Here is a 144,179-nt window from a genome sequence, read left to right on the forward strand (position 1 = left end):
GATCTTCCTGGACCGGGTCACCAACCCGTGTCCCCTGCATCGGCAGGCGGACTCTCAAACACTGCGCCACCAGGGAAGCCCTTGTGGCCGTTTCTTTGCATAGCTCCTTCTTCTATGGCTGTCTGCCCTACAAATTCTAGCCCCCTCCATGAATTCCAATCTGCCTCAACTTAGTAACATGACTATGCTTTGATGGGGATCCCCCTTCTCTGCATCTTAGCCTGGCAAGTGCCTTTGTTATGAACTGAATTGTCTTCCCCCGAAATTCATATGTTGAAGCCCTAACCCTCACTGTGACTATACATCAGAGATAGGGCTTTCAGGGAGGTAAAGTTAAACAAATTCATAAATGTAGAGCCCCAATCCTATAGGCTTGGTGTCCTTATAATAGACAACAGATCTGTCTCTCCACTATGTCTTGAGGACATAGTGAGAAGCCAGCTACCTACAAGCCTCACCAGAAACCAACCCTGATAGCACCTTGTTTATTTCTTTCTCGTCTCCAGAACTGAGAACATAAATTCCTGTTGCTCAAGCCACCCAGTCTGTGGGATTTGGTTATGGCAGCCCGAGCTAAGATAGCCTCCCAAGCGAAAGCCTGAAAGTGGTGGTTGTATGTGGTTCATTGCTATTTTCCTTTCTCTTGAGGATCAGAGACCTGCACCGCCTGGTGTCCAATTTCTGAAAGTAGTTGTTTCACAAATTTCATCTACTTCTAGTTATCTATTCAGGAAGGTTAGTTAGGTCTCAGTTACTCCATCATGGCCAGAAGCACGAATGCCCTTGCAACATGTTTATCTTTTAACTCAATTATTTTCAGAAATTTCAAGATGGAAAGGTACAACCCCATCATGAGTGACCCTTGAGAAATCTTCAGTCACTGCCCACTATTCTCCAGAGAAAAACAAGTGTATTATGCCATCTTGACTGCTGAGGGAGTGAGGATCCTATATATATCTGGCAGCTCAGTATAGACTAATCAAGATTTCAGATTTCAGCAAGACAAGACTTTTAGGTCCTACTCATATTTGTAGTAACATGGAGTTCTCATTCAGTCCAAGAAAATAATCAGTTTAATATCCATCATACAACTTTCCTTACAGTAAGAAAAATTAATCCCCTACAGAAATATCTAGCTGTGTCCTTCCTGAAATCAATACTCACAGGACATACAGAGTACCTCCCCTGGAGACTGAAGCCAAGATTATGTCCTGGACTGGATCACAAAGGGCAAAGATGGATTCTCAAAAACACACAACAGGGTTGTTTGGCCTGAGGCGACCCAGCACTGGAGGCTACAGGCTCCTTGGTGCGGCTAATGGCTGACTCCGGGAGGGCTCATGCCAAGGAGTACTTCCCAGAACTGCTACCAGTGTCCTTGTCCTCACCGTGCGGCACAGCCAACCCCCGCCTCTTCAGGAGGCCCTGCAACACTAGCAGATCACTGGTTCTCAAACTTTGTCTAGCGTGTATCAGAAACCCCAGGAGGACATGTGAAAACACAGATGACTGGGTTCCAGCCCCAGAGTTCCTGATTCAAAAGAGTTTGAGACCATGTAAAAATCCTCTTCCCCCAGAGACAGGCATGAGACAATAAGGCTGCTGCTGCCACCACCAAGAAGCCTGTGTGCGAGCACAGGTCACTATCCACACCTCCCCTCCCGGGAGCCCGTGCAGCCCGCCACTGCCAGGATCCCATGATCCAGAGACAACTTCCCCGGGAGAACGCACGGAGCGCCTCAGGCTGGTGCAACGTTACGCTGGCCTCTACCACTGCAGGCTCGCCCCGCACTCCGTGCCCCCCCCACCCCCCGCCACCCCCCGCCAGCCTGAGTGAGCCAGAGCCCCCGAGTCAGCTGCTCCTTTAACCCCCTACTGTCTGAGTGAAGAACAGACGCCCTCAGGCTACCTACACGCAGAGGCGGGGCCAGATCCAAAGCTGAACCCTGGGAGCTGTGAGAACAAAGAAGGGAAAGGGAAATCTCTCCCAGCAGCCTCAGAAGCAGCGGATTAAAGCTCCACAATCAACTTGATGTACCTGCATCTGTGGAATACATGAATAGACAACGAATCATCCCAAATTGAAGAGGTGGACTTTGAGAGCAAGATTTATGATTTTTTCCCCTTTTCCTCTTTTTGTGAGTGTGTATGTGTATGCTTCTCCGTGAGATTTTGTCTGTATAGCTTTGCTTCCACCATTTGTCCTAGGGTTCTAACCCGCTGGGTTTTTTTTCTTTTACTTAAAAAAAACTTTTTTCTTAATAATTATTTCTTACTTTTTATTGTAATAACTTTATTTTATCTTACTTAATTTTATTTTATCCTCTTTCTTTCTTTCTTTCTTTCTTTCTTTCTTTCTTTCTTTCTTTCTTTCTTTCTTTCTATTTTATCTCCCTTTTATTCTGAGCCGTGTGGAGGACAGGCTCTTGGTGCTCCAGCCAGGAGTCACTGCTGTGGCCTCTGAGGTGGGAGAGCCAATTTCAGGACAATGGTCCACAAGAGACCTCTGAGCTCCACGTAATATCAAACGGCAAAAACCTCCCAGAGATCTCCATCTCAACGCCAAGACCCAGCTTCACTCAATGACCACCAAGCTACACTGCTGGACACCCTATGCCAAAGAACTAGCAAGACAGGAACACAGCCCCATCCATTAGCACAGAGGCTGCCTAAAATCGTAACAAGGCTACAGACACCCCAAAACAAACCACCAGTCGTGGACCTGCCCACCAGAAAGACAAGATCCAGCCTCATCCACCAGAACACAGGCACTAGTCCCCTCCACCAGGAAACCTACACAACCCACCGAACCAACCTTAGCCACTGGGGACAGACACCAAAAACAACAGAAACTACGAACCTGCAGCCTGCAAAAAGGAGACACCAAACACACTAAGATAAGCAAAATGAAAAGACAGAAAAACACACAGCAGATGAAGGAGCAAGGTAAAAACCCACAAGACCTAACAAATGAAGAGGAAATAGGCAGTCTACCGGAAAAAGAATTCAGAATAATGATAGTAAAGATGATGCAAAATCTTGGAAATAGAATAGACAAAATGCAAGAAACATTTAACAAGGACCTAGAAGAACTAAAGATGAAACAAACAATGATGAACAACACAATAAATGACATGAAAAATACTCTAGAAGGGATCAATAGCAGAATAACTGAGGCAGAAGAACGGATAAGTGACCTGGAAGATAAAATAGTGGAAATAACTACTGCAGAGCAGAATAAAGAAAAAAGAATGAAAAGAACTGAGGACAGTCTCAGAGACCTCTGGGACAACATTAAATGCACCAACATTCGAATTACAGGGGTCCCAGAAGAAGAAGAGAAAAAGAAAGGGACTGAGAAAATATTTGAAGAGATTATAGTTGAAAACTTCCCTAATATGGGAAAGGAAATAGTTAATCAAGTCCAGGAAACACAGAGAGTCCCATACAGGATAAATCCAAGGAGAAACACACCAAGACACATATTAATCAAACTGTCAAAAATTAAATACAAAGAAAACATATTAAAAGCAGCAAGGGAAAAGCAACAAATAGCACACAAGGGAATCCCCATAAGGTTAACAGCTGATCTTTCAGCAGAAACTCTGCAAGCCAGAAGGGAGTGGCAGGACATATTTAAAGTGATGAAGGAGAAAAATCTACCACCAAGATTACTCTACCCAGCAAAGATCTCATTCAGATTTGATGGAGAAATTTAAACCTTTACAGACAAGTAAAAGCTGAGAGAGTTCAGCACCACCAAACAAGCTTTACAACAAATGCTAGAGGAACTTCGCTAGGCAAGAAACACAAGAGAAGGAAAAGACCTACAATAACAAACCCAAAACAATTAAGAAAATGGGAATAGGAACATACATATCGAAAATTACCTTAAATGTAAATGGATTAAATGCTCCCACCAAAAGACACAGACTGGCTGAATGGATACAAAAACAAGACTCGGGGCTTCCCTGGTGACCCAGTGGTTGAGAGTCCGCCTGCCGATGCAGGGGACACGGGTTCGTGCTCCAGTCCGGGAAGATCCCAACATGCTGCGGAGCGGCTGGGCCCGTGAGCCATGGCCAGTGAGCCAGCGCCTCCGGAGCCTGTGCTCCGCAACGGGAGAGGCCACAACAGTGAGAGGGCCGCATACCGCAAAAAAAAAAAAAAAAAAAAAAAAAAGACCCGTATATATGCTGTCTACAAGAGACCCACGTCAGACCTAGGGACACATACAGACTGAAAGTGAGGGGACGGAAAAAGATATTCCGTGCAAATGGACATCAAAAGAAAGCTGGAGTAGCAATTCTCATATCAGACAAAATAGACTTTAAAACAAAGACTATTACAAGAGACAAAGAAGGACACTACATAATGATCAACGGACTGATCCAAGAAGAAGATATAACAATTGTAAATATTTATGCACCCAACATAAGAGGACCTCAATACATAAGGCAAATACTAACAGTCATAAAAGGGGAAATCGACAGTAACACAATCATAGTAGGGGACTTTAACACCCCACTTTCACCAACGGACAGATCATCCAAAATGAAAATCAATAAGGAAACACAAGCTTTAAATGATACATTAAACAAGATGGACTTAATTGATATTTATAGGACATTCCATCCAAAAACAACAGAATACACATTTTTCTCTAGTGCTCATGGAACACTCTCCAGGATAGATCATATCTTGGGTCACACATCTAGACTTGGTAAATTTAAGAAAATTGAAATCATATGAAGTATCTTTTCCGACCACAATGCTATGAGACTAGATATCAATTACAGGAAAAGATCTGTAAGAAATACAAACACATGGAGGCTAAACAATACACTACTTAGTAACGAAGTGATCACTGAAGAATCAAAGAAGAAATCAAAAAATACCTAGAAACAAATGACAATGGAGACACAACGACCCGAAACCTATGGGATGCAGCAAAAGCAGTTCTAAGACGGAAGTTTATAGCAATACAATCCTACCTTAAGAAACAGGAAACATCTCAAATAAACAACTTAACATTGCACCTAAAGCAATTAGAGAAAGAACAAAAAAAAAACCAAATTTAGCAGAAGGAAAGAAACCATAAAGATCAGATCAGAAATAAATGAAAAGGAAATGATAGCAAAGATCAATAAAACTAAAAGCTGGTTCTTTGAGAAGATAAAGAAAATTGATAAACCATTAGCCAGAGTCATCAAGAAAAAAAGGAAGACTCAAATCAATAGAATTAGAAATGAAAAAGGAGAAGTAACAACTGACACTGCAGAAATACAAAAGATCATGAGAGATTACTACAAGCAACTCTATGCCAATAAAATGGACAACCTGGAAGAAATGGACAAATTCTTAGAAATGCACAACCTGCTGAGACTGAACAAGGAAAAAATAGAAAATATGAACAGACCAATCACAAGCACTGAAATTGAAACTGTGATTAAAAATCTTCCAACAAACAAAAGCCCAGGACCAGATGGCTTCACAGGCGAATTCTATCAAACATTTAGAGAAGAGCTAACACCTATCCTTCTCAAACTCTTCCAAAATACAGCAGAGGGAGGAACACTCCCAAACTCATTCTACAAGGCCACCATCACCCTGATACCAAAACCAGACAAAGATGTCACAAAGAAAGAAAACTACAGGCCATCCATGATGAACACAGATGCAAAACTCCTCAACAAAATATAGCAAACAGAATCCAACAGCACATTAAATGGATCATACACCATGATCAAGTGGGGTTTATTCCAGGAATGCAAGGGTTCTTCAATATACGCAAATCAATCAACGTGATACACCATATTAACAAATTGAAGGAGAAAAACCATATGATCATCTCAATAGATGCAGAGAAAGCTTGACAAAATTCACCACCCATTTATGATAAAAACCCTGCAGAAAGTAGGCATGGAGGGAACTTTCGTCAACATAATAAAGGCCATATATGACAAACCCACAGCCAACATCGTCCTCAATGGTGAAAAACTGAAACCATTTCTACTAAGACCAGGAACAAGACAAGGTTGCCCACTCTCACCACTCTTATTCAACATAGTTTTGGAAGTTCTAGCCACAGCAATCAGAGAAGAAAAAGAAATAAAAGGAATCCAAATCAGAAAAGAACAAGTAAAGCTGTCACTGTTTGCAGATGACATGATACTACACATAGAGAATCCTAAAAATGCTACCAGAAAACTACTAGAGCTAATCAATGAATTTGGTAAAGGATACAAAATTAATGCACAGAAATCTCCGGCATTCTTATACACTAATGATGAAAAATCTTAATGTGAAATTAAGAAAACACTCCCATTTACCACTGCAACAAAAAGAATAAAATATCTAGGAATAAACCTACCTAAGGAGACAAAAGACATGTATGCAGAAAATTATAAGACACTGACGAAAGAAATTAAAGATGATACAAATAGATTGAGAGATATACCATGTTCTTGGATTGGAAGAATCAACATTGTGAAAATGACTCTACTACCCAAAGCAATCTACAGATTCAATACAATCCCTATCAAACTACCACTGGCATTTTTCACAGAACTAGAACAAAAAATTTCACAATTTGTATGGAAACACAAAAGATCCCGAACAGCCAAAGCAATCTTGAGAACAAAAAAATGGAGCTGGAGGAATCAGGCTCCCTGACTTCAGACTATACTACAAAGCTACAGTAATCAAGACAGTATGGTACTGGCACAAAAACAGAAATACAGATCAATGGAACAGGATAGAAAGCCCAGAGATAAGGTAAGGTGACCATATGTGTGTGGGTTTATCTTTCATAAAGGAGGCAAGAATATACAGTGGAGAAAAGACAGCCTCTTCAATAAGTGGTGCTGGGAAAACTGGACAGGTACATGTAAAAGTATGAAATTAGAACACTCCCTAACACCATACAGAAAAAGAAACTCAAAATGGATTAAAGACCTAAATGTAAGGCCAGACACTATAAAACTCTTAGAGAAAAACATAGGCAGAACACTCTATGACATAAATCACAGCAAGATCCTTTTTGACCCTTCTCCTAGGGAAATGGAAATAAAGTCAAAAATAAAGAAATGGGACCTAATGAAACTTCAAAGCTTTGGCACAGCAAAGGAAACCATAAACAAGACCAAAAGACAACCCTCAGAATGGGAGAAAATATTTACAAATGAAGCAACTGACAAAGGATTAATCTCCAAACTTTACAAGCAGCTCATGCAGCTCAATAACAAAAAAAACAAACAACCCAATCTAAAAATGGACAAAAGACCTAAAGAGACGTTTTTCCAAAGAAGATATACAGATTGCCAAGAAACACATGAACGAATGCTCAACATCATTAATCATTAGAAAAATGCAAATCAAAAGTACAATGAGATATCATCTCACACCAGTCAGAATGGCCATCATCAAAAAATCGACAAACAATAAATGCTGGAGAGAGTGTGGGGAAAAGGGAACACTCTTGCACTGTTGGTGGGAATATAAATTGATACAGCCACTATGGAGAACAGTATGGAGGTTCCTTAAAAAACTAAAAATAGAACTACCATACGACCCAGCAATCCCACTACTGGGCATATACCCAGAGAAAACCATAATTCAAAAACAGTCATGTCGGGCTTCCCTGGTGGCACAGTGGTTGAGAGTCTGCCTGCCGATGCAGGGGACACATGTTCGTGCCCCCGTCCGGGAAGATCCCACATGCTGCGGAGCGGCTGGGCCCGTGAGCCATGGCCGCTGAGCCTGCGCGTCCGGAGCCTGTGCTCCGCAACCGGAGAGGCCACAACAGTGAGAGGCCCGCTTACCGCAAAAAAAAAAAAAAAAAAGAGTCATATACCAAAATGTTCATTGCAGCTCTATTTACAATAGCCAGGACATGGAAGCAACCTAAGTGTCCATCAACAGATGAATGGATAAAGAAGATGTGGCACATATATACAATGGAATGTTACTCAGTCATAAAAAGAAACGAAATTGATTTATTTGTAGTGAGGTAGATAGACCTAGAGTCTGTCATACACAGTGAAGTAAGTCAGAAAGAGAAAAACAAATACCGTATGCTAACTCATATATATGGAATCTAAGAAAAAAAAGGTCATGAAGAACCTAGGGGTAATACGGGAATAAAGACAGACCTACTAGAGCATGGACTTGAGGATATGGGGAGGGGGCAGCGTAAGCTGGGACAAAGTGAGAGAGTGGCATGGACATATATACACTACCAAACGTAAAACAGATAGCTAGTGGGAAGCAGCCACATAGCACAGGGAGATCAGCTAGGTGGTTTGTTACCATCTAGAGGGGTGGGATAGGGAGGGTGGGAGGGAGGGAGATGCAAGAGGGAAGTGATATGGGAACATATGTATATGTATAACTGATTCACTTTGTTATAAAGCAGAAACTAACACACCATTGTAAAGCAATTATACCCCAATAAAGATGTTAAAAAAAAATAAAATAAAACCAAAAAAAAAAGAAAAAAGAAACACACCATTGTAAAGCAATTATACTCCAATAAAGATGTTTAAAAAAAAACCCACAATAATCACACTAATCCACTAGACACTTTAATTACAGTGAATTTCATGAGGGAGGTTCCTTAGTCAATAAGCAGAAAATAGATACAAAGAGATATTTAAATGATACCCAAGGGTTAAAAGTTAAATTGTAAACATGAGACTTTAGATTTAAGGAGGGTAATTCTAAGGGAATGTAAATTTTATCATGAACCCAAACCTTAAAGTAAAAGAAAACTCCCGAATATAAAGGGACTATGACCACAGAAGCTGACATTGATTTTTAATTGAATAAATCAGTGTGTGTGTGTGTGTGTTTGTGAGTGTGTGCACGCGCGCGAGGATTCCAGAATAATATTTTTGTTACAGCCTCTGCCTCCCCTCCACTCCAGCCCTCCATATCCTCTCTACAGCCAAATCACCTCAAAACCCAGATCTGATCCTACTACTCATCTGCACAAAAACCTTCCTTGGCTATCATCCACAGAATGCAGCCCAATTCCTCAGCTCTCAGTGCCCTCGATCATCTTTCCCCAACCTACCTTTCCAGCCTATTTCCCACCACATCACCCACCCCTCTTTCACCCACCCCCTCCCAGACACTTCTCCTCTATGGTCCTTCCCTTACAGGAATTATCACAAAGACCCTGTGCCTCTGTGCTCTTTTCCATCTCTAAAATGCTCTTTGTTCCTCTGTGCCTTCCCAACCTCCCTCCCCCATCTATCAAAAATTCTATATTTAAGGGCTTAGAGCCACTGCCCCACCCTCTGCTTCTGTAGCCCGCTTTGTTAGGCTTCTTTTACGAGGTGTTATTATGTTGTGCTGTGTTTAACTAAACTATAAGCTTGAATGCAGCAATTGTATTAGACGTCTTCACAACTGTTATCCTCCACATTACCTGGCACAAAGAAACCCCTCAAAACATGCAGGGCTTCCCTTGTGGCGCAGTGGTTAAGAATCACCTGCCAATGCAGGGCACACGGGTTCGAGCCCTGGTCCGGGAAGATCCCACATGCCGCAGAGCAACTAAGCCCGTGCACCACAACAACTGAGCCTGCACTCTAGAGCCCACGAGACACAACTGCTGGAGCCCATGTGCCACACCTACTGAAGCCCGCACCCCTGAGCCTGTGCTCTGCCACGAGAAGCCACTGCAATGAGAAGCCCACGCACTGCAAGGAAGAGTAGCCCCCACTCACCACAACTGGAGAAAGCCCACACACAGCAACGAAGACCCAACGCAGCCATAAATAAATAAATTTATATATATATATAAAAACATGCTTGTAAGAAGCTAAATGGAAACATTATTCTGAAGTTGGAATATTCCAAGAACACGACTGACTTTCAAGTTGTGGATCTGCTTGTCCCTCGGTACAGACTCCAAAGCTATTTTTCCCCCCTCAGTCAGCCTAAGGATAGGTGGAAGCCTGGAGAATTTAAACATAGGTTATTTTAATCGTTGGAAGCCACTGCTGGACTCTACCAGTCTGGAATGTTAATCATCTTTTACCATCCAACTCATTAATACAAATGTCTCAAGGGGAAAAAATATTCCTACACCAATGCCACTTTTTTTAAGTTATTTCAAAGTTGCTTCTGATCATGTAGCTTCACTTTCCCACACAAGAGTCAAGAGAATAGGAACTTCCCTAGGAAACACTGTGAAGTCTCTTCTTTATGTACCCTTCTGTGCTCTTCTCTGACCCACTACCAACCTCAAGCCCTCAAAGTTCTTCTCTCCTTTCCCTAATCAAAAACAGGATTTAATAAGAGCCATTTCTCTTTGTTGGCCTGTTACATTTGACGGTTCTTTCCCACAAAAATATGTCACCTTCAATTTAGCTTTTTATTTCATTACTGGAATGAAAGGCTTCCTCTGTTGAAGTAATTTGAAATTTAAATATGGAAAAACTACTCAGGGGGGCAAAGGAGACCCTGTGAAACCACATCAGGCCTCCTTAATAGCAAATCCTTTCAAGCCTGGCTAGAAAAGAGCCGCCCTCTCCCACCCCCGGAGGCTGATCAGTTTTTCCACCCTCCTTCCCCTCCAGGTCCCAGCTAAAGGTTATGTATGGTTCCCAGGCTCCATTCCAGGACCCTCTCTGCATGATGTGTTGGTCCACTGGTCTCTGTCTCTCAGTCTTTTTCTTCTCCTTTCCCACTACCCTCCTCCAACTCTCCTAACCCAGAGTTCTCAACAGCTGCCCTACTAACATTTTGGACCAGATTATCCTTTGTTGTAGCAAGCTGTCTTGGACACTGTGGGATGTTTCACAACATCTCTGGCTCTACCAGCTACATGCCAGGAGCAACACACCCTACACTCCCAGGAGTAACAGTCAAAAATGTCTCATCACCATGTACAGAATGGACTTGAGGACACGGGGAGTAAGAAGGGTAAACCGGGACGAAGTGAGAGAGTAACACTGACATATATACACTACCGAATGTGAAATAGCTAGCTAGTGGGAAGCAGCTGCATAGCACAGGGTGATCAGCTCGGTGCTTTGCGACCACCTAGAAGGGTAGGATAGGGAGGGTGGGAGGGGAGACACAAGAGGGAGGGGATATGGGGATATATGTATACGTATAGCTGAATCACTTTGTTATACAGCAGAAACTAACCCACCATTGTAAAGCAATTATACTCCAATAAAGATGTTTAAAAAATAATAATAAAGCAAATAAAACAGAGGCTTAAAAAAAAAGTCTCATCACCAGTGTCTAGAGGGTAAAACCCCCAGCTGCGAACCACTGCCTTAACCAAATCCATTCATTCATCCATCCATCCACTCATTCATAGGCAACATTTATAAAACCACCATTTTAGCCTTCCTCAAGACTTCCAGAGGCTTATGTTATCAGCATGTCTGTCGTTACTTTACTCTAGACAGTATTTAGTTTTTTGGTATTGTAACTCTATTTAACACTTCAAAACTCACAGTTATGCTTCTCACATTATCTTCCCACATGCATCTTCTGGATACAAATTTCCTGGAACACATCCTCTTCAGTTATTGTAATAAGTCCTAAGTGCAAAGCTTTAGTGCAGATTATATATAAACTTTATGTACATTTAAAGAAAATGGCTATAATGTAGATCACTCCATGTTTCCTAAGATGGTGTGTACAAACAAGCACACTCACACACCAACACCAAGAAAAATAAGCAATGGAGCAGGGATTACACAGTCTCAGGAGAAACGGTTTCCTGGAATATGAATTTTGCTTGAAGATTTAGGGAGTTATTAAAACAGAATTTTTATGTTAAAAGCAACATGAACAATTTGGAGCGAATTTCTTGCATGAATTTTAAAATAAGTATTTGGCAAAATTGTATTTTGTAAAGGATCACATCAAGCCGTAGTCCCAGGCAGACCTGTGCTTCAGCAAAAACGTTGAGAAGCCCTACTTTAGTGGAACTTGGCTTCTCTTCTTCTGGGGTACCCTGCACTGTGTCGCCTTTTATTTTCAGTTTAGTTGAAGTGAAAAATTCCACACCATAGCTAAAGTAAAAGTAAATAAACAGTTGTGAAGTGAAACTGAGATTAAATTTTTAAGTTTGCTTTGTTACTGGTCTCTTCTCTTCCCACCAGGAGTAATTTCTGACGAAGCTCTCTTTGCTTTTCTACTCCTTCCCCAAGCCCCACCAACAGTATAGGGTTTTGTTTTCCTTTCATTTTAGCATTGCCACAAGCTATAGAAATCAGGGCAAGATACTTAACTCCTAGTCTTTTCTTTAGAATTCTGAAGTAAATCTCAAAATCTTTTGTAACACCAAATTTCCATGGCTCTGAATAATATAGAATTTTACTAGCAGAATCACACTGATTAACTTACCTATTGTTTAAATACATTATATATTTTAATACCTTTAAAATAGTCTCATCATGAAAGCCTATGGACTATTAAAAGATGAAATGCAACCGCATTTTCTAATACATTAAAAAATATATATTTAGAAGGAAATGTCATCAGTACACTTCCCTGCAAACAGACCTGCTCTTAGCAACTCAAGAATAAACAAGAACAGTAATTGTCTTTTCCTCTAGTAAGAGTTGCTAGTACACAAAGTCATGAGTATAGCCAGTGGCCCCAGGGAGTACTGGTAGCAACCTGCCTGCCAGGTTCTAACACTTTACTAACCAAGCCAAGTGACCCAGTGCTGGCTCCTGATAATTCCCAGATAGCTAAGCACTTGGTCTCAGCAGCTTATAACCACAAAGCCATAAACTTGTCTTAAACAGTTATGATCCTGAATAGGAAGGAGGTTGGGTGGAGGGAGTAAAGTCAATAATTAGAGAAAAGGAAGAACTAACATGACAAAATTATTCGTGGATATCAAGTGAGAAACAGAATCCAAAGATACGAATGTAACCCCAAGTTACACCAAAGTGCTCTCTAGGACTTTATCAATGTTCTCATTCCTCTCCCATCCTCCCCAGCCCTCCACAATCCTCTCCCCAATTATGGTGGAGGCTCATGGAGAAATGAGGCCAACTTTACCTTGGATTTTTCAGTTAAGTGAAAGTAAATCCTTTACTTTTGGGGGGCTTAATTAAGTTCAAATTGGATTTCCCCAGTGATATAAAGAATTCTATTATGGTTGCTAAAATAAAACTAAAAGTATGCATTTTCCCTACTGAGAACAGTAAAAATTTAAATAATTTGTTTGACGTGAAAATCAAGATCAGTTGTCATTATAGAGATTAATGCAGGCATGTTGCCCACTTTGAGAAAACCTGGCAATTCAAATCAGTTATTTTATACTCAAAAATTTAACATTTCCTTTAAAAATACCCACTCCAAAAGTTTTAACATACTAACCCAACAAAGGATAACAAATATGTTGCACCGATACAACAGATTAATTGGGACAATTAAGTCCTCAATTTGTTTTCCTGGAAACAATCTCCCTCTCATCTCATTCTGTTTCTTCTTTTGGGTTCTCATTTTACTGAGTTTCTTGTTGTTAAGTCATTCCATAAATGTGAAGCAAATATGCAAAATTTTCTTCTGTTCCACGACCTGTATTTCCTTCCAGAGTGTCCTGGGTCTTTTGCACTCTGACCTGCGATGGTGCAGTGCTCCTCAGTGTGGACCTCAAACTGACAGCATCAGCATTATCTGGAAGCTGGGCTAAAGTGCAAATTATATGGACCCCTCTCAGACCAAATGAATCAGAATCTCTAGGGATGGGATCCAGTAATTTATCCTAATGATTTGTAGGCACACTAAACTTTTAAAACCACTACTGTTACACGTTTGCCTAGATATCATGTTGTTTCTTTTTATTTTGCTCATGCTTAACAAAGGCAACAGAAGACATTCTACAAGCCTTGACAAAGAATGGGTGACTTAACACTCTTCCCACTGTACATGAGACCAATTTCAATTTTTCTTCAAGATACAGTTCAGATCTGGGTCTGCTTCTATTTGCTTTTTTAAGCCTAGGGAAAAGGAGCCTGGGACTGTGAGGGAAAAGGCTCAGCTGGATTTAAGAAAAGTATCTGAACTTTTGCTTTCTCTTCTGAGATTGTTAAACTGTCTATATCAGTCAAGAGAAGTCCTCATCTTATTTCTATCCAGATTTTGGGATGCTAGTATGACTTTTCTCAGGGATTCTGGAGGTTGGGGGTAAAGAAGATCAATAATGTAAACTGCTCGTCTTTGTTCCACCCCAGCACAGAACACACCACAGAACTGTTGAAATTTCAGGTAACAATGAAGCACACGAAACTGGACCATAAGGCTCAAGAAGTAGTTTAAGGTCCCAGAGTGGTAATACTGGGAGTGCCAGACTGGGAGAGGGAGAGGGGGGTGTAGCACTGGTTGGGTTAAGAAACCATTAGAAAACATTACTTGATGACAACAATTTTTACAACATAAAATTTCCTAAATACAGTTATCATATCAAGTGCTCTAGCACAGATTCAGTTCCAGAAAGGAGGGGTTCCTTTCATATCAGCTTAATAAAAGTTTATTTTCACAATGCTTTAAAGTCCCCAGACTCTACAATTCCTGTTTCTCTCAAAAAAGATTTTTTAAAGTCTTAGTATGAAATATTAAATCATGCTTTAAAATTCTGTAAGCTATTTTTCATCTAAATTAGTTAAAATCATGACAATAAAATGCCAACCAATCAAGGTCCCCAGCTAATAACATTCAAAATAAGAATCATCATTAGGATCCTGTTATGTTTTGATAGTGGTAAAGGGTGATCAACTGCTGCCATTGATCTTAGTGCCGTTAAGTTAATAACGCATTTATGTTCTGAAAGCATATGTGTCTTGCACATTTTGATGCTGAGGTATAAAGCCATGTTTTGCCAACATTTTTAAATTAATCTAACATGTAATCTCTTCCACAATAGCAACTATGGTAAAAACCCCAATAACAGTAGCCAACCTGCTGTCATGTTCTATGGTCTTACAATTAAGAGTACATAAACATTTATAAACTACACAACCACACCAATTTGTAAGCAACTATCTAATAAATTTTGAAATGTTAGGAATATAATAAAGCCACATTCTAAATAGCTTTCTAACTTTCCGTTTTTTCATGTTTTTTTTACATTCACACTTCCCACTAATTTTTTCACTAGACTACATTAAATCTTAGATTTAAATATGGCCAAACATAAAATAATATTGAAATGGGTGTGAACAAAACAGTTGAGTTTTATCAATGACCTAGCCACTTAAAGCTATTCTCCAAAGGATAAGTTATTCACCCAAGGCAAACATGGAAAAAATTAGAATTAAATCTTAAATTCTTCATGGTTGGCCTGTCAGATACATGGGAATATCCAAGACAAGTTTGGAAGGTCTAAATGTCAAAAGGTTAACTGTCACTGGTGGAATGTCTGTCACTGAAGAAAGACCCTACACACACTCAGCAGTGTGTTCAACTTGCAGAAGGAAGTTTGGGCTGGTACAAATCAAGTTAACAAAGTTTTAAGCCCTAGTCAAAGATAACAAAATGTTATTACACCTGAATAACAATCTCTAAGTAACCTCTAGCTTAAATTGTATAGACTCTTGCTACTGTACGATCTTAGGTGAACAGTTCTGCAGCCTTAATTAAAAGGATAAGGCATTTAATCAATTTTCTGCAGTGAATTATTAGGCTAACTTCTTTTCAGCTAGAGACTACAGTATGTTCCACCTTGAGGCTGTCACAATCATGATAATTACCAGACATGCATTTCAACAAATATTCACTGACAAATGAAGTATAAGATTGTGCTAAGTGTTTGGTGGACTCAATATTGAATTATCTCATTATTTTTCCATAAATCCCTTTACTTCCACTAACAAATCTAGACCTACCACTTTTATTCCTACAGGGAAGATGAAGTATGTTACGACTGTTGCTATATGACTATTTTTCTACATTATGGTCCTATTTCTGCTAAATTACTCTTATAGTCTTTATCAATTTAAGCTTTAAAAAAAAACTACCCTTTAGAACTCTGGAAAGATATTAAATTCACTGAATAAAAAACCTTTCAATTTTGTCCCTCAAATATAATAAAATTCTGATCTGATGTTAGACAAGTTAAATTATTAGACAAGTGATCTCCATTTACCTAATATTAATGTTGTAAAGAGGTTCAACTAACCTTTCTTTAGTGAGGCAAGTTTCAATTATCCTAAAAATGGTAAATGACCTATTATTTGTGTGTGAATCTAAAGTGTGTCCCATAGGAAATTCTCTGTGAGTCAAAAACAAAACTTTGCAGACAACTGTTAAATATAATGTTAATAGGTACGCTGGGCAATAAACTCAAGCTTTTTATTTAACTTACATCTGCTTAGTTTTTTATTGAGTTAAGTATAAAGGCCCAGTTAATCAACTCATTAAATTGGTCAAGGCAGGACACTTGAACTACATTAACAGGATTTAAAAAGTGGTTGGTCTTTTAGTAGTTCTCTGGTAATCACACACGCACACACACACATACACAAATTGGTAGAGTACTCTGGATATAGGATTTCCCCCCAATAATCTTATATAATGTGCTGTTCACAATCCGCAGTATTTTGAAAACTATATAAATTGGACATGACCAAATTACAGATGTCTGATAAACTCTTATAAAGTATTTGGGAACTACAGCTCTAGTCCCAAAAGGATCAATTTTAAACTATAAAAAAGGAAAATTCATATAAAATCACAACAGACTTAACAGACATCTTTGAAAAAAAAATCAAATTGCAACTCAATTTTCTACTTTTTCAAATATGACCGAGAAAAAAGAAGTGCAAGTAGTAATGTCTGCATTTTTTTAAAAAACTATTAACCGAGTGGACTTGGGGAAGAAAAAAAAAAACTATACAGTATTATTGCACTCCACGAATGTGCAGAATTCCAAAATGTGCCAGCACTGAAAAACTGCCTTGCATTGAGGTTTTCCAAGAGGTACAACGAGCCTGCCAAGAAAGCATCTGGTCTGTACTAACAGCTTGCTGTCTTCAGTACAGGCCTTCATAATGTCAGTCACGCTGCTCTTGCAAAAATCCCTTAATGTCTGAAAGACACACAGAAAAAATATTGTTTCAAAATTCACTCTTGTAAAATCCACTCATTGATCAGAAAAGAACTGAGAACATCTCTGTTAAACAAAATTAACTAACTTTCACCTCTCTATGTTCACCCACATTTGCTTATAAATTTTCTATCTTGAGCATGTGAAAAGAATTTGCATAGTTTTAGGAACTAGTTATTCGAAGGTATGGGGAGAGTATATATGTACAATATATGTACAGTATATGAATTCTGGCCATTAGAAGTTCACAAGTCAAAAAAATGATGTTACAGGCCCAATTATTAAGCCTCAAACATAAAATTAATAGTACAACCTTACTTTATTTTAGCAGATCCAAACTCTCTTGGTCATTTATAAATTTTAATGAAGAAGACAACCATCTGTTAAACCTTAAGTTGGAAGCTCAATTGACAATATATGCAATATTTATTATTATATATATCTATATCTATTATGCTAATATATGAAATATCTTGCTGATTCATTACAATTAACTGATACCTATACATAGTTACTGTATTTTTAAACTACTTACAGAAGAGTTTTCAGTGCTGATAGGTGGGGCTATGATCGATGGTGTGGGATTGAATCCATATGCACATTGAGCTTCATTTCATTGTCAAGAATTTGAACAAGCTGTTGCATGGATGGAAGGTGACCAGATTCCAGCTTAGACCACACAGGTACATCTATAAAAATAAATGGTACCACCCCTTCCACATTAAAGATGATTCTATAATAGACATTCATTCTATAAACATGTATTGTCTATGCACACAGCTGGAGATAGAATTCAGCTTCTTGCTTTCATGGAGTTTACATTCTAGTAGGGGAAATATAAAAAGAACTATATAAATAGCTACAAAATCACATTTGTACACTAAAAATCAAAACTAGAAGATGCTATGAGAGGGACATATGAGAGGCTGGGAAGGAGCTTTTGTACTTACTATCATTAAAAGAGAGAAATTATTAAAATTGGGAGATATTATTAAACGTGAAAGCTGAAATATAGAAGAGTGGTACAAGGGAGGCTGGAAAGGTTGGCAGGGATTAGATCAGGGATCAAGAAACTATAAAGTAAGCATTTTCAGCTCAAGAAGATGTATAGTCTGTCCCAGCTACTTAACATTCATTGTAGCCTGAAAGCAGATAAATGAATGGGCATGGCTGTGTTCCAATAAAACTTTATTTACCAAGCAGGTAGCAGAGGACATGGTCCACAGGGCTATGGTTTGCCCATGCCCAGGCTACATCATTCAGGGCCTTTTGTCCATGTTAAATGTTCTGGTCTTTATCTTGAGAACAAAATAAAGCCATTTAATAAACTTGAGGGAGTGAAGCAACAAGATGAAATGTGCATTAAAAACATTTTCTTTTCAATGACTCAAGTGTTGGAGCAGATGTCAGCACATTTTTCTGTAAGAAGCCAAACAGCATATATTTTAGGCTTTACATACCAAGAGGCAAAATCAAGGATACCATATAGGTGCTTATAAAACCAGGGAGATATCTTTCCAAAAATTTTTCAATGATGAAATCAAAACTCCAGGTATGAATACTGAAGTCTGAATGTCATATAATTTCCACATCACAAAGTATTTTTAATTTTTTTAGCCATTAAAAAATATGAGGGAATTCCCTGGCGGTCCAGTGGTTAGGACTTGGTGCTTTCACTGCTGGAGCCCAGGTTCAATCCCTGATCGGGGAACTAAGATCAAGAAAGCTGCGTGGCTTGGCCAAAAAAAAAAGTAAGAGCCACCAAGCAAGATGGATGTACCTAGAGATTATCGTACTAAGTGAAGTAAGCCAGACAGAGAAAGACAAATATCATATGATATCGCTTATATGTGGAATCTTAAAAAATAAAGACACAAATGAACTTATTTCCAAAACAGAAAGAGACTCACAGACACCGAAAACAAACTTATGGTTACCAAAGGGGAAAGGGGGGTGGGAAGAATAAATTAGGAGGCTGGGATTAACATATACATACCGCTTTCTATAAAATAAATAACCAACAAGGACCTACTATATACAGCACAGGGAACTATACTCAATATTATGTAAAAACCTATAAGGGAAAAGAACCTGAAAAGAATCTGAATCACTGTGCTGTATACCTGAAACCTACATGACATTATAAATAAACTATACCTGAATAAAAAAAATTTTAATATAAAGAAATTTTAAAATTGTAAAGCCACTGTTAGCTCATAGGCCATATTTGCCAACCTCTGGTTTAGAGAATATGTTAGAGGATAGCAAGATAATTGTGGCTTGGATTAGGGTGGTTAGCAATGAAGATAAATAGAAGATTTTTGAAAACTGTAAAAAGTAGAATTGAGAAAAATTGGTAATCCATTAGATATGGAGAGTAAGGGAGAAATCTAGGATGTTATCCTAGGTTTCTGACATGGGCAACTGGGTAGAATGATAATGGTGCCCTTAAATAAGCGAGAAATGTCAGGGAAGGAGCAAACTGGAGTATAAAACAATTGCAGGAAGCTGAGGTAATCAACAGTTTGGGAGTAGGTAATGTTCAGGATTCCTGGCTATAACACCTAGAAGAGAGGTCTAGAGTTCTCCAGAGCTATACATTTAAGGGTCATCATATAGATGTTATTCTAAAGCCATGGGAGTAGGTGAGGACCATGTAAAGAGATAATTTAGCATATTATGAAAAATGGAAAAGCCTGATGCTTATTATCAATCATTTAACATTTATCACAGAATGCAAACTATTCAGAACCTACCATTCAAAGTTATCTCAAATGCACCTGTTGACATACACTGGTTCTCAATCATGTTGCTCAAGAAAAAGACCATCATACATGCATAGACCTAAAAGAAAATACAATTAAGTACAATAGGTAAACTCACTTTCAAATCAAAACAACATCACAAATTAAGTAAGCTTTTAAATAGTCTCATTTTTATTTGGAAATTGCTCTTTTTAAATCTACTTTAAGTTTCTATACAAATTATTACTGCTACTCCATATATTCAGATAGTGTACACAGAAAATTGCAACATTAATTCACAGCTCTATACATTCTGAAGAAATTACGTTATTCCTAATGTAAAGGTAAAATTTCTAGAAATCTCACAATAGCCTTAATAAGTTAAACAAAAGAATACCAGCATAAGAAGGGTTCATTTTAGAATTTTTATAATATAATGTATGAACTCACAAGAGACTAGTGATGCAACTAGTCAGCAACTCCCTGTATTCCGTGTTCCAAACAAATCATTTTAAGTCAAACTAAAAAAAAGTTGGTTAGAAAGCACTAGCATATTAAGTTACATTCATTCACCTTTTGAAGGCAAATCTATACTGTCCCAAAAGATCAGAGGCTCCTGTTGAACAGAAAAGTTTCAATTTAACAAAATCACCTAAAAGCAGGATGTAGTGAGGATGTCAATTCACAGCCAGCTGTTTCAGAAAAATAAATCAAAATGCCTATAGCAGATGAGAAGGAGATTTCCCCTAACCCCACTTGAGCTAGGTGGGCTTTGATTTCACAGAAGTTATCCTAGCATTTGGGCACAAAGTCTACTTTCATGAGAACAATACACAAGTTAAGTGTCACGAAAGCTACAGCCTTCAAGTATCCTCTTCCACAGTAGACTGACAATGTTATAAGCCTAAAGAAGTAAAATGCACTAAAGACAATTTAGAATCAACAGAATGAACAAATATAGCACAAAACATTATCAGTAAGTACTTAATTTCTAATTCTTAATCCTATGTAAATCAATATTTTGTTAATAACACAGTAGAGACACATCTGAATTAGAGGTAGCACCTGAGGATGTTTATGTTAAGAAGCCTTGCTGCGACTGGAAATAAGTGATTCCCTAAGAAGTAGAGCTATGTTAGGAGTTGGCTACAGGTAGTCTCAGCCTAGAACTGAAGGATAAAACCAGAGGACTCCAAAAGAGAATACTTATTAGAAGGAAACCTAAGTAATCTCATTCAAGGGAGAAATTATTCCCATTTCTCACAGCAGAAAGGTACACCCTCCAGAAAAGATGGTTTTAAGTAAAACAGATGAGAGATCTGGAAAGAGTATATGATGCAGCAAGACCCTACCAAAGAATAAAATAAACAGCACAAGATTCTTATGTATATTTATATTGATTGTTTCAGGTAATCTGCTTTAGGTTACCCATGAACAGAAAAGTCAAAGAACAAATAATAAAAACAGAGAATTTTGATAAGAATAAATTGGTGGAAATCCCATTTTTAACATGAATAAACCTATTAATACCCATATTAGTTGGTATAAAAGGCCTACATTATGTATATATTATGTTTTGCTGTATGATTTGGCCCAACTTATATAATCAAAATCAAAATCAGGTATTAAATTATTTTGTGCCCAGGTTCTACTAAAGTAACACCTCTCTGTCCTTCAAATAATAAAAAGGGGGCTTCCCTGGTGGCCCAGTGGTTGGGAGTCCGCCTGCCGATGCAGGGGACATGGGTTCGTGCCCCGGTCCGGGAGGATCCCACATGCCGCGGAGCGGCTGGGCCCGTGAGCCATGGCTGCTGAGCCTGCGCGTCCGGAGCCTGTGCTCCGCAACGGGAGAGGCCACAACAGTGAGAGGCCCGCATATCACAAAAAAAAAAAAAAATAATAATAATAATAATAAAAAGGTAAGACCTAATCATTCTTAATGTATAAATATGGAGACTAAGGCTAAAGGAGGTTAAGTGCTTTGCCCAGAAATAAAAAGTGGTTTAAGTTGAAATAGCAAAAAGTACTTAAAAAAAAAAAAAGAAAGAAAGAAAAAGAAGAATCCATTAAAATATCTCACTGACAACTGAGAACCTACAGCTACCAAAGCTATTACATTACATACCTTGTTTTCTTGGCCCCACTGCCAGATGCTAGGCGCTTGCATGCCAAAGAAAGCAAAAGGATCCTTGCCAACAATTATTAAGCCTATTAACACTAGCTTGAAGACTGACAGGAAAGATGCTATGTGTCTATTAAAAGAAAAGAAGGAAATTCATCAGAAGCTGCAATTTCTCATCTACTTCAAAATTTCTTTAACTCAAGTCTATGTGTATACACATTTTCTAAACACCAAATCTAAAAATTGCCAATTATACTAGGAAAAAACTAGTAACTAAATTTTATTGTGCAGTTTTAAAACAAAAATGTTTAACATCTTTTGAATCAATCAAAAATTTATAAAACTACAGAGCACTGGCCTTTAAAAATACTATTTTAACAGTACAGAATTTTGTGCCACTGACTTTCTATAAAAATGTAGGAGTTCTTGGGCTTCCCTGGTGGCGCAGTGGTTGAGAGTCTGCCTGCCGATGCAGGGGACACGGGTTCGTACCCCGGTCCGGGAAGATCCCACATGCCGCGGAGCAGCTGGGCCCGTGAGCCATGGCCATTGAGCCTGCGCGTCCGGAGCCTGTGCTCTGCAACGGGAGAGGCCACAACAGCGAGAGGCCCACATACCGCAAAAAAAAAAAAAAAAAAAAAAAAAAAAAAAATTGTAGGAGTTCTTGATCTACAGCCACAATAAAAATTACATAAGAAAACACATCTTTAGAAGGGTTGCCATCTCTGAAATGATCTTCCTCTAGTCCTTGTTACAGAAAAATTCTTCCATATTTGGATCAAATAAACTTGCCATTTATAAAACTGTTCTCTGTAAATTATAACCAACTAAGAAATTATAATAACCAAGGAAAGTTAATTGAACCAATTCACAAAAGTTTATTTACAAATGTGAAAGAATTCACTTAAAAAACTCGGTTATAAACTACAGAAATTTACTTACCTATATATTGGTTGAGGGAGGTAATTCTCTCCTTCAATGCGGATGTCCGGGTACCGCTGGCTAATAACCCGCATGTACTCCTCAAACACCCGCCTATAACCTCAGGAAACACTGCAGAAAAATGAAAGTGCTTCCAATTAAATCGTTTAGAATATGACTAGATTTATTTTGTAGTTATACAAAGCCTAAAAATTATTACCAAGATTAAAAATGTTTCTCAAGAACAGTCACAAACTAATAATGATTGATACTGGATACATGAACTTTTTTCATAGATTTCACATATTTAAGTTATCTTCCCTTCAAGTAAATCCTTCTATTAGAACATTAAACTTTATAGATCTGGGTTACTGTTGGAGAGGAACAAATACCTATTCAGAGAATCCGCCATATTCTGAGCTCTCAAATCATTTTGCCTTTTTTTCTGTTGTTGTTGTTGGTACCAACAACTGTATAAACACTGAAATGAAAACAACTCTTATTTATCTGAAATAGGGACTTTCAACATTTGGGCACAGGAAGCTTAAAAAAATACCAAGGCACGAGACATGACACCCTGTTTCTTATTCCCACTCTACCCTTAACTAGGCAAACATGCCTGCTCAATCACAATAAAAGAAACTTGAAAAATTCTTAGAAAAAAAAAATTCTTAGATCCTTTCTGACTCTAAGATTTGATTCTATTTTGCAAAGATTGGGAAGATACTTTTAAGCAATATGACAGTAATGTATGTCATTACTCCAGAAATTAAGTCAACAGCATCCCATCACCTTCATTAAACTCTCTGAAAAACTAGGCTATGGATATATGATATTTGTTGCCCCAGCAAGAAAAGGGAGATATGCCACCAGAATGAATATACAGGGGGAAAAAAGTACACTGAAAACTTTAGTAAGACATTGATGAAAGAAACTGAAGACACAAATAAATGAAAACATATCTCATGTTCGTGAATCAGAAGAATTTATATTTTTAAAATGTCTATACTACCCAAAGCAATTTACAGATTCAATGCAATCCATATCAAAATTGCAATGACATTATTCACAGAAATAGAACAAATAACCTAAAATGTGTATAAAACCAGAAAAGACCCCAAACAGCCAAAGCAATCTTGAGAAAGAAGAACAAAGCTGGAGGCACCATGCTTCCTTATTTCAAACCATATTACAAAGTTACAGTAATCAAAACAGTATGTATGGTAGTTGCATAAAGACAGAAACACAGATCAATTAGACAGAAACCAGAAATAAACCCACACATACATGGTCAATTAATTTTTAACAAAGAAGCCAAGAATATACAATGGGAAAAGGATAGTCTCTTTAATAAATGGTGTTGGGAAAAGTGGACATGCAAAGAATGAAACTGGACCACTCTCTTACACCACACACAAAAATCAACCCAAAACAGTTTAAACAGTTGAACAGAAGACCTGAAACCATAAAACTCCTAGAATAAAACATAGGGAGTAAGCTCCTTGACACTGGTCCTGACAATGATTTTTTTTTGGCCTTGACACCAAAAGCAAAGGCATCAAAAGCAAAAAATAAACAAGTGGGACTATGACAAACTAAAAAGCTTCTGCACATCAAAGGAAACCATCAACAAAATGAAATGAAGGGCAACCTACACAATGGGAGAAAATACTTGCAAATATAACCTCTGATAAGGGGTTACTACCTAAAACATATAAGAAACTCATACAACTCAATAGCCAAAAAATTAATAACCTAATTAAAAAATGGGAAAAGGCGGGGCTTCCCTGGTGGCACAGTGGTTGAGAGTCCGGCTGCTGATGCGGGGGACACAGGTTTGTGCCCCGGTCCGGGAAGATCCCACATGCCGCGGAGGGGCTGGGCCCGTGAGCCATGGCCGCTGAGCCTGCGCGTCCAGAGCCTGTGCTCTGCAACGGGAGAGGCCACAACAGTGAGAGGCCCGCGTACCGCAAAAAAAAAAAAAAAAAAAAAGGGAAACCCAGGGGCCTGGGTTCAATCCCCAGTTGGGGAACTAAGGTCCTGCAAGCTGGGTGCATTCAAAAAAAAAAAAAAAAAGGCAAGGAAAGCTGAATAGACATTTTCACAAAGATGACATACAAATGGCCAACAGGTAGATGAAAAGGTGCTCAACATCCCTAATCAACAGTGAAATGCGAATCAAAACCACAATGAATTATCATCTCATACCTGTTACGATGTCTATCGTTAAAAACACAATATAAAGCAATGAAGGTACCACTTGGTAGGAGGGAGCAGAATCAGTAAGAGATAGTGGGGTGAAACCCGAGATGCCAACTTTGTCAATCATACAATCATCAAGGAAAAAAATACCACAATCATCAAGGAAAAAAATATCGACCACCACCAGGACCAACTCAAGGGATCAGCAACAAGTTTATATCTGATAGGGAGAACCAGTCCAAATATTAGTAGATCTCAATGTAAGAAAACTCACTTTTCAAAAAAAAAAAAAAGAGAAATTCACCACTCTTTCTTTGCAAGTAATACTTCTTTTACATTTAGAATGAAAATTTCACACAAGATTAAGTCCCTAAAAGGTATGAAATTTTTGCAAAGGGAGACAAGTCTCTATTAACTAAATACTTAAAAGAACTTAATCTCCAGACACCATATCTTTCCTAAACATTCACCTTATCCAATATTTTATTATTACTGTTGTCAGATTCACAACTGCTTTCTATATAAGAAAATTTTAATGTTGCTTTTGTTTTGAAGATACTACCAAAAAAAATGTAAAGCACTTATATGCCTAACTACCTTGAAACCAAGAAATGCCACCTGATTTCAATGCCTAAGTTTGCATCGGTGTTTATTTACAATGGAGTTGATGATCTAAAATGATAGTAGATAACTTTTAATGCATTAATTGAGAGCTGGAGACTTACTTGAGTTGAAATTTCCTTGAGTTGAAATTTCCTTTTTTATAGATGAAGGGGAAAAAATTGAAACCCAGAGAGATCAAGTGACTTCAGATATGGTCCCTGCCCTTAGTCAGGGCTGAGATCAGAACACAGACTTTGTGATTTGAGATCCTAGGCCCTTTCCATTAAACCTCAATAAAAGTTAGATGATGTAAGAGCTAACCTTCCCTGTGTCCACAAAGCCACAATCAAGTACCCATAAAATAGCAGATATCTCTTGAGGTTCTTCCATGATGAAGATATAGATTCTCCCTCTGGGTGAACTAAGCCTGTGGACCCCAACAGTCGTCATATTTGCTCTGGGACTTCCAACCCTTCGTAAAGGAAAGTATGTCTATATACAGGCCACACTTTAGGTCAGAGTCCTCCTAGTCACCCAGTTTTCTGGCTATTATGCTCAGAAGCCTAACTCTATCCTTGGTTCTTCAGGTCTCAACTCCTCAGTTAAGTCACAAATCTTTTTATCAAATTTCAAACAGAATCAATCCATAATCTTGAAATATAAAATGGACTTTAAACCTTGTAAGTTTCTTCAAATTTCCAGTTATAAAATGATAAAGTCGTGGGGATATATAATGTACAGCATGGTGACTGTAATTAATAATACTGTATTTCATATTTGAAAGTAGCTAGGAGAGCAGATCTTGAAAGTTCTCATCACAAGAAAAAAATTAATGTAACTGTATGGTGATGGACATTAACTGGACTTATCGTGGTGATCGTTTTGCAATATATACAAATATCAAGTCACTACATTGTACACCTGAAACTAATGTGTTACACCTCAAAACAAACTGTACATTTCTTATTTCTGAAAAATGAAGTAGTTTACAAGACTGACACAACCTATTTTTAGGCAAGTTTACTTATGCATTAGTAAACTTTCCTCCCTACATTTGCTTTGAGACTTGTGAAGAAAAAACAAGTAACTTTTTCCCTATGTAATAATTTTCCCCAAATGTTCAAATTGTTTTGAAATAGCCATCTCTACTGCTGACAGATGTTTTCCAAAATAAAACATACCTACTGTTTATCAAGGTGGGTAAATGTTAAGTTAAAGGCACACAGGGTAAGGAGCCAGTAATCATTCCACCTCTACCACCACACCCAGTTCTTTCAACTTTTCACTCTTTCTGGGTCAGTGAGTAAAACTATATAACTCATAGTATACCTTCAACGAATAAATATGTAAACATGCTAAAAATATGTTGTAGCTGCTGCCTATTTCTTCTGCCCCGGACCAAAGGCCCTTAAGTAAATTAAACTGTGAAAAGAAATCTTAATTTAAGTCCTAATCACCTTGCAAATCTCCTTCTTGCAATACAAAAATATCTTACTATATGGAGTCAACTTCTGCAGTTGTTTAATTTAAAATATTTTACACAATACTTTGCTAAGATTTATTTTCTAAAAGAAAGAACTTGCATACAAATTAGATCGTCTTTCTGTAATGAACAGAAAGGAAATTTAGGCAATTTGTCCATGCTATTTCAAACAGATTCTGTGCTTTTTTAAGTCCATCAAGTTTCAGTCTCCTAATCCATGGTGCCAACCATCCCACTTTTCCTTTTCTATACTAACATCTGCCCCTAATTGTAGTCAAATGCCTACTTATATCAACTTGAGTCTGTCACAAACCCCAACCTCTCCTATCTCCTTATTAAAGGAAAATGGGGGCAAAATCTCAGATATTTACTGTTATGAAGTAAATATTTGTGATTTCTATTTTTCGCATCTCTTGAACTCACCTTCCCCTTTTATTTACGATAACCTCCCCTCCAATTATCCTCCCACCCACACATAGGATTGGATCCTGTTTATACAATAACACCCAACCCCTTGCCAATATCTAATGTTCCAGAAATGCAAACCTGTCATGAAGGCTTGAGTTTCCTCCCTAAAAATGAAGAACTGGAATTTTAAAAAGTAACTATCTCCAGACAGGTAAACATTTAATCAGAGCTGTTGTAGGTAGAGGAGAGTGGTAATCTTTCAAAAGTACTGAGGAGGACTTCCCTGGTGGCACAGTGGTGGAGAACCCGCCTGCCAATGCAGGGGACACAGGTTCTATCCCTGGCCCAGGAAGATCCTACCTGCCGCAGAGCAACTAAGCCCACGTACAACTACTGAGCCCACGAGTCGCAACTACTGAGCCCGCGTGCTCTACAGCCTGTGTGCCACAAGAGAAGCCACTGCAATGAGAAGCCCACAAACCTCAATGAAGAATAGCCCTCCACGTGCTGCAACTAGAGAGAGCCCATGTGCAGCAATGAAGACCCAACACAGCCATAAATAAATAAATAAATAATTTTTTAAATAGTAAAAAAAAAAAAAAAAAGACTGAGGAGATAAATCAATCTTCAAAGAGAAAAAGAAAAACGAAATATATTTTACTGAGAAGAATACAGATGTGAGCCAGAGCAAGAGTGTATGAAGTCCTCTCAGACCTTTCAGTTTTCTATTTCAGGCCATCTTCAGGCACTGATGCATTCCTGCCTTTGGATTCTATACTATTCTTTTAGTAGTTTTAAACAGATTTCCAAATGTGTTGTTTAAAGCAGTTCAAAACTGGTTTCTCTACTTGCATTCTAAGAATGTCAACTAATATTTCTCCCATGGTGTATGCAGAAAATCAGGAAGGTATTTTTACCATGCTTTCTAATTGTCAACAGCATTGACCAATGCAATGGACACTGGGTTTTTAGAGGTAATCTTTACTTCTCCTTGCTCTGTTTAGTAGAAGCACTAATAGACATTTGTCTGGTACGTTACCTGCTCTAAGTGTTTTAAGCAATGAAATCTGAACAAGGGGCTCTATAAACCATACAAGAAACAAGATATTCAGGAGTGAACAGACTAACCTTACAAATGCTTTTTTTAAAAATTATAAACAAGAGTGCTCACACAATGTTCACAGCAGCACTATTTACAACAGCCAAGGCATGGAAGCAACGTAAACGTTCATCAACAGATGAATGGATAAAGAAGATGTGGTACATATATACGGTGGAATATTACTCAGCCATAAAAAGGAATGAAATAATTCCATTTGCAGCAACATGGATGGACCTAGAGATTATCATACTAAGTGAATAAGCCAGACAAAGACAAATAGCATATATCACTTATATGTGGAATCTAAAAAAGATACAAATGAACTTATGTACAAAACAGAAATAGACCCACAGACATAGAAAACAAACTTATGGTTACCGCAGGGGTGGGGGGAGGGATAAATTAGGAACTTGGGATTCACAAATACCCACTACTATATATAAAATAGATAAAAGACAAGGACGTACTGTATAGCACAGGGAACTATATTCAATATCTTGTAATAACCTATAATGGAAAAGAATCTGAATAACTAACTGAATCACCTTGCTGTACACCTGAAACACTAAATCAACTATACTACACTTCAATAAAAAAAAAAAAGGACTTTGAATGAAGTCCTTTGAATGAAGATCAAAATGTACATCAGAACTTGCTCAGCCTTTTGTTCTGTTTTGTTTTAATTGCGGTGTAGTTGTTTTAAAATGTTGTGTTAGTTTCTGCTGTACAAGGAAGTGAATCAGCTATATGTATACATATGTCCCCTCCCTCTTGGACCTCCCTCCCGCCCCACCCGACCTGCCACTCTACCCCTCTAGGTCATCACAGAGCACCAAGCTGAGCTCCCTGCGCTTATACAGCAGGTTGGCACTAGCTATGTTTTACACATGGTAGTGTATATATGTCAATCCCAATCTCCCACTTCATTCTCCCCCTCCCCCTTGTCCACACGTTTGTTCTCTACATCTGTCTCTATTCCTGCCCTGCAAATAGGTTCATCTGTACCGCTTTTTAAAGTTTCATATAAATGCATTAGCACACGATATTTGTTTTTCTCTTTCTAACTTACTTCACTCTGTATCACAGACCCTAGCGTTTTTAAAAGTTGAAAAACAGCACTAAACAGGTATGGAGCTTATCAGGTTTAAGAACTGTATTATATGAAATCAAGTGATTTCCCTTCCAGCTGCCTCACTCTAGGAGCACCGCAGTGGCCACCACAGTAAAAACGCATACGAATACAAAATATGCCTAACATGGCTTCTAAGATTCCAGGCTTCCTGGGACTTCCCTGCTGCTTCAGTGGTTAAGACTCTGCGTTACCACTGCAGGGAGCTCGGTTCGATCCCTGGTCAGGGAACTAAGATTCCACATACTATGTGGTACGGCCAAAATTTTAAAAAAAAAATTTCAGGCTTCCTTAGAGTTTTTTCCAAAGATTTGATAAACCAAAAATTCAATTAATGATCTGTTTTTATTCTCTTCCTTCTTTGTGCCTTATTCTTGAGATCACGTTTCTAGTTTTCCTATACCTTTGGCATAACATTTCAGGAAATATTTTGCTGCACACTATTCCACAAAGAATTTATAAATTTTGGGCTTCCCTGGTGGCGCAGTGGTTGAGAGTCCGCCTGCCGATGCAGGGGACACGGGTTCGTGCCCCGGTCCGGGAAGATCCCACATGCCGCAGAGCGGCTGGGCCTGTGAGCCATGGCCGCTGAGCCTGCGCATCCGGAGCCTGTGCTCCGCAACGGGAGAGGCCACAACGGTGAGAGGTCCGCGTACCGGAGAAAAAAAAAAAAAAGAATTTATAAATTGTGTAAGTTCCTCAGCTCTTTGTGGGGAAGGAATTTTATCTCTTTACTCTGGAAAGCATTTCTCATCAACAGATTTATAAGGTATGGCAGCCACTCAGTAAAAGTGACTTGATAAAAGCATTCAATAAATGGTGACTTACCCGCATTTTGCAGGAATTTTTGTCTCATCTTAAATTATTTCATACATAACTTGATGCTTCTGTTAGAGGAAACACTGACTGAAACTGCCCGCCCTGGCCAGGCAAAGACAGTAACAATGTGCGTGAGTTATTTTATGACAGGAGATCCTGGTAAGGAACACGAACTAACAAGCCACCACCAAAGGGAAGAATTCGGGAAAGGTCAAAAAGAGAGAGGAGGGGCTTCCTTGGTGGCTCAGTGGTGGAGAGTCCGCCTGCCGATGCAGGGGACATGGATTCGTGCCCCGGTCCGGGAAGATTCCACATGCCGCGGAGCGGCTGGGCCCGTGAGCCATGGCCGCTGAGTCTGCGCGTCTGGAGCCTGTGCTCCGCAACAGGAGAGGCCACAACAGTGAGATGCCCACGTACCGCAAAAAAAAAAAAAGAGAGACCAGATGCCACATGTCCACCTCCCAGAATCCTCCTCGCTGGAATCCATCTTGGCTGAGCAGTTGCACGCGCCACCAGGAAGGACCCTGAGTCAGAATGACTGGCCAGAGACAACCCAGAAACTAACCCATCACCATAAAACCCGAGACTGCGAGTCACGTGGCAGAGCAGTCCTCCTGGATTCCCTTACCCTCCTGCTCTACGCCCAGGCGCCCCTTCCAAATAAAGTCTCTTGCTTTGTCAGCATGTGTGTCTCCTCAGACAATTCATTTCCAAGTGTTAGACAAGAGCCCACTCTCAGGAAGGGGTCCCCCTTCCTACAACACTTTTATTCTTTACAATACATTTTAAAAAATTGAGATATAATTCACACACCATAAAATTCATGCTCGGTGCATTTTTATCATTTGTTAGAGAGACTGATAAAAAAAAATATTGTGTTCTATGCTAATTCAATGGCAAAACTGGATATGTCTCTTGTCTGCTTTACTGCTTTCCTGTTTGTCTTATACTTTTACCTGTTGGTTGTAGACTGACTTCAGACATTAGAATAAACTCGATTAAAAAACCCAGGGATCTAAGAAAGAAAACCACCAACAGGATAAGCAGGTAAGGGTGTGTTGGCCAATAAGAGCAACAGGAAGATGACTGACAATAACACAATGAATTCTGGAAGTTTAGCCCCATCAGCAGAGATGGAGGCCAGGTCGAGAAGTTTACTGAGTGAAGAGTATGTTCAAAACTGAAGTTTTACATGTATCACATTCTATGCCTAAAAGCTACCAAACTGAAGCAGAGGTCAACCAAGTAGAAATCCACCTGAAAGGAACAGTATCAGAAAACATTGATCTATACTCCAGTTAAGAATTTTTAAAGGGAAGTGAGGAGGAAGAAGATAGGTTATGTCAGAACCAAACACAGTGGACTACCACGAGATTGTACTCACTTTTTCAATAAATATTGCCTGATGACAGGTACTGTTTTAGGCTCTAAAGATATATGGCAGCAAGCAAAACAGACAAAAATCTATGCCTTTCTGATGCTGGCAACATTCTAATGAAGAGAGAGTAAGCTGTAACAGTCTAATGGAGAAGATACAGTTCACCAATTGATAATATCCGAAGTTGTTTCCCTTGTCTTGCTTGAGAAACAGGAACGAAAAAACAAAACAAAACACCCGAGGGACTATGGAAAAAGTGTCACAAATTGAAAGAGCAAAAACATCGAACAAAAGATTCAAAACAAGAACCGACACCCAAAAATATTCTGCAAGAAGCGGAAGAAAAGGATGATAAAAGAGGTAAGGAAGGACTGTAAGAAACCTCAAAATCAAAAGCAGAATTTAAAAAAATATTTCAAGGCCCTGAAGAAGAAAATTGATCGGTGGAAAACTGAATCAGTGTTAGAAGATGAATAATAAAAAGTACAGAAGATCTGAATAGTATCATCAATAAATGGAATCCACAGATACATCAGTTTTTTCTTATAGAAAACACCCTGAGAGACCACAGAATATTTACAACAATTGACCATCTATGTTAGGTCACAAAGAAAGCCTAGTAAGTAGGTGGATGAAGAATGTCACCAACTATCAGTAAACAAAGGATGCTGCAACCATCAAGCCACTGCAGACACCCCCAGCTGTGCACCCTGAGGAGATTCAGGATGGAAAAAGACTCTTGCATCTTCCCATACACAGAAAAGCACTAAATTCATTAACTTGAGATGTCTGGTTTTCTTTAATGAACACTAATCTTTTGATGTTCCGATAACCAGGAGGTTTTTTTTTTTTAAACTTCTATATATTCTGGCTCCTCCCTTCTTCAGAACAGTTCCTCAGAGTTGTGAGGCTGTCTCCTGGGCCTAAGGCCTCAGTATGTCCGCGGAATAAAACATAACAGCAAATGTCACATTCTCTAATTACAGTGCAATAAACTAGAGAATTTTAAAAACCCAACCCACTTTAAGATCTTCTGGTAGGAATATTAACTAGTTTAATTATGTCAAAATTTTAAATGTGATACCCATTAACGTAATCATAATATTTTACTTCTATGGATTTAGTTTATGGAAATAATTGGACAAGCACACATGATATCTGAGGACAGTCATCTTAACAAACTAATTTTATGAAAAATTAGGACCAACATTGTAAGGTCGGATCTTAACAAACGGCACCGCGAAACAGAGGAAAGCTTCAAGTGAGCTTTATTAGGGAGTGCTCCCGGGCGAGGTTCACTGGTCCGAGAGAAAGGGGCCAGAGAAGTCGCACCCCGGCGAGGGTTGGGCAAGATTTTATAGGGGAAGAACGGAAAGGGGTGTGGTGAATCTGGGAGGGCGCAGGGTATTCCTTATTTGGTGGTCTTTTCGGGTATCCTGGGGGACCGTTAGTCCCGCCCCTCGAAAGGCGGGAAGGCTGGGCCGGGTGCAAAGTCCCCAGGTCAGTTCCTGGAACTGGGTGGTCCGGAGAATTTCAGTCCGATACAACCTGTGAATCTGATTGTGTTCCCCTGCCTCGGGCCAGTTGGCCTTACAAACATAAATATTAAACAAACAGATTCAGTGGCTTAAATAAATTAAAGAATACCCATCTTATGGAGTACTGTGCCTGTTGATACAGAACAGTATCTGTCGATATGAAAAGGTAAGTGATGAGGGGAAGGCAAATTTCAAAAAAGCATACAGCTATAAACTCACTAATATAAAATTATATAGCATTATGTTTCTGCGCAAAGAGTCGGCATGAAGGAGGTTCTTCAAAATGTTATTAAAGAGTTACAAGGATATTTCACTTTCTTCCATATACTTTTTCTAAAATTATTTTTACAGTTAACATGTTATTTTCACAGTGAAACCGAGAAGGACCCTGTGGGGCTCCAGGGCACGAAAGACTTTTTGTCCCCCATTTCTTATTGTCAAGACTCCAGCCTCCATGAACAGTTGCTAATCAAGGGAGGAGCAGCCAAGAAACCACCTGAGGGAAGATTAAAGGGACCAAAGAAGCTCATCAAGATTAAGAGACCCTGCACACACCCTAACCTTGTCCGCGACCCCACCCTTGAATTATTGCTGTAAGACCCCTCCTCAAATCCTCCTGGGTTGGGACACATAGCTTTTCAAGGCAGGAGCCCGCTGTGTTCCCCTTTGCCTGGCAAAGCAATAAAGCTATCCTTTTCTACTTCACCCAAAACTTTGTCTCCGAGATTCAATTCCGCGCCAGTGTACACAGAAGTTGAGCTTTCGGCATCAACAGCCAGAGAGCTATTTTCACTTTTTTAAGCTGAAAGTCAATAAGTAAAGCTTTCAAAGGTTTATTTACTGCAGGTCTTATTACAACATTAAAGACAATACAAATAATAAGTTACGATAATGAGCACTTGATAAATGGTAGTAGCAGGTACACTGTGCTAGGTGTTTTTAACTGATTAGCTTACTCCAGCTCTCCTCATTTCCTGTCTCCTCCTCCCCCTCTATGCTGAGTCAGGCTTCATTTGCAAGTGTTCTTCTTTTAGCTAGTAAAGCTCATTCTCTGTATCTCCTGGTGGAGTTCCCCATACCCTTGCAAAATTTCATTTCCTCCTCTGCAAAGCCTTCCAACTCTCCCTGAATAAGTAATACTTCTTCTCTCTGGGTTTTTAAGACTTCTTTTAGAACACTCAGAACAGAGTGGTTTACTGTTATATTGTTTACATGTCTGTCTCTCCCACCAGACAACTGGTCTTCAAATGTTACTGTGAAAAACAAATTCGTATCTTCCTAAAAATTGGACAAAACAGGAAAACAAGTGGCATGAAAAAGGGGACATTAAAAACAAGGGCCTCGGCTTCCCTGGTGGTGCAGTAGTTGAGAGTCCGCCTGCGTCCGTGCCCGGTCCGGGAAGATCCCACATGCCGCGGAGCGGCTGGGGACCCATGGCCGCTGAGCCTGTGCGTCCGCAGCCGCAACAGGAGAGGCCCGCGTACCACAAAAATAAAACAAAAAAACAAGGGCCTGATAACACAACACTGTAAATCAACTATACTCCAATAAAAATTAAAACAAACAAAACAAAACAAGGGCTTGATTATGAGCACTTCGTGCTAAAATCTGTGACCAAGATTTCTTCCTTATCACTCCCAAGCTACACCCCAATCAAGATAAAGTATGTGAAAACATGATTTTCCTTTTTGAAAAGCAGGGACGGTGACAAAAATCAAATGAACCAGAGGACTCCAACTACACTCTTAAGTGACAAAGATGGAAATGAAACATACATGCATGCTTTTACTTTTTTCCTTCAAGCTTCTTTACGGTACCTAATAATATTAGAGGTAACTGGAATGCAACCAACACCCTTATTTTACAGATGAACAAGTTGAGAGCTAGAGATTAAATATTTCCCCAAAGTCATTCAGAAGATAAAAGGCAGATGGAGTTAAGAACTAGGCCTCCAAACTGCTAGTCCAGTAAATGCTCACCTTCCCAGTACCTATACCATTCAAAATCTACGAGGTTATTTATGAGATTTCCAAATAATATATTAAATTTGATCTCTACCACTTACGTTAATGGCAAACTGTAAGGAAACAATGTTCCCATTTTCTGTAAGAGAAGATAAAACCTTAAACCATTCATATTTTACTTACATCTAAAAGCTTTGAACTAAGGTACTTCATTCATTATTAAGAAGAAACTACTATTTTGTGCACGGTATTCAGTTAACTCCTGAGCTATTTATTGCTTAAAATGGTAAAAAACAAAAAAACAAAAAAACAAAAAAAACAAAACAGGGCTTCCCTGGTGGCGCAGTGTTTGAGAGTCCGCCTGCCGATGCAGGGGACACGGGTTCATGTCCCGGGACATGAAACCACCTGAGGAAAGATCCCACATGCCATGCTGTGGAGCGGCTGGGCCCGTGAGCCATGGCCGCTGAGCCTGCGCGTGCGGAGCACAGGCTCCGCAGCGGGAGAGGCCACAACAGTGAGAGGCCGCGTACCGCAAAAAACAAACAAACAAAATTGGTGACTAAATTCTATGTAACTTTAAAAATCTAACATAGTGGCAGGTGCAGCAGCCACCATTTTATTTGTTCTCTAGAGCACTCTGTACTACTCTACAATCTGAATCAACTTATCTTATTACTCCTTCACTTCACTGTTTCCAAGTAGTACATTCCTCCTATTTAGCATCTTTTTAAAAACCAAGATTTATCTTATAACCATTAGTGTGTCAGAGTTTAAATGGCCACAGTTTTTTCCTTCTGAGTGGTATACAGAATAATGGTGTATCTTACAACCTATCATATTGTAGGTTTGGAGATATATAATAACTGTTATTTAAATTTTTAGTTTCAGTTACTGTGACTATTTTGGGGAGATGAAAATTTCTTTGTAGGATTTTCCCCTGGCTACTGTGTTTTTAGTTTTAAAAACTCAGCAACAAAGCAAAACAAACTTAAGGTTACCAAACAGGATAGGGGTGGGGGAATAAATTAAGAGTTTAGGATTAACATATACACACTACTATATATAAAACAGGTAAACAACAGGGACCTACTATATAGCACAGGAAACTACACTTAACATCTTGTAATAACCTATAATGGAAACGAATCTGAAAAAATATATACTATATATATATCTATAACAATCGCTTTGCTGTACACTTGAAATTAACACAACATTGTAACCTATGCAAATTTTTTTTTAATTCAGGATTCATCCCCTTCAGTCCCCCCCACCCCCCGCCCTGCAAAAAAACCCATAAAAATTGTCTTCTTTGTTTATCACTACAGTGAATGGCACAGCATCGCTCCAGAACTCAGGAGTCACCGTGACACCTCTCATTGCATACCACCTCTCCGGCCCCTCAAATAATGTAATCACCAAGAACTGCTAAATTTATCTGCAAAAAAATCTCTTAAACCTGTCCCTTTACTCCTACCACCACCCTTCTATTTCAAGCTCCATTGTCTCTTGCCTGGGCAACTCCAAGAGTCCCCTAAAATGGTCTCCCCACATCTATTTTTGTGTTCCTTGCAATGTCTTTTCCACAATACTTACTGGTTTTTCCTTAACATAGCCATCCAGACCTTCCAGGGTCTGTGCTACCTTCTCTTTGGTCTTTAAGGTCAGCAGCCTTGGCCTCAAGAAATTATGTTCCCTTCTTGGATTGGAAGAATCAATATTGTGAAAATGACTATACTACCCAAAGCAACCTACAGATTCAATGCAATCCCTATCAAATTACCAACGGAATTTTTTACAGAACTAGAACAAAAAGTCTTAAAATTTGTACGGAGACACAAAAGACCCCAAATAGCCAAAGCAGTCATGAGGGAAAAATACGGAGTTGTAGGAATCGGGCTCCCTGACTTCAGAGTATACTACAAAGGTACAGTAATCAAGACAATATGGTACTGGCACAAAAACAGAAATATAGATCAATGGAACAGGATAGAAAGCCCAGAGATAAACCCACATGGTCAACTAATCTATGACAAAGGAGGTAAGGATATACAGTGGAGAAAAGACAGTCTCTTGGTGCTGGGAAAACTGGACAGCTACATGTCAGAGAATGAAGTTAGAACACTCCCTAACACCACACACAAAAATAAACTCAAAATGGATTAGAGACCTAAATGTAAGACTGGACACTATAAACCTCTTAGAGGAAAACATATGAAGAACACCCTTCAACATACATCACAGCAAGATCTTTTTTGATCCACCTCCTAGAGTAATGGAAATAAAAACAAAAATAAACAAATGGGACCTAATGAAACAAAAGCTTCTGCCAAGCAAAGGAAACTACAAACAAGACGAAAAGACAACCCTCAGAATGGGAGAAAATATTTGCAAACGAATCAACAGGACAAAGGATTAATCTCCAAAATACATAAACAGCTGATGCAGTTCAATATTAAAAAAACAAACAACCCAATCCAAAAATGAGCAGAAGACCTAAATAGACATGTCTCCAAAGAAGACATACAGATGGCCAAGAAGCACATGAAAAGCTGCTCAACATCACTAATTATTAAAGAAATGAAAATCGAAACTACAGTGAGGTATCACCTCACACCAGTTAGAATGGGCATCATCAGAAAATTTACAAACAACAAATGCTGGAGAGGGTGTGGAGAAAAGGGAACCCTCTTGCACTGTTGGTGGGAATGTAAATTGATACAGCCACTATGGAGAACAGTATGGAGGTTCCATAAAAACTAAAAATAGAATTACCATATGACCCAGCAATCCCACTGCTGGGCATATACCCAGAGAAAACCATAATTCAAAAAGACACATGCACCCCAATATTCACTGCAGCACTATTTACAATAGCCAGGTCATGGAAGCAACCTAAATGCCCATCGACAGATGAATGGATAAAGAAGATGTGGTACATATATACAATGGAATATTACTCAGCCATAAAAGGGAACAAAATTGGGTCACTTGTAGAGACATGGATGGATCTAGAGACTGTCATACAGAGTGAAGTCAGTCAGAAAGAGAAAAACAAATATCGTATATTAATGCATATATGTGGAACCCAGAAAAATAGTACAGATGAACCAGTGTGCAGGGCAGAAATAGAGACACAAATGTAGAGAACAAACGTATGGACACCAACGGGGGAAAGTGGCCGGGGGGTGGGGGTGGTAGTGTGATGAATTGGGAGATTGGGATTGACATGTATACACTAATATGTATAAAATGGATAACTAATAAGAACCTGCTGTATAAAAAAATAAAATTCAGAAAAAAAGTACAATTGATATAATAGCAAAAAAAAAAAAAATTATATTCTCTCCTACTGTAAGGTCACTGAACGTGCTATTTCCATTGCCCAACAGTGCTCTCTAAATACATTTTATCCTTCAAGCCTCAGTTCAAAGTTCATTTTCTCATGGAAACCTTCCCTGACCCTGTGACTAGGTCTCTTTCATATCATTACCTTCCTACAGCAATTAACAAAACTGTAATTTTATGTGTTGTCCATGGATTAACGACTGCCTTCTACTCTTGCCTTTAACATCTATGAGAGCACTGAATGGAATTCCCAGCACCAAGCAAAGCACCTTCACACAGTCGGTGCACAAATATTTGTTAAATATACAAATGTTGTCTAAGTAACTAACATGATCTCTATAACTCCCAATTTCTCAGATTTCTTCAATTCAGCATTTTACTAATCTTGATCAGTATCAACACCCAAATCAGACTTAGGTCTTTATTTTCTTGCCTCCATACCATCAAAGCAAAGGCTAAATTGGTATGTTCTTCTAGTAGGTGCTTCATTTACCTCTTAAAACTCCATTTAGAAGTTGGTTGTCCTAAAATTATAGCAGTGGATTCTTAAATTAACAAAAACTGGAAAATTCTGCTGTCTTCTGCTTATGTTTTGATATATTAACTTTAACCCACTATTCTTAGTAAATCAACTGTCAAATGTTCACATAAGTGTTAACCATAAAGAGCTGTAGATAGTAATCTTTTAAACTCCAACAACTGATAAAATGCTGTAAATCTGATGACATGTTAATTCACATGTATGGGAGGAAAAAAGCATGCATACAAACATGCCAAACAGTACCTGTCAGAATACATTTACACAAAAAAAAATCACAAGAAAGGAAAATGTGACGAGGGAACTTTATTTTAAGCTCTGATTAGAGAACTTCCTTTTTTATGTTTAATACTTAAACGTCCAAATAAGCAGTACAAATTTTTTCCCCAAATATGCAATGAATGTCATCAAACTTATCTAATTCAATTGCTCAATCAACGGATGTAATAAATCAAACACTCAGGTACGTAAAGTAAGTCTGTGCCTCTCTGTAGGCTTCCAGAGGAGCCACATTTGTCTTGTTCACCAAGGTATCTTTAGCCCTTGGCACAAGCAGGTACTGAATGAGGATTTACTGAGAAAATACATCAACACAAAATAGGAAAGTTTGTTTTAAGCTATTTTGCATGCTTGATCTCTCTCCCTTCAACTCCATTTATGTGTTGGGTTATTTTTTTCTATTAGCAATTACAAAAGTGCCACAATTAACAGATGATATATTGAGCTAAAGTTAAAGAAAGAGTACTCATAATAAATATAAAATAATAAGGGACAAAAGCAATGGAAAGGAAGGTAAAAACTGTTTTCTCCTTTGTTAACACTGGTAATTAATGAAAAGTTGCATTTTATAGCACTCCGATTTCAAATGGAATTAAAAGAATTTTCACATATTTACCCTCAATTGTCTTCGCTTCCTCTCCTTTCCCAAACAAACTTGCAAATAAATGCCCAAGAAACTCTACCAAAATCAGAAACCAAATATTCACTTTCCTATATACACATTAATCTCTGGGGGAAAAAGTAACAAACAAGCTAAATTTACCTGTAATGGGTATGGCATAGGGCATATTAATAGTTATTTCCCATATACAGATTAAAAAACAAAAGGGAAGGATTTTTGTATGTAACATGCTCAGGATGACTGCAAAAGAAAATACTTAACAGACTTTTGTAATTCTCTACTTAAAGAAAAAAAGGAAAGGAAACAAGAATTAAGTATCAAAAGTTTAACTGAAGTACTTAGACTTTTTTAAAAGTTTAATTTGAAGGACTAAATGCCCTTCCCCCTACATTTGTTTACACATTTTCAAAACTTTATAAGGTACATTTGTTAAATTATTGTGACAAGTATTCCAATACAAGCAACTGTAAAAGAAGAGTATTTTGGAAAAGCCCATGTGAAACCAAGACATACAAAATAGAAAAATTACATAACTTGGAAAATGCAGTCTTTTTTTTAGCTACTTAAATCCAAAGTATCACACTTAATCCTTAACAATATTTATAAGTTAGTAAGACGACTGCCACTTTCTAATGGAAAAAAATAAATATGGAGAAAAAAATCAGAATAATCAAGCCATAACTCCCCCTTACAGTATCATATATGAAAGATGATATGATGATATATGCCAAGCACACAGTAAACACTACAGAGAGCTTTTTTTTAATCATAAGGAAGTTGCAAGGTTTTTAGTTTTCACTCCAAAAATAAGACTTACCGTCTTATTTTCTGACTCTTTAAACAGCACTTAAATTGATTTAATATTAAAGATTTGCTTAGTCTTTAAAGATAAAGCAAAAAAACTAGTTGGATAAGTAGAAAATCTAAACTTTAGTACACTTATATTAATACATGAAGTTTGAAAAAGTTGATTTTAAATGCATTATGGGCAACACCAATGTTCCAAAGTATCAGGACTCTGAAGACTTACTAATCCAACCATCCTATTCTGAAAAAAGTCACCTTTTGAGATACGGGATTCTAATTTCCACAACTTTGCAATTTTGTTTGTTTTTAATCTGAGCCTTTCAAACCTTCCCCGACACCACTTACCTTATCACATGCATTACTGCTCTGCTTCTAATACTTAACTAGGTAACAACAAAATCACTTACAGAACATTGTCGGAAAATGCCGGGTGTGGGGGGAAAAGGGTTGTTTTTTTCTATTTCTCTGAATGCCCAAGAGATTTAAAAGGCAGAACTCACGGGAGTAAGGGGAGCGGGGGAGAAGATGCAGTTGTCTGGGAGCGAAAGGTTGTCAGAAGAGCAACGTGCTCCTTTACAAAAACACTTTAGAAATTGCAAACGGAGAATCAGCCTCCCCGTCCAAGCTTATCAGCTGTCAGAATCCCTACGCTCTCACCCAACAGTCACCCCGGCGGATCCTGGAGAAAAAGGCGTCTGTCCCTCGCGGGTCTCCTTCAACGACCCGAGGTGACCTTCGCCTAGCGGGGCAGCGAGGCCGCCTGGCGTACCCCGCGGAAGCCGAGAGGAAGTTAACCGGAAGAGAAATGCTGGAGCTCCTCCGCCGACCCTGCGCCGACTCATGCCCACCTCCGCAGGCAGCCGGGTGGCCATGGCGTGACGCCGCCGACCCGTCCTCCGTACTGACAAGTGTCCCCGCGTCTTCGCCTTTCAGTATTTAACCTTCTCGTGCCCTCCTTCCCCATTCCCGCCATTATAGGAACCAAAAAAGAAGTGAGCGGTTGTGTCTGGAGGCAAAGAAGGCGGCCTGGCCATCCCCGGGAAGAGCCCCGGAGAAGGTAGGCAGCGGAAGGCTGCTGGCACCGTTCTTCCGGGACAGGGAAGGTTCAGCTCTCTAGGCCGCGAAGCCGCGGCCTCGAGTAGTGAGAGGCGCCGAGCGAAGGCGCGGCGGGGCGCCGGCGCACATACTCACCAAATCTGGAACTTGAGCAGCGGCCCCGTGGCGTACTGCATCTTTAATCTCTTGCCAGGCACGCCACCCAGGTTGGCCGAGGCATCGCTCCGGACCACCGCTGACGCCGCCACCAGGAGAAGTAGCAGAAGCCTCATCTTAAACGAGCAAACCACTTCGGCCGCCCTCAGACTCAGACTGCAGCCGGCCCAAGGTAGAGCCGGAGCCGCGAGCTGCTTCCCACCGCGCAGGCGCGATCCGCCAAGGTCGTGAGGGAAGCTGGAATGCGCCTGCGTATCCCGGCCCCTGCGCGCGCTCTGGGAGGGAGAGCTGACCAGTTTCGCGGTCCTGACCCACCATCTTGGATGTGCGCGGAGACTCTTGGGATGGAGTGAGATAGGTAGAGAACAAACAGCAGCTGATGGGATAGTAGAGGAGCCTGCTAATTAAAGCTTCTGGCACACCTGGGTTCTACATACAATTTCATGTAGTTCAGACTTTTATCTCCCCGAGACACTTAGGAACACCTGTTTAACAGCCTTGATTCAGGTGTGGGAGATAAAAGAGAAAGCCCCCGCCTTCCAAACCGGAATGCTTCACTCTTTCTGGGTGCATGCTATGGCCTTTTCTTTGAACTTGGAATATTGCGCTCTCCTAAAGGAGTCTTTTTTAAAAAGACCTTTGGAAAACTTCGACATATACAAGAACAGAATAATTACCTAACTCATTAACGACCTTTAACAATTATTAGTATTTTGGCAATCTTAATTGTCTATAGTACAGCTCTAACCACTTCTCCCCCAAGGAAGCAAATACCAGACATATCACTTCATCTATGGATTTTTAAGCATGTATCTCTAAAACATAACTTTTCTTTGGGGAGAAGAAAACTGACCACAATACCATTATCCCACCTTGAAAAATAAGTTATTGCTTAATACCAAAATATCCAGTGTTCAAATTTCTCCTATCTTAAAGAATATTTATTTATTTTTATTGTTAATTTGTTCAAATTGTTACGGAACCAAACTTGGGTCTGCTCACCTGTGGGCAGTAAACCAATTTACTGACACTGGACTGTAGTGAAGGAAAATGCAGCATTTACTGTAAAGGCGCCAATACAAGGAGGATGGGTGGCTTGTGCTCTAAAACCCTGAAACCCCTGGTGGTTTTGCCTATAAAAGTCTTTATAGGCAAAATTTGGCGTGAGGGATGCAGGGTGTGCGGCTTTCTTCTGGTTGGTTGGTGGTGTGCTCAGCTTGAAGTTACCATCCTCCACCAAGGTAGGGGCCTTAGTTCCTGCAGAAGAACTCAAAGATATTGTTATGTATATTCCCAGGGTTGCACTATTGTTTCCTGACTGCTCCTCCCTTGTTTCTGTCCCTTCCCTGATTAGCAACTGTTTGAATCTGCCCTTTGGAATTCAGGGAAGGTCAAGGAGTCTGAATGAAGCCTATTTGCTACAAACAAGAAACCAGAGACACAGAAAGGATTTGTACCCAGGAGAGCCCCACAGGGGCCCCACAGTTCCATTTCAAAATCAGGACCAAAATAAAAAGTAATCCTTTGCCATTGGTTGATATGTCTTTTAGATCCCACCAAACAAAGCCTTTAAGGTCAAGATTACACCAGGAATTGAAAAAGTTTCATGTATTATTCATTACAGCAAAGGGAACACACACCACAGGGAATCAAGGGGAGTCTCAGTAAGAGGGTGTTAGGAAGATTATTATAGCATCTGGGCTTTGGATGATTTGGGAAGAGTATTGGGAGTGCCAATGGAAAATTTGGTCATATTTTTTAAATAAAGCCTCAGAATGAATAAACATCAATCATTTTGGATTATTTAGCCCCGGTATTGCAGTTATGAAATACATCAGGTATGAATTCAAGAAATAGTTGAATAGGAAGTTCTCAATAAATGTGTATGCCCATAATTTCTCATATCCAATAGTTTGAATGAAGCACATGATCAAAAATTGTTTCCTAATTTAAGGATGCAGTGAAAGTCTGAAAACATTTCACAATATTTGATTTCAACTCAGAGTGACTAAAACAAGTCTTATGTATCTTAGTGAGATAGGAAGGGGGCAGGGCACAACCTTTAAAAGAATGACATAGCTGTTGAGGACATGACATAAACTGGTTAGAACCAACTAGGTCCAAGATCGTGGACGAGTAGACTTCCACTAGACCTTGAGCCTCAGTATATGCTCATCTACTGACAAACTCTGAGTACAGCAAGGTTGCTGGATATAAGCCCATTTTACAAAAATCAATAATTATCTTTCACCAACAATTTAAAAATGTATTTAAAAAAAATGTATCCTTTACCAATACTTCCTAGAATAAATCTAAAATGAAATGTGCAAAACTTTTATAAAGAAAAATATAAACCTTTCTACTTACTCTTCAAGGCCAATTCACTGTTTGTTCAGTGAAGTCTATCTTCAGCCCTTCCTGCACTATGCCCCTGAGGCACTCAGCACTGACCTCCTACCTAGTCATTATATAACACTGTAATCGGTTATTACTATGTCAGACTCTTCTGCTTTTAGCTGAGACTGGCAAGGTTAAGGACTGTCATTCTTCCTTGTAGTCCAGGTGACCATGGACTTCTTGAAATAACAATGAGAATGAGAACAAATAATATCAGCTACTATCTATCGAGTGCCTACTATATACAAGGTGCTATTAAGGGCTTTACCTATATTATTTTTATTTATTAATTACTGACACAGAGCAAATAATGTTTGAATGTGTGCATGTCATGGATGGTTAAGATTTTAAACAGTGAAGAAGAAAAGAGAACGTAAGCAAAAGCCAGGAGAGGGGTCGTTGCAGGACTGCTGTGCTACAGGGGGGTTCCACTAGGGGATGAATGGGAAACCAGATGGGGAATGTAGGTGGGGCAGATTGTGGAAGTCCTTGAATGCCAGGGTAAGCAGTTTAAATTTTTTTCCTGTAGAAAATGGGAGCTATTGAAGATTGGCAGCATTATCAAAGCACTGTCTTAGGAAGACTGATGTAGTAACTGTGTGCATAGTGATTGAAGTAAGAAGTGTCTCAAGGTAGGAACTCAGATACAACAGGGAGTAGTTAATGCAGAACAATCATTATAAACCACTTTGACATAGCACAAAACCAGGGCACAAGGAATAACTAGACTTACTGGGTTCTTGAGGAACGACTTCTTAAAGAAGATCACTATAGGGTAAGAAAATATTTCAACTGGGAACAATAAGATGTGCAAAAGTAGACAAGTGGAAAAATCTCATTAAGCCTATAAGGTTTCCACTGCTGGGGCCCAGACATGTGTGGTGTGGCTGGCAGGTAGACACATGTGTATGTGGGTTAGGGTGGGGGGACATGGAATGAATCCTTCTGGGAAACAATGCATTTTATGAGAAGGAACCAAACAACAAGAGCCCAGGCAGCGACAGAGCACAGGTCTTTGGGGGAAAGATGATTCCAAATCCAGCATAAGGACTGTTGCTCAGATTGTATCCCCATCCCAGCCCAACTCAATTCAAAAAAAAGTGACAAGTCTAAAAGCCTAAAAATGCAGCACAACATTGGAACCCCAGAAGCACAACTTTTAACAACTCTCCCCCAAAAGAATATAAGGTAAAGGGAAGAGAGACATTCTCCATCTTATCCAGGGACACAACCTATGGCATGATGAAGCTCTAGCATATCAGGCTTATGATATGCTAAATATGCCCAGATGTTGAAAGAGACCCCAGGGCCCAGTGGAGCAACCTCAGGTGCCAGCAGAGGGTGGGGTATGCAGCAGTGCAGATGTAGCAGTTATCAGAAAGAAGTATGGTGCAATTAGGGGCAGTGGCAACACCTGATAAGAGTGAATTCATTTACTGACTATAAATCAGACATCCCCTGGAGCCTCCCAGACATACTTGGAAGTGGGGCAGGGGTGACAGGCATTAAATGGATTTGCATGTAGGACCAATGAGTCTGTGACATGTGAGCTGGTATTATTATTTTTTAAAATAAATTTATTTAATTTAAATAAATGGGTCTTCGTTGCTGTGTGCAGGCTTTCTCTACTTGGGGCCAGCGGAGGCTGCTCTTCGTTGCAGTGCGCAGGCTTCTCACTGCAGTGGCTTCTCTTGTTGCAGAGCACGGGCTCTAGGTGCGTGGGCTTCAGTAGTTGTAGCACGTGGGCTCAGTAGTTGTGGCTCACGGACTCTAGAGCGCAGGCTCAGTAGTTGTGGCTCACGGGCTTAGTTGCTCTGCAGCATGTGGGATCTTCCCTGACCAGAGCTCAAACCTGTGTCCCCTGCACTGGCAGCCGTCTTCCAGCCAGAAAGAGGGCCCTCACCAAGAACCAAGCTGGCCAGCACCTTGATATTGCACTGCCCAGCCCCCAGACCTGTGCAAAATAAATGTCTCTTGTTCAAGCCACACAGTCTATGGTATTCTATTATAACAGCCTGAGTTAAGACAGTGAAGAAGCGATAATCATGTCTCTAGCTCAGGTGTTCTTCTGATTTAATTGGTCTAGGATGAGGCCTGAGCACCGATGTATTTAAGTTTCCCCGGACTATGAAGCCAAGTTTAGTGTACTAGACATGAGGTCTCTTAGGGTATAGACTCAGGTCTTATTTGTCTTCAAATCTCCAGAGAACCCAGCAAATTACTATGAACATGGAAGTTACTTGAACTTTGATTGCAGTGAATGGTAATGGAAAATTTGGCAAGTGGTAAAAGAAGATAATTTGTCAACGTGTTAAATTTCAACTTTTGACTAGATAGTCAAGTAAACTTATGATGGAGATAACTAGTAATATGGTACTAGAAAGAGACAGAATGTACACATATGTATTTGGGGATAATTTAAGTGCACGTGGTAGCTAAAATTATGAAAGAACATCCATATGTAGTAAACACATAATAGTTTTGAGGCCTCAATTAAAAGCATTTGATACAAAGTAAATTAATATAATCATCTAGAATTGAACTTAAACACAGTATCTAGAGAACATAGGCTGTATGGAAAAATATTTGAACCGAATGTATCCATTTCAAGATCGAAAGTAAGAAAGAAATAAAGAACGCTGTACAAAATTTGAGCAGCAAGTTACCTTGTGGGGACTTCTTCATAATATTAATAAGGTGCATATTGTAGGAAGGCTCCCCAGCATTGACTCCCCCTCTTCTGGTAATGGCACTTCAGTTTCTCTTTGGAGGACTGGCCGGAACCCATTGCACACAATCTTGTTGGGACTGTCAATTAAGATGCCCAGGGCTTCCCTGGTGGCGCAGTGGTTGAGAGTCCGCCTGCCGATGCAGGGGACACGGGTTCGTGCCCTGGTCCGGGAAGATCCCACATGCCGCGGAGCAGCTGGGCCCGTGAGCCATGGCCGCTGAGCCTGCGCGTCCGGAGCCTGTGCTCCGCAACGGGAGAGACCGCAACAGTGAGAGGCCCGCGTACCGCCAAAAAAAAAAAAAAAAAAAAAAGATTCGCAAAGCTTTCCCAGCCAGAGCTGTGACCATGTCCCAAGCCAAAAACTACTGAAGCCAGTTAATTCTGGTAGAAGAACCCTGAGGAGCATTCTAGACCCCAAACTACTCTGGTTCCTGTCATCTCCTGGGCCTCATTGTTTTTCTTTTCACTTGAATCTGTGAGCTATAACACATTCTGTTACTACTCTTTTCCTCTTAAGTTAGAGAGAGACCATTTCTGTTGCTTGCAAACTAAGAACCCTAACCTAGAGCCATGTTAAGCTCTTTCTTTCCTTAAGCCTGGTTTCGGGTTTTAAACTCTTGCCACTCCCATCTCCAACTCTTAAACATAGAATTGTTGGCAGACAATACTTAGAAGTTCAGACAGTAGACTATCAGTGTCTAGGAGGCCATTACACAGATGGGATAACCCGGGCCCAGCAAGCTGTTCAGGCCAGCAAGCTCAGAATCAAGGCCAGACCTCAGTACCAGGAAGGGGCTGGAGCAAGAGGCCTAAGATTAAAGGCGTACAATAAAAACTATGTTCACACAAACACCTGCACGTGGATATTTATAGCAGTTGTATTCACATTGTCAAAACCTGGAAGCAACCAAGATGTCCTTCAGTAGGTGAATGGTTGAATGGTTAAATAAACTATGGTCCATCCAGACAATGGAACACTATTCAGCGCTAAAAAGAAATCAGCTATCAAGTCACGAAAATACATGGCGAAACATTAAATGCATTATTATTAAGTGTAAGAAGCCAATCTGAAAAGGCTGCATATTGTATGATTCCAACTACGTGACATTCTGGAAAAGGCAAAACTACAGAGACAGTAAGATCAGTGGTTGCCAGGGAGAGAGTAGGGAGATGAATAGGTGGAGAACAGAGGATTTTCCCATCAGTGAAATGACTCTGGACGCTACTATAATGGTGGATACACGTCATTGCACCTGAGACCAAACCCATAGAATGTGCAACACCAAGAGTGAAACTTAATGTAAACTATGGACTTTGGATGATTATGATGCATCAAGATAGGCTCACCAGTTGTAACCAATGCGGGAGGCTGTGCATAAGTGGAAGAAGGGGGTATACAGGTAATCTCTGTACCTCAATTTTGCTGAGAACCTAAAAACTCATCTAAAAAAAAAAAAATCTGAAAAAAACCCCCACCACCTTCCCTTCCTCTGCAGCAGTCTTGCTAGGGTCAGCCACTACCTCTTTCTCCTCCAGGGAACAGGGGGATGTTCAGAAACAGTCAAGTCTCTTCATTTAGATTGGAGGGAGTTCAGATTCTCACAGCTTCTGTGCGGGGTTGGCTTCATGGCTGTGTGACCTGTGTGGTTACACAGGGCCCAGGACTTAAAAACGCCCTGCACTTGGTTTAATGCTTTGCTGTCACTGCCATGAAATTCTTAGTTTTTGAACAGGAACTCCACATTTTCATTTTGCACTGGGCCCCTGCTACTTCTGTGCCCAAGGCTGATCACTTCTCTGTTCCGGTCAATATTACCAAACTCTCTATCTAAATTGCCAAGTCTTTCATTGCCAGTGTTTAAATGCAAATGCCTGCTTGAGTTTTGTGGTCCAGATGTATTATTTCAATCAGTAAGTATGCATGAATTGTCTCTATTATATGACTGGGGGCTTGGGAGAGGAAGCACAAGCCAAGGACTTTAGACTCCTCAAGAGGGTACCATGGGCCCTTGCTGGGAAGAAGAGGGGGAGAGAACACAAAAGCAAAGCAGGCTGGGCGCAATAAAAGGTTCTCTCTGTTTAGCTTCAACTGAACATAGACAAATAAACAAAACTGTGCTCAGAAGTAATTTTGCCCAAGGATGTGAATGCAAGCAGCTCTGCTTTGCCATGTCTTTTAAGACTTTAAAAACACAGCTAGGGGCTTCCCTGGTGGCACAGTGGTTGAGAGTCTGCCTGCTAGTGCAGGGGACACGGGTTCGAGCCCTGGTCTGGGAGGATCCCACATGCCGGGGAGCGGCTGGGCCCGTAAGCCATGGCCGTTGAGCCTGCGCGTCCGGAACCTGCGCGTCTGGACCCTGTGCTCTGCAACGGGAGAGGCCACAACAGAGAGGCCCGCCACCGGAAAACAAAAACAAAAACAACAACAACAAAAAAACACAGCTGACTTTTGTTTGTTTGTTGACTTTTCTTTTGAAAGGAGCTTAATTCCTAAGAGATTTGTGGAGGTATTCCCAAGTCACACAGTTCCTGATTCGCAGCTATACCTGGGTTACACAGCACCTATTTCCTCTTCCAAGGGTGCTCACCATCACTCCCAGCTCAGAAGAGAACCAGAGATGGTGTCCTGGGTGTGATGGCTCTGACCCAATTCCAGGGTCTCTTCGCTTCACTTCTCCCTTGCTTTCTTTCTCTGTCCATCTCATGTATATCTTTTTCTCTGTAATATCTTTTTCACCTTCCCTCCTGCTTCCATTTTTTGCTTAGTGATCTTAGGAAAAATCTCAATTGTGGTTGAATTTGGAAATAGTGAAAATTTAAATGAAGGAAAAGAGAACATAAGTTTATATGTATGTAGCAAAGAACCAGTATCTAAAGCACACAAAAATGACCAAAAGCATCTATAGGAATCTCCTAAAAATTATTTTCTTCTACTTTTTCCTTCATTTAAATCTGCTTAAAAAAAAAGTTAGCATTCAAACTTTCAAAAAGAATTCTCAATGGGCTTCCCTGGTGGCGCAGTGGTTGAGAGTCTGCCTGCTAGTGCAGGGGACACGGGTTCGAGCCCTGGTCTGGGAGGATCCCACATGCCGCGGAGCAACTGGGCCCGTGAGCCACAACTACTGAGCCTGCGCGTCTGGAGCCTGTGCTCCGCAACGAGAGAGGCCACAACAGTGAGAGGCCCGCACACCGCGATGAAGAGTGGCCCCTGCTTGCCGCAACTGGAGGAAGCCCTCGCACAGAAACTAAGACCCAACGCAGCAAAAATAAATTAATTAATTAATAAACTCTTACCCCCAACATCTTCTTAAAAAAAAAAAAAAGAATTCTCATTCTATTTTCTATTATTGGCCTTACATTTTAAAAATTAATTTGTAAACAGCTTTTTTGTTTTAACGAATCTATACTCAGTTCTTCCATGTAAAGTTTTCATGGACTCACCTCAGCACCAATAACCACTTATATTATTATCCTCTATGGGAAAACATACGCAAATTCCATTTGCAAACATTTGACCTACAAACAAATTCTTGAGACACGATTCATTTGCAGCCAATAGGTGATTACTGACAGAACTCAGGGGAAGGTAGGAGTTAAGTCTGACGGCAAGGGGCTAAAGAGGGTTAATCGAAGGAGTTTGTCAATATAAAAAGAGCAGGGACTTCCCTGGTGGCCCAGTGGTTAAGACTCCATGCCTCTAATGCAGGAGGATTCAATGGATTCAATCCCTGGTGGTCAGGGAACTAAGATACCACATGCTGCGCAGCCAAAAAAAAAAAAAAAGGAGCAGCACCCCATGCTATTACGTTTTCATTTGCATATTTCTAGTACGGAACATATTTCCATAAATTCTAATTCCTTAATTCCCCAATTCTCTGATCTTTGAAACCCTCTAGTGAACATAACAGGAATTGTGTTTTGGGTGAAATGAAAAAAATGCTTTTGATTTTCAAATTCACTTAAAATATAAAGATATTATAAAATATTTTTTAAAAAACCTTTAGAAGTATGCTTTCCTGACTTCCGCTTTAAGATAGCGAAATAAGCACATGCATTTGCCTCTCTCCTTTCTCAGGATCTTAGAGAAATGACAGTAAAGTGGTACAGCAATAAATCCATGGCAACGCTGGAAAGAAGGCAGTGGTCTAGAAACTGTAAAAACTCTAGACAGGGAAGTGTAATTCTCCCACATGACCAGAAGATGAGAACAAGAAATACCGGTAAACCACAGTAGTATCTCCCATCTCTTCATATCGATATACAATGTATGCTTGTTTTATGTATTTTTGCCTAGGTGCTATATAGACTGAATGTGTGTGTCCCTTCAAAATTCCTACGTTGAACCTAGTCCCCAGCATGATGGTGTTTGGAGGTGAGGCCTCTGGGAAGTGGTTAGGTCATGAGGGCAGGGCCCTCATAAATGGAACTAGTGCCTTTATAAAAGTGGCCCCAAGAGCTCCCTCACACCTTCCACCACGTGAGGAGATGGTAAGAAGACAGAACCGGGAAGCAGATTTGTCAGAAATAAATGTCTCTTATTTATAAGCAACCCAGTCTATGGTATTTTGTTACAGCAGTCCTGACGGATTAAGACACCTGGCTACATCTTTTGGTACCAGGTCTTGAATCTTCAAGTGTCTTTCACTTCATTTCAATGTCAATCTTAACATTTCTAAATACATTGTATTTCCTTTGTAACCTGCACTTTACACAGTAAACACTTGATGAATTGACCTATGCACCTCTCTAAAGAGCACGAAGTTTATTCCTCCTCAATCTGGTTTGATTTTATGGTCTTGGGGGCAAAGATGACCCAGAGAAGTAGGCACCTGGTGTGGCTTATTCCACTATTCCTCCTTCCTTCCAGGAATAAAGAAAACACTTAACTTTGGCAAGATTGGAACAGCAACGCTGTCACTGTAATTTCTGTCATTTTACTACTTACAAATTCATATCACTTTGCCTTGCTCTGGACATTAATATATTTACATAGGTGGATGAATCCAAGAACTGCTTTGAAACCTCACTTGAATAAAGATTTTTAATAGTCCTAGCTGTCCTTTCTAATATCTCACTAACTCAAAGAAATATACTGCAAAAATGACCACCAGTTAAACTGACCATCCACAGAACAAATTTAATTTCTCAAAACATCCAGCTTAATTCCAGAATACAGATAAACATCGATACTTGTTATTTTAAAGCATGTGTATGTGTGTTTAACTGACATTTTATAACCTAAATGTACATCAGTATGAGCTGGTTAAATTATCTTACCTCCACACAATGTGGTCATTATAAAGATATATGTATATGTTTTAAAAGAGCTATGTACTGATATGGAATGATTTCCAAAATATGTTAAGGGAAAAAAGGAATAAAGAACAGTGTATATGCTTTTTTTTTTAACGGAAGTGTATGTATACTTGAATATAAATATGCAATGTATCCTTAGGAAGATACATAAGGAAGTGGAAATTGCTTTATCTAGAACAGAGGTACTTTTCACTGTGCGCCTTTTGTACTGCTTGAATTAAAAAAAAAATCCTGTTCACATACTTCCTATTTAAAATTTAAAAAAAGAGGATTTTATGTGTTACTATATACGATATTCTTACAGATCAGTAAGATGAAAGCCAAACAGAGAAATGGGCCAAGGAAAAGAAAAAAACAATTCACTAAAAAAATATAAACAACCATCAAATGTGGAAAAGTACATAACCCATTACTAATAAAAAGAAATAACAAAACCAAAAAGTATTATTTCCCTTCTCTCCATTTGGTAAAAATTCAAAAGGCTTATAGATTTGAAAAGAATATGGGAAAATTTCACTGGTAGAAGTATAAACCTTTAAAGAAGGAAGGACTTCGCTGGTGGTCCAGTGGTTAAGAATCCGCCTTCCAACGCAGGGGACTCGGGTTCGATCCCTGGTCAGGGAACTAAGATCTCACACGCTGTGAGGCAATTAAACCCGCATGCCACAACTAGAGAGCCCGCATGCTGCAACTACAGAGCCCACGTGCTGGAGCCCAAGCACCCCAACTAGAGGAAGCCTGCGTGCCGCAATGAAGAGTAGCTCCTGCTCGCCACAACTACAGACAGTCCGTGCGCAGCGATGAAGACCCAACGCAGCCAAAATAAATAAATAGATAGAAAAAAGTTAAACATTACAAATAAGGTTAAAGTTCCTTTTGACTACCGCCCATCCTAGTAGTCAATGTTATCAGTCCAGTGCATACTCTGTCCAAAGTTTTTTCTGTAAGTTTACATACTTAAATGTAGCCATAAAAAACATAGTATTGTTTCAAAAATATTCTGTATTATTTGGCAACATATATGTTTTGACGTAAATTGTATCTCTATTCCTTTTCTAAGAGAATTCCTTTTTCCCAGCTACAAAAGTTGGGTTTTGCCCCTTTTTCTCTTCTCTCACTGGGAAGCTTGTGTAACGCATGCACGAGCCTTTGTGTCTACTGCAGTTATCTCCCCTCAAGCTTACAATGGTATTCACAGATGCTTATGGTAAATGCCAAATACATTTCAGAGATGATTAAGGAAAGGAGATTTTTATGAGAATACAGGATTTATAGATTTTCCTTTATAATGAATACACAGCAGTGTATTTAAAATTTCATTTTCAAGCACACGTTTATCACCTTACACTCTTCTATCACCTTACTCTTACTCCCTGAGGACAATGTATTTAAAATAAAAATCAAACAAAATATGTAGTCAAAGAACACGTCAGTGATTTTTATACTGATATGTGCTCAGAAATAAAACATTTCTTTGGAAAAAATTAAATGGATTAAATGATTACACAAATAAAGACAATTCTAAAGAACGAGTCCAAGCAATCTAATTTTGGTCAGAACAGTCACCTTGGAGCAATTAAAAAGCATCTGACTAAAACAAAAGGTTCAATGATACTACCTCTAAAATAAACATTTTATTTTTCTTAATTTTGTTTTTGGCCACGTGGCATATGGGATCTTAGTTCCCAGACCAGGGATCCAATCCATGCCCCTGCAGTGGAAGTGTGGAGTCCTAACCATTAGGCCGCCAGGGAACACCCTTAACATTTTAAAAATGATGAATATATTTGCTGTAAACTGTGTAAACTGGTAATTCATTTAAAAAATTTAAAATTAAAAAAAATTATTAGGCTGCCAGGCCAAAAAACATTATACTGTCTCAGGATGAATTATTTAACATTTTATTAGAAAAACAATTTTTAAATATATTATAAAAGCAATATATTACTTTAAAAAAGCTTAAGTTTCTATTAACAGAAATAAATTAATGTTGAAAGCAATTATATGTACATGAGTGTGTGTATGTTCACACTCACTTCACACACAAAACATTTAAAATACCAAATTTTAATGCATTAGGTCTTTACCAAATCTTATTTGCAGCTTTGGGGCATCAGAGAACTCAGTTATCTGTTTGTGTATATCTCTCAAAGTATTCCTAGATTCTTTTCTTTTACTTAAATACTAGCTCTAGATAATGAAAACCTGTATAAATGCAAATGAAATAAAAATAACTTCAAATGTAAATCAGATGAAAAAAATTAACAGTAATAGATTCTAAAACCAAATAGAAATTAGTTTTGATAGCTGAGTATCTTGGATTATCAGTACATCTTTTATTCTTCATATGAGTGAACAATCAAAACAATGAAGATGACTATAGCAAAATGATCACAGTTCATGTTTAGAAAATATTTACCTCATCATTAAATGATCAGGTTTATTATTTGAAATATCAAAATAAAATGTTTTGCTATTTTCTATTTTTATTCTATACTTACTTTTTAGAACTAGTCAGAAAAACTTTACTTCAAATACTACAAATAATATAAACAATTTAATATATTTATCTTATTATTTTTTAAAAATTTATTTATTTATTTATTTTTGGCTGCATTGGGCCTTCATTGCTATGCGTGGGCTTTCTCTAGTTGCAGCGAACAGGGGCTACTCTTTGTTGCTGTGCGCTTCTCTTGATGAGGAACACGGGCTCCAGGCGCGTGGGCTTCTGGAGTTGTGGCGTTCAGGCTCTAGAGTGCAGGCGCAGTAGTTGTGGCACACGGGCTTAGTTGCTCCACAGCATGTAGTATCTTCTGGACCAGGGATCAAACCTGTGTCCCCTGCATTGGCAGGCAGATTCTTAACCACTGTGTCACCAGGGAAGTCCCAACAATTTAATATATTCAGTACAACCTGATTTTAAGGTGTTTCTTTAACGTTTGATAATACAGTGTTTAGGATCAAGATAGCCACGTTATATATTCAAAGGAAATATTTCCCAAACTTGCCTTGTAAATTAATAAAGAATCCGTTAATTGACGAAAGTCAACAATGATCAAATTTAAAACGTCTTTATTCATTTATATGGTAAATACTGTCCCCTACTAAAAAACAATGACATTGGTCTTTCAATCTGTCAAGCTTAGCTTAAAAGAAAAATCTTATGTCTCTTTTCTATATCATGTGTTGACAAGATATAGGATGCAGGAGGTAAAAATCAATTTAACAGACATTATTAAATAATTCCACACATATGCAGAATCTTGGATAAATGGTTAAAATTATAAGTGAACATTAAATGTGGGCACATGAATATTCCATGTACACCAATGGGTTTTAAGAGAAAATATGTTTGCATTGATTTCTGGTAACCAACTTGCTTTCTTTGAATCTTTAAATACCCAGTTCCAAATCTTCCAGCTCCTGGAGAAGGGCTTTCTCTTTCTGAATTTTCTCCAACTAGAAAAGTTTAAAACAATAAAGTTATTAAATAGGAAATAAAATAATTATTGGATCTATAGCCATATAGCAAAAGAGAAAAAATTTAGAGAAAGAATATTTCTGAGACTTTACCAGATCTACTGGTAAACACAGATTTAAAAATACAGATTAGAAACAAGTTCTAATTTGTTATTTGGTATGAATTAAGGGAGCAAAAAACGGAGCTGTCTTACTGCATGCATCTTTAGGTCTAATAAATCTTCCATTCTACACTTGGGCTTCAAAGTGTTGAGGAAAGGAGGAGGGAGAGGGGCAAACGGGACAGTGTGACCTGAGACACAGGAAAGAAGAGAATCTTCCATTTGTCTAACATAATATAAACTGCCTTTATTTTCAGCAGCAATGGCATTAGTATGCCTCAGAGGAAATAGGGACTTCCTCATTCACCACGATCCACATCATGTCTTCCCCTACCCTTGCCTATTTAAGACTAAAAATGTTAAAAAAAAAAAAAAATGGCACATGGTTTTCAAAAGAAGTTTTAAAATCTATACGCTCTTTTACCTGATTAAATAATTGCTTATAATAAAAAGGGAAGGGTGGTAGTGACTGTGAGCCCAAATGAAAAATGCAGAAAAGACCTGATTTTTTTCTAGCTGTTTTCCAGTTGCTGCTTGTTCTTTCAGTTGTTCAATTGCTTTCAGTTTCTGCAAACATCAAATATATTATGAGTCAAAAGGAAGAATAAGTAATTTTAGAATGCAAATTTTCTTATTAACAATTCAATCATATAAATGTGAAGCCTGAATAAGGAAAATCAATTATCTTACATTTGTATCAGGAACAGACTGCTAAAATGCTAAGGTAAACTACTTTTTAAAATTAAATGTAAAATTGGGTATGTTAAGAACATGGAATTTAGCGAAGTATTTTTCAAGATTTTAATTAATATTATCATATATGTACATCTATGTGTATACATGTACATGTATATGTCTTTAAATACATCACCATTTATTTCAGAACCTCACTGTACCTGGACGATGTCTTTGGCTTTAAGAGAAACTCCATAATGTAGCCTGAGAAGGGCTCTAGAAACCTGGATTTTACCTCCAAGGCCGCCATCACAAACTGGTTGCAATTTGACAAGTTAATAAACTTCCTTTTGTTTCTCTTTCTTCATCTTTAAAAATGGGATAAATATCTGCTCTTACCTGTCTCACAAGTGTCTAATGAAAAAGTGAGTATAAAAGTGTTCAAATGTACATTATTTCTTATTACTCCAAAAATCAATAATAAAGACTAATATCCTTTAGACAACTGTGAACAGAACTAAACTAGGTGCCATTCCTAAGTTACAGTATTTCATGGTGAAAAAGCAACAATGAGGACTGTACAAACCTCTCGGATGCCTGTCTTTAGGCATCTAAGCATTACTTTCTTTGTATAATTCTCATGTATTCTTTCAATAAACACATGTGCTTTTCACTTAAGCCTCCCACCTTCTTCAGGTTCTTGATTTTTTTGTCTATCTCAGGGTCTCCAGAAGTTGACTGAGAGATAGTGTTTCGTGGTGCGCTCTGTGGGGCAGGGGTAGGTGCCATATCTGGACTCTTATCACTTCTTGCTTCCTACAGGAAATAGTTTCAAAAATTCAATTTTCTAAAATGAAATCATTAAAATATTTCAACAAACACAGCCTTGATACATGAAATTCACAAACCAATATATGATTTTATCTTTTGCACATTTTATATAAAGAAAGCATCTGAATTGCTGGTCTCATGAAGTATGCTATATTGTCCCATAACAGATAATTACAATGAAGCGTTCAAAAAAGTCACAGTACAATAAACTACCCAAAAGGTTTTCACTATATAATTGTCATAGGGAACACTTTGCTAGATCTAGGATTTAAAGTTAGGGAATTCCCTGGCAGTCCCATGCTTAAGACTCTGCGCTTCCAATGCAGGGGGTATGGGTTTGATCCCTGGGCAGGGAACTAAGATCCCACATGCTGTGACGTGTGGGCTGCCCACCCACCCCTCAAAATTAAAGTAACATAATAATAAAATAAAAAATAATAGTATATTAGTAATATAATATTATATTAGTAATATGATAAAATATTACGTTAGTAATATAAAATATATAATTAGTAATATAATAACAAATGGAAATAAATGAAATAACCTTAGCAGAGTAAACTAGGAGGTTTCTGTATCAGCAAATAAGCATTCCAAATTTTTGGATATTTTGGTAAGTGCCACTATGTGGATGGTTGGAAATGTGAGAGGGCTTTTCTAATTAAGGTGTTTGAAGTTTCACTCTTGGAATATCCTCAAAAACTATTACACATATATCAAGTACATGTAATAGATGATGCTACAGGATAAGTTCCATAGAGATTTATTTATAATCAGATCAATCCAGCTCTGCAAGAAAGTGCCACGGAAAACTTTGTTCCCTGAAAGGGACAGTATATTGCTCCCAATGTGATCAGATCTCTGATGACCTTTCTAGCTTCATCCCTTCTCACCGAGTAACCACTGATTCTGAACCATTTTTATTTCCCCTAAGGTGCCATATATTCTTATTTCCTGGCCTTCATGTGTACTGTTCCTTGCGCCTAGAACACCTTCAGGTCACCTGGCTAACCCTACTTATCCTTTAGGCCTCTGGAAAATTCCCCCACCCCCCAAGAGACCAGATTAGTTGCACAACACATGGTATGTTTCCTTACTGTAACTGCACTGTACTATCCCCCATGAGACTGTACCTGAGGTTTCTTTGTTCACTTGTGCCCTCAGCATAATGTGAGCTCGACTGTACATGCTAAATAAATGAAAGAGCAGAAGACCGACTCTCCTTTGTAATTATGACAAGACATACGTTTTGACAAGAGGAGGGAAAAGTTATGAAAGTCTTTCTTTATTGGACCAAAGGTAGGGTTTCTACTTCTTCCTTATAGAGTTCCCAGTGGAACGCACAGACCCTGCAAGACTCTAAAACCTCTTAAGAGTTCTGGATGGAATACTCCGAACCACCAAAGCATCCCAGGGGAACATGGGACAGGCTATCACTCCTAGATCTCCAAATTTAAAAATGTCTGCCTGAGAGTTTTTAGAGAGTGCAGAATTGGAGTATTTTTTTCTCTTTAGAGTCATGTTGGTTGTATTTTGTACATTACAATCAACAAACATTAATTCCTAACCTTCTATGTGAGAACATTACTGAGCACTTTAACAGAGTATTCAGAAAGAAATTATTCACTTTCCACTCTTAAGGAGCCTATAAGTTCTGATAATATACAGTTTGGTATTTTTCATAATATAAAATTAAAGGAGAAGAGTGGATAAAAGGAGAAGAGACACACTTTGCCTATCAAAATTCATTTTTGACATCAGATAAAAAATTTTTTAATTTAGTTGTTTGTAATCAGCTGAGAATATTAATTTTCTAGGAAGATAAATGTTATAAATATGAAAAACTATTAAAGTTAAGTGAGGGACTTCCCTGGTGGCGCAGTGGTTAAGAATCCGCCTGCCAATACAGGGGACACAGGTTCGATCCCTGGTCTGGGAAGATCCCATGTGCCGTGGAACAAGCCTGTGCGCCACAACTACTGAAGCCTGCGCGCCTAGATCCCGTGCTCCGCGACAAGAGAAGCCACGGCAGTGAGAAGCCTGTGCACCACAACGAAGAGTAGCCCCTGCTTGCCACAACTAGAGAAAGCCCGCGCACAGCAACAAAGACCCAACGCAGCCAAAAAAATAAAAATATATTTAAAATAAATAAGTAAAGTTAAGTGAAATGACGATTTTCCTCCATATTTTAAAAAACCAAGAATAAGTTAAAATGTTTGTGTTAATATAGCTGAATTCTGGTCATTCTCTAAAAAAGGTTATGTACATGGTAAGATTAAACTCTTTGTTTCAATTATTTTTGGTAAAGCTGATAAGCTTACAAAGTCATCACCAGTTTATAAAAGTACTTGGTTAAGATTATGTACATCTGACTCCTTTATCTTTGGTTCCTTAATTCAGTCAGGGATGAGACCCTGTCATAGATCATTTACCTTTGTTCTATCACACAGTCATAACTTTTACTAACTCCAGCCAGTTGTCTCAAAAATACATACTGAAAGGATTACCTTGCAAGTAGAAAACTCTTTGTCATCACTGAGAAAACACGCAGAATAACTCTTTGTCATCACTGAGAAAACACGCAGAATAACTCCAAAATTAGTAGTGTCATCTTTAGTAAATAACATGTGTGGGTGATTATATGGTTGTATGAGGTGGGGTGTGTGGGGGGGGTTGTTTTTGTAATTATTATGTTTTACATTCGTAGCACTGATTGTTTTTTCAAAAGAACCACAGAGTTATCTTTAAGAAAGTCACATTGGGACTTCTCTGGTGATCCAGTGGTTAGGACTCCGCGCTTCCATGACAGAGGGTGTGGGTTCCCTGGTTGGGGAACTAAGATCCCACATGCCGTGCGGTGTACGCAAAAAGAAAAAGAAGTCAGACTATTTTAATATTAATTTTTCTAAACAAGACATACTGATTCTATGACCCTCCTCCCCAAATTTTATGTGCTCAAATACCAGAATAACACACAAAAATAAACAACTAATGGGACTTCCCTAGTGGTCCAGTGGGTAAGACTCCATGCTCCCAATTCATGGGGCCTGGGTTCGATCCCTGGTCGGGAACTAGATCTCACATGCATGCCACAAATAAGAAGTCTGCATGCCACAACTAAGAGTCTGCATGCCTCAACTAAGACCCAGCACAGCCAAAATAAATAGTAAATAAATATTTTTTAAAAATAAACTAATATTTTATTACAAAGGGACCTTAGCTCAGTACCAGCAACGGTCGTATTAAAAATATCTTCTGATAAAGAGGAAGAAAGATCACTTATAAAAGTGGGATTCTACGTTGAGGGGGTTTCTGAAGGCCCTTAAATCTCAGTTAGAAGGAATCTTATACAGTCATTATAAAAAACAGTATGGCGGTTCCTCAAGAAATTAAAAACATGTGATCCAGCAATCTTACTTCTGGGTATATATCCAAAGGAAACAAAACTCATTATCCCAAAGAGACAGCTGTACTCCCATGTTCACTGCAACATTATTTATAATAGCCAAGGTATGGAAACAATCTATGTGCCCTTCAACGAAAGAATGGATATAGAAAATGTGATATATAAACATACCTACATATTTACACAGAGTAGAACATTATCCAGTCATAAAAAAAGGAAATCCTACCATCTGCAACAACATGCATGAAACTGGAGGGCATTATGCTATGTGAAATAAGCCAGAAAGACAAAGAGAAATACTGCATGGTACCACTTATATGTGGAATCTAAAAAAAAAAGAAAAGTCAAACTCATAGAAACAGAGAGTAGAATGTGGTGGTTGCCAGGAGCTGGGGGGTAGTGGGAGAAATGGCGAGAGGTTGGTAAAAGGGTACAAATCGTCAGTTATAAGATGAATAAGGTCTGAGGATCTCATGTATAACATGGTGACTGTAGCTGATAATACTATATTGTACTGAATACAGTAAATGAAATTTGCTAAGAAAGTAGAATTTAAGTGCTTCATCCCCCAGAAGTAAATATGTAAGGTGATGAATGTGTTAATTAACTTGATTGTAGGAATCCTTTCACAATGTATACCTATATCATATCACACTTTAAAATTTTTATTTGTCAATTATACCTGTAATTATTAGCTGGAAAACCAACAACAACAAAAAAGGAATCTTAGCTACCAGTTTGTAATATTCGGGGCCAGCAGAGGTGTCTACCCACTCTGATGAAAGGCCAAGTCCTCCTTTTTACACAAGTCTAATACATGGACTAGATCATTTTACTTGGAAGGACCTAAGCCTGAGTTATTTAAAGACATTTCTGGAGATGAAATATATTAACTACAAAAGAGCACACCGATTTTTTTAGGCCCAGATTTTAACAGAATATGGCTGCATAATGAAATTCTATACCTTAAAATAGTAACTGCCTGTCAAAACACACAAGTAACCCAGAACTGTCAAAATTCAAGCATTAATAGGCAAGATGGAATTGTCTCAATCTCAAAAATGTGGTTACCATGACATTACTAACCACAAATTTCCAGCCCAGCAGATCTCACTATCACCGTAAGCCACACACCATCACAATTTACTTGTCAATTATTATGCTGGTGTGGTTTTTCAACTACCAAATCATATAAAAAATTATTTTAGAACAATTCCATTGTTTGGGTACTCTAGTGTTTAGATTCCCAGCTGAACAATTCCTACAGTAATATACTGAGTGACAAAATGGCCTTATAGTCATGTAATTTCTGGTTTCTCTTAAACATATGCTTTCAAAAAAGCAAACTATACCACTTCACACAGTCTCCTCCAAAAGGGTCTGTTGCAAGTAACACACTACATAATCCCATGAGGGTTTCAGGTTTTAAGGTCAGTTCCAGTTTCCTAGGTCCCACATTATATATAAAGGACGACTGAGAAATTCATAGGCAAACACAAAAGAGACATTCTGGCTACTTAAGTCTAACTCCAACTACATTTCATAACCTGTCAAGTTTTTAGGACTACAGTTCTTTAAACTTTAAGGCACACAGCTAATTTAACTGGTTTCATTTGTTTGTTTTGTTTGAAAAGATAAGCACCCCAAGTACCTGCTTTGCAGCTTTCTTAGCCTCATGCTTCCTTTGATTTTTAAGAGCTGTTTTTGATAACGGCTTCTCATTTCCTGGTTGTGGTTTCATATTCTGAGGTGGTTCCTCCTCATGCTATAGAAAATGTAAAATAAATGACTTTGAAATGGAGCCCACGTATTTACAAACATATACAACAAATTATACAATTTGGCTAGTACAGGACAAACTTACTTTACCAAATTTATCATAAGTTCACTGGCAAAGAATATTTCAAAACTCTTGTTGTAGGCACACTTCAACGGTCAAGATGGATTCAATAAGGATCTTCCTACTAGTTGATATATGATATCTTTCAGTTATATAAGAGCCAGCAAAATTCACTTTATTTTTGTTTAAACAATGGAATTTTTCTTAGTACTACCACTGACACATGATTTTTATGAAATTAGATACTAACAATAGTTTCTTCTGGGGTCCTTTTGGATTTGACTACTGCCAACAGAAACAGTTGCCTCATTTGTTTTCTCTGCACAAAGAGTCACTTGCTAGATCTTGCAAAATCAGAGATTAGAAGATTAAAAATAAAAGCAAATGGAAAAACTAAAACAGACAATAAAAAATTAAATCAAATATGAAGGGGGTAACTACATAGTTATAAATCCAGAATTAACATAATGAAGAGGTTTTAAAACACTAAATGACTTGTCAGACTATACTGTGAAAACAGGCAATCATTTTCATCATCAGATATTTATATAACTATCAACCACATTCAAGAACAACAGAATTACATACAGGATCAAGAAGGATCTAATGTAAAACACAGTGACTATACTTGATAGCACTGTATTGTATAACTGTATAACTGAAATTTCCTGAGGGTAGAATTCAAATGTTCTCACCAAAAAAAAAAAAAACAAAAAACAAAAAAAGAAGATAAATATGTGAGGTGATGGATATGTTAATTAACCAGATGAGGGGAAACCTTTCACAATGTGTATTAAATCACCATGATGTACACTTTTGAAGTTTCTTGAGTACTAGATCTCAGAGCTGTATTGTACTTGTAAGTGCTATAATCAAATGTGCAGGGCTCAAACATTTAAGATATAGAGGAATAAGTAAAAAACCATAAAGTGATTTTTATCTTAGCAGCTGCATTAACTATTGCAGGCATCGAAGTTCTGTGTGTGAACATACCCTACTTGAAGCAACTGAATATATGAGAACCCACATTTGGAGAACAGACACATTTGCATGGCAAGCCTCTTGCACTTCTTTGATCCCCACTGCACATAATGTTAGTTAAGATATACTAATCCTTGAACATTTGTTTTATATTCTTTCAATAGTGAGTTCTTCTATAGTATCTTGCTTTGGCTGAAAAAGTTTCTACTCATGAGAACTTTAAAAAAAAAGAGAAAGCAATTAAGAATGATGCAAGAAGAAAGGATGAGTTACAAGTCTCTTCCACACTATGAGCATCATGTAGCCACTGACAGACTTTCATTTTATTTATTTATTTTTAGCTGTGTTGGGTCTTTGTTGCTGCACGTGGGCTTCTCACTGGGGTGGCTTCTCTTGCTGCGGAGCACGGGCTCTAGGTGCGCGGGCTTCAGCAGTTGCGGTGTGTGGGCTTAGTTGCTCCGCGACATGTGGGATCTTCCCGTATCAGGGATCGAAACCATGTCCTCTGCACCGGCAGGCGGATTCTTAACTACTGCACCACCAGGGAAGTCCCCTGACAGACTTTTATTTTAGATGAAAAAAATCCACACAGCTACTATGGCTCATGAGCTTTTCTGGCTTTAGCAATATGTGTCTACTGTACACAATTTCATCCTCATTGATAAAGTTTGTTTCTTCAATTACGTCAATTATAAGATTGTCTTGATAAACACATTATAAAAGTGAAGGGTTTTTTTGAAAGCCAAGAAATACCTCTTTAAGTATAATTTATATATGAATTTTTACTTGTAAAAGTTATTTTTTCCTTCAGGGGGAAGAATCCAAACACCTTTTTTCCCCTCTGCTATGTAACCTTCTTCCTTTGTGAAGTTATGGACCAGACTACCTTTGTTTCTAGTAATTTCTTGACAATGTTTTCTTTGCCATTTAGTTTTCTGGAATTAGATACAAATAATAAGTTCTCATTCATAGGCATATAGTTCCTTCAAATAAAATGATGTGATAGGATCACATAATCACCAGGTTATATACAAAAGCAAGAATTTAGTAGAAATCTTAAATGTCAAAAAAGTTTGGTTTGGGGACTTCCCTGGTGGTCCAGTGGTTAAGAATCCTCCTTCCATTGCAGGGGGCGCATGTGCGATCCCTGGTCGGGGAACAAAGATCCCATATGCCGCGGGACAACTAAGCCTGCGTGCCACAACTACTGAGCCTGAGCGCCACAATTAGAGAGAAACCTGCATGACACAATGAAAGACCCCACATGCTGCAACAAAGATCCTGCGTGCTGCTACTAAGACCCGGCACAGCCAAAAAAAAGAGTAAAACAAAGAGTTTGGTTTTAAGAAGTTCTTACCTAGTTTTTTTTTTTCACTGTTTTCAAAATATATTCTTTCTATATTAATTTTTCTCCCTCCACCAACCAAATCAGTTTTATGAGTCAGAGAATAAAAATATACACTAATTCAGAAGTTCTTCCTCTTGTGCTATCTTACACAGATTTAGAAAGCAGGATGTGTTAACGTCACTTCTTTTTTTTTAATCTCAGGTAAGGAAAATTTCAATAAAGAGACAAAACAAATCCTAAGACTATTATATCCTTTTTTAAAAAATCTAAATACAAAAATAATAAACAGGGCTTAATTTGTTATATGTTTCTATATATTTTTACTAAATAACTTAATGCAAGAAAAATGTTTCAACAACATTTCACTGAAGTCAAAATGCTACATTTTGTGGAAGAAGAAGGCTTGTTATTTGTTTTTCAGAGGGTTAGGGGCACAATGGAGGCACAGAAATATTTATCCTTTGAAAAAGTGTCTACTTCCCTGAGTGCCTTAATAATTAAGTGACTATATATTCCCATTTACTTGGAACAGTCCCAGTTTATACCTATTGTATGGTTATCATTCTATTAATATGAATAATATTGTTCATTCTTATAGAGCAACTTTATTCCTTAACGTCATCACAGAAACTCAGGATATTAATAAATGCTTTCCCCTGAGCTCTGAAATGCTAACATTTTAAAGCAGATCAGAATCTGACCAATACTCCAGTCATAACTTTACAACAGAGGTCTGGAACTGATGGCCTAAGGACAACAAGTGTGTTTTGTTTGAATAGCAGTGTTTTAAAAATTGAGAAATTTCATACAAGCATCCAGACTTGTCTTGAAAAATCAAACTTTTGGCAAACTGGGCCTAAAATCTCCTGTGGAAACAATGGGCTACTGCTGTGTAGTTGCTATGGCCTTGAAAGAGGGCATGCTCTCTCCCTTTCACCATTCTCTCCCACTCACCATTGCCTTACACTAGCAGCCTAGCCTGACAGGCATTTGAATTTGAGCCCACAACCTACACCCAGTAAGTCACACCCAGTTATCTTTCCCAGAGGTTTTACATTAATTACTTTGTCAACTTAACAATAATTCACTGGAACTTCCATGTCAGTCCAGTGGTTAGGACTCCTCGCTTCCACTACAGGGGGCCCAGGTTCAATCCCTGGTCAGGGAACTAGTCCCGTAAACCGCAGTGCACGGCCAAAAACAAACAAACAAAAAAACAAAACCCAAAACAACCATTCACCATCTTCAGCAGCAGGTCCTCCACAATTTCTACCCTAGAGTTTATATCTTCTAATCAGATACTAAGTAACACAAGAACATGCATAAGAGAAGGATCTAGGGAACGCTACACACTGAAAAACCTTTTCCTACCAAAGTAGTAAAACTTTACTTACCAGTTTGGAATTGGTGACTGGTTTATTTCTTAAAGCTGGGGGTCTATAAGCTGTTGCAACTTTAGGTTCTTCACTAGGTACATCACTTGGAACTGCTTGGTAAGTTATTGCTTTTTCTGGAAATATTCCATCTAAGAATGGCTGCCAAGAAACCTGCCATAACTCTGCATTTGATGGTACATCATACTTGTGTAGGACAGAGCCGGTATAATGCCAAATCTTGTACCCATTATTAACACGTAACCTGGGAGCACATGTGGCTGTTAAAATATGCTCACCATCTGGGCACCAAGCAAAATATGTAGAATCAGAGGCCACTGGTTTAGAAATAAGTTTGTAGTTTTTAACATCCCACACTTCCATTTGCCCCCTCAGATTTCCAAATCCAGCTAGTACTAATATATGTCCATGAGGGCTGTAGTAGGCTGCATTACGAGGGCCAGTTCCAAAGTCAAACACAGGATCACACTTCAAGTTGAAAATTGTTGCTTTGGCAGGCATGAAACCATAAACAGCACAAAACTCAGTAGAACTAGAATTCCAAACTACATCATAAATGGGACCATTTTTTGCTAGAAAAAGAATATAAAATCCAAGTTAGTGATAAAGAAATACGTATAGTATTATAATATTTAATAGCACAAATTACAATCATAACACTCATAAACACAACAAACACTAAAAAAAAAATCCAAAAATTTCATGGTATGTTAAAATATTTTTACATGACATACTATGGGGATTAATGTATGATCATAAATTTATTTAAGAACCCTTAATGAATCTTAATTTCTTTTATTTTTTTATAATTGTTTTACGATTTTGTATACTATTATTTGTCTTTAGTACTTTTATTTAAATTTTTTTTTGGCCATGCCGCGTAGCACATGGGATCTTAGTTCCCTGACCAGGGATCAAATCCGTGCTCCCCTGCAGTGGAAGCACGGAGTCTTAACCACTGGACCACCAGGGAAGTTCCTTAATTTCTTGTAAACGTTCTGGCAATGTGGGCTCATAGAAGCATAGGTTATTATTACTATTAAAAAACTAGTTTTTCTTGGAAGAGGTAATATATGCATACAGTAATAAAGATACAAACTATATAAAAAGACATGCCACAAAAATAAGTCCCTCTACGCAAAGGCAGCCCTCTGTTATACTTCTTGCATATCCTTTCAGAATATTTTTGTTGAAATTAAGCATCTCTCTCTTAAGCACTTAACACACACACAAAAAGTTCTAAACCTTTGTTGTTTTCATTTAATACTCTTGGAAATTTTTCCATGTAAGCACACTGAGCTCTGCCTCATTCAGTTGCACTGTATTCCATTACAAATCTCGCTGTTTATACTCCACTGTAAATGTACACAAATACATCTGTAGGAGAGAAACTGCCTGGTCAAAGGGCACATACATTTACTTCATAATGTACCACCACAATGCCCTTCAAAGAACTTGTACCAGTTTACACTACCAGTAGTGTTTTTTTTTTTTATTACTAAATTTATTTATTTTTGGCTGCGTTGGATCTTTGTTGCTGTGCATGGGCTCTCTAGTTGCGGCGAGTGGGGGCCACTCTTCGTTGCGATGGCTTTTCTTGTTGCAGAGCATGGGCTGTAGAGCACAGGCTCAGTAGTTGTGACGCACGGGCTTAGCTGCTCCGCGACATGTGGGATCTTCCCGGACCAGGGCTCGAACCCATGTCCCCTGAATTGACAGGCAGATTCCCAACCACTGCACCACCAGGGAAGCCCTACCAGTAGTTTTTGATAGCAAAGATTCTCCCCTCACTCTCACTCATACTGTTTCATATTTTTATCTTTGCCAACCTACTAAGTGAAAAATTGTATCTTGTTTTCCTTTATTATAAATGAAGCACCTTTTAGTATACTTATACATAATTTTATTTCTTTTTTGTGGACTATTTTTTACTGTCCTATACCTATTTTTCTCTCCTGTTATTGGTCTTTTATTGTTACACTTGAGATATTAACAAAATTCACCTTTTCTCATATTTATCCCTTGTCTAAAACTTTTTTTCCCTAATTTTTTGTTTGTTTTAATTTATGGACTCTTTTCTTCTCCCAGTGTAGATATCTGTAACTTCATATACTAAAATTTATCACTTTCCCCATACGCCTTCTACCTTGTTTAAAGTCTTTTTCTACTTTAAGATTAGAAAAATATAGGTATAGCTGATTCACTTTGCTGTAGCTGTATAGCAGAAACTAACAACATTGTAAAGTAACTATACTCCAATAAAAATTTAAAAAAAAATTAGAAAAAAATTCTCCCACATTTTCTTCTAGTTCTGTAGTTTTAGATACAATTTTTTGGCCCAATTGGAACTTATTTTGGTAAAGAATTAGCAATAGTAACTTTTTGTTCCAAATAGCTAGCCAACTGTCCCCAAACCATATATTAAATGATCAATATTTTCCTGCATTGATTCAAATGCTGACTTTATTGTATGTCAATGGCTTTGGAAGTATGGATCTATTTGTGGATCCTATTGTGTTCCACTGATTTATCTGCTTATCCATAAGCCAGAACCAAATTGTCTTAATTACAATTGCTTTACATTTTAATATCTAATAGTATCAGAATCCCTCCTTCGCTACTCTTTTTTTTGCAAAGTTTTCAAAACATTCTTGCATGTTTATTTTTCAATATCAACTTTAGAACCAGCTTATCTAGTTGTAAAAAAGAAAATCTACTGGCATTTTAGTTTAATTTTTAGATCAATTTGGAGAGAAATGACATCTTGGTAAAGTTATTAAAGCTTATAGTTTGCCCCTCAGAAGTTTTAAAGTTTTCTTCCCATCAGTCCTATATATTTCTTTTTTGTTGCTGTATATGGAATCTTTCCTTCCATTTTGCTTTTTAAGAGGCTGTTGTTTATGCTGTAACTTCATCTGATGAGCAGAGATGATTCGATTTTCACCTTTCAAAACTGTATACTTATTCTCTTGATCAGGTACACACTGACTAGGTCTTTCAGAATGTTAAATAATAAATGGAAGGGAGGCGGGTCATCCTTGTTTTGTTCCTGATTTGAATGGGAATACACAGTTTTTGAAAGAAAGGTTACCTTACCCTTACATGTTCAATTCAAAATAAAAAAGATTAGGGAGTTGCCAGAATTTTAAAACTAGTTTTTCACAGTTAACTCATCAAAACAAAATATGAAGTGGTTAAAACTCTTCAGTTCTGAAGATGGTGCTAAACATGCTACACCAACTTGCTGTCATAATTAATTAAACAAGTCCCCAAAGAGCTATTACAATGGAATTATCTCACTCAGCAAGTTCCCTACTAAACTGCTGGCATAACTAAATTAACTAATTGGATTCTGTCAAAATAAGGTATGTTTGGGGATGATAAGAGGAATTTTATCTTAAAGGTTATTAAAATATGTGAGTTCTATCACTTGATCAAGAACTTAGATGATATCATCTTTATGGCACTGTAGTTTTTACTATCATTTATTCTATTAAAGGAAGACTGCTGGAACACTCACGTAATTGCACCACAGCACTTTCTCCATTTGTGGCAATGTAATGCAGCGTCTGTTCCCCATAGTAGGAAGCTCCTGTCTTGTCAACTTCAGTACTAGCTATTACCAACACAGCAGTAGCTGTAAGGGTAAAAACTTTAATTAGATTTAAAACACAAATTAAACTAATGGTGATTGTAACAAAGCACATGTAAATTTTCACTGAATAAGCACTGATACTCTTTTCTTTTTCTATACACATAGGAATATAAGTCTAAATTAATGCTTGATAAACAAAATGGGAGATAAAATATATTTATCATACCTTTTTTATTCCATAGCATTGTAACCTTATCAGCCTTAAAGAAACTTTTATTGGCTAAAGCTGCATGAGGTCCATCAAAGTTGGGGTACTGATATAATCTAACAAATGAAGGTGCACCCTTACTTCCTGGAACATAGACAGCCACCTAAGATACACAGACATAAATAATGACTTAAATTTTTTGAAGCATATAAACTAAGATGGACATGTTTTTAAAGTCACTAAAAACTAGGAAAAGGTTTAATCTCATAATATTCCACATGAACAAACAAAAACATTAGCAGTTACCTTGTACGGCTGGGGTCCAGGTGATAACACAAAATCATTAATTTTTTTCAAATGCAACTTACTTGCAAATGTATCTAAAAAAAAGTAAATGGTATTAGATTAATGAGAGAAGCTAATAGAAATATCTCAAATTCTGAATGCATTATAAAAGGTTAACGTAACTATACACAAAACGGCTCACTGTAGTCTCATGTCGGTGAGGCAGAGTAACAGAGTAGAAAAAGCATGGGTGAGTGAGACAGACCTATGCTTGAATTCCTACTCAGTCACTGTATGACCTTGGGCAAGTAATGGGATTACATACCTAATTCCTAGTGTACAGTGCCAGGCACACAGTAGGTATTAAATAAATATCAGTTCTCTTCTCTTAAATCTCTGAACTAAAGTAGTCTTAGAGCCCATTTGATGGGACAGATGACCCTAGCTTGCTACTGTAGAATGTGGAAATGAAAATTCTGTAACTAATGTGATAAACAGATCCACAACAATGATAATCAACAATAGTAACTATAACAATGGCCGATATTTGTTGAGTGCTTACTCTGTGCCAGGCAGTAAGAAAAATGTTATGAACACTACACTCTCCTAGTTAACAGGATCAAGAGCTATTACTCTTTCTTTGTTCAAATATAGAGACCAACAGCTATTCAAAAGTAGCATACCAAACTGCTAAACTGGCAGCCCCCTTCTTCTGGCATGCTCATAAAGAGGCAAGGAAGATAAGCGAGCAAGCTAACCCCAAATTAGTGGGGAAAGGATTAAGCCTCAAAAGCAGGAAATTGAAGGGTAATGCTAAATGACTGTGTAGATGGTGTCAAAATCAGCCTGCATGCCATCTTCTGTACATGTGAACATTTGCCAATTCCCATTCTACTTTCTTGACTTATGATGGGGTTATGTCCTGATAAACCCATGGTAAGTTGAAAATATCATAAGTTGAAATTGCATTTAATAAACCTTATGTACTGAACATCATAGCTTAACTTAGACTACCTTAAATATTAAGTGCTCAGAACACTTAATATTAGTCTACAGTTGAGCAAAATCATTAAACACAAAGGCTATTTTATAATAAAGTGTTGAATATCTCATGTAATCTATTGAATAATCAATTGAAAGTGAAAAACATAATGTCTGTACAGGTCCAAAAGAGTTCTAAGTATATCAATTGTTGACCCTTGTGATCATGTGGCTGACTGGGAGCTGTGGCTCACTGCTGCTGCCCAGCATCACGAGAGGGTACCATTCCACATGGCGCTAGCCCAGGAAGAGATTGAAATTCAAAGTACAATTTCTACTGAATACATAGCACTTTCATACCATCATGAAGTTGAAAAATCTTAACTCAAACTATTGTAAGTCAGTGACTGTACTAAAAAGTGTTCAGTCACCAATGGAATATTCTAAGGACAAAAGGAACTGCAAAACTTTCTTCTTTAAATTATTTTTCAGTAATCATGTTATAGGTGTTACTATTGGTACTGCTATTCTAAGAATGCTATGTGGTCAATGAAGAATAAAGCAAATGAATAATTATGTGGATGTGATATTCTCAAGCTATCACCCCTGTTATCCCAGAGAAACACATTCTTGGTGTTGGCAAAAGGCAATACAGATATAAGATAAAAAAGAAAAAAAAAAAAAAAAGGCCTAGAAACAATGATCAATCAACACAGTAGCAATGAGAATCCTCTACACCCAGACTGTGGTCTCTAAATACCATTTTCCACTAAAAGGGAGCAGAGTATATTGGAGAATTGGCTGATTCTAGGTGTATAGCAAGAAATATACAAGATAATCCTAGAATGATTTGTCCTACCATATAGCAAAAAAGTCATTAAAGACTAATTGACCAATGATGGGACAATTTGAGAATCAATAAGAATAGTAATTAAAATGGATTGAAACACATCATGTTTAAATCCATAGTTCATTAGGTTGGGGGTGGGGACTAATCGGTTGCAATGGAGATTGCTAGAGAAAGAACTCATTTTATTAAAAGTGATAAAGGAGAAGAATATTTATTTTGCCTTTCCCATATAAATGGTCCACTAGGTAACCAAATAGTAGAAAGGGGAATTTCTCCTTATAGAGGTAGTACAGCTAATAAATGATAGGGGAAGGAGGGGAACTATAGTATCACCAATTTTTAACCACGCATTGAACATTAACGCCAATTAACCATACAAAATTAAAGACAATGAGACATTATGTGCTTCTTGATAAAAGAATTGAACACTGCCTTATGATGTAGTCTTGCCCTCAGCTCCCCAAAAAAGAACTTGAAGCTGACCAACTCTAGATCCAAATAGTTATTTACAGGAAACAGATGAACATGTTAAATTACAGAATGGGATACAAGAGCAAAACTCAAATATGGGAGTATATAAAAGACAAGTAACTTTGTTTCTTAAATAATAAATTGCAAGGGGGAAAAAAGAATGGAGAGGGAACTTATAGCTTAAAGAAACTTAAAAGATATATAAATCAATTGCAATGTGAAGGACCTTATTTGGATTCTGAGTTTTAAAAAAATTATCACATTTTCAATTATTAGAAATTTGAACACTGACCAGATATTCTATAATCTGTGATAATGGTATTATGACTAAGTTTGAAAAAAATATTAAGAGCCCTAATCTTCATACATACATACTGAAATAGTTATAGGTAAAATTATACGATGTCTACAATTTTCTTTAGCAGAGTAAAAGAGATGGTAGGTGGACAGATGCATGGATGAAGAAGGTTTGGCAATGGGCTGATGGCTATGGGACTAGGTGTCTACTTTTGTATTTGAAATTCTACACAACAAAATATTTTAAAAATTTGTATCACAGAATTTCAATAGCAACTAAACTCAGAAAGAGGTACTCAAATGTCTTAATAGTAATTATTAGATAGTAAAAGTTTATTATAAAAGAATGTTTGTGTTATAAAGTTTTACTAGCAATTACACTTGGAGTTATTCAAATGAATTACTATAACAGCAACTGTTAATATATTAACAGTATTTAGGAGAACCCTATGATACCATATAAGGCAATAAAAACTGTACATATTTATAGCAAATAATAAAATTATTTCATAAATCTTTCCATACTAAAATTGTTGTTTTCAAAGAAGTGAACTTCATTGTTAACATTTCGGGCACAAAGAGTTTCATCTTCTGACCAGGATGGACACCTACATTGAAAAGAAAGAATATTAAAAAATTTTAAACAGAATGTAACATCATATGTTAACATGTTAAAGTTTATGATATTGTTTACTATTTAAGGAAAAATACTTATAAATATGATGTCAAGTCAGTTACTAATAGTTTTAGTCAGCATATATAATAGAAAAATATTATTCCTTTTGATTTAAATACTAAATAAAAGATCAAGTTTTTACTCTATTACATTCTCACATACAAAATCCTTAAAGATCTAGATTTTGATCTGAGAAGTTATTTTCTAAATCAATACCAGAGAAAAAAATAACATACAACAAAGATATTTAAAATATTTAAAAATAATTAGTATTTTAAAGCATTTATTTACCAATTTTGCATTTTTTTCTGGATGAAAGACTTCAAACACGTCCCAGTTTTCACATCATAAAGTTGTAGGTTAGGTACCCCAGCTGTATCATCTTTAGAAGCTGCCATAAAAACAAAAATTTTTGCAGTAATTTTCTCGTAACACTAGTAACAAGATTTCATTCTTAGAAAAAATTTGAACAAGATTATAAAGATCGGGTAAGAGCTGCTTTAAATCAACTTTCCCCTTTAGCTTTAATTATAGATTTAATCATCCATTCCTAAAGCTATGACAATATGACGGCTGTCTGAGCAGAATTTTGTATTTCTGAAATAATTACTACAGTTTTTAAGAATACTTAAGAGATTAAGTGTGACATAGCTTGCTGTTAAACAGATTAAACTGTCTTATCATGAAACCTGTGTCTATAAGTCACACACATGAAAAAAAGTTATATAAAACCACTCACAGTCTTCAACTGATTCTCAATTTCCCTTTTACTTACTTGGAAAAATAATATTCATTAGAGTCCATGCCTCTTGGAAGAACGAACTCAGGAAGTTCATAACCCAACAATGAGCTACTATCATATATTTATTCAACAATATCCACATTATTACAAAATGCTTCTTAAAATAAGCCCTATACCGGGACCCAATATTTTATCACTGATCTATGAAGCACAGCTATATATTGGGTTGGCTAAAAAGTTCATTTAGATTTTTCTGTAAGATGTTATGGAAAAACCCAAACGAACTGTTGGCCAAGCCAATAAAATGTTCATATAATGTATATTAGATCTTTAAATGCGTTAGAAAATGACACACCATTTGCTACCTTTGTCATACCATAAACATTTCTTAGATGTTGTGTCTACTGTACTTCCTCTTTCATTTATAATTATATAAAATGATTTTTATTTTAAAGGTCATTATTCTTCTTAATTTTTGCGATCTTCTCTATCCATTGGTTATTTACTTTATAAATTTTCCCTTGAGCTTTTTTCTTTTCCTCTATCTCATGATGGATCTTCTCACTAACTTACTATACCTTGAAATTACTTAAAGTACATTCTATTTGGGGAATACAAGATTCATTGTCAATTAAAAATATTCTCAAACACTATTTACTATCATAAATATTAATTACTTTCCTATAAGTTTATAAACCTCCTTTTTTTTCCCCACTGAGTTGGTCCTGTCAGAATATTTTTACAATTGGAAAATACTTACTAGTGTAAGGCTGCCACGTTGCCAGGACAGTGTTTTTTGGCGAGAACTCAAGGCAAACTGTCTTTGGAAGGTCAAAGGAGTGCAGTTGTCCCTTGTTAGTGACATTGATAACATTTATTCTGGTTTCAAAAGAAATTACTTCAGCAATGAAACACTGTTTCACAATAGCCAGCACTATCCAAAACATTCATACTTCTTTTTAAGTACAGATCACTCTAAAGTGTTCATTCCTCATAAAAATCAATTTTCAGTCAGTTCTAGAAAATATCCAATAAACACTTTAACGTAAAAGAGTGTACATTTTACCAAAAGGCCCCTATTTAAGGCTGGTGTTGGGAAGTAATATAGAATTTGCACAAAGATACAATAGATACCACCTTCAACCAAAAAGGAAAAAACAGGCCTTTAAGTGAACACAGAACAAATCTACAGACAAGCTGACGAATTTCAAATCCAAGAGAAAATGAAAAGTATATATTTTTTAATTTGAGTAAATGGAAACTGCAGCGGCTAGGGAAATCAGCAAGGATACTTCTCATGTCTATAAAAATCTCAGAAGCAGTCTACAAAAGATATTACTGTAAGAATTATCGTGGTACAATGACAAAAAAGACAATAATTGTAAAAAAAAAAAAAAGCAGTTTCCACTTTTGGGGACACCTTCTATGAACCATGTTCTGGTTTAACCACTTTATGTACATTTTCTCATTTAATCCTCACAACAATCTCATAAAACAGGTATTATCATCTCCATTTTACAAATGGTAAAACTGAAGGTTAGAAAAATGAAATGATCTGATGATTTGCCCAAGAGCATACTCCTAATAAATGCCAGAGCAATGCTCTGAAACCTGTTTGGCCTGACTTGCTCTTACGTAGTCCTTGTGGTGAAAGAAAGAAAGAAAAAAAAAAAGATACTCCATCTCATTGCAGAAGTTCCTTAAAGTTACTTTGTTCAACTCAAGTTTGAGGACACTGGGTTAGGATAAGTGGCAACTGGTAAGAATAAACAATTACCATATATTATTTAAACACAGAAACATACACACAAACACACACACTTATGACTGTAGATTCTTTACAACTTACTGTAAATTACATATTTTAGAATTACATGAAGCTTTCTTTTTTGTTGTTGTTAATAAACTTTAAAGTTATTCTTAGTTTAATGAAGGGTGTTTATTTTAATTTAATAAGCACACATTGAAGGAAAAATCAGTTATAGCTTCTGACTTAGTTAACCGTGAACCCAGCAAAGACCACAATCAATACACTATATCTGTTTCTCTTGCCCCAGGAACAATATGTATTGTTGTGGCTGCAGCACCTTAAGGAAATAAATGCTAGAACCAGGTATAAAAAAATCTATTAAAAAGATGGACACAACATGTAGGGACATATTAAGCGGATTGAGTTGAATCCAACAGAAAACAAAGTGGAGATATGACATATAAAAAATTAATAATAATTGCCAAAGTGAAAATAGACTTACTCAATAAACTGTAAGCTAGTAGAATAACGGATACCTCAAAAAGATAATAGGCAATGAAAAGATGTATGGTATGTCCCATCAGATAGTAAATTTCTATCAACTCATTACTCAAATAGTGTAAACTAAAATATGGATTTAGGGACTTCCCTGGCACAGTGGTTAAGACTGCACTCCCAATGCAGGGGGCCTGGGCTCGATCCCTGGTGGGGAACTAGATCCCACATGCATGTCGCAACTAAGAGTTCCCATGCCACAGCTAAGACTCAGCGCAACCAAATAAAAATATATATATATAAATATTAGAAAAATAATAAAATATGGATTGGAAAAAAACCCCCAAATACCCACAATAGGTTACACCTAAAGAAATAAGAAAAGTTGAGAGTACGTCCTTTCTTTGAGGCTGAGAGTAAGACTGTCTGTTAACACTGTGAATAGGACCCAATATAATTATATTCTTAATAATTTGAGAGTAGTAGTTTGTTGGTTGGATTCAATAACTTAAAAAGAAATAAAAAACTGATGAACATTTTTAATTATAAAAGCTAATTCTGCCAGCTACTTATAGTCATAGAAATGAATCAACTAATTCAACGCAATCATTTTAGCATTTTTAAAAATCATGTGTTAATCCAATCTGACCTGATAGCTGAAAGACCTCAGAATATAGTACCACTGTGTAAGAAACATTTAAAATATACTTTTCAAAAGGATGCAATCATTTTTCCCCCTTTAAAAAACCTAAGATATAATATCTGGCTAAAAACAACAAAAATAACTTTAAACCAAGCAACAAATATTCAGGCATTTTCCTGCTGTGAACTGAAATACAGTGACTATGGAAAATTGAAAAGAATTGGTTTTCTAAGTGAAATTATGAACACTGAACCAAAATACTTTTTTTTTGGCAAGACCAATTTTGTAATCTGATTATTTTATGTAATACAGACTATACCAAACATACTTTTGAATAACTTATATTTAGATGACATGCTGTTATACACAATAAAACTAACAGTAATAAATATAGACAGTTGTTAATAAGTTAACAGCAAAGATATAAGGTATCTACCATAAACAAGCAAAGAGAGTTATTTTCTAAATGTTACTGCAGAACTTAAGAAACCCTAACCAATCACTTAGAGCACTATTTAAAACAGCCTCTCAGCTTCTTCTGCATTAAATTAATTGCCCTTTTTTTTTTTTTTGCTGTACGCGGGCCTCTCACTGTTGTGGCCTCTCCTGTTGCGGAGCACAGGCTCCGGATGCGCAGGCTCAGCGGCCATGGCTCACGGGCCCAGCCACTCCGCGGCATGTGGGATCTTCCCGGACCGGGGCACAAACCTGTGTCCCCTGCATCGGCAGGCGGACTCTCAACCACTGCACCACCAGGGAAGCCCCATATGTTACTTTTTCATTCTAAGTAACTAGAGAACTCAAAGAAGTCCTGGCACATAAATAGAAACTAACAACTTTGTAGATGTTCTATGGATGTTATATTGGAGATAATACCTAACAGCACCAACACATTAAAAGATGGACTTTATAAATGACATCCAAATACATGTTATTCACATAAAACAATTATGTTTTATATTCACAACACACACATAAAATGTTATATAAATGAACACTCACTTTTCTCCGTTGCCCCAGGCAAACAAGGTCCCATCCTTACTAAAGGTACAGGTTTTGCAATTTTTCCCAGATTCTCTGAAAATAGTAAGAAAAAAAGCTTAAATTCATAAGCATTAATACTTTTTTAAAAAATCTGATTAAAAATCCACAGTCTTACCACAAATTTAATGACTAAGAACTTACATAAATTTTAGAAAATAATTCCAAAATGCTTTAGTCTACCAAAAATACTTTCTCGCTTAAAATGCAGTGCCAACTACCACTGTAAGGCTGGAAATTGATTTTATACCAACAGACCAATGTTAAGTAAGAAATAGAGCCCTTTTGGGTAAATAACTAGTTGGTATGAAAACCCAAAAATGTAGGTGTATGTGGAAGCTACCAGCTGTCAGCCCTTATCTTGAGAGAGCTGAAGGATTTCAACACGGAGGTTTTGTGAAGAATTTCCCAAACTACCTGCATAACAAAACAATGGTGGATAAAATATCCTCAAGCGGCCAAGAGGTGACCCTGGATTTCAAGGACAAAGACCTTCCACCAATTTCTCATGTGCAGAGACAGAAAGTATAACAACGATAAGAGGATCTTCACATTAAAAAAATATGGATGCAGGATTCTGTACAAAAACTAACCTGTGGAACTCGAACTTCTTGGCAACCTTCTATCAAACGATCAAAACTTTAAGTACTGTATTTCTCAACTGGAGATGGCTACTGTGAGTACATCTCCCAGTGATAATGAAGACCCAAACAGAAATGTGTGCATGTGTGTACAGTAGATGTCCATATGTGTAGTCACAACATTAGATCAGAACTTTGTGGCTAACAAATATTTGAATTGTCAAATAACGACACACACAGACTGACCAGTACAGCCCTTCTAAACTGGACAATGTCTTTGTTTCTGTTGTTGTTGTTTTAAATATATTTATTTATTTTATTTATTTTTTATTTTTGGCTGCGTTGGGTGTTCGTTGATGTGTGCGGGCTTTCTCTAGTTGCCGCAAGTAGGGGCTACTCTTGGTTGCGGTGCGCGGGCTTCTCATGGCAGTGGCTTTTTTTACTGTGGAGCACGGGCTCTAGGCACACGGGCTTCAGTAGTTGTGGCTCGCGGGCTCTAGAGTGCAGGCTCAGTAGTTGTGGCGCACGGGCTTAGTTGCTCCGTGGCATGTGGGATCTTCCTGGACCAGGGCTCGAACCCGTGTCCCCTGCATTGGCAGGCGGATTCTTAACCACTGCGCCACCAGGGAAGTCCTGGACACTGTCTTTGCATTAATTCATCTGAAGATGACATTTGTGTTTCTGCAATCATACAATAATGGTAGCTTATCCTCAGTGTATAGTTACTAAAACATTTTTTTCTCACTCCCTTACATAAATAGCTATGACCAAGATGTCCTCCATTCTATACTTGTGCAACTTATTTCTGAACCTTAAGGCAGAATTTTACAATTATTCTTTTTAAATCTTACCCAACTTTTGGTCTATTATTCCAGCCTACTGATATCTACTTATATCTTCATTTTCCCTTTTAAAAGCATTAGTCATTCCTCACAGATTTAAGTAAAATATAAGTTATAAAACATAATTCTAAACTATCATCTAAATTAATTATAAGAATATTGGATGACCTTTTAACAAGCTCCTGTGGCTCATCAATAGTCCTTCCCTCAAACTAAATCAACTTATTAGTCAGCTGACTTCACAGCTCTTAACCAATGACAACTCTGTCACTAACATCATTCAACCAAAAGACTTTCTCATTTCTCACATACTTTGCTAAAATCATGTTTATAGTTCTATTCTGATGTGTCTGGAAATTCTACTCAGAAAGGAAATGAGATAAACGTGAAACAATTTATTCTTAGCAAGCTCATTTTGACTCCAATAATTACCTCCTTATTGTAATGATTATAAATTGTCTTTTTAATAACTCATTCTAGAGTTCTGTTTAAGAATGAAGGCAAGCTTCCTAGACTATAGTATCCAGACTTCAATTCTTTTCTTAATTTTGGCATTTGGAAAATTTTGTCTATTTCCTTCTGGAACAACCTTTTAAATGAAAAATTTCAAATATACACAAAAATAGAACAAAAGTATGATAACCCCCCTACACACTTATCACCAAGCTTAAATAATTATTAACTCATGGTCAGTTTTCTTTAATCTACTCCCTACTTTCATATTTAATGCCAGAATATTTTAAAGCAAAACCAGATGTCATATCATTTTACTCTATACTTCAGTATGCATCTCTAACTGACGAGGGCACTTTTAAAAAAGAGAACCACCACCATGCCACTTTAACTCATGAAATTAACAATAATTCCTTACTATCATTTAATAGCCAGTATTTGGATATCTGGTTTTTTAAAAGCTCCCCAAGTCATTCTAATGTGCAGCCAAATTCAAGGACCATTCATCTAAAAGCTTGATTAGAAGCAGATTTTAAAAAATCTTCATAGAAGGTAAGTACCGCATAGTTCCTATTGCAACTTACCAGGAGACACATAATGTCTCCTTGTTCTGCTCTTAGTGATGCTGAGATTGTACTGGACTCATTATGCGCCTGCTCAGACTCACCTAATACTTCCTGCTCTCAGGCACCAGCTATTCAACGAAGAGACCTGGCCACCTCATCTCCTAACACCACTGGTTGTCTCAGACTCTCCAAGAATGAAGGCCCCATTTCAGCACGGCTTCCATTATGCCTATTGCAGTAGCAGGAAGAGAAGCACGGGCACTCAGATTCAACCCGAACAGATCAAAAGAAGATTCTGGCTGCAGACCAATTTCGTACCCATCCTCTTCAAAACAGATTGTTCTAAGGCACAGTGGTTCTATACAACCTCTCTGGAGAAATTCTGCATGACCAAGCAACTTGGATGGATTTTGTGAATCTGTGGTCAGTTCAGTGCACCTCACTCTGTATTTGCTTTCACTTCTTCCTTGTCTCATTTCCCTTTCCCCCTCACTCCTGCTGCCTTGGGATTGCACACTCCAATGAAGCGCAGCACAAAAGCTTTAACACAGACTCTTATTTTCTAAAGTGGTGCTTTTCAAATATTAATGTGCATACAAATCACTGAGGAGCTGGTTAAAATACAGATTTTGATTCAGTAAGCTGCGAAGGGCCTGAGATGTTCTGATGTTTGATTTCTGCACTGGCTCAAGGTGATGCCAGTATGGCTGATCTTGGGCCCATACTTCCTGTAACAAGGTTCTAGAGAACTGAGTCTAGTAAAAAACAATGGTCAATAGAGTCAGATGATGGCAGCCTGATTATAAAGTTCCCTATCAACAGTTCATCTAACAGCATCTTTTAATGATCATTTGCGTAGATCAGTCGTTCTCAAAGTGTGGACCCTAGACTTGCAGTGTCAGCATTACCTAGGAACTTGTTAAAAATTCTAATTCTTGGGCCCCTGCCCCAGATCTAATGAATCAGAAAATCTGAAGAGGGAACAGTATCCTGTGTTTTAACAAGCTCTTCAGATGACTGATGCATGCAAAAGTTTGAGAACCACTGATACATGACTTCTTTAGGATAACGAAATGGTGATTATCTAATCCCATCATTCTTTTTAAATTTATTACTGTTCTATAAAGAAGTTTTCCTCATCAACAATTTGGTTACTGAAAAATAGTTTGTACAGGAAAGGCAACATAAATGCTTGATTTTTTTCTTTCTTTATCAATTTTCAAAGTAATGAACAAGGATCTCATCAATTTCTAATGCTGACCAATAAGATTTGGAGGGAGGAGGATTTTTTTACAGACTACTTATATACTTAACATGTCTTAATTCTTAGAGTCATTATTCTTCTTAATGCTCAAATTGTCCCAACTAAGGTTGGTATAAACCCCTTCATGTTGACTCCTGTGACAGTTTAGCAAAACCCCATTAGCCTTTTATAACTTCCTTGCTTTCTGGCACAAGATATGTATGGCTCAACTCATACATTTTTTGTCCTATACCTGGAGTTGACCACTCCTCCAAGGAACTGGTTCCTTTTAGTGAAGAATGGCATTTAGAAATCATAATCTGTGACGTATTTACTGCTACCTGGTTATCACCGGCTCTAGCCCTTTAGAGTGGACAGAACTACGAAATACAAATATTTTTATGAAAAGAAATCATGAATTCATATTGATACATGCAAGTCTATCTCCCCACTTCACTCTTATGCTGAAACTTTGGTTCCTAATGACATTAATATAATTATTTATTTGTTTTACCCTACAATAGATTTAAAAGGACAACATTAATTTTCTATGAATAATAAAACTATTGAATGCATTTAAGAATATTGTACATCATCATATGGTTATGTCACCAACTTAATATAAAGCTAGGTTCACTTGTTCCCATTTTCCATTTAAATATTTTTTAAAATTTAAAACAATTACGTGGTCCAAAGTCGAAACTATATATACTAAAGTTCATTTACAGACATGTCCCCTGGATCTTGCAATTCTCTCTCTTCCTATAGATAATCACTTTTGTTAGTTTTTGGTTTACCTTTCCATTATTTCTTTTTGGGAAAAATGTCTCTCTATTTATCTAGCTATATATTTATATGTATATATTTTTTGTATATTTCATTTCTTATACCTTTTTCATTCTATAATTTATCGAAGATTATAGGCAGTGGTTTGGCTATCACATTTACAGGTTTTTCCTCAGTCCCTAAGATAAAATTCTTCTAAGCTAGAGAGATGAACTGAATTACACTATTGCCTACACCTTTTCTTTTAAACATGCTTAAGCCATTATTTTCAAATCTAAAGATCATTTTTCTTGATAGAGAATATGTATTCTTTCATTCTTTCCATCTTCTGTTAATATTATATAATATGTCCCAAGAAACTAGCTTATCTGTTCTTTTTCTTTTTTGTTCAGAATATAACAACAAAAATACTTTAGAATGCATTGTATAGTTCTCTGTAACATTACTCGACAAAATAAACCATACCTTGGAAACACTGTGCTTTCTGTAAAATGTGGTGGTCCATTCACCATGTATAGTCCTTCTGACCCTCGGACTAAAGAAAAAAAAGGGAAAGAACCACCATTACTTTGTTAATAAATACTCAGTTATCACAAATGTTTAAAAAAAAAAAAGCTTTCAGTCAAAATACTAACGAAATCATTAAACATTTCATAGAACTATCAAACATCAGCATTAAAAGGGCACACTTTACTTCCTCTTGCATAAAATCATATAATCGCTGAGAAATAAATAGGTAATGCCATGGACTGAATGTGTCTCCACAAAAATCCTCATGTTGAAACCCTAATCCCAATGTGATGGGATTGGAAGGTGGAGCCTTTTGGGGGGTTATTAGATCACAAAGGTGGAGTCCTCATGAATGGGATTAGTACCTTTACAAGAAAAACACAGAGGATACAATAAGTTGGCAGTCAACGAACAAGAGGGTCCTCACCAGACCTGACCATGCTGGCACCCTGGTCTCAGACTTCCAGCCTCTAGAACTGTAAGAAATAAATTTCTGTTGTTTATAAGCTACCCAGTATGTGGTACTTTGTTATAGCAGCCTGAACTGACTAAGACAGGTAATATCCCTCTTACTTCTTTTCCTATAGAGCAAATTCATTTAGTCTCTAAGGAGACTACTTCAATAAATCCACTTTTATCTATCTTACAAGAAATCTATGCATTTGCATTGAGATACAGCATTCATACTTATATTCCTTCATTCAAATGGAAAAAAGTGATCTTAGTATTATGTTTTCACATTATTTTCTAATCTCATTTTCAAAATGTATGGATGTTGGAAACAGAATTAGGAGCTGAGTCTAAGTTAAATCTTCTTTGTATCAGCTTACTCTCTCAAGTAACTTTTATCATTAAAAACTCAAAATTGTAACTGTCACCAGTGAAAGGCAGTTGTACTATAGTAGAAAGGACATGAACTCAAAGGTAGACCTCAGTTCCTATCTGATTGTGGAATCTTAGATCCTCCCCACCTCTGAATCTGTGCCCCAATCAGCAAAATATAAACTTTAAAATACTGTGTGCTTTATGTAAGATAATAACATAAAAAATATAGTATAAATTCATTCAAAGGTCTTAAAAAATATGACATTATTAATATATTTGCAATTTCTCAAGCTAAGAGAACAAGCAGGATGAGATACATTCATTTACTAAACTCCCAATGATAGTAATATTCTAAAAAATTAAATTAAATTAAATTAAAAAATTAAATTAAAATTAAATTAAATTAAAAAAATAAAGTTCAAGATTAAATAAGCAGAAACATCTACAGAACTAGATTATACTTTTTTAAAATTCATTAGAAGCTTCTAAAGCTGAAACAAATAAAATGATTAATTCATTCAGCAAATGCTTACTGGAGGAAAAAAAAACTACCACCAAAACCTTATGTTGAGTACTACAGATACAATAGGGAGGAAAATCAGCCTGTCCCTGACCTCACTAATCAGATAATTAGTCAAATATATGGAAATCTATAACTGCATTTAGTGCTACAAAGGAAAGATATAATAGGCTACTACAGTGAATAATATACAGTTTTAATCTAAAAATGGAAGGTTAGGGAAAGCATCCTTGAGTAAGTGATTTGTGTGCTGAGATCTGAAAGATGAACAGCAGTTAACAAGCAAGGAGAACAGTAACAGTCACAGAAACTCCGTGACAAGAGAGATGACAGCGTCACAAGAATGGAAAGGAGGCCTGTGTGGCTGGAAGGAGGTGGATCTGGAGAAGAAAACAGGGCTCAGACCAAGCAGGATCCTGTGGCTTAAGTTAGGCAACGTTGGACTGCAGCCTAAGAATGTTGGGAAACTTCAAAAAAGTTTTAGGCAGATTTTTAAAACCAGACTTGCAATTTGAAAAGCTCAACTTGGTACAGTGTAGACAGTGAACCAGAAGGCAGTAAGATGTGAAGAAACTACTCAAGATGGTCTGCAGTAGTCCTACAGAAGAGATAATAGAAACTTTGGGAATTCCCTGGTGGTCCAGTGGTTAGGACTCCAAGCTTCCACTGCCAGGGGCCTGGGATCCATCCCTGGTGGAGGGAACTAAGATCCTGCAAGCCGAGCAGCACGGCCACAAAAAAAAACAGAACAATACAAAACTTGGACTAGGGTAGGGCAGTGGAAATGGAAAGTGGAGAATAAGTGTTCAATATTCAAGAGAGAAAACTGACAGGACTTGGTGATGAGTAACTATTTTATCAGCTAGAACTCCTGCTAGCAGCAACAGTATAAGAGCTGAAGAAAGGAAAAAGTTTTACTAGTCCATGGCTACAATTTCACTTCCTTCCTGTTCTGCCAGCTATTCACAAATCTCCCACTCTTCAGCAGCAAAGTTGGTAGCGAGGGGCCACTCTTGGCTCCAACTCTGATCCCTATATCCTTTCCCTTCTCAAGGGACAGTTCTCATAACATCAATTTTCTACCTGTAAATTAACTAGCTCAATCTTCAGATATTGAAAATAATATAATCTACCTTCCCAAAGTAAATAATTTAAAGTTAGACTGAGGGAATTCCCTGGTGGTCCAGTGGGTAAGACTCCACACTCCCAATCCAAGGGGCCCGGGTTCAATCCCTGGTCAGGGAACTAGATCCTGCACGCATGCCGCAACTGAGTTCGCACGCCACAACTAAGATCCCGCGTGCCGCAACTAAGACCTGGCGCAGCCAAAATGAATGAATGAATAAATAAATAATTTTTTTGTTTTTAAGTTAGAATGAAAGTAAAAGGACCACTGACAAACAAGATAAAAATCTATGTACTCACAGAGCTTCCATTCTAGTGGAAATGATGAAAAATAAGGGAGTAAACACATAATTGAATAATGAGTTTCTGGTCAGATATCCACAAGTATACAACTGGATACCATGTTTCCTCATATACTAAACTGAGTTGCCAAACTGCTGTGGGTAGTTTGCCCTTGAATAGAATGGAGTCTAGCAAAGTGTTCTACATATATCAAAATCTAAACTCCTCACACTACTGCCTACAAGGCTCTATACCTGGCCCCTGCACAGCTCCATGTGCTAGGCATTAGGGATCTTAAAAAATGAGTCCATCACTACACTCAAAATGATGATTTCAAAAGGAGCTCAGTCTACTGCTACACCTTGAATGAAACACTGACGATATCTATTCTAAAAATCTCTAATACATTTAGTAAACATTTTGTGCCAGGAAATGTTTTCCTAGAAGACTTGAAAACTACGAAGTTTAATTCTTTAGCATCAGAAATTCTCAACTGCTTCTTGGCGTTCTGGCTAAAATCAAGTATTGCATCAAAATTCTCTTACTACACAGGCAAAGCTGTGTTGTTTCTTGTCACCAAATCAATCGTCTGCTGCAATATAATGTATGATACATTATGATTTAGAAGAAAACAAGCCATTCTTTTCTTAATACTACAGTTAAGGTTTTAATAAACATTTATTTGAGGGATTAATAAAAAGTGAATTTCCCAAACTAGGGGGTTTGAAGTTGTCAGATTACATGTTATCACTAGGTTGCATAAAATTCTGTCAGCCTAATGAGGTCCCTCCCACAAGCTGCAGTGACAATTTAACTCACTAATCGCTCATTCAAAATTCTCATACTTATCTAGGAAAACAAAACAGTACATTATCAGTGTATACCCAATGAAGCCGTAATACTTTTAAAATGTACCATATGATGATGCAATCAAACCATGCTCTATTGTCTTAACACATGCCTGAAGTGATTGGCAAAAAAGAAAAAAAGCTTTCCCTAGCTCATCTCAGCTTCCTGTGTTCTCATGACACTTGTACCTAGAGACCTTGGTCCTCTGTATCTGTTGACTTTGCTGTTATTACCGACCACAATGTTCACTTGGTGAAAATCCAAAGTTTTCGTACGTTATATTAAAGTGGCAGCTGTACCTCAGAACCCATGAAGGTAGCCTTCTGGCCACAGCAGTGGGAACTTTCAGGGTATTCAGGGCAACCAGTATGGGTACAACGTTTTCCTTTTCCAAAATTTCTATTTCATACTTACATCCCAAACTAAGACATGTAGAAGATCCCAAAAGAGTTGCTAAGACTGAATGTTTATGTACCCCTACCCCAAATCCATATGTTGAAACTTAATCCCTAATGATATTTGGAATGGCTTTGGGGAGGTAATTAGATCATGAAGGAAGAACCCTTATGAATGGGATTACTGCCCTCATGAAAGAGGCCCCAAAGAGGTCCCTTGTCTCTTCCACCATGTGAGGACACAGTGCAGAATGGCTGTGTATGAGCCAGGAAGCAGGTGATCACCAGACGCTGAATCTGCCAGTGCCCTGATCTTGGATTTGCCAGCCTCCGGAACTGTAAGAAATAAATTTCTGTTGTTTACCACCCAGTCTATCATATTTTTGTTACAGGAGCCAGAATGGACTAAGACAGGAGTGGGGGAGCAAAACTCCCACTTAACTTAATAATGTAGATTATTAACCCAAAATCTCAGAAGGCAACACCGACAGAAATGTCAGTGTGAAAAGTGCCATGTCTTTCTTGCTCAAGTAGCATTCAGTCTCATGTGGCTTTCAATTACTGGTTTAGTATGTTTCTGGAGAAGCAAAATCTTGAGTCAAATCAATCAACTGCTTTTCAACATGCGTATGTTCACATTCTAAATAAAGAACACTTTGAAAACAAAAATGAAAAGGTTACATAGTCTATGACTCCATTTATAAAACTTTTTTTTTAAGGAAAATACATTTGTATTTTGCATAGAGATGGAGAAAAAAAGGCAAACTGTTGTTGTTTGAAATTTAGAAGTACATTTCAATTGTCCCTTGAATAATAATCAAGATAATTTCACTAGGTAGTCTCAATAATTTTGTATTATATTAAGGTTGCTATTCAATATTTACCACAAATCATTATGTTCGGCCATGCTATAAAAACTTACTAAAAAAAAATTGTTGGCTTTTCACCAGTATAACACTCATGAAATGACAAAATTATCATGATACAGGACAGATCAGTGGTTGCCAATGGTTAGAGTTGGAAGGAGGGTCCAATGATAAACGGGTAACATCTTTGTGGTGACAGAGCATTTCTATATTCTGATAGTGGTGGCTACATGAATCTACACGTGATAAAATATAGATATGCACAAACTAGTAAAATCCAAATAAGGAGAGCAGTTTAGTAAATACAACTGTACCAGTGTCAATTTCCTGGTTTGGCTAAGATACTATAAGATATTATCATTGGGGAAAGCTAGATGAAGGATATGCAGGAACTTTCTTTATTCTCTCTGCAACTTCTTTCAAGTCTTAATTTATATCAAAATAAAAAGGCTTTTTAAAAGCCCATCCCTTTTTGGTAATACTTTGTTCACAAAACGGCAAGAAATAAAACCAATCAAAAGTCTGTCAACATTTCTCAAGAACTGATTTGCCTGGGAATACAGGACAGAGGTGTTAAGTTAAAATTAAAAATCGAATAGACCAAGATTTTTGTACTAAGATAAAAACATATTCTGCAAGACAAAAGTACATATCAAAGCTACTTCATACACTGATGATACTGTTGATTCCCATTAAATTAGACAACCTTTGTACATAATGCTTTACAATAGATATGTCTGTTATATGTGAACTAATTATCAATTAAATTCATCACAAAAGTCATATTGAGTCATTATAGTTTTGTTCGTACATGTAAACCACTATTTAAAACAAATATTTTCTTTCACACTTCGCTACATAGAAGCATAACTATGAGAAAGTGCTGTAAGATATTTTGGAACCACTAAGATACTATACGGGATTTATTAGTTTGAGCAACTTCTTATACAAACTTGAATACGTGGATATACAAAGTTTATCAGAAGAAACACAAAATCAGGTTCATAACAGAACATAAACTGCATTGTAAGTTAATAAAAGCAAAAATAAATATGGACTCAAACTCTTTTCAATAACTGAAACAATTTTTTTCTACATATGAATTTCTAATGAGGAATTCATTTTAATTAGAAGCGACTAAATGTAAAACACTGAGTAAAATGTGGGGATAGCTTAACATAGTGTATTGACACTTGATGTGATTCCTTATTTTTAGTGATTTTTCCCTTAATCAAAAAGGATCAGCAATATGTTCTACTGGAAAGAAAAATCTGGAATGCTAACAGTTCTTTTCATTAAAGCAACAAATAAATGCCAGAGTTTCACACAGAATAACTGTTTAAAAACAACAATTACAGTAAATACTGTACCTACATAGTATCTTTTTAAAACTTACTAGTCTTTCTAGATACATACTATTTATTGCTCTAGGCCTGAGTTAATATGAGAAAACTACTGGACTTCAACAAACAAGGGTCCTATGCCAGGGATATGGTGATCATTATAGTATGATACTTTTTCCAATGCTTACATCCCCTGAAGTATATATCAATTTAAGAAAATGACTCAGTCTTGATTATCTCAATGGCTTCAACTAGGCAAGCTGATTGGACAATATGGGCTTCATGTAAGGGCTATTGTTTTACATGCCTAGCATCCAGGCCCCGCTTTTAGGAGACTTTAGTTTTCCTTTGGGAAATATCTAGGGGTGAGAATATAATTTGGTCCTGGTGATCTGATTAAAAATTGACTGATTCAAAGACGAGCATGAGCCAAGCCAAAGACAGCCAGCCTTCAGACTGGCACAGATGTGCACTTTCCTCTGGGGCCGTTGAGCTGCTTGACTGTAAACCTGGAGCTCCCGATTAGAACGTCAGCCTGACAATAAGTTTAATCGGAAAGAAAGCAAGAGCTGAAGGAGGAAGAAAAACAGATTTTTGGAGTCATGTGAATACCTGGATGTAACAGTAGAAGCTTTAAGGTTACATGAGCTTTTTCTTAAAAAAAAAAAAAATCCCCTTTTCGGGGCTTCTCTGGTGGTGCAGTGGTTAAGAATCCACCTGCCAAAGCAGGGGACACGGATTCAAAGCCCTGGTCTGGGAAGATCCCACATGCCACGGAGCCACAACTACTGAGCCTGCGCTCTAGAGCCTACAAACCACAACTACTGAGCCTGCGTGCAACAACTACTGAAGCCCACGCGCCTAGAGCCTGGGCTCCACAACAACAGAAGCCACTGCAATGAGAAGCCCACGCACCACAACGAAGAGTAAGCCCCGCTCGCACAACTTGAGAAAGCCCACGCACAGCAACGAAGACCCAACACAGCCAAAAATAAATAATTTTTAAAATATCCCCTTTTTACCTGCTTTAGCTTTTTGTCATTTCCAATTAAAAGTCATAACTAATAAAATTTACTGGATAATCTTTAAATTATTCACAACTCCAAAGTCCCATAAGTCTATATTTAAAAAAAGGTTTTAGAAGTAAAAGAATCTATTATTGACTGAAATACCTATACTAAGAATGTTTAAAAGATTAATCAGTGTGTTCCAGTGAAAGAAAAATGGGCCATGGAGTTGAATGACTGAATATAATCCTGACTCTGCCGATTTGCAATGTGAATTTCCCTGAGCTGCTATAAATATGAGAATATTTGGAGCACACAGACTAGATAACCCTCAAGCTCTTACGAAGTCCTTGACCTTAAGCACTGTAAGAAAACTGTCACTCTTGGTTAATCTGACTACAAATAAAGTGGTTATCATTCATTAATTTATTCTTCCATTAAACACTTAGTGTCGGGTTTCCCTGGTGGCGCAGTGGTTAAGAATCCGCCCGCCAATGCAGGAGACACGGGTGCGAGCCCTGGTCCGGGAAGATCCCACATGCCGCGGAGCAACTAAGCTTGTGCGCCACAACTACTGAGCCTGAGCTCTAGAGCCCGCGAGCCGCAACTACTGAGCCCATGTGCCACAACTACTGAAGCCCGTGTGGCTAGAGCCCGTGCTCTGCAACAAGAGAAGCCACCGCAATGAGAAGCCTGTGCACCACAACGAAGAGTAGCCCCTGCTCGCCGCATCCAGAGAAAAGCCCGCGTGCAGCAACGAAGACACAACACAGCCAAAAATAAAAAAACAAAACAAAAACAAAAACAAACCACTTAGTGTCTATTGTTTACCAAGCATTGTACTTGGTACTGAGAAGACAGGGATGAATAAGGCTCTGCCCCAGCCATTAAGGAATTCAGTCTAGCAAGGGAGAAAAGCATCTAAACAACTAGATAATTACCCTATGTGATAAGTGGGGAAAAAACCCCCCAAAACCTCAAGTATATATGAGGTACCAAAATAGGCTGGGGAAAGACTATCTGGGAAGAGTAAGGAAAGACTTCACAAAGTAATGATGTCTAAAATGAAATTTAAAAGACAAAAAGACGTCAGCCAAATCAAGAGGAAGAGAGTAGTGTTAGACTGAGGAAATAGGTTGTTCAAGGGTTTTATGAGCAGTTCAGTATTGATGGAAAACAAAATAGGATAGGATGGCAAGGAGTAAAATGAATGACAAGAGCTATTCAAGGATTATAAAGGGTTCTATATGCTATGCTAAACAGGATGGAATTTACCCTGCAAGCAGTCACTGTAAGGATTTTAAAAGGGAAAAAATAATGATCAAATTTTAAAATGTACCAGTTTTTAAAGTTCAAAAAAAGCATTTAGTATTCCAAAATTATAAGTAAGATACAAGCTACCTTTATGAAGCTACAGAAATAAATTCATTTAGTTACTTTTTAAGCAGTATCTGCCTGGTATGTTATCTAACAAATTAGTTTTTGATAAATGTGTGGTGAATGAACTGTGGTAGCCAGTTCATTAAGCAGGGTGCTTAATAACAAAGATTTCAAAATGTAGAATGGTGAAAAGTGCAAAAGCTTATTTTCCCCCCAAGTCTCAGGGGGAAATAACCCCTTTCCTCAAAAGTAGACAACCTTTCTCTCAATGGCTTCTTTTTCCTTAATGTTATTAAGTTATTGGTAACTTATAGCCTTCTTTTCCCTCCCAACTCCCCTCTCCTTACTTGATGCTCATATATGAGACTCCAGCCATTAATCCAGAGTCATCGCCGACATTGTCCAAGACTAAGTTTATTATCTTCTCCGACATTATAAACTCTGCCTCAGCTTCGAAACCTCAGGAATCCTGTAATGTTCTAACGTTGCTACTTTATCTTTATAATGTTCATTATATGCTACCACCCCAGACCACGCTCTCATCCCCTTAAAACCTACACTACTGCAGCTCCACTCGCCCTACTCAGTCCCACAAATTTCATTAAAGCAAGGAGTGCAGGATTCGGTATCACTTAAATTCAGGTGTATTTAATGTGCGTGGTTATTCTAGTAGACCGAGTCATACGTTTACGTTTTTTTCTTATTACAGAGCTAGCTAAATGACTTCACCCTGTCAACAGGGCCTGTCACCAAGTAAGCGTTAGTGTAACACCAGTATTGCAGACCCAGAGTAACAAATCCCACTAGCACTCTTCGTTTTTATGCCCCTTCCTCTATTCCTGTAGAACTTGAAGTGTCAGGAAAGAATGATGGACGAGCAAAAGGGAAGGGGAATGCTGGAGCTCCGAGGCTAGAGCCTAACTTCCGACTGCCACGCTACACCAAGAAATCCAAAAGGCCCTCCGGCTCTCCTACAATCCACAAGAAAAGGCGGATCAGACTCCAAGGCTTCTCGGGTGGTGCCCAAGATTAGAGACACAAAAATTATTGCTGTAAAGAAATAATCCCTTGCTCGTTCAGAGCTCACCTGTAAGGAGCGGCGTGGACGGCGCCATCTTGTCCCGGAAAGAGAAACTCATATGCTTGGGTCAGAGTTCACGAGAGCCGAACCCAGCCCCAACACGTCTCCTCCGGCGTGAGGCGGCGAACTGGTGTTTCCGGGGTCGCCAGCCTCGGGGCCAATTCACTTCCGGTCGGAGAGAGACGTGAAAAAGGAGGCCGAACGCGCACGCGCAGCTCTGGGGCAACACTTTACGGAGCGTGGAGGGGCGGAGCTAAGGCTGGAGTGCCGGCCTTCGCCCTCCCTCTCCCTCTTCCTCAGCAGGCGGAGCGTGCACTTCCGCGGGGCGGAGTCGGCCCAATGCTGACGTTGGCAGCCGAACCCGAAGTAGTTCGAGGCGACGGCTTGCACCGTCCGGTTGTTGCGTTGTGTAGCGTTGCGTTCTCTTCCTCTCTCACTCCACGCTCCCGGCGGAGGCCCCAGCGGGGACGCGAGAATATCACGGCGGCCTGCTCTCCCCCTCCCGCTTGCCCGTCTCGCTCGGCCGGACGGTCCGGCGTCGTCAGTCAGCCGGCGGCCCGCGCCCAGCTAAGGGCTCAGCCCCCGCGCCCGCCGCGCCCAGGCCCAGCGGCCGGAGCTAGCGCCCCACCTGAGAGCCTCCTCGCTCCGGCGACGCGGGCACCGGGAGTGGAGCGTTGGTCCCAGCGGCCCGAGGAGAAGCGAGCGAGCGAGGCCCAGCGGTGGCCGGGGCAGGTGGTTGCGCTGCGAAGATGGTCGCCAAGCAGCGGATCCGTATGGCCAACGAGAAGCACAGCAAGAACATCACCCAGCGCGGCAACGTCGCCAAGACCTCGGTAAGGGAAAAGCGGGCGCCCCTGTTGGTTCCGCAGCCGGGTATGAGGCCCGGGCCCCGGGGCCGCGCCGAGCTCTCTTCCCCAGACCCGGGCGACTCAAGGGCCCGAGGTCGCGAGCCGGACGCTAAGTTGGGAGCTCAGGGAGGTGGGTGCCGGGGCCGGGCGGCTCGGGAACGCAGGGGAGACCAGTGAGGTGCAGGGACCCGGCGACCTGGCCCGGGGTGCAGGGTGAGAGCCCGGGGTCTGAGTGGTTTTTTTGCATTGGAGACCGTGCATTTTCCTTTTTGCAGAGAAATGCTCCCGAAGAGAAGGCGTCTGTAGGACCCTGGTTATTGGCTCTCTTCATTTTTGTTGTTTGTGGTTCTGGTAAGTGCTTTGGGGGCGATCATCGGGTAGGGTGTTGGATGACGGGTTGGGGATGACGTGGTGATCCATCAGTGGTGAATCCTGCCCGCATAGTTCTCAATCCACCTGCCGGGAGCTCCTCATAATTCTGTTTTATCTGAACCCAGTTACTTGTCCCACATATGCACAGAGGGTGGTGCTCTAGAAACTTCTCCCCGCTTGATTTGAGCTCACAGGAGAGCAGAAAAGGAGGTCAGGTCCTTAGTAATGATCGAGTTGACAAATATTAGACCAAAACAAAAAACAAAAACACCTCCCAGAATGAGAATTTAGAATATTTTGAAACTTTTGCGAAAGTGAAGCTTATGAACAACATGTACATGCGGATGTTCGAACTTAATTTAACATGTTCCGAAATTTAATGTCTTTATGTCAAAATTGGATATATTTTATAAAGTAAAGCTAGTGCAAAGAATTGGCTTATTGTAGAGGAACTTGTACCTGATTGGCAATTTAACGTGCGAGACAAATGTTTTTAGTTTAATAAAAGAAATGTTTGACATATGGAGGAAAAAATAGTTATCAGGGCAGACTGCTGTTAGAGTAGTAGACTCTTGCCCAAGGAGATGGATTACAGAATGCCTTCTTCTCTTCATCTTAATATGCAAGCTGTTAATATGGAAATACTTGTTTCTGTTTTACATGTTCTGACATCTTAAAGTTACTGAGGTTTCTTTTAAACATTTCACTTTGCCTGTCTCCTAAACATACCAATTGGAAGCTTTCCTGATAAATGGCCAAGAGCCAAGCAATTTATGTAACCTAAAGATTATTGAATTTCAGCCTTGTGAGAATGAGGAAATGTGCATATGTTACAGGCCAAGTACACCTAATGTTTAGGGTTAAACCAAAATAATTGTATGCTAGAAAAACCTTTTTGCTTTGGTGCTTTAATTTCTTTATAAAAATCTTTATAAAAATGCTTATTTGGTAACTCTCTAGACATTTTGGCATAAAATTCAAGGAAGCTGAGGCATAAAAAAATTGTATTATTACGGTAGGCCTGTGTTCATATTACTATGAAGTTACATAGTACTTGCAAGTAATTGTAAGGGTATTCTTGGATTCTTGAACTACCTTAATATTTGTCAGTTGCCAGGCCTGTTTTATTCCAAGCATGTTTTAATACTTGCTCTTTCTCTTTACAGCAATTTTCCAGATTATTCAAAGTATCAGGATGGGCATGTGAAGTGACTGACCTTAAGATGTTTCCATTCTCCTGTGAATTTTAACTTGAACTCATTCCTGATGTTTGATACCCTGGTTAAAAACAATTCAGTAAAGCATCCTGCCTCAGAATGACTTTTCATATCATCCTTCATGTGTCATTCCAAGGTTTCTTCACAAGTCATTCCAAGTTTTCTAGTCCATACCACAGTGCCTTGCAAAAGCACCACATGAATAAAGCAATAAAATTTGTTAAGCTACAGTAGTGGACCCTACTTATTCAGTCAGTAAAGAGTAAGTTTTTTTTTTAATGTGGTTATTAGAACAGTATACAATATAGGTAATTAGATTGAATCTGTGTAGACAGGGTCTAGATTTTGTTAGCCCTAATGTGTAAATGCAATTAGCTTAATTTAAAATTTGGAATCCTACGGTTTTTATATAGCTAGGCACTTTATTACTATTTCTTGAAAGCACACTCCCATAGAGGGTCATGTAACCGTCCTGTAATAAGGTGCTTATAAATGGAACAACTACACGGTTAGCCTAGTTTTCCCGAAATCTTTAGCACCTGAAAATTTTAAAAAGCTTCTAAATGCCTAATATAAAGGGAGATGCTTATAGCCACAACGTCTATTTTAACAATATTACTTCTATTACACTACCTTGGATTTTGCATGAGTGAATATACTAACGGAAGAGGCCATAAGAAAACAACTTGGTTGAGCATTTTATAACTTAGTCACTTCGGTTTCACTGTAAGCAGCCATGGTGGAGTAAAGTCAGGGAAGGTTTTTTATATCACCATTGATTTCACCAGAATTACTTTAATATATCAAAGGGGCCTATTATGCTCACAACACTTTAGGGAAAAATAGTACTAAAAATGGATGCCTCATCAGGACATACTGTTGAGTCCAGTGTGCCGTAGGACAGCATGTTAATAGCACTTTTAATACCAAAAAGGCACATCAACTGCAAATTAGTTTGGAAATGCTTTTTCTTGATTTATGATTAAAATTCTGTTAGGGTACTAGATACATCAGACTAAAGTGTCATGTGAAATTAAATGGATTTACTGATACGGATCAGTCTTCAGTCTTCCCTTTGTTATATGATTTTATAGGTTATGATTGATCAAACTTTCTTTTTACTAATGGTAAGGGTGAGTGATAAGGCAGGTTTTGAGTTTGCTGGTACTGTTGAAAATTTCAAGTATTGGCTATTTAAATTCTTAGCCATAATGATGAAAAAAAGCCTGAGAGGTGTCTATGTGGTAGTGAATTGGAAAGAAAGCTGCTTGTTTGCTATGTTAATTGCCTCAGGATACCTCTTGAAAATAAGCTGTTTTAAGAGGAACAGAAGGGAAATCTACTACCTAGTCTATATACAGTGTGAACCTCAGAGCTTCCCATACCCCTAAGTATGGGGAGAATAAAGGAGAGGAGTGGTTAAGGACGTTTAGGAACTTGACTACAATAGGAAAGGAATCTGCTGACCTTAGGCCAGCAGGTTTTTATCTGCATTGTTACCTGCCTTTCTCACCCAGGAAATCAACCCCTGTACTCTTGGTTAACTAATTCTAGTTTGTTGTAACTTAAAAAATGAAAGTTATTGTTCTAAATTCATAGCAGGTGCCTTATTCTTTGCTTTGAGTCAAACTATTCCATATCAGAATTTCCCTTGGTTTCCTATAGATAACTGGCTTTAAGACATGGAGGGTTTTTGTTTTGTTTTTAATGTACAATGTCTGTTAATTTGACTGTTAACTTGCCATAGTGAGCAATCATTTTACATATGTAAAGTTGCATTCCCTTTGTATATCGTGTCATTACCAATTGGGTGCATTTTTAAGGGTGGATTATGCATGTTTGGGTCGATGAAAGCTATGTCATTTCATTAACCCTTTAAAAATAAAGATCCCTGAATATTTGATGCCTTCTAAAAGGAAATGATTTTATAGAGTTCTTATCTGAGTATACTTTTTATACTTAATAGAAAATGATTTTAAGGAACGCCTGGTATGTTGTACTTGAGTTAAAAGAAATAGTACCCAGAGGCACAAATTTAAGGTTTTAACTGGGAATAGGTAGCAAGAAAAATATATAAAAGCACAATGAATTAAATACTTTGCCAACTGGGGTTTACCCTCATCTCATTATTTGAGTCTGGTTCAAGGAGAAGCACAATTTTTTTTCTTTTTTTTGATTTCCCTTTCCCAGTTGAATTTTATATGTCATCTAATATTGAGCACAATGTGAGAATAAATACTTTATCGGGGTTGTCTACATTATCCAACTACTCTTTGTAATTTAGCTATAACGTTTCAAGGAGTTGTCAGTGATTTCATTGTATCTGTTGGGTTGTATATAATGTTGCTCAAAATGATTGAGTGAGCTTCCAAAATAAGTGAAGATTTTCATTGTAACAGAATGCATTGTAATAGGCTTTGATTTACATTAAAGAAATGTATATACTCAACTGCAAGGCCATGGCTATTGTCACTGAGGTTCCTGGAGTTTCGTTGGCACAAAGGACTACCATGTAGTGCTGGATCATATTCTTGGGAGGTTCAGCAACAAAAGTTTATTATGCTTTTAGCATCTGTAAAATTTAGGACATCATCAGATTTTCCATTTAGAAATTGTTCTGAAGTTTGGTTCACATTTACCTATGTATTCGTTTTTTTAACTTGTCATTTTAGATGCAAACCACAACTTTAAGAGGTAGGAGTTGGGTTCAATAACAAATTCTATGACACTCCCACAGAGAATCCTTTCCTGTCTAAACACAGTCCCACTCTAGCTGCTTGTACCACTTTATCTTCAAGTTAGAACAAAAATGGCCAAATCTGGAAAGAGTGCTAACGAGCAATAAAATGCTAGAAATCAAGCTGAAGGGAAAAATTCAACTCTCTGGACTTAAATAATTCAAAGTAAATTCATATCAAAGAATCAAAGATAGAAATGCCATAGAGGGCTTCCCTGGTGGTGCAGTGGTTAAGAATACACCTGCCAATGCAGGGTACGTGGGCTTGAGCCCTGGCCGGGGAAGATCCCACATGCTGCGGAGCAGCTAAGCCCATGTGCCACAACTACTGAGCCTGTGAGCTACAACTACTGAGCCCACATACCACAACTACTGAAGCCCACGTGCCTAGAGCCCATGCTCCGCAGCTATAGAAGCCACTGCAATGAGAAGCCCGCGCACTGCACCCACCCGAAGAGTGGCCCCCACTCGCTGCAAGTAGAGAAAGCCGTGCACAGCAATGAAGAACCAAAGGCAGCCAAAAATAAATTATTTTTTTTAAATGACGGGAAATTTAGTACAACTGCCTCCATTTACAGATAAGTAAAAAATTCATTTATTCAGTGAATATTGAGTAACTTATGTGCCAGATCTGGAGATAGATACGTGAATACAGAATCTCAGCACTCAGGTATCTTTCAGTCCGGTAGTGAGGAAAAAGACAATACAATGAAAACGACCATAATTGTGATAAGTCTTTCAAAGGAAGAGTAAAACCAGATAAATGGTGGATTTGCCCTCACAGAACTAGTTGAGGTAGAGTAGAAACTAGAGCCAAGATTTCCTGACTCACTCAACCATCTAGAAACCATAAGAGTGACTGCAAAATACCCACACAGGACACTTCTGTTTTCATGAGCTCTTTGCTTCTGCTTTTAGAAAGCTAAAATTTTTTTCATGTTGCCAATTTAAAGAAGAAAGAAAAAAAGTTTGTCCTTTTATGGATGCAACTTTTTTTTGAAAATGAATTTGTGACTAATTTACTATTGGTGTTTCCTGTACAGCACAAAATTAACAAAGATCAAATCAGTAATGTTATTCACTTTCACATATTCCAGAGTACATTTTTAAAAGTAGTTTTGCTAAAGTTTTTTTTGTTTAATTTCTTTTTTATCTGTGATGTTGAAAAATAATTTTTGATAGCCCAGTAGTCAAAAAAATACACATGTGCTCTCCACAGATACAAGTTTCAGTGAATAATGCATATGTGACTTCTTTTCCAGTGTAAAAAAATTAAAACCATGATTTCAATATCATTAAATGGCTTAGTAACAGGTTTTTCTTCTTTTCTCACTGTTACGGAGAAAGTCAAACAGGAGAATGAGAATAATTGAGTTTGGAGCTAAAAGGAACTTTTCAAATGATCTTGATTTACACTTGAGGAAATTATGGCCTAGAGAAGTTATCTTTCCCATCAGTGAACCAGTAGCAGAGCAAGGATTAGAAAACTGGATTTGGGATGACCAAATTGGCTCTTTAGTATGTTGAGTGCCAAGGAATTATAATTCTTTAGGAATGTTTCCTCTTACCTGAGAAGATTATATATGAATCGCATGAACCCCCTTGAGTGTTTGATAAGGGTAAAATCTGAGGATTAACTAAACTTCAATGGCTTCCTACTGCCATTGGGTTGCATTAACTCTTTAGCTTTGATTTTTAGGACATTTCACAACATGGCCCAACCTAGCCTTGTCCCAACATCTTCCTGTCATAAACTCGCTCTAGCCCAAAGACTCTACTTTCATTTTTCAGATGCCTTGTGCTTTGTGCTTTTTTTTTTCAATGCTTACTTCCTTTATTTGTATAATTCACAATAAGGTTCTTGTACCTCAGTTTTTTCAGATTCAGCATTCCAGACATGGTAACTAATTCTTTTCATTTATGTGGAAAAAGAACAAACACAGAATTGACCTTAAATAGAGACATAAAATGGTGATTTGCCTACACACTCTGACTTGAGGGAGGTTATAAAAGTGAAAACAACTAAAAAGTATTCCTTAACTCTTGGTTTGGGGCTCAAAATTTTACCATTTTGAGTACTGTCTTCTCCCTGGGGTTCTGTTAAAATCACAAATACATGAAAGGCTCATATTATCTAGGTTCAATGTACATGAGCTCTATTGCATTACTTTTATTTTGACTAGTAGAATTGGTTAGCATTAAAATCACTTTTCTTTCCTCTAGAAGGAAGAATGGACTTCAAGAGAAAACTGATCCCCATATACAGGCAAACCTCAGAGATAACGTGGGTTCAGTTCCGACCACCACAAGAAAGTGAATATCACAATAAAGCGAGTCACAGGAATTGTCCGATTTCCCAGTGCATATAAAAGTTATGTTTACGCTACACTGTAGTCTATTAAATGTGCCGTAGCATTAGGTCTTTAAAAGATGAATATACCTTAATTAAAAAATACTTTATTGGGACTTCCCTGGTGGTCCAATGGCTAAGACTCTGAGCTCCCAATGCAGGTGGCCTGGGTTCAATCCCTGGTCAGGGAACTAGATCTCACATGCCTCAACTAAGAGTTCACATGCCACAACTAAAGATCCCACGTGCCGCAACTAACACCTGGTGCAGCAAAATAAATATTTTTAAAAATAACAATCATCTAACAATGCAGGGTTGCCACAAAAACTCAATCTGTCTAAAAAAAAAAGCGGACTTCCCTAATGGTGCAGTTTTAAGAATCCGCCTGCCAATGCAGGGGACACGAGTTTGAGCCCTGGTCTGGGAAGATCCCACATGCCACAGAGCAAGTAAGCCCACGAGCCACAACTACTAAGCTGGCGCACCACAACTACTGAGCCTGCACTCTAAAGCCTGCGAGCCACAACTACTGAGCCCATGTGCCACTACTGAAGCCCACGCACCTAGAGCCTGTGCTCCGCAACAAGAGAATCCACTGCAATGAGAAGCCCGTGCACTGCAATGAAGAGTAAGCCCCGCTCGCACAACTAGAGAAAGCCCATGCGTAGCAACGAAGACCCAACACAGCCAAAACTAAATAAATAAATTTATTTTTTAAAAAAATAAAGCAATATCTGCTTAGGCATATCTTACTTTATTGTTCTTCACAGATACCGCATTTTTTACAAATTAAAGATTGCAGCAACCCAGTGTCAACTATAAGCACCATTTTTCCAACAGCATTTGTTCACTTTACTGTTTTTTTCTAGTTTCATTAAGATATAATTGACATAGAGCACTGTGTAAGTTTAAGATGTAAAGCATAGTGATTTAACCTACATCCTTCATGAAATGATTACAATAAGTTTAGTGATCATCCATCATCTCATATAGATACAAAATTAAAGAAATAGAAAAAAAAATTTTCCTTGTGATGAAAACTCTTAGGATTTCCTCTCTTAATAACTTTCATATATAACATACAGCAGTGTTCATTGTATTTATCAGGTTGCACATTACATCTAATACTTATTTTTCTTATAACTGGAAGTTGTACCTTTTGATTGCCTTCATCCAATTCCCCCTCCCCCCAGCTCCACCACTGCCTCAAATCTCATCTCTTTTTCTCTGAGTTAGTTGATTTGTTTTTGAAGTATAGTTGACCTACAACACTATGTCAGTTCCTGGTACCCAACATAGTGATTCAATATTTCTATACACTTCAAAATGATCATCATGATAAGTCTAGTTATGATCTGTCACCATACAAAGACATTACATAACCATTGACTATTTTCCCCACATTTCACCTCTGTGACTCATTTATTTTGCAGCTGGAATTTTGTACCGCCTCACCTGTCACCTACTTCTCTCCTCCCCCTAGTCCCTTCCCCTCTGGCAACCACCTATTTGTTCTCTAGATAACCTGCACTTCAAGTGTTTTTGCTCGTTTTTCCTACGTTACAATACTACACAGCCTTCAAAGTCTAGCTTAAATTTTACCTCCTCTGTGAAGTTTTCCCTTGCTATGGGCGTCAGAAACACTCTCTTTGGAACTGATGACTCTGGACCAGTTAGTGTTTATTATGTTCCCATAATTCTTGGTTTTGTTTCTTAGTTTCTCAGCTAGTGTATGCAGTCCTTAAGAACAAATGCCAGGGGCTTTCCTGGTGGTGCAGTGGTTAAGAATCCGCCTGCCAATGCAGGGGACACGGGTTTGAGCCCTGGCCTGGGAAGATCCCACATGCTGTGGAGCAAACAAGCCCGTGCGCCACAACTACTGAGCCTGTGCTCTAGAGCCCGTGAGCCCGCGCACAGCAACGAAGACCCAATGCAGCCAAAAATAAATTTAAAAATTTATTTAAAAAAAAAGAACAAATGCCATATCTTTCTTTTTCATTCTTTTTCATTTACTCTCACCACCACAAAAGCTAGTGTGAAACTTTACATACATAGGGGGAGCTCAACATTTTACTTATTTATTTATTTTTAAATATTTATTTATCTTTGGCTGCATTGATTCTTAGTTGCGGCATGAGGGATTTTTGATGCGGTGCAGGAGCTTCTCTCTAGTTGTGGCGCATGGGCTTCAGAGCAGGCGGGCTCAGTAGTTGTGTCACTCGGGCTTAGTTGCCTGGCGGCATGTGGGATATTAGCTCCCAGACCAGGGATCGAACCCACTTCCCCTGCATTGGAAGGTGGATCCTTAACCACTGGACCACCGGGGAAGTCCTGAGCCCAACATTTGAGTTGAGTGATAAAGTGAAGGAGAGCAATGAGAACGCTGTTATATCAGAATCATCTTTAAAGTAAGAACGTGTCTTGTAAGATCATCTAACTCCAAAATAACATGCATCCCAGATACTTCCAATCCTGGCAACCTCTGCTTAATGGCTGAGTTCAGCATTAGAATTCAGACTACCTTAGAAACAAACTCTCCCAAGAGAAGCTTGATATTTGGAAATATACCAATAGCCGTATTTGTCCTTTAGTCACATTTGAGAACCGTTCATAATAATTGTAATTGAGAAAACCGAAAAATGCTTCACAAAGAAAGCTGATACCTCACTATACCAGTCTGTCCAGTTATAAGGAATGAGTCAAACCACCGCACCTGCTGTTTAGGACAGGTGCCTATGGGCTGTCAGCTGCCCTCTGTCCCCAGACCCATTCTAGGGCACAGGAAGGGGCCAGGATGCCACACTGGGGCGCCCTTCTCCACACCAGACTGGGAACCCAGAATGGCTCTGTACCCCCCCAAACCAGATCCAGTCCCTGGGAGAATAGCTGCTTCTCTTCACAGAGGAATTCCCTACAGCAAGGCCGTACCACGTTGTTAAGCATTTGGGGTGTGGTGTGGTTACCAAATCAGATCTCATACTCTGGGCAGAGGAGACTCACAGGGCCCCTCTGGGTAAATGCGGGTCGCGCTCCCACTCAGAGCTCCTGAACAGCACTTAGTTCCTGACACCCAGGAGTGCTGGGGAACGAGGGTGAACCACGAAGGTGCTGCAGGTTTGTTTTCTGTTTGACACTCTGAGCGTCAGTTAATAAACAATTGTAGATTCTAAGGTGGAAAGGCATCCAGGACTGAGACAGACTATAATTTCTGACAAAGCCTGAATCATAAAGATAAATCAACACTGGAAGTACCCAAGCATGTTTCTGCCTAGCTCCAGTCTCGGTTACCCGTGCATGGCCCACCTATTAATTACAAATGGATTACACAAAGAAGGAAGGTGCCAGAGAGAATGAAAACATGAAATCTTAAAGTCATTTCTGCTTGCTTGAGAACAACATCAGGATTTTTTCAAGGTGAGATCCCTTTCTTTTGCTAAACATTACGTTTAAATCCATCTGCACTGCGAAGGACAGACAGGGAAAGTGGATCAGTGGAGTTTAATATCCAGCCTGTGTCAATGGTCTAATCTCCCACTACTCAAGAGTGTGGCCAGGGGACCCACAGTAACCTGGAAACTTCTTAGGAATGCAGAATCTCGGGCCTCACCCAAGGCCCACTGAAAGGTAATTTGCATTTTCACAGGACCACCATCTGATTTGTATGAAAATTAAACTTTGAGAAGTTCTAAAGCAGGCTCCAAGTTCTCGATCTATGGCCTTAAATCCCCTAAGTTTCTTGGCCTAAGGAAAAGGAAACACTTACCCTCTTGTCACACACAACTGTTCTGAAACCTAATGATGGTAAAAGCACTTTGAAAACTTAAAAATACTCTATGCAAATAACATTCCCCTGCTTCGTGAACCGCAAAAACAAAGAGATCTCTGAGAGGGTAAGGGGCCTTCCTCATCGAAAACAAAAAGAAGGCAGCTTCCATATTTAACGTGGCAGGAAGTCACCAGCTTTCTTTTTCTCAATATTTGTAGGGCTGTAAAGAACGTGGATGTTTATACGTTGTTTCCTTGTACAGATGTATATAGAATTTCTCTAGTCCAGAAGTGGAACTTCTGGGTATGAGGTATGTACATCTTCAAATGTATTAAGTATGGTGAAATCATTATCCAAAATAGGTTCTAAAAAATTAAATTTACACCAGCAATGTGTAAGAGTTCCTATATCCTCAACTTTTGCCCTTCTAATAAGAAAATAGTCTCAGTGTTGTTGCAATATGCATTTGTCTGATTCCTAGCAAGGTTGAGCAACTTTTCAAATGCTGGCTCTGAAGCCTGGGTTTGTATCTGTTTTTTATCGCTTTGTATCTGTGTAACCTTGGGCAATCTATTTAAAGTCTCAGTTTCGCAACTATAAAATGAAATTAAATGAGCTAATGCATGTTGCATGATCAGGCCACTCAAGATGGATATTCTCTTGCTCTCTGTACATCCCCTGCCCAACCAGCACCTGCTTTACCTCTGCCCTACCCATATGACTGATCTTCCTAGTACTCGCCCCTGGCCCCAGCTAGTGAAAGCTTATCAGAGTCCTAACCACTGGACCTCCAGGGAATTCCCAGTGATAGCGGATCAAAGGTGTGATGAAGGGTGTGCTCCTCTGCTCCTCTGCTCCCTGTGCTCCTCTGTTTCCCTAGTAACTAATGAGCCTACCTGATGTCAATTCCCCTATAACTGGTAATTTTGCCCCCACCCCCAACCCAGCAAAGACTGCTACCATGTCCTGCTCACTGTCTGCCACACATGGTGGGATGTCGCTCCAGGACCTTGCTTCAGACGTGTAAGCTCCCCCTTATCCATTAAACCATTGATGTCTCTGTTGCTGACTCCAGGCTCTAGGCCTGAGAGGTACAGCCCAACACATGTAGAGCACATAGAAAAGAGACTGGCATAACAAGATGCCCAAGATTCACCTGATATATTTCCTGCCCTAGATATGGAGTCGGCCATTTTCTCAGAGTTCTTTGTACCAGGATACGGTATTTAGAGATCACAACCTAAAGTCTATGGATGCTAATTGCCCATGTGTTTTCATTGCTTCAAAGACTTTTAGTGAACAAAGATAGAAAATATGATAAAACAAAGATAACAAAAGATAGAAAACAAAAGAGAAAATACAACATGAATTTATATCAATAATTCCAACTAAAATTTAAGATTACAGGTTTTCACATATTTCTTAAATTTTATATTTGATCCTTTTTTTCTTAAATTGAAAACCTTGGCTCCTGAGAACATTAATATAATTATTTAGTTACTTTATCCCACTAAATCTACACTAGCTTCAAAATACAGTAATAATTTTATTAACACTATGATTACTGAAAACAATGTTTTAAAAAATTTCTTTGCAAAAAAAAATTTTAAAAAGAAAAAACAAACAAACAAAAAGAATAAAAAATTTCTTTGCAGTTCTTTTTGTCCTTGGCAATATTTCATGAGGGAGATAGAGTCAATTTGGGTTTTCAACAAGGACACCAAGGCGATTCGATAGGAGAACAATAGTCTTTTCAACAAATGGTGCTGGGACAACAATAGCCACAAACAAAGGGATAAAATTGGACCCTTGCCTTATATCATATATAAAAATAAACTCAAAATTGATAAAGACCTAAATGCAAGAGCTAAAACTATAAAACCCTTTGAAGAAAACATGGGCATAAGTCTCCATGACCTTAGATTTGCCAATGAATTCTTAGATATGACACCAAAAGCACAAGCAACAAAAGAAGTAGATTAATCGTACTTCATCTAAATTTAAAACTTTTGTGCTTCAAAAGGCGCTATCAAGAAAGTTAAAAACAATTCATAGACTGGGAGAAAATATTTGCAAATCATATATCTGATAAAGGACTTGTATCTAGAATTATATCAAGATCTCTTACAAACAATAATAAATAAATATTTTTTTAAATGGGCAAAAAGAGATCTCATATTAAATGTTCTTTGACGGATGGTTACCGGAGGCAGGGGGTGGTGAGTGGGGTGCGTGAAACGGGTGAACAGAGTCAAAAGGTACAAAATTCCGGTTATAAAATAAATTAGTCATGGGGATGTAATGCAGAGCATGGCCACTATAATTAATAATACTGTATTACATATTTGAAAGTTGCTAAGAAAGTAAATCTTAAAAGTTTCCATTGCAAAAAAAAAAATCTGTAACTATGTATGGGGATGGATGTTAACTAGAATTATTGTGGTGATCATTTTGCAGCACATATGCAAGTATTGAATCATTATGTTGCACACCTGAACTAATATAGTGTTTTATGTCAATTATACCTCAATTTTTAAAATGTTCTTACTAAAATAAAATAAAATAAAAATAAGCACAGGATCTGCATAGATATTTCACCAAAGTAGATACACTCAGCCAATAAGCACATGAAAATCATTCGCCATCAGGGAAATTCAAACTTAAACCACAGTGAGATACTGCTTCACACCCACTAGGATGGCTGGAATCAAAAAGACAATAATAACAAATGTTGACAAGGATTTAGAGAAATTGGAACCCTCATACACTGGTGGGGATGTAAAGCTGCTTTGGAAAACAATCTGGCAGTCCTCAAAAAAGTTAAACAAAGACTTAACAATTTGACCAAGCAATTCTACTCCTAGGTATATATCCAAGAGAAATGGAAATGTACGTCCCCTCAAAAACTTGTACACAAATGTTTATAGCAGCGTTATCCACAATAGTCAAAGGTAGAAACAACCCAAATCTCCATCAGTTCATGAATGGATTCACAAAACATGGTATATCCCTATAATGGAATATTGTTCAGCTGTAAGAAGGAATGAAGTGTTTATAAATGCCACAACATGGATGAAGCCAGTCACATATCAAATGATTCCATTTATATGCAATGTCCACAGTGGGCAAATACATAGAAACAGAAAGCATATTAGTGATTGCTTTAGGCTATAAAGTGAGGGGGGATAATTGAGTGATAATTGCCAAAGGGTACTAGATTTCTTTTTGAGGTGATAAAAATGTTGTGATTGTGATGATGGTTGTACAGCTCTGAATATCCTAAAAACTGCTTAATTTTTCACTTTAATAAAATGGGTGAGTTGTATGGTATGTGAATTATATCTCAATAAAGCTGTTAGGAAAAGAAAGAAAGAAAGAAAGAAAAGCCTGAAAATCAAAATCAAATGGAACAAATGAACCTAACTGTGTAACAAATTAGTGGCATAATCACAGAGAGGAATTTCAGGTGATTGATTGATTATTTTTTTGGCCACACCGTGGGCATGAGGGATCTTGGTTCCTGACCAGGGATTGAACCCATGTCCCCTGCATTGGGTTAGGGTTAAGGTTAACACTGGACTGCCAGGGAAGTCCCTCAGGTGGTTTATATATATATATGTTTATTTCTGAACTTTCAGTTCTCTTCCATTGATCTATATGACTAGCTTTACACCAGTCCCAGAATGTAGATTACTCTTGTTATGTAGTAAGTTTTGAAATCAGGAGGTGTGAGTCATTTAACCTTGTTCTTTTTCAAGATTATTTTGGGTATTCTGTGTTCCTTGAGTTTTTATATGAATTTTAGAATCTGGTTGTTAATTTCTACAAAGAAGTCAGCTGGCATTCTAGTAGGGATAGTGTTGAATCTGTAGCTTGGGAAGCATTGCCATTTTAACAATATTAAGTCTTCCAATCCATGAACATGAGATATCCTTTCATTTATTAGGTTTTCTTTCATTTCTTTCAACAATGTTTTGTAGTTTTCAAAGTATATGTTTTACACTTATGTTAAATTTATTCCTAAGCACTTTATTCTTTTTGAGTCCATTATAAATGAAATTGGTTTTTTGTCTTTTTTTTTTTTTTTTTTTTATCGCACCCCAGGGCTTGCGGGAACTTAGTTCCCCGACCAGGGATTGAACCTGCACCCTTGGCAGTGAAAGTGCAGAGTCCTAATCACTGGACTGCCAGGGACTTCCCGAAATTGTTTCCTTAATTTCATTTTTTGTTTGCTCAGTGCTACTATATAGAAAAATGATTTGTTTCTGTATATTGCCTTGTGTCCTGCAAACTTACTAAGCTCATTTATTAGTTCTAACAGTATTTTGGGGGGGGGGATTCCTTAGGATTTTCCACGTACAAGATTGTTTTCTGCAAATAAAAATAATCTTAGTTCTTTCTTTTCCAACCTGAATGTCTTTTCTTTTTTTGTCTAATTACTGTGGTTAGAACCTCCAGTACAGTATTAACTAGAAGTGGCAACAGTGGACATAATTATCTTGTTCCTGATCTTAGGAGAAAGGCATTCAGCCTTTTACCATTAAGTATGATGTTAGCTGTGGGTTTTTGTAATGCATTTGCTGAGGATTTCTGCATCTAAATTCATAAGAGATCTGGGTGGAGTTTTCATTTCTTGAGATGTATTTGTCTGGTTTTGGTATAACCAGGATAGGATAATACTAGCTTCATAGAATGAAATGGGAAGAGTTCCTTCCTCTTCTATTTCCTGGAAGAGTTTATGAAGAACTGGTGTTAATTCTTTAAATGTCTGGTAGAATTAACCAGTGAATGGTAATCCTTTTGCAATTTATACATATATGAAATCATTACATTGTACACCTTAAACTTACACAATGTTATATGTCAATTACATCTCAATAAAGCTACAGGGAAGGGACATCCCTGGTGGTGCACTGGTTAAGAATCCGCCTGTCAATGCAGGGGACATGGGTTCGAGCTCTGGTCCGGGATGATCCCACACGTCACAGAGCAACTAAGCCTGTGCACCACAACTACTGAGCCAGCATCCACAACTACTGAAGCCCGAGCCCCTAGAGCTTGTGTTCCACAAGAGAAGCCACCACAATGAGAAGCCTGCGCACCACAACAAAGAGTAGCCCCTGCTCACCGCAGTGAGAGAAAGCCCACATGCAAGGACCCAATGCAGCCGAAAATAAATAAATAAATAAATAAATTTTAAAAATTGCTGCAGGGAGAAAAGAGTTCACCAGTGAGGCCATCTGGGTCTGGAGTTTTCTTTATTGATAGTTTTTTTAAATTACAAATTCTATCTATTTACTTGTTAGCTTTTCTGTCTTCTTGACTCAGTTTATGTCTTTTAAGAAATTTGTCCATTTTATCTAAGTTACCTAATTTATTGGCATACAATTGTTCATAATATTCTTTCACAATCCTTTTTATTTCTGTAAGATGAGTAATAATGTCCCTCTTACATTTGAGCCTTCTCTCTTTTTCTTGATCAATCTAGCTAAAGGTTGGTCAACTTGATTGTTCTTTTCAAAGAAGCAACTTTAAAAAATATATATTTATTTATTTAATTATTTATGGCTGTGTTGGGTCTTCATTGCTTCCCTTACTGCAGAGCATGGGCTCTAGGTGCGTGGGCTTCAGTAGTGGTGGCACGCAGACTCAGTAGTTGTGGCTTGCGGACTCTAGAGCGCAGGCTCAGTAGTTGTGGCGCACGGGCTTATTTGCTCTGCAGCATGTGGGATCTTCCTGGACCAGGGATCAAACCCATGTCCCCTGTATTGGCAGGCGGATTCTTAACCACTTTGCCTCCAGGGAAGTCCCCAACTTTCAAGTTTATTTATTTTTGCTATTGTTTTTCTATTTTCTACTCCTTTAATTTCTGCTGTATAGCCATTGGTATTCTTGACTTGCTTGTCTGAGCATGGAACCTTTGCTTTATGAATGAGCTAGAGCGAGGGGAATCAGACCTTAGTATTCTCAGTGTGCCAGACCCAAGGTAGAGCCTCTGTCCCATGAGTGGGAGGTGGGTGGAAGATGGGAGCCTTATGTCTTGGCGGCATCCATCTGGAGTGAAGGTTCCATCACCCTGAGTTGGGAGAAGGGAGGGAGTGGGTTCAGAGGCCACAGATTCTCATTGCTCTTACCAAATTTTAGTAAGTTTTCCTGAATAAATGTTTTTGCATTTGCTACATGGCCTAAAGACGATCTCTAGAGAAGTGAATATTTTAAAGTGATTTTCACCAGTTTTACTGTGGAGTGAACCATGAAGATCCTCACATTACCATGCCAGAAATAGACCCCTGGGGGTTGCTTTCTAATTTTTTAGTTTGATTTTATAACTATATGGCACATTTACATGATTCTAAAGTCAAATCTATTAAACAATGTATATTCAGAGAAATCCAGTGTCTATTCCTATCCTTTCTACTCTGTTGCCTCTTCCTACTGATAAGACTAAAACATTTAAAAATATTAGATATAATTAGTACACGATAACATTCACCCTTTAAAGTGTACAATTCAGTGGTTTTCAGTATATTTACAAAGTTGACAACTATCATCACTATCTAATTTCAGAATATTTTATCTTCCCCAAAAGAAATCCCATAGCAGTTAGCAGCCACTCCCCATTTTCCCTTCCCCCTAACTCTGGCAAACACTAATCTACTTTCTTTCTCTCTGGATTTGCCTATTCTGGACTTTTCATATCAATGGAATAATACAATATATGGCCTTCTGTGACTGACTACTTTCACTTGCACAATGTATTCAGGGTTCATTTATTTTGTAGTATGAATCAATATGTCTCTTCTTCTTTTTTTTTTGTTTTTTTTTTTGTTTTTGTTTTTTTTTCTTCTTCTTTTTTTATTCAAACAGAAAGTCACAAAAATTATAATCATCCTCATCAGTTCACTCAATATGTCTTCTTTTTTAACGACTAAATAATATTCCATTGTTTGTACATAACACAATTTGTTTACTCATTCATCAGTTGATGGGTTTTTTTCCATTTTTTGGCTATTATGAATAGTGCTGCTATGAACATTCATGTTGAAGTTTCTGTGTGGACATACGTGTTTTCTTTTGGGTACATGTCTAGGAGTGGAATTGCTCGGTTATAGACAACATTTCTGAAAAAGTTTTTGTTTTGTTCTTCCATAGACAGATAGAGGTAGAGATATAAATATTATACATATATCATCACTTTCTTAGGCAAGCACTTTCTTATGGTAGCACTGCATACATATTTTTTTCTTCTCTTTGCTTTTTTCACTTAAAATATATCCTGCAAAACAAAATAAAAATTTCATATGCTAGGCATCAGTCCATTATAGTATACAGATATTCCTTGCTTCTTTTTACTGTTGCATAATCAGGATGTGCCATGATTATTCAACCAGTAACATATTCACGGACATTTGGGTTGTTTCACAGTCTCTTGCTGTTTCAAAGTGAACTGGAATAAATTGCCTTATGTATATATCTTTAATTTTTTTAAAAATTTTTTTTGGCCACACTATGCAGCTTGTGGAATCTTAGTTCCTTGACCAGAGATCAAACCCATGCCCCAGCACAGAAAGCACTGAGTTCTAACCACTGGACCACCAGGGAATTCCCTATCGTTTCATATTTTTGCACATGTATTTTTGAGATAAATTCTTGGAACTGAGATTTCGGGGTTAAAGGATAAATGCAGTCTTCTCAAATTCCTTTCCACTGAGGTTTCCCTACATTATATTCCTAGCCAGTATCCCTATGTGGTTACTTTTTATAATGTACTATATATGATTAAAAAAATAATGTGTATTTTTTAGTTTGTGGTGCCAGTTCTGTGTTTGTTACCTTGATCAAATTGTTAATTATGCTGTTTAAATCTAGATTCTTATTAATTTTCAAACTTCTTGATAGAAGTTTATGGGTTTGTAAGTTTCTATGTTTCTTCTAATATTTCTGCATGTTTTTGCTTTAAACATTTTGAGACTATGTTTAGGTGTATTCAAATTATACCTTTTTTTTTTGCTTTTTTAAACTTTATTTATTTTTTACTTTTTTTTTGCTTTTTTTTATTGGAGTATAGTTGCTTTACAATATTGTGTTAGTTTCTGCTGTACAGCAAAGTATATAAGTTATACATATACATATTCAAATTATACCCTTTCTGATAGCTTTTTTCCGCTATGTAGTGTCTATTCTAATCTCTGATAATGCTTTCTGACTTTATTATATTTCATGTGGAATATATATTCATATATATATGTATTCACCTTTCTTTTGGGTGCTGTTTATGTGGTGTCTTTTTTTAAAAAATTATTTATTTATTTATTTATGTCTCCGTTGGGTCTTTGTTGCTGTGCGCAGGCTTTCTCTAGTTGTGGCGAGCAGGGCTACTCTTCATTGCTGTATGCTGGCTTCTCATTGTGGTGGCTTCTCTTGTTGCAGAGCACAGGCTTTAGGCGCGCAGGCTTCAGTAGTTGTGGCACATGGGCTTAGTTGCTCCGAGGCATGTGGGATCTTCCCGTACCAGGGCTTGAACCCGTGTCCCCTGAAATGGCAGGTGGATTCTTAACCACTGCGCCACCAGGGAAGTCCTGGTATCTTTTTCTATCTCTTTGTGTTCAATCTTTCTATGTTATTATGTTTCAAGTATCTATTTTAAACACCATATACTTGAAATTTGAATATGTTTTTATGTAGTTAAAAAACTATGCTTAGTACATTTATATATATTATTATTAGTGATGTTTTGGAATTTATTTCTACTATCATATTTATCGTTTTCTGTTTACCATGTATTTTAACTTTTATCATTTTTTAATTATTTTATTTTGCTTATATTTAACTCCTATTCCTGCCTTCTACTGGACTGTTGGGTTATGAAATTTCTGAGCTTTTTTATGGAAAATATGGAAAAAATCTATCTCAGCAGCATGATATTTTCTTTAGTATAATTTTTTTTCTTCAGAAATTGGAGACCATCTTTCCATTTAGTTTCTTCCTTTCCTCCAAGGTTAGGGATAACTTGAGAGGAGCTTATTTTGTAGAAGTTAGTATAAAGTTATTTTTATTTCTAAACCATAATTTAAGTACATGTAAAGCACACAAAACTGTAGCTTACAATGTATGAAGCTTTTGGAAAAAAATTTATCTTAATCTTTTGTACTGTAAAAATATTTCCTAAATATCATCAAAAGAGAGACTCTTTTGAATATCCCTATTATCAGGAAATACACACTAAAATATTTAGCGGTGAAGACTCCTTATGTATGTAGCTTTTCTGCAAATGGTTCAGGAAAATAATTATAGATAGAAGGAGTTATTAGAAAGAAAGAGAGAGAATGATAAAAGTGAATGATATAAAATGTTCATATTAGGTAAATCAGGGTAAACGGTATATGACTGTTTTGGTACTATTTTTATATTTGCAACATTCTATAACTTTGAAATTATTTTAAAGAAAAAATATTTAAAACTATATTTGGAGAACTCTAAATATAAAGAAAAATTTTAAAACTCTATATTTAGCAAAATATTTAAAAGAAAGTTTCTTTTTGTATGAAAATTTCCATTCATATTAAGTAAAAAAAAGTGAATACATTAATATTTTTGATGATGATTCGGTGCCACCCAGTGTTCAATTTCTGCAACTGCTAATCTTACAAATTTAAACCCAACTGTATTTGGAAATGACTTTTTGTTGATTTCTTTATGCTGGCAACATAAGACTATAAAAACAATGTATGTGATCAAAATTAATAAAAAGAAATCTATTAAATATGAAAAAAGAGTCATGCATTGTGATATCAAATGCAGATTTCTGCCTCCCTTGAACTTTAAAAAATATATATATATTTATTTATTTGGCTGCACTGGGTCTTAGTTGAGTTATGTGGGATCTAGTTTCCAGACCAGGGATTGAACCCGGGCCCCCTGCATTGGGAGCTCAGCATCTTAGACACTGGACCACCAGGGAAGTCCCTGCCTCCCTTGAATTTTAGCAAAAATGCGAGAGGACATCAAAGTAGCTGGAGCATACAAGAAGCCTCTGATCAGTCACAGACTAGTCAAAACTAGGGATTTACACATAATCCATAATAATTACAGGGCATAAAATTTATTATTCAGAACATCCATATACTGGAGTGAATTGGTCACAGCAGAAAACTAGTAGCTTTTTTTTCTTTTTCTCTAAACAACAGATGTAGGTTTTTTTTTTAAAGCAAAATAAATTCCATTATAACAAAAGAACAAAGTGGATTTAACATTTGACTTAAGATAATTCAGTATCATACTTTTTTTTAAATTTTATTTTATAAGTTTATTTATTTATTTATTTTTGGCTGCATTAGGTCTTTGTTGCTGCGCGCGGGTTTTCTCTAGTTGCGGCGAGCAAGGGCTACTCTTCGTTGCGGTGCGCGGGGTTCCTATTGCAGTGGCTTCTGTTGTTGCGGAGACCGGGCTCTAGGCACGTGGGCTTCTGTAGTTGTGGCACGCAGGCTCAGTAGTTGTGGCTCATGGGCTTGGTTGCTCTGTGACATGTGGGATCTTCCCAGACCAGGGCTCGAACCCGTGTCCCCTACAATGGCAGGCAGATTCTTAACCACTGTGCCACCAGTGAAGTCCCTTAGTATCATACATTTTTAAAGAAATATAATACTTCAGCGACTTCCCTGGTGGTTCAGTGATTAAGACTCCGTGCTCCCAATGCAAGGGGCCCGGATTCAGTCTTGGTCAGGGAACTAGATCTTGCATGCCGCAACTAAAGAACCCACACGCCACAACGAAGATCCTGCGTGCAGCAGCTAAGATTCAGTGTAGCCAAATAAATAAATAAATATTATTTAAAAAGAGAAATATAATACTTTAAAACAAATATCAAAAATTTATCTGCTTTAACACACCACTCATGCTAATGATGTTTTAGTCTTCTTCACGGGTTGTGGCTAAGATCCAAAATCCTCAGAAAAATCAGGATGTTAAACTTTGAGTTCAATTTAGATATCCTCAGTGTCTTCATCATCTCCAACATTTAACTGGATTTTGGCATCATCTCTGGGAACAAATGTAACTGCCTTTGACTGTAGCTTGTCTTGGAAGCTCAACATATGCCTGCAGATGCCTTTATGTGTGAGATGTAATGAAAAATTATGTAGCTTTGCTGTCCAGTATTCTTGCAAGCCCAACAATATAGTGTCTTAAGTTCTTATTGAAACTTTTTTCCCTCAATTTCTTCTGACCATCAAAACACATTGCTTCTAATTGTGCATTTCCCAACATTTACTTACCTGGGCTACAGGCCCATTCTTTTTTTTTTTTTTTCTTTTTGCGGTGTGCGGACTTCTCACTGTTGTGGCCTCTCCGGTTGCAGAGCACAGGCTCCGGATGCACAGGCCCAGCGGCCATGGCTCACGGGCCCAGCCGCTCCGCGGCATGTGGGATCTTCCCAGACCGGGGCACGAACCCGTGTCCCCTGCATCGGCAGGCGGACTCCCAACCACTGCGCCACCAGGGAAGCCCTACAGGCCCATTCTTGAACACTAGTTCTTTGTTTCAGATTCATTCTCATTCTTACTTCTGTACCTATTTTTACCTTTATTCTTGGGCATGGCTGCCACGGGGATCTGGGTTTGTGTCTCCTTCCCTGGTGCATGGGACACAGCAGTCCTGGGAGACTGGGTGCCGTGTGTGGGAGAGCGTCCAATTGAGGCTTCTTTATCACCCCCCACCCACCATCTTTTTTTCATAGTTATACATTCTATACCTATTCTCTCAATAAACACTTTTAAAACTTAACTAGGTATGTTTGATGAAGTCTAAAATTAACGTTTATTTCTACCTTCTTGAGCAAAGACTTTAACATGCTTTGATTTCAATCATCTCTTCTTCCATAATGTATGTTAATGTTGTCTTGTATTTTTCTTTGCCCAAATTAGCTATTATTGTTGTCTTTTATGAGCCTGTGTTGTTTTTACATTGCTCCATGTTTACCAATTTATTTATTCACCATTTCTTCTTGCATCTCATTCCTTCTGGGTTCCATTTCCTTCTTCCAGAAGTACATCCCTTAGTACTTCTTTCAGCAACTAACAGTGAGTGATAATTGCTCTCAGTCTTTTTGTTTGTTTGTATGAAAATGTTTTTATTCTGTCTTCTGTCTTGAATGGCTTGCATATTGATTTCCAGATTGACAGTTATTTCCCCTCAGGAATCAGATGTTATTCTATTACCTCCTGGTTTCTCTATTATTGCTGTTATAAAGTCAGCTATCAATTTACTGTCCTTTCTTTGTGCATTATATGTATTTTCTCTCAGGGTTCTTAAGTCTTAGAAGATTTTCTCTTTGTTTCTTGGTTTCACTAAGGTGTTTGGGACAGTGAGTCTATCTTAACTTTTCCTGATTTCCAGATCATAGTGATCCTTGAATCTGGGGATTTATGTCTTTCACCAAGACTGAAAATTTTTATGCCATTTATCTCTTCAAATTTCTCTCTCTTTTCTCTTTCCTTCCAGAATTCCTATTCTAAGTATGGCTAACCTTCTCATACTGCCTTCTATGTCTCCTAGTCTCTTGGCCATAACCCTTTCTCTTTATCTCTCTTTAGTATTTTGGATCATTTTCTCATATCTACTAGCCTGATAATTATCTTTAGTTTTGTTTAATGGGTTTTGACTCATCCATTGTGTGTGTGTGTGTGTGCTTGTTTTAATTTCAAATAACTCCTTTTTACTTCTGAAGTTTCTATTTAATTCTTTTTCAAATTTTCTCCTCAAATTTGCCTTTAAAAATAGGGTTTTGTGGTTTTCTTTGGTTGGTTTTGATTATTTTAAAAATATTTTAAATAATTTTAATAATTATTTTATTCCTTCAGTTTATCACTTTTTTTTTTTTTTTAGCCACGCCATGAAGCATGTGGGATCTTTAGTTCCCCAACCAGGGATTGAACCCACACCCTCTGTGGTGGAAGCGTGGAGTCCTAACCACTGGGCTGCCAGGGAAGTCCCAGTTTATCTTTTTAACTACCTCAAGTTCTGGTACTTGTGTTCACTGAATCACTTATGGTGGAATATTTCCTCATGCTTTAACAATTTTTTAGAGTTAACTCACTTTAGTGGGGGTTGTGTTTTCTGTGAAAATAGTTAGTGGCCTGAGTTGTGGAAACATTCTTCCACAGAAGAGTATTGGACTTTTCACAGAGCTGGAAGATACCACTAATCTCACAGTACTTTATATTAATTTATCAGCTGGGGAGGGTGGGGATGGAGTTCCTGAATCATGAAATTCTTATACCAAAACTGAGTGAGGTATTAGGCTCAGGGTTTAAACCTTATAAACAAACAAACAAAAACAAAAAACAAAACCTGTTTTTAACCAGAGTCTAGAACAGAGACAGACAAGCTTCCTTGACATCTCCCTGACTTGGTGGACACATTTCATTCTGATCTACCCTGTCACTGAGGTCATAGACCTTCCAAGGGCTCAATTTATTCACTTCCACCTCCCCTAACCCTTGTGGAACCAAAGTTTGTCTCTAGTCCCTTTGTCACTTCTAGGACAGCCACAGGATTATCTCTTGTACTTCCCACCTTGGTTTTCCATTCCTTCTTTACTCTGGCACTTGGGGATTCTCCTTTATAATCGCGAGTTTAGCCACTCACTTAAGGAGATAATTGTTATACTTTATTTAGCAATTCTTTGAATGGAAGACTAGATTTTTCTAGTACTCTTATTGGAATTGGGAGGTTTGATCTTGTTAAAGGATGATTTTCAAAAAAGGCTAAAATCATAATTCTCAATTAGATATATGAACATGTATTAAATATTTATTTAATTCATTATTAATGAAGGAACCTGTAAGATGTTAACCAGTTCAAACAGGAAGTCAAGAAACACAAACTTATATGAAATAAAGGAATGTTGAAATGAATTTACAAATGAATAGGGAAATTGGCTTTTCTATGGGGAGGAGAAAAGTCAATTAAACATCCATCAGACAGTATATTTGCATGTTTATAGACAAGACTTTCCTTGCATTGCTATCATTTATCCATAATTTACAGAGTTGTAAAATACCTAAAAAGCAATGAAAGGCTAGAATCAGGTAACCTGAAAAGGTGGGCTCTAAATAGTGCCAGTTTTGGGCTTCCCTGGTGGCACAGTGGTTGGCAGTCCACCTGCCAATGCAGGGGACACGGGTTTGAGCCCTGGTCCGGGAACATCCCACATGCCGCAGTGCAACTAAGCCTGTGTGCCACAACTACTGAGCCTGCGTTCTAGAGCCCACAAGCCACAACTACTGAGCCCACGTGCCGCAACTACTGAGGCCCACACGCCTAGAGCCCGTGCTCTGCAACAAGAGAAGACACCGCAGTGAGAGGCCTGCAACCACAACGAAGAGTAGCCCCTGCCCCATGTGCAGCAATGAGGACCCAATGCAGCCTAAATAAATAAATAAATAGTGCCTAATTTGGGGATGTGAGTAGGGGATAAAGAAAGAAAAGGAATTACTTTAGTATCGTCTCCCCCATTTCCTCCTTAAATTTTGAGAAACTATAAGGGGCCATAAATGAACATTTGATCCTAGTCCCCCTTGGGACCTTAGTCTAATCAGATTCTTTACTGGTGGAGGAGTGGGTGACGGGAGGAGGGGAGCCATTACTGATTTGTGGAATATGCACAGGGTGTAGATGCTTTAGACTCCAGGGATAGAAAATCCATTCTCCTTCCTCCTAGTACTCCAAACCATTACCTGTGAAGCATATTTTGAAAACCACTGCAGGAGTTTGAAAGGTGAAGTTGCATTCAGGACTTTCCTTTAGATTTCAGGGTTGCACCTTATCACTTTTGTTTCTAGGAAGGAAGACTGAGCAGATTTTGTTCATATATTATCATAGGTCGGAAAGTACTTTGGGGATAGCCCCGCATGCCTAGCCTGGGGAACTCTAAGGGAGTTAGACAAAAAGTCTTTCTTGGTTGGGATAAAAGGTAGGAAAGATGACCTCTTCCTCCAGCCATGGGTAAGCAGCTGGCTCTGCTTGTCACTCATGTTATGTCTTTCTCTGTGAGGCAACAACAGTGTCTTACACAGAGGCACTTGACTGAGGCAGTTGCTGTTTCATGTAGAAGAGATTAAGGGGATGGAGTAAAATGTGGAAGCATTCTATTTTGTCCCATGTGGGGAGGAATGAGAAATTTACAAGGAAGAAAAGATTGATAAGTTTGCTCTGAACACTTGTGTTAAGTAGAATTCGGAGTGAAATTACTAGGTTGAAGGATTTAGGCATATTTTAATCAGTTTTACGTAGCTCCTATATATTCATTTAATAAAGTTTGTCTAGTAACATGGAAATCTTTAATAATAAGTGAGAAGGGCAGGATATAAAGTAATAGGTGTACTGATATATGCAGGCGAAAATAGGAAAGGAATATGGGTAATATTAATTTGGTGGGTTTTTTTTAACCATTGTAGGGTCATGTGTGTGTTTTTAAAATTGTTTAGATTTTTATCATTGTGTCCAAAATACTTGGATAATTTTAAAAAGCAAAAGTCTAGGAACTCCCTGGCAGTCCAGGGTTTGATCACTGGTCAGGGGAAGTAAGATCCTGCAAGCCCAGGGGCACGGCAAAAAAAAAAAAAAAAAAAAAGGAAAAGCAAAGCAAGAGGAAAAAACAATGCAATTGCTTATTGTTATTACGACTTAATTGCAAACGTTCACATTTTACCCTTATGTATAGCCTTGAAGTGGAACAAATAATACATATCAGATTACTTAAGGGATACTGGGAAATACCTATGGCTAGATAACTTATGGAATTTAAAATTTGTGTTTGCTCTCCCTGCATTTTAGGTCCTAAGGGCTTTGAAGCTTCAGGGATTCTTGCAGGATTAAACGCAGAAACAACCAGAAGTCAAATGTTCTCCCGGGCCTTAAAAGCCAGAGAAGAGATAAAGCCGGGTGTCGTGGAGTGTGAGAGATCTGAGAGGCACAGCGGGTCCCCTGGGGCTGCAGGTGACTTGGGTAGGTGCTGGAAGGGACCTGTGGAGGAGATTGCCTGACCCCTTGCAGGGTTTGGAGGCTGAGCGCTCCTGGCAAGCGAGGACCCCAAGGGAGCGAGACCCATTTTCCTGTTCCATGCATGCCTCCCTGGAGCTGCATAGCTTGGGCGCGGAAAAGAGCACGTCTCGACCGAAATGGGTCTCCCTCCACTCTAGGACGGGCTGTTCAAATTAAGGTGATAGAAAATAAAATAAGCTCCAGTCTGTGCCCTGAGATTCATACTGCTAAGCAAATAACCCCGGCAAAGAAGAGAAATGTGTTAAAATCGGAGTCTACATCCAGTGTTTGGGAGCTAAAGCCAGGTGTTTGAAATGTTAATCATCTGTAAAGTCCGTGCCTACACAAAGTACTTGGGCACAGCGGTAGCTCTCAAACCCAAGCGCACCCAGAATCATCCAAACCCTCCCTTAACATGGCTTCCTGGGCGCCTGTCCCATTGCTTCTGATCTGATTCCAGCAGGTCTGGGTGGGGGCCTGAGAATTTGCACTTCTTTTTTTTTTTTTTGCGGTATGTGGGCCTCTCACGTTGCGGAGCACAGGCTCCGTATGCGCAGGCTCAGCAGCCACGGCTCACGGGCCCAGCCGCTCCGCGGCATGTGGCATCCTCCCGGACCGGGGCACGAACCCGTGTCCCCTGCATCGGCAGGCGGACTCTCAACCACTGCGCCACCAGGGAAGCCCAGAATTTGCGTTTCTAACAAATTCCCAAGTGAGGCTGCTGCTGGTTCTCAGACAATACTTTGGTAATTGGCAGTAAAATGTGTTTTCCAGATACTTTATTATCAAGTGTCTTTTTTTAAAAAAAATAAATTTATTTATTTTATTTTTGGCTGCGTTGGGTCTTCGTTGCTGCATTCGGGCTTTCTATATTTGTGGCAAGCGGGGGCTGCTCTTCGTAGCGGTGTGCGGGCTTCTCATAGCAGTGGCTTCTCTTGTTCCAGAGCACAGGCTCTAGGTGGGCAGGCTTCAGTAGCTGTGGTGCACGGGCTTCAGCAGTTGTGGCATGCGGGCTCTAGAGCGCAGGCTCAGTAGTTGTGGTGCACGGGCTTAGTTGCTCTGTGGCATGTGGGATCTTCCCGGACCAGGGCTCGAACCCGTGTCCCCTGCATTGGCAGGCGGATTCTTAACCACTGAGCCACCAGGGAAGCCCTATCAAGTGTCTTGATGCCCACTCCCCCCCATCTAATGTGGTGTGATGTCAGTTTCACCAACATTACCATCCCCTTGACTTTGGCTTCGTTTATTTTCAGATTTAGGAATGGAGCCTTTGGAATTTGTTAGGCTCATTTCAAAGGCCCCTTAGGCAGAAGTTGTCCCAATGCTTTCACTTACTTTATAGAAGACTGTAATTTTTTAGAAGACTTCCATAATAGAAGTAAAAGGACCGTTTGTGTAACCTCTATCAGTTTAGAAAGTTTTCACATATATTATCTGATCAGGGTATTTCTCTTAATGTAAATATTCAAAAATATGTCTTTGGATCTTTTAGCAGCAGTCCCGTGAGGTAAACAGGAATATTTTTTTCTGTTTTCTGTTGTTAGTCACAGAACTGGGATTAACTCCACACTGTCTCCTAGCAGGTATGTGTAGGTGTAACACCCATGATGTTACAAAGGGGTGTGATTAGGGAATAATGAAGGGAAAACCCCTAAACAGCAAAGGAATGTTAATCATCTGACTGTAATGAGAATTCATACACAAAGGCTTGTCTCCTCCCAAACTCCTTCCCAATAAGCCTTCAATTGGAAAGAGACGGAGCCCTCCACCACAGAGGAAAAGCTTCTGACACCTAAAGGACTATATTCCCAAACTGAGTGGGACCCACCACTATTTCTGTAGATCAGTGCATTCCCTGAGGCCACAGGGCACCCTATTTCCGGCCCCAGGTCTCTCATATCTTAACTTTTGCCTCCTCACCGGCTGGAGTGGTAGAAACAGAAGCCTACACTCCAGTCCTGGAGTGGACAAAAACATACACTGCTTGGCCTTCTCTACAAGTGGAGGGAAAGAGCATATGTGGGGAAAGGGGGGCCAGCTAGCGTGAAAAAGTTGAGATTTGATTGACAGGAAACTGCATGTCTCAGCCTCAGGAGAAAGCAATTCTACAATTTCATGCACTGTCTGAGCTCTGAAATATGAAGAGAAATGACTTGAAAGGAAGGAAAAACAAAACTGGCAACTAGAGAGCAGCTGGGCTCGGGGCATAGAGATATTTCAACTTCCAGGGTCTCTTCTTCCTTCTCTTCTCCTCCCCTCCTTTCCCTTCCCGTCCCCTTTCTCCCTATCACCTCTATTTTATCTACTTGAAATCAGTTATAACTGACAACTGAAGGCAGCCTTGAAGGGGGAAAAGTTAAAAATACACAGAGCAGAAAAGCATTATGACCCAGTTTGATTTAGTGATAAGAAATTTCTCAGGCTAACTAGACTGGTGGGATTGTGCTTTCAATTTTATTTGTCTAATTCTTCACAGTTTTTTAAAATTGTGGTTTAGGGGCTTCCCTCATGGCGCAGTGGTTAAGAATCTGCCTGCCAACACAGGGGACACGGGTTCGAGCCCTGGTCCAGGAATATCCCACATGCTGGGGAGCAACTAAGCCCATGTGCCACAACTACTGAGCCTGTGCTCTAGAGCCTGTGCTCTGCAACAAGAGAAGCCACCGCAAGGAGAAGCCTGCGCACCGCAACGAAGAGTAGCCCCCGCTCGCTGCAACTAGAGAAAACCCGCGTGCAGCAACAAAGACCCAACACAGCCAAAAATAAATAGAATAAATAAATTTATATAAAAAAATTGTGATTTAACTTACATAAAGTGAACAAATATTTGTTGTACAGCTGAATGAGATTTCACATATATATCCATCCATACACACTCTTGTACCCATCTTTCAGATCAAGATATGGAGCATTTCTTTTAAATTTAATTTATTTTTTATATAGCACGTTCCTATTAGTTATCTATTTTATACATATTGTATATATATGTGTATATCTGTCAATCCCAATCTCCCAGTTCATCCCACCACTCCCTGCCTCGCCACTTTCCCCCCTTGGTGTTCATACGTTTGTTCTCAACATCTGTGTCTCTATTTCTGTCCTGCAAACTGGTTCTTTTGTACCATCTTTCTAGGTTCCACGTATATGTGTTAATATACGATATTTGTTTTTCTCTTTCTGACTTACTTCACTCTGTAAAAGATATAGAGCATTTCTAATATCTCAAAAGTCTGCCTCATGCCTGCTCCCGGGAAATACCCCAAAGGCAACCACTGCTGACTTCTATCGCCACTGAATGGAATCATACAATATGTACTGTTTATTGTCTGGTTTCTTCTTTCTTTTTTCTTGGCCGTGCCATGCAGCATGCAGGATCTTCCCTGACCAAAGGTCAAACCGTGCCCCTGCACTGGGAGCATGGAGTCTTAACCACTGGACCACCAGGGAAGTCCTGCCTGGTTTCTTTTTTAAAAAAATTTTATTGATGAGTTTGATCAGCCAAGATGGCAGAATAGAAAGACCCTGAGCTCACCTCTCACGAGCACACCAAAATCACAACTATCTGCAGAACAACCATTGATGAAAAAGACTAGAACCTACCAGAAAAGATCTACAGCCAAAGACATAAATAAGGATGGGTAGGAGGGGCAGACTCACGGTATAATCGAGTGTCACTCACAAACTGGAGAATAGAGTGCAGAGGTTCTCCCCTAGGAGTGAGAGTTCTGAGCCCCACGTAGGGTTCCCCAGCCTGGGGGTCCTGCACTGGGAAGACGAGCCCTCAGAGCATTTGGCTTTGAAGGCCAGCAGGGCTTAATTTCAGGAGTCCCAAAGGACTATGGGAAATAGAGACTTCACTCTTACAGTGCACACACCAAATCTCATGTGCACTGGGACCCAGGGCAAAAGCAATAATTTAATAGGAGCCTTGGCCAGACCTACCTGCTGGTTTTGGAAAGACTCCCAGAGAGGCGGGGGTGAGGGGGTGGCCGAAATTCATGCTGGGGACATAGACTCTGGTGGAAGCCATATTTGGGAGCATTCTACCGTGTGGACACTGCTACTAGTGGCCACCATCTTGGAATCCTTCCTCTAGCTCATTAGTGCCAAGACCTGGCCCCACCCAACAACCTGTAGGTACCAGTGCTGGGCTGCTTCAGGCCAAACAACTAACTGGGTGGGGACAAAGCCCCACCCATCAGCAGAATGACTGCCTAAAGACTTCCTGGACCCTCTAGACACAGCTGTGCCCACCAGAGGGCCAAGAACAAGCTTTACCTACCAGCGGGCGGGCACCAGCCTGGCCCTCCAGGAAGCCTACACTAGCCTCTAGACTAGCCTCTCCCACCAGGGAGCAGACACCAGATGCAAGAAAACTACAATTGTGCAGCCTTCAGACCCAGACTGCCCATTGCAGGCCAGACTGTACCTTGGGACCAGCTGGGTCCCAGCCCTGCACACTAGCAGGCCAACACAAGTTTCATGACATGCTAGACCCCATACCCTACTGCATCAGGATCTGCCACTGCTCTTTCTCCCCACCTCCGTCCCCCCCACCCACAGAAATCTGAAACCAGCTCTGGGGTCCCTGGGTCCTGAATCCAGACTCCAGGACCTGGCTCTGCCTGCCAAGAGTCCAGCACCAACCCCAGGACCTGGCTTCACCCACCAGTATGGAGGCAAGAGCCCTGGAGTCTTTGGACCCTAACTCTGCCCACTGGTGAGCCAGCACTAGCCTTGGAATCCCCTGGGGTTCTGCAGTCAGCCACCTTGTGGCCAGAACACACTAACCAGCAGCCAGGGCCAGACAACCAACACACAAGCATTCACACAAGGCAGGGCTAGACAACCAACTGGGCTAGGGGCCAATCAATTCTACCAGACCACCAACATAGTCAGCCAGCCACAACAGAAGGGCCTGTGCAGCCCTCTTAGGGGGAACCCCTACAGCACATAGCTTGCGTGATGAGAAGGGAGTGCACTGCTGGGACACATAGGACATCTCCTGTGGAAGGCCACTTTTCCAAGGTTGAGAAATGTAACTAACCTACCACAAACATAAAAATACAAATAGCAACTTAGACAAAATGAGACAGCAGGGGAACATGTTTCAGATGAAGGAACAAGATAAAACCCCAGAAAAGGAACTAAGGGAAGTGGAGATAGACATCTACCTGAGAAAGAGTTCAGAGTACTAATGGTAAAGATTATGAAAGAACTCAGGAGAAGAATGGATGCACAGAGCAAAAAGTAGAGGTTTTTAACAGAGTTAGAAAATATACAGAACAACCAAACAGAGATGGAGAATACAATAACTGAAATGAAAAATACACTAGAAGGAATCAATGGTGACTAAATGATACAGAAGAACAGATCAGTAACCTGGAAGACAGACTAGTGGAAATCACTGCCGCTGAACAAAGAAGAAAAAAGAATGAAAAGAAATGAGGACAGTTTAAGAGACCTCTGGGACAACATTGAGTGCACTAATATTTGCATTACAGGGGCCTCAGGAGGAGAAGAGAGAGAGAGAAAGGAGCTGAGAACATATTTGAATACATAATAGCTGAAAACTTCCCTAACATGGGAAAGGAAACAGTCACCCAAGTCCAGGAAGTGCAGAGAATCCCGTACAGGATGAACCCAAAGAGGAACACACCAAGACACATTGTAATTAAAATGACAAAAATTAAAGATAAAAGAAAGAATATTAAAAGCAGCAAGGGAAAAGCAACAAATAACATCAAGGGAGCTCCCATAATACCATCAGTTAATTTTTCAGTAGAAACTCTGTAGGCCAGAAGGGAGTGGTACAATGTATTTAAAATGATGAACGGGAAAAACCTACAACCAAGAATACTCTACCAGCAAGGTTCTTGTTCAGATTTGTTGGAGAGATCAAAAGCTTAACAGGCAATCAAAAGCTAAAAGAGGGACTTCCTGGTGGCGCAGTGGCTGGGAATCTGCCTGCCAATGCAGGGGACACGGGTTTGATTCCTGGTCCAGAAAGATCCCACATGCCGCGGGGCAACTATGCCCGTGTGTCACAACTACTGAGCCTGTGCTCTAGAGCCTGCAAGCCACAACTACTGAAGCCCGTGTGCCTAGAGCCTGTGCTCTGCAACAAGAGAAGCAACCGCCGTGAGAGGCCCATGCACTGCAGTGAAGAGTAGCACCATGGCTAGAGAAAGCCCATGCACAGCAACAAAGACCCAACGCAGCCAAAAAAATAAAAATTAAATTAAATCTTTAAAAGAGTTCAGCACCACTAAACCAGCTTTACAACAAACGTTATAGGAACTTCTCTAGGTGAAAAAGAAAAGGCCACAGCTAGAAACAAGAAAATTACAAATGAAAAACTCACCGGTAAAGGCAAACATACAGTAAAGGTAGGAAATAATCCACACACAAAGCTAGTAGGGAGGTTAAAAGATGAAAGTAATAAAATCATCTATTTATATCCACAGTAAGCAGTTAAGGGATACACAAAACTAAATATAAAATATGATATCAGAAACAGTAATCATGAGGGGAGGAGAGTACATATGCAGGGTTTTAAAATGCATTTGAAATTAAGAGATCAGCAACTTAAAACAATCATTTTTATATATAGGCTACTATACAAAAACCCCATGGTAACCACAAACCAAAAATCTATAATAGATATACACACAAAAAAGAAAAAGAGGACTTCCCTGGTGGCTCAGTGGTTAAGGATCCACCTGCCAATGCAGGGGATACGGGTTCAATCCCTGGTCTTGGAAGATCCCGCATGCCACGGAGCAACTAAGCCTGTGCACCACAACTACTGAACCTGTACTCTCTCCCAAGATTGGACCAGGAAGAAATAGAAAATATGAACAGACCAACCACAGCATTGAAACTGAAACTGTGATTTAAAAAACTTCCAACAGGGCTTCCTTGGTGGCACAGTGGTTGAGAGTCCTCCTGCTGAAGCAGGGGACACGGGTTCATGCCCTGGTCTGGGAATATCCCACATGCCGCAGAGCGGCTGGGCCCGTGAGCCATGGCCGCTGAGCCTGCACATCCGGAGCCTGTGCTCCACAACAGGAGAGGCCACAGCAGTGAGAGGCCCGCGTATCACAAACAAACAAACAAACAAACAAAAAAACAAAAAAAAACCTTCCAACAAACAAAAGTCTATGACCAGATGGTTTCAAGGGAAAATCCTATAAAATTTAAAGAAGAGTTAACATCTATCCTTTTGAAACTATTCCAAAAAATTTCAGAGGAAGGAACACTCCCTAGCTCATTCTACAAGGCCACCATCACCCTGATACCAAAACCAAAGATACCGCACAAAAAAAGAAAATTACAGGTCAATATCATGATGAACATAGATGGAAAAATCCTCAGCAAAATGTTAGCAAACCCAATGCAACAATACATTAAAAGGATCATACACCATGATCAAGTGGGACTTATCCGAGTGATGCAAGGATTTCTCAATATCCACAAGTCAATCAATGTGATAAACCACATTGACAAATTGAAGAATAAAAACCACATGATCATCTCAGTAGAGGCAGAAAAATCTTTTGACAAAATTCAACATCCATTTATGATAAAAACTATCCAGAAAGTAGGGGTAGAGGTAACATACCTCAACATAATAAAGGCCACATATGACAAACCCAAAGCTATCATACTCAATGTTGAAAAGCTGAAAGCATTTCCTCTAAGATCAGGAACAAGGTAAAGATGCCCAGTCTTGCCACTTTTATTCAACATAGTTTTGGAAGCTTTAGCCACAGCAATCAGAAGAAAAAAGGAATCCAAATTGCAAAGGAAGAAGTAAAACTGTCACTGTTTGCAGATGACATGATACTATACATAGAAAATCCTCAAGATGCCACCAGAAATCTACTAGAGCTCATCAATAAATTAGGTAAAGTTGCAGGATACAAAATTAATATACAGAAATCTGCTGCATTTCTATACACTAACAACAAACTATCAGAAAGAGAAATAAAGGAAACAATCCCATTTATCATTACATCAAAAAGAATAAAATACTTCGGAATAAACCTAGCTAAGGAGGTAAAATACCTGTACTTGGAAAACTATGACACTGATGAAAAAAATTGAAGGAATAGATGGAAAGATATACCATGTTGTTGAATTGGAAGAATTAATATTGTTAAAATGACCATACTACCCAAGGCAATCTACAGAGTCAATGTAATTCCTATCAAAACACCAATGGCATTTTTCACAGAACTAGAGCAAATAATCTTAAAATTTGGAAACACAAAACACATGGAAACACAAAAGACCTCAAATAGCCAAAACAATCTTGAGAAAGAAGAACAGAGCTAGAAGAATCATGCTGCCTGGCTTTAGACTCTACTATAAAGTTATAGTCATCAAAACAGTATGGCACAAAAACCAGACAGAGAGATGAATGGTATAGAATAGAAAGCCCAGATATAAACCCATACACTTATGGCCAATTAATCTGTGACAAAGCAGGCAAGAATAACCATGGAGAAAGACAGTCTCTTCAATAAATGGTGCTGGGAAAACTGGACAGCTACATGTAAAAGAATGTATTCTCTACCACCATATATAAAAATAGACTCAGAATGGATTAAAGACCTAAATGTAAGAGCAGAAACCACGAAACTCCTAGAGGAAAACATAGGCAGAACACTATTTGACATAAATCGTAGCAATATTTTTTTGATCTGCTTCCTAAAACAAAGGAGATAAAAGCAAAAATAAACAAATGGGACCTAATTAGACTTCAAAGCTTTTGCACAGCAAAGGAAATCATTAAAAAGATGAAAAGACAACTATGGACTGGGAGAAACATATTTGCAAATGATATGACCGATAAGGGGTTAATATCCAACAGTTCAAACAACTCAACATCAAAGAAACAAACAACCCGATTAAAAAATGGGCAGAATTTTTGAATAGGCATTTTTACAAAGAGGAAATGCAGGTGGCCAACAGGCACATGAGAAAATGTTAAACATCGATAACTGTCAGGGAAAGGCAAATCAAAACCACAATGAGATATCACCTCACACCAGTTAGAATGGCTCTCATCAAGAAGAACACAAATAACAAATGTTGGCAAGAATGTGGAGAAAAGGGAACCCTCCTACACTGTTGGTGGGAATGTAAACTGGTGCAGCCACTGTGGCAAACAGTATGGAGGTTTCTCAAAAAACTAAAGGTAGAACTATGATGTGATCCAGCAATTCCACTCCTGGGTGTATACCCAAAAAAAGTAGAAACACTAATTCAAAAAGATATATGAACCCCAATGTTCATAGCAGCATTATTTACAACTGCCAAGACATGGAAACAACCTAAGTGTCCATCAACAGATGAATGGATAAAGAAGCTGTGGTATGTATATCCAATGGAATACTACTCAGCCATAAAAAGGAACAAAATTTTGCCACTTGCAGCAACATGGACGGACTAGGAGGGCATTACGCTAAGTAAAATAAGTCAGACAGAGAAAGACAAATACTGTATGATATCACTTACATGTGGAGTCTAAAAACTACAACAAACTAGTGAATATAACAAAAAAGAAGCAGATTCACAGATACAGAGAATAGCCAAAAGAAACTAGTGGTTGCCAGTAGGGAGAGGGAAGGGGGGAGGAGCAATACAGGGGGTATGAGATTAAGAGGTACAAACTATTTGGTATAAAATAAGCTACAAAGATCTATTGTACAATATGGGGAATATAGCAATATTTTATAATAACTATAAATGGAATATAACTTTAAAAATTGTGAACGACTATATTGTACACCTGTAACATATAATATTACTGTACATCAACTATACTTCAGTTAAGGAAAAGAAATTTTAAAAATTTTATTGCAGTAAGATTGGTATGTAACATCACATACATTTCAGGTGTACATTATGATTTGACATCTTGTGTTTAATACAAAGTGATCATCACCAAAAGTCTAGTTACCATCCGTCACTATACACTTGATCGCTTTCACCCTATGTCTGGCTTATTTACTCAACTTTATGTCTGTTAAATTCACCTACATTCTTGTATATAGCAAGAGTTTATTCTTTTAAATTGTTATGTATTATTCTACTGTGTGAGTACAGTACAATTTCTATTTATCCATTGTACTGTCAGTAGACACTTGGGTTATTTCCAGTTTTTTGCTATTACAAATAAAGTTGCTATGAACATTCTTTTAAAAAAACAGTTTTACTGAGATATAATTCACATATCTTATACTTTACCCATTTAAGGTGTACAGTTGTTTTTAGTATGTTCCTACAGTTGTGCATATAGCACCACAATCAATTTAGAAATTTTCATTATCCCAAAAAGAAACCTTGACCTCTCAGCCTTTACCCCCAGTCATTCCATTCTCCTAGCCCTAGGAAACCACTAATCTAATTTCTGTCTCTATAGCTTTGCCTATTTCAAACATTTCATCTAAATGAAATCACACAATATGTGGTCCTTTGTGACTAGTTTCTTTCATGTTTTCAAGATTCATCTGTGTTGTAGCGTATATCAATTGTTCATTTCTTTTAATTGCCAAAAAATATTCGACTGTATCGATATACTACATTTTATTTATCCATTCATCAGTTGATGGACATTGAGTTGTTTTTATCTTTTGGCCATTGTGAATAACACTGCTATGAACATTTGTGTACAAGTTTTGTATGAACAGTGGACATAAGTTTTCATTTCTCTTGGGCATATACCTAGGAGTGGAATTAACTGAATCATACGGTAACTCTACATTTAACTGTTTGAAGGATTGCCAGACTGTTTTCCAAAGAAAATGCACCATTTTACATGTCCACCAGCAGTGTATGAGGGTTCTAATTTCTCCACATCTTCACCAACTCTTGTTGTTATTTGCCTTTTTGATTCTAGCCAACCTGGTGGGTGTGAAATGGTATCTCATTCTGGTTTTAACTGACATTTCCCTGATGGCTAAAAACGTTGAGCATTTTTTCATGTACTGGTTGGTCATTTATATATCTTCTTTGGAGAAACGTGTATTCAGATCCTTTGCCTATTTTAAAAACATGAGTTGTCTTTTTATTGTTGAGTTGTAATAGTTCCTTTAATATTCTACGTATAGGTCCCTTATCAGACATACGGTTTGTCAAAAATTTTCCAGAACCACTGTTTATCTTGATGGTTTTGCATTTTTATGGATGTAGAGCTGCCAGTTGCTTTTCTAGGATTTGGAGCATTGGTGTCATGTTAAGAAAGGCCTTTCTCATCTAGAGGTATACAAATACTCTATATTTTTCCTGGTATTCCTCTCTGTGTGTTTTTAAACATGTTTTCTTTAATGTAACCGAAATTGATTTTCATGCATGGAGTGAAGTGGAGATTTAATTTTATTTTTCTTTAATATGGTGCTAAAATAAAGTACATTTAGACAAGGGAAAGACTATACAAGCCTGTGACTCTTCATCCACTTTGACAGGGGCCATGTTCATCTCCAGTCTGTTATTACTTATAAGATTATTTGGAAGGGTTTTTTCTTTCCTGATTAAGGTGGTAATACTTGTTCACTGTGGGAAATTTGGAACCATAGTCATATCTAAAACCTAAAGTTAAAAGGGGGTATTATATTTGCCTTTACTTTAGCCTAGTCTCAGGCCTGGCTCCACTCCTGTGTGTTACACACACACACACACACACACACACACACACACACACACACACACACTGTGGTAAATTTTCTTGACCACAACTTCACCTCTTCTTCCTTGTTCTCAGGTGAGTTGGTAACCACAGGGGTTCCTTTTGACCTCAGCTTCAACTCCTGAGAATGTGAATAATCTTAGTTTAAAGAATCACAGAGTTAAACGAGCCCTGGATGAATGGTTTTCCCTCATCCTTTCACCTTGCACAGGATTGCACCAACAACATTCCAGAAAAACTATTCCAGAGAATTCTACCATCTCCTTCCAGAACCCTCACCGTGTTAATTCTGCAGACAGAAATTTCTTGTATTTAGCCCAAATCCTTCTGATGAAATTCAAGCCCATCTCTCCTTGTCCCCTTCTCAGATCTAACAGGCAGCAGCTGCTTACCATGTCTCACAGGATAATCTTGTTCACACGTCCAGACATTAGATGTACTCATCTGCCACTCAGTGGCAGTGTCTACCTTGATCTGCAGGACAGCAGTGGTGTCCCTGGATTGACAAGGAGATTTTTCTTCTTAAACTCCTCTCTTTCTGTTGAAAGAAAGCTGTTTAGTTCAGCATTTATGAAAGCAGATGCTGAGGCAGACTACCTAGTTTTTATTTTGGGTGATCTTGTAACCCAGCAAAACCCTACGGGGCCTTCCTTCCCGGGACAGACCCCTTCCCCAAATCCTCTGCTTTAGCTCGTCTCTGAAGTACCTAGATAATACATCTGCTGCACATTTCCTGAGTTGTTTTACGGATGTGAAAACCTCCACCGAATGGAAGATGTTAACTACTTGATGACCAGGAGCACATTGCCCCCAGGCCTACTGGAGCCTAAGGATGGAAAATGTTAACCCTTGTGACACCACCCTGTTACCTCACCATCAACCAATCAGAGAATTGTACAGGAGCTGATCACATACCCTGAGGACCCCCCCACACCCCCGTCCTTCACCTGGCCTTTAAAAATGCTTTGCTGAAACCCCTCGGGGATCTGGGGGTTTTAGAGCATGAGCCACCGGTTCTCCTTGCATTGGCTCCTTTACAATAAACGCTGCACATTTCCTTCACTACAATCCAGTGTTAGTATATTGGCTTTCTGTGTGCAGGCGAGCGGACCCAAGTTTGGTTTGGTAACAACCTCAGGCAGGTCAACTACTCTTTCTGGGCTTTGTTTTTTCCTCAGCAAAATTAAAACAGTATTATTTCATTAATAGCCACTGTCCAACATGTTTTAGGTGCCAAATATAAAGAAAAAAATGTAGGGTTCTTATGCGAGTGACACTTTAGCCTTTTGGATTGTTTCTATAATTTTTGCATTTCTTTTTTATTTTTAATTGAGGTAAAATACACATAATAACATAATTTACCATTTAGCCATTCAACATAAATTTACCATCTTTACCATTTTTAAGTGTACAGTTCAGTAAGTATATTCACATTGTTGTGAAAATTTTTCATCTTGCAAAACTGAAAATCTATCCTATTAAATAATAACTCCTCATTTCCCTCTCCCCCCAGGTCCTGGCAACCACCATTCTACTTTCAGTTTCTATAAATTTGATGAATTTAGATACCTCATACAAGTGGAATCATTATAGCATTTGTCTTTTTGTGACTGGTTTATTTCACTTAACGTAATGTCCTCAATGTTCATCCATGTTGTAGCATGTGCCAGAATCTCCTTCCTTTTTAAGGATGAATAATATTCCATTGTGTGTATATACCACATTTTTAAAAATCCATTTATCCATTGACAGACACCTGGGTTGTTTCCACCTTTTGACTTTTTGGATTATTTTTGCTATATTAAATATTTTTGTGACTTGAAGACAACATATATTTTGAAGAAGTAAATAAAAAAGGGATTATGGGCCACTTCAGGTATTTGTGTATTTATTCTAAGCAGCTATACGGTCTTAGAAGAAAGTCTTTCCTAGTACATTGTGTCAGATTCTGTAACCCTCTGATCGCTTGCAGTAGCCTCCTTGTATGCCCCCCAGTTCTTCTGTGCCTACTATCTATCTCAATATGAATTACTTGGCTAGTTTACTTGAGAACAGAGTAGGGGGTTATGGGGTAGCATCAAATATAGCCACTTATCAGAGATACAATTTCTTTCTAGTTGAGATTTTATGGAACATTACATGTTTGCAAAGTATTGTGTAATCAATTTAATCACGCAAGCATTTTTTTTTTTTTTTTTTTTTGCGGTACGCGGGCCTCTCACTGTTGGGGCCCCTTCCGTTGCGGAGCACAGGCTCCGGACGCGCAGGCTCAGCGGCCATGGCTCACGGGCCCAGCCGCTCCGCGGCATGTGGGATCTTCCCGGACCGGGTCACGAACCCGTGTTCCCTGCATCGGCAGGCGGACTCTCAACCACTGCGCCACCAGGGAAGCCCCCAGGTAAGCATTTTAATAGTCCTCGGGGATTTATGTTTTAATCAGTGAAATATCCAGATCTAATAGGAGATAAGGAAAGAGGGTTATTCCTGGCCTGGGGGCAGTGAGAGGGGAAGAGAGAAAAGGGGTGGGAGAGGCTTTTCACTTCTTTTAGTGAAACTGACATGCTACAAAGCAAAATTTTCTCTAAGACTACTAAAAATGAAAAAGCAGCATTTGGACATGTGACTTTGAGTTTCTAATCTACTCCTCAGCAACGTCTAAAGTTCGGTAAACCATACCTTACTGCCTTAAAGCACTTCTAGTGGTCATGATTCATCATTGCCAAGAGGAGCACATAAAGATCAGACGCATCAAAAGAATGGGAGCCAAGGCCAGGCATCCCTGGTCAAATAGCCAAGAAAACTAGCTCCAAATTACCAGGAGGGAATTCAACCCCAGAAGGTAACAAATGCAGCTGGCCTTAGCAGTTAGCTACAGACCTCGTCAATATCTTGATTGTCACTAACCTAGATTTTAAAGGCACCCGTCCCCAAGCAATAACTAAACAGAATTCACAGTAGCTCTCACTGTCTCACTGCACCCAAGTGAAGCGTGATATTTTGCAACTCAGCCACCTTGTCATCTCTGGCCATTTCATCTTTTCTCTGGCACATTTTCCCTTCTTGTTCCTAACTGATTATTTGCTGTAGCAGGTGCCCTATACTCATGTGTTAGATCTTGCCATCCAAGCTTCTCCTCCAGCTGTGATTTGAGTACCTCGTCCAGGACTTTGCTTTCCTGTTCATTTGGCTTCTCTTCTTTGTGTAGCCTGATCCTTACTACGACGTGTTCTTCAATCTCTCACTCATTCCAATTTAAGTACAGTGTTACAGGCCTTCAGAGTGGACCCGCACAAGAGTATAAATAGACTCGGTGCCTCCACTGGCTCTTTCCATAACAGCTAAAGAGTCAGGAACCCAAACTTCAGATCACGGCTACTAAAGAGCAGGTGTTCTCAAACTGTAGCCCATGTCAAATCACCTGAAGGGCATGTTGAAACAAAGCATTGCAGGCATGACTCCCAGAGTTTCTGATTAAGTAGGCCTGAGTCGGGCTTAGAATTTGCATTTCTAACAAATTCCCAGGTGATGCCATTGCTCCTGGTCTAGGGACTACACTTTGAGAATTAAAGCTCAATGGTAATACTATTAATGTCAGAACCACATCTCATAATTATTGGCCATGTATTATATCCAACAAGACACTATTCTCAGTGCTTTACTCCTTATGTTTTTAAAGCAGCTTTTGTTTTTCCTATTTTCAAATGAGGAAACTGAGTCCCAGAGAAATTATCTTTCCCCAAGTCACACTGAGAGTAAGTGTTGGTGCTGGTATGACCTTGATAGCTTCAGAGCCCATGCATTTAAATTAACCTCTATAACATCAAGTAACATATTTAACGGCTTGAAATGAGTATACTGGCATACATTTTACAATTACTTATGGATGCACATATAAAAGCTCAGAGATGCTTAAGAAAAACAATCCTTATTGTTAACATTGAGCCAGTTGTTGCATTTCTCCCCAGTTCTATTCATTTTTACTTACTGTCCCCATTGTGGACCAGAATGATGAAGAATGAGTAATATCAACAATTTTTAGCTGAAAAGTATAAAGAAGATTTACCTCTCAAAATGAAGAGTATTCTTGCATATCATTTCTCTTCTAGCTCCCTTCCTTTTGAATCCCCGCATCAATCTCCAGCCATTGTAGTATTTTTTCACTCACTTTGATCACCTGTGAAGATGTGGCTTATTACTGTTCTTCTCCCAAAGAAGGGCCCTTTGTCTCTCTCTGCTCCACCGATGCTTTAATCTGGGCTTTCCCAAGAGCTGAAACTGAAAAACATGATTGATTTGAGAGTTTGCTGCTAGAATGACTGTAAATTGTGACAAATGCGCTCCTCTTGGGTCTCCACACCCGTGACCACCATAATTTAGAGCAAAAGAAAGGTCTTGAACCAATACGACTGTATTTCATCAAGTCCAAGATGCCCCTAATTGTAGGAAGAACCATTACATTATGTATCACTAAGAACGAAAAAGAATGCTGCCAATTAAACTATGACACAGTGTCTCAGCTGAAGTCCTTATGCAATAATTGGTTACACTAATCTCTCATGTCTTTGGCAATTCTTTCATCTCTTCTGAAGGTTTTGGCAAGGTCTCCAGATTCACGCAGGTGCCCTTCTTGGAGTGTGATGTGGCAGGCAGCACTTCTCAAACTTGACTGGGCACATGAGTCACCTGGGGCTCTTGTTAAAATGTAGAACCTGATTCAGTAGGTCTGCGATGGGGCTAACGTTCTACATTTCTAATAAGCTTCCAGAGGCTGCTGACACTGCTGGTTGCACACCACTTCTTGAGTAGCAAGGTGACAGGCAATCTTTTACATATATCTCCTTAACAAAATGTAAATTCCTCTTCATCTACTCTTGGCAGCAACATGGATGGACCTAGAGATGATCATACTAAGTGAAGTAAGTCAGACAAAGACAAATATCATATCACTTTTATGTGGAATCTAAAAAAATGATACAAATGAACTTATTTACAAAACAGAGATAGACTCACAGACACAGAAATAGTTCTCTCACAGAGAACACACTTATGGTTACCAAAGGGGAAGGTGGGAGAGATAGTAAGGCTCTTGCTGCTTTGCAAAAAAATTAGTTGCAATAATTCCTTCAACAACATATATTTGCTTTACAAATATCAAACTTAAGTACCACACCTCTGCTACTAGGGCTTTCTTTGTATACGATGACTTTTTGTTTCAATATTGAATCATACTGTAAACATTTTGAAGACATTTTAAAGGGCAATAAAGCTTAACACATCCAATAGGACAAAGCACACAACTCAGCAGAAGAGATCATATGGACAGCCATCACCAAGCACACGGATGCACAGGCAATGACAACCCTGTCACAGCTGCCTCCTGGGTGACAGTGAACACAGGACACCAAGTTGAATGATTCATCTGGATTTCTCTGCAATATTAAAATATGAAAAAAGAATATACGAAAAGCGTAATTATGGTATATTAAAAGAACGAGAGCAATAGGAGGGCCAGTAAAGACATTGGAAGTTAAAGTATATCAAGTGCTTTTCACTTATTGGTTTTTCATGATCTATTTATTGAGGATTTTACTGTAGGTAAGGCCCTGTGCTCTGAGGAAATAGCAGTGAACAAGCAGAGCCACAGTTCTTGTCCTCATGTAGCTTACAATTCATCAGGGAGACCGACACTGAAGAAACACAGTCAATGCTTATTATTTGTGGATTCTGTACTTGCAGGGAGGAACTGAAATGAGTACTTTTTTCCAGTTCCATTAAGGGTTTGTGTTCTGCTTTCCAACCACCAGGTGGAGACCACACAAAACTAATTAAAGTGTTCCCTAAGTCCGCTTTATACTGAATTTGCACAATTCCTTAAGCTCAATCAGGGGCACGGAGAATTCTTTTTCTCTTGTGAGTGAACCACTGACCTTCTAGGGCACAAAACCACAGATCAAAGACCACATGCAAATTCAAAACAAACACAATTTTCACAAGAGAACCTACTGCGTTCAGATCAATGACTTTGAAAATTAATCTTGGGAAACCTGTATATTTTATTTTATTTTATTCTGGCTGCACACTCAGCATGCGGAATCTTAGTTCCCTGACCAGGGATTGAACCTATGTCCCTTGCAGCAGAAGCGTGGAGTCTTAACCACTGGAGTGCCAGGGCAGTTCCAAAACCTGTATATGTTAAATAAGTTTAACAAAAGTAAATACATTTTCGTGTTACCTTATGGCCAGTTAGAGGGTGAGTGAGACGAACTAGAAAAAAACAGCAGCCAAAAAAAGAAAAAAAAAAAAAAAAAAGAGGAAGAAAGAAAAAGCAGACACGGACAGGCCTACACAGAGTGAAACACCAGTGGTTGAAAGTTGGGCTGGAGTGTGGGAGAGAAACAAAGAGGGAGCCTAGTCTGATTGTCTGTCCTGGGGCAAGCGCCCGTTTTGCTACTCCTTCTCCCTGTGCCCCGGGGCTAGCAATCCCACAGAGCTCTTTCCAAGGCTGATTAGCCTCCAAGCATCCCCCTTTCTGAACCAGGAACTGGGTCTGCTTTTATTTGCAAAATTCCAAGTTTAATATTAAAACGAAGATTTCTTTTTCCATCCAACTTGAAAATTTTTTCCACCCCACGTAAAGCAATCACTTGTGTTTTTTTGTTTGTTTTTGCGATACGCGGGGCTCTCACTGTTGTGGCCTCTCCCGTCACGGAGCACAGGCTCCGGACGCACAGGCTCAGCGGCCATGGCTCAGGGGCGCAGCCGCTCCGTGGCATGTGGGATCTTCCCTGACCGGGGCTCGAACCCGTGTCCCCTGCATCGGGAGGCTGACTCTCAACCACTGCACCACCAGGGAAGCCCCTCACTTGTGTTTTTAAAGTTTCTTTTTTGTAATTTTACAAGTGCTGTCTTTGGGGGCGAGATATTTACTATTCAGAAGCAGTCAGCTAGCCTTATGTCTTTTTTTTAAGTTAGGGGTTTCTCATTCTATAGTATTTGGAAGTTATAATCATTCTAGTGGCCATATAATTGTTCTGAACCTTGTTGCCAATCAAACCTCTGTCTATGTGTGCGTGAGAGCCATAGTGGGTCACAGGCCTGCTGCCTAATTGAGCCTTGTGAAGATGTTCTGTGGTAGGAACAGAGACAAAATTGCCCTCTGGGGAACAGCAGACCCTGTTTCTTGCCTCTTTGGGGATCCAAAAATTTCAGTCACTACAGCTCACCACAAAGAGGGGGAAATAGCCCTGTGTCTGTTACTCACTTCTCCTTATTTACCAGGAACTGGACGCAATGAAATTAGCAGCAGAACTTCTCCCTGAGGGTCTTGTTGTGCAGACTGTCTGGCATAGCTGTCATTGTAACTAGAAAGTCATGGGGATATTGGAACCAGTTTCCTTGTTCAAGAAAAGCCTGTCTCATAGGTACTGTGAATCACCACCGTTTTGAGGCTTCTGTGAAATTACATCATTGGAAAGTTGGTTACCTTTTGACAAAAATGTGACAGTATTCATATTTCTTCTTTTTTTTTTTGGGGGGGGGGGTGCCGCACCATGTGGCTTGCGGGATCTTAGTTCCCCAACCAAGGACTGAACCCAGGCTACGTCAGTGAAAGCGCTGAGTCCTAACCACTGGACCACCACGGAACTCCCCATATTTCTTCCTATACCACTTGGGGATTAAAAAAAGTGGATCACAAAAAAAAAAAAAAAAAGTGGATCACAAGAGAAAGCTAATGTTGTCCTGCTATTTCACAAGTATCTACCTACTTTTTAAGAACTTTAATCCGCCTGCCAATGCAGGGGACACAGGTTCGAGCTCTGGTGTGGGAAGATTCCACATGCCGTGGAGCAACTAAGCCCATGCGCCACAACTACTGAGCCTGTGAGCCACAACTACTGAAGCCCGCATGCCTAGAGCCCGTGCTCCGCAACAAGAGAAGCCACCGCAATGAGAAGCCTGTGCACCGCAAAAAGAGTAGCCCCCGCTCCCCGCAACTAGAGGAAGCCCGTGTGCAGCAACGAAGACCCAAAGCAGCCAAAATAAAACAAACAAACAAGCAAAAACCCCAAAATTGCCTCACTGGAGCCAGCCGTGTGACCTTGGGCTGTTCATTCCACCTCTCGGGGTGCCTGAGTCTTGAAGGTGGAGCACGCCCTCCTGACGCCTGGGTTAAGATGCTCCATTAGGGAGCTGGAAGAAATGTTAGAAGCTTTATTTACATTTTTCCATCTGAAATGTAAAAAAAAATATGAAGTTTTACTAATATTTGATATATGGATCAAGAGAGCACAAGTATATAATTTATAAATATACAAAAGTGGGGAGTGCATGCTCAAAAATGTTTCACTCAATGGCATATGAACAAAGAAGTGTGGAGATTACTGACCTTCACCTTTCCAAGATGGGGCTACATTCAGTATTTTTTTAAATTGCTGGTTGCAACCTGTCGTTGGATCGTACAATCCATTTAGGGAATTTCAAAAAAGTAAAATAAAATAAAGTCTAAAATATCAGAGTGCATTGCTTGTAGTAAGAATTAAGTATTGTTCCGTGAAACTCTTCAGATGAACACATGTGTGAGTCCTGGATTCGGATGTAAAATGTATGTCCTACTGTGTGGCTTGTGCTTCAAAGAAAATTGAAAGCAACTGGACTAGAACACTAACGTTTCATCCTCGGACCAGCAGCAGTATCATATGAGAACTTATTAGCAAGGCAATTTCTTCAATCCCACCCCAGATTTACTGTAGCATAAAGTCAGGGTGGAGCCCGGCAATCGGGGTTTAAAGAGTGTTCTAGGTGATTCTGCTGAACCCTAGAGTTTAGAGCCACTGGCCTAGAACATCTCTAGGACTCATCTGGTTACAAAACTTTAAGACTCTGTTGGAGTTATTCATTTAACTAAGGCAATGTTTTCCAAACTTACCTGGTCATAATACTCACTTGGTGATTTCAAAGTACTTCAGAGTAAGCAGGTCTGGGGTGGCGCCTTGGAATCTTATTTTTAACAAACATCTCTGGTGACTCTTGTGATCAGAAAAGTTTGGGAGCTACTTTACCGAGAGATATGGAGAAAGAGTCTGGAGGTGCTTCCCTGGTGGTGCAGTGGTTGGGAATCCACCTGCCAATGCAGGGGACACGGGTTCGAGCCCTGGTCCAGGAAGATCCCACATGCCACAGAGCAACTAAGCCCGTGAGCCACAACTCCTGAGCCTGCGAGCCACAACTACTGAGCCCACACACCACAACTACTGAAGCCCGCGTGCCTAGAGCCCACGCTCCACAAGAGAAGCCACCACAATGAGAAGGACGTGCACCATAACGAAGAGTAGCCCCCGCTCGCCGCAACTAGAGAAAGCCCGCAGCAACGAAGACCCAGTGCAGCCAAAAATAAATAAATAAATAATAAAATAAATTTAAAAAAAGAGTCTGGAGAAGGTAACTATTTTCCTGAGCAGAAACAGTGTTACAGAGAAACCAAGTCTAAGGCAAGGGAAATCAGCTTTTCAAACCGGAACCCAAAAGGCTAAAATTATTTAAACATTCATTAACGGAATGACCTTCCTTTCATTTTGCCTCAGCTGAGATTGTGAGTCTCTTCTGAAAACCTAGCTCTGGAGTCCTGCATGGCACTTCCACACTAGCACATAGTAGGTGCTCACGAAGTGCTAATTGAATGAGCCTTGCATGCCTACAATAATTAGCCCTGGGGTGGGCGTGAAGGGCAGTTCCTGGATTCAGGGAGTTTGGGGCAGATGCTGGAGGAGATGTTCTCAAATTCCTTTACAGCTGGACCAGGCCAATTTCAAACACCTTGGTGGGGTAGAGACCCCACTTTCAAAAATAAACTACTGAATTAAAAAAAAAAAAAGAAAGAAAAGAAAATGGTCAGAAGAACCTAGGGGCAAGACAGGAATAAAGATGCAGACCTACTGGAGAATGGAGTTGAGGATATGGGGACGGGGAAGGGTAAGCTGGGACAAAGTGAGAGAGTGGCATGGACATATATACACTACCAAATGTAAAATAGATAGCTAGTGGGAAGCAGCCGCATAGCACAGGGAGATCAGCTCGGTGCTTTGCGACCACCTAGAGGGGTGGGATAGAGAGGGTGGGAGGGAGGGAGACGCAAGAGGGAAGAGATATGGGGATATATGTATATGTATAGCTGATTCACTTTGTTATAAAGCAGAAACTGACACACCATTGTAAAGCAATTATACTCTAATAAAGATGTTAAAAAAAATTAACTATCAAAGTCGACTTAGTTTTGCTACTGCTAAAACTACATTCCCAGTTGATTGTAATTAAAAATAAAATCTTTATAAGTTAGAAAAATAATGTATGCATATTATAAATATATTCAATAAAAATGTGTATAAAAATCTGAAAATCCTCTGACACCCTCCTCCCATTCTCAGCCCTAAATGCCCCCGTCATCATTGCTAACAATTTGGAGAATATTTTCTGACTTTTTGATATACATACATGTAACCTTTAAACAACAAAATTATTACTGATGTTATTCTGTAATTTTTCAGTAGATAATAGATCATGGCTATTTTTCTGTGTCATCATATATCTAGCCAATTCTTTAGAACACAAGAGGTTTTAAATGTTTAATCTTTATGAAACGTATTTGACCTCAGAACACTTAAAATTAGAATGTATTTTGACTGGGGGCTTCCCTGGTGGTCCAGTGGTAAAGAATCCGCCCCCCAATGCAGGGGACCCGGGTTCGATCCCTGGTCAGGGAACTAACATCCTACATGCCACAGGGCAACTAAGCCCACGTGCCACAACTACTGAGACCGCATGCCTCAACTAGAGAGCCCATGTGCCGCAAACTACAGAGCCCATGCACTCTGGAGCCCCGTGTGCCACAACTACAGAGCCCACACGCCCTGGAGCCCACATGCCACAACTAGAGAGAGAAAACCTGCACGCCACAACTAGAGAGCGCTGCAACAAAAGATCCCGTGTACCTCAGCTAAGACCTGATGCAGCCAAAAATTAAAAAAAAGAATGTATTTTGACTGAATATCCACAAGTACTCAAGGCAGACAATGTGTGCTTGGATTAAAGTAGACAGCAAAACAATGTCTCCCGAACAGCTTATACTGCAAGAAATGATATAAATTTAATTTATGGCACTGAAAAATCCTTATAACAGGAAGAATAATGAGTGAAAAAATTAAATCATCATATTTTACAAAGAGCAAATTATGTTGAGATTAAAATGTTTTCATTTTATATTTTGTTATAAAATGTGACATAAAAGCAAACTCAAAAATAGCATTTGGGGTTAGTTTATCACATAGCTTAATAGCTGCAATACTCTTGTGGAGGTAAACATCTTATATGTAGTAAATTATCAGATCTGTTGCTATATGTTGACTCATAGCACAATATTTTAAAAAATCCCATTTTTAATATAAGAACACTGTAACAAAAGAAAGAAGTACACAAACCATACAAACATTTTATGGTCTTCATGTATTCTTGACTTAGATCCTCTAAAAATACTTAATTATATCCTGTTTGATAGCTCTCTGCTGATTTTTCTGGAAACTGACGGGTACGATCATTCATTTTTATGTTGACTTGTTCAATAATTCTGCTCTTTTAATTTGCACAAAGCTTTTGAACTA

At 38.7% G+C, this 144,179-nt stretch overlaps 3 protein-coding genes across 6 annotated transcripts; 1 reads left to right on the top strand and 2 right to left on the bottom strand.

Moving 5' to 3' along the window:
- Positions 1-9,240: 9,240 nt before the first annotated feature.
- On the bottom strand, positions 9,241-42,508 carry SELENOT (selenoprotein T). The gene is made up of 6 exons (XM_082840021.1): positions 42,294-42,508; positions 22,901-23,011; positions 21,962-22,088; positions 19,849-19,936; positions 17,628-17,781; positions 9,241-17,074 (listed from the first exon to the last, which is right to left on the bottom strand). Exons 1-5 carry the CDS (start codon positions 42,428-42,430, stop codon positions 17,657-17,659), a joined length of 588 nt encoding a protein of 195 aa, XP_082696147.1. The 5' UTR covers positions 42,431-42,508; the 3' UTR covers positions 9,241-17,074; positions 17,628-17,656.
- Positions 42,509-55,813: 13,305 nt separating this feature from the next.
- EIF2A (eukaryotic translation initiation factor 2A) lies at positions 55,814-93,560 on the bottom strand (the record flags this gene model as incomplete). 4 transcript variants are annotated; one of them, XM_082839613.1, is made up of 15 exons in its annotated part: positions 55,814-56,217; positions 56,841-56,906; positions 57,702-57,830; positions 62,903-63,016; positions 66,815-67,386; positions 70,335-70,451; positions 70,636-70,780; positions 70,924-70,997; positions 74,027-74,109; positions 74,469-74,568; positions 75,680-75,798; positions 78,810-78,884; positions 83,785-83,854; positions 84,257-84,305; positions 93,509-93,537. In XM_082839613.1, 14 exons carry the CDS (start codon positions 84,267-84,269, stop codon positions 56,152-56,154), a joined length of 1,743 nt encoding a protein of 580 aa, XP_082695739.1. In that variant the 3' UTR covers positions 55,814-56,151. The 4 variants fall into 4 exon arrangements, with proteins under 4 accessions (XP_082695739.1, XP_082695741.1, XP_082695738.1 ...); XM_082839615.1 differs by lacking the exon at positions 93,509-93,537 and adding an exon at positions 92,769-93,178 and having other exon boundaries at positions 84,262-84,305; XM_082839612.1 differs by lacking the exon at positions 84,257-84,305 and having other exon boundaries at positions 93,509-93,560.
- A 300-nt stretch (positions 93,561-93,860) lies between these two features.
- On the top strand, positions 93,861-97,468 carry SERP1 (stress associated endoplasmic reticulum protein 1). Its single transcript, XM_082839905.1, has 3 exons — positions 93,861-94,335; positions 94,626-94,701; positions 95,889-97,468. Exons 1-3 carry the CDS (start codon positions 94,252-94,254, stop codon positions 95,927-95,929), a joined length of 201 nt encoding a protein of 66 aa, XP_082696031.1. The 5' UTR covers positions 93,861-94,251; the 3' UTR covers positions 95,930-97,468.
- The last annotated feature ends 46,711 nt before the right edge of the window (positions 97,469-144,179 follow it).

The sequence above is a fragment of the Leucopleurus acutus genome (genome assembly GCF_964270905.1).
Source record: "Leucopleurus acutus genome assembly, chromosome: 5".
NCBI classification, from domain to species: domain Eukaryota; kingdom Metazoa; phylum Chordata; class Mammalia; order Artiodactyla; family Delphinidae; genus Leucopleurus; species Leucopleurus acutus.

Excerpts from the sequence above, each read along its gene's own strand:
- SERP1 (XM_082839905.1), top strand. The coding sequence starts at position 94,252 with ATGGTCGCCAAGCAGCGGATCCGTATGGCCAACGAGAAGCACAGCAAG. Across the intron at positions 94,336-94,625 it reads GCAACGTCGCCAAGACCTCG|AGAAATGCTCCCGAAGAGAA; the intron begins GTAAGGGAAAAG and ends TCCTTTTTGCAG. Across the intron at positions 94,702-95,888 it reads TTTTGTTGTTTGTGGTTCTG|CAATTTTCCAGATTATTCAA; the intron begins GTAAGTGCTTTG and ends TTCTCTTTACAG.